The sequence below is a fragment of the Barbus barbus genome (genome assembly GCF_936440315.1).
Source record: "Barbus barbus genome assembly, chromosome: 6".
NCBI lineage: Eukaryota > Metazoa > Chordata > Actinopteri > Cypriniformes > Cyprinidae > Barbus > Barbus barbus.
In genome coordinates, this window is record NC_136734.1 from 4,619,970 (window position 1) to 4,764,148 (window position 144,179).

Sequence of the window (144,179 nt, forward strand, 5' to 3'; positions counted from 1 at the left end):
GTATGGCCACTTAAAAGTCCTTGAGATGACAGATGAATGCATCGTTGTTTTGATTACTTATTAATGGCCAAACGTAAAGCTGGATGATCTTATAAATTCATTATTCTATTAGCATCTTGTCAGTTTGAGTTTATGATCCGGTTGCAACAACTCTGTGTTAAAATTGTCTGAAATTGTTATTAATACTGATAATTATAGTGAAGATGTAGTAATTCAACCTGCTATTGTTGTGTTGCTTTTTTTTATGAAATAATGAGTCATGCAGTCAAGTCAGTAAAGTTCAAGATCTCAACCGTCCCTCAGTTTACAGAAACATTGTTTTCCTTTCAGACAATCCAGTTCTCTCTGAGTGAAGCGTGACTTCCTGGAGTATATGGGAATGAAGCACTCGTCCTTGACTCTTGGTTTTATCTTCTCTTTTCCCTGCTGTCAGACTCATCTGGACCAGGTAAATCCACACACACGCACATGCATGCAGATTTGAGTGATAAATTTTGATTGAAATTGAGTGGTACCTTTTGAATTGTGTTGAAACTATTTTATTGGCAACTCTTTAAACTTTGGGAGCATTCGCAAAGAACTAAGCATTATTTATTTGCACATCATGTGAAGTGTAAAAAAAAAAAACACATGCCCAGAAATGTTTTACTTAGCGATAATGACTATTAACATTAATACAGATTTTTACAATAAATGATTTTTAATTACTTTATCTTATTTTTTTTAACACTACACGGCCTAATTATTATTCTACTGCAATAAAAAACAAATGAATAACAACAACAAAGCAACAACATCAGTATTTCTAGTTGTTTTTATCTTTCTTTTGGACAAGATTACTTTTGCACAAATAACCTTGGCCAAAACAAAGAAGGCAAATTTAAAACATCTAGTAAAGTGTTTAAAAGTAAAGCTATTAAAATATTCATAATGCTACGTATATTTCAATTGTCTGTGATGCAAAATATATTTATGTAATATATACCTTATTTACATAATTACCTTATTTATTTATACCTTATTTCACGTCTTACTATGTGTAAGTAAGTTGTGTTTTTTTTAGCATGTGTGTTTGGCAGTGTTATTTTTAAGTATTACTGATGAACTACTGTCGTTTGATTTGTATTTGTTATTTATTTATTTTTAGTTCAAGTATGTCTGCATTTATTATGTCTGTTTAGGTCTTTTATTAAGTTTTTATTTGATTTGAGTTATTTTAATGCTTCAACAAACTAAATGGAAATGAAATAATATATATATTGAATTTAGAAATGTGTATGTGTGTGTGTGTGTGTGCGTATGTGTGTGTGTGTGTGTGCGTGTGTGTGTATGTGTGTGTGTGTGTGTGTGTGTGTGTGTGTGTGTGGTTGTACATACACATATATGTATTTTTGTTGTTGTTGTTGTTTGGCTTAGTGTTATGTTAGAATCATTATTATACTCTTATACCTTTTGTTCTTTAATATTTTGAATTGTTTTTAGCTTTATTTTTTGTTTTTTATTTAAATGTTAAGTTTTTAAATTTTGTATGCATTTGTCATTTTTATTTAATTTCTTTTTTTTTTTTCTTTTTAATGTGTATAGGTAGTATTTATAAAGTTTTAGCTTTTAGTTTTGGATCTGTTTTTAGTTGTTTTAATGCTACAATTGATTGCTTTTGTTGTCCTCATTTGTAAGTCGCTTTGGATAAAAGCGTCTGCTAAATGACTAAATAATAATGATAATAATAATTGATATGCCTCATTTAAGAAATATACTGGAACATATATTGTATGGAGTAATACTTATTTAATTTCAGAATTTCAAGAATTATAAACACTTTTAAACTTGTAAACTCTCTTATCTTAATGCTTGGGAAAAATTCAATAAATAAACAAATTATTTGGCTGTTTATTAGTCCTTATAAAGCACATATTTATGCCTTTTTCTGCATGAGGATATTTTAGATTGCCAAGGAAATTGTGCTGCTTTTTGGGGAAATAAAGCAAAATGTATAAAATAATCCCAATTTACATGGACTTGAGATGTATTTGCACTGAAATTAATGTCAATGACATAATTGAAATTGTTGTTTTAGTGAATTTGCCCCAAAGGATCCAATAGACATTATTCTGTGACATATTATATAATCATCACTCATCCAGAATATGAATCTTAATACCGCAGACCAAAGTACAGTCTATGGTATAGTCTATATTAGCTTAATGACTGCAGATAATGTGGGTGTTGGACGTAAAATGCCCTCATTATCTTGACAAAACGAGTGTTAAACTACGCGCTGAGGATTCACCTCACGCAGAAAGACTCTGACAAGTCGCCACACAAAAGACACGCTGGTGCATGGAATCTGATTACTTCAGTCTTTGTGCATGTTTTATTCATGGTGGCTATTGTAATGAAATTGGTGTGATTTGAAGATCCTGCACATTATAGAACATATTTCCACATAATGCATGTTTTTTTTTGTGACCAAGTCATTACTGATGTAGCGGATTGCATCCCTCCCCTGAACACAGTCTGGGTTAAACTGAGTGAGTTGCCCCGTTGTGCTGATTCAGAACTGGCTTTCCTCAGTGCATGGCTCACTATAACTCATCTGAGATCTGCACGAACAGGTAATATCTGTCAAAATATTCGAAAATGGCTCAGATATTCTCATGATACCATAAAAGATTAATTAACTCTGTCTGAAGTCTATCCCCAGATATTCATTGTGAGGTAACTAGAAGCTTAAAACTGATCTCTTTACATATAGTTTGCTAGGGAAAGCATCAATATTACTATGGCTTATAGTAAAAGTGAAGGATAACAACAAACCTTTAACACTGTTATTAAATGTGCAAATAGCTTGTCTTGAACAACATGAACAATCTGAAATTGCACGCTTGTAGAGAGGGCTTTTTTTCTTCAGAAAATATATTTTCTTCAGAAAATGTGTTTATTCACTACCACCAACTTTTAAAATGTTTCGGGAACAAGCTGGAGTAAGACACCAAGTGTAAATGGGAATGTCTCTTTCACCTTAATTCCAGGTGTAAGCAGGGCTTTACTGACCTAAAACCTTTTGAACGGTAGTATATATCTGCATAGTTCTCCAGCCAGCCGAACACCAAACATAAAGGCTCAAGTGCAGCTGTTTGCGTTTCAGATATTTAAACTATTACTATGAATGTTTCATCATATTTACAGAAATATCTGCGGCTGCAGTGTTCCCTTCACACAGAAAAACATCAATCCATCCGGCAAAGATCTGAGGAGTGTTTCTGGTACATATGTTCAGAGTCAGACCCCTGCTGAACAGAAATACTATAGTTTCTCTCTATATCTTCCTTTTAAATAAATATGTATCAGATGAATATTGTACTTAGCATCATTTGAATCTTCCTCTCCAGGCTTTGATCTCATGCCTTCATGTTCACAAACAACATTTACGCAAAGATCAAGACGATTAATGGTACTGATGCAGATCCGAAGACGTTATTATTGTACGAGAAAATTGCATAACCAATAACATTGTTTATCTGTTGTCTTTAAGGTTTGTTTTTCTGCTTGATGTCAATAACGTTTGATAACAATAATTGCTATTTCATTGCCGGTCCCCCTTATAGCATTGATATCAGCGAGTGAATGCAATTATGCTCATAAACAACCTCACTGATGTCTAATCAGTTTCTTTGTAACATTTCTGATTACTTTTGAATGCAGATGATGATTAAATAATCTGACACTGATGAAAACTCAACATAAACTGCAGAAATAACAGTACATGTCAGATTTGCATGAAAGCAAAAAAGTGTGCAATTGTGCCATGGTAAAGAGGTGTTGTTAGGCACATTACAAAGCCTCGGTAACTTTTACATTCACTGTACAGTAATTATTTCATTGAGATGGCTATAACCACTATACAAAAGCAAATGAAATTGAATAAACAATCATTCAGACAAGTAGTTCAGTAGCTGTTGTTGGTTATCATATTTATATAGAATTCAGCTGATATGTGGCGATATGTGGTGTGCATAATTTACAGTGGCTTTGAAAGTGGTTTACCTAATAAGACAGAGCGGGAACCATACATTTTATAAATGCATATCAATAATAGGAACAAGCAGGTGCAGCGTATTGACCACATGTATGCTGAACATAATGAGATGCTTTAAGGGAATCCAACTGGCATTTCAGGAGTTTTGTGTACTTCTAAACAATTGATGCCGAGCCACATTTATTGGCATGAGCTGGCATGTGCTAGCTAACCTTCTGGTTCACACGCCGTATGACGGATACGAATCTAAATATTACATCAGACAGCATTTAAATTAGCATTTTAATGGAATTTTCTCTCTGTACAAGAGCCACTGAGGCAGTGTTTCTATTTGGTGTGTACAATTGCACCATGAATAATCTGTTACTCAGTGATGAGATGTATTAAGTTAAATATAATTGGACACGGTTCTTTTTCATGAGAGCTCACTTGTTCTCCCTGAGTTTGAACTATGGCTTGTGCATGAATAGGGAGAAAAATTTTCAGTAAATAGAAACAAAATATGTAGGAATGGTAATTTATTGTTAGCAGACTTCACTGGTTTAAACATTAGAGGCAAAATGGTAGATGTTTAGTTCTAGTGACACTATAATCAACAGTAAGCTGTGAAATCTCTGGTTAAATAACATTTCCTAATAATATTTATTGTTTAATAATGTCTAAAAGCAGTCATATTCTCTCTCATATTCATTAATAGATTCTAAATGAAGTCTATGAGATACACCAGTCTGCATTAATATAATCATAGTGCTGTTTTAGGGGGATCACATTCATATAATAATAACCTTTATTAAAAAATGTAAGTCATTTGAGAACCAGTTCTCATTTACAATGACGACCTGGCCAAGAGGCAGCATAAAAAGCAGGTACAATACAATAAAGACATAATACAGTTACAAATAACACAATTATAAAAAGTGACAAAAACAAGCAGATAACTAAAAACAATGATCCTGTACTATTGACTGCATTGAATTTTTAAAAGCAAAGAGTGAAATGAATGAACTAAGCTTTAAATTCTGCTGCAGATGATTCCAGTTCTCTGCAGCAGAAAACTGAAAAGAGCAATGATCACAGACTTTAGGTAGGCAGAAATTAATAAAACTACTAGAGCATTGGAATGATAATTTATTGTTAGCATACGTGTGCATATTTGAGTGTGCAAGTATTATATGTTATATTGATATGTATCAATGTATTGGCAGCATTTAAAATTGACTTTTTCGCATGCAGCATTAGATATGTACAAATCGTAGATCGCGAAAACTGTGGTGTTCAATGTTTAGAAACAGTTGCATAACATGACTAGAGACACTTCCAAAAGAGACCTTTTTATTTTATTATTATTTATATACTGCTATTATAACATTTATAAATATTTACACTCTAAAAATGCTGGGTTAAATATGGACTGACCCAGCGATCGAGTTGATTCCAACCAACAGTTGGGTTAAATGTTTAACCCAATTTTCCAGTTGTGTAATGGGGCGAACAAGACGTGAGGCGTGTGGATCCATGTGCAAGCTTTTATTTATAAACATGGTCAATTCACAGGCAGGGTCAAACAACAGCAGACAGGTATGGCATGGGCAAGACACAGAGTAATCCTAGGGAAAGCGTGGATCGACGATCGGCGAACAATATCCAACAGGGCAAGGCTGAGAGATAATCCAGGTACATGAGCAAAGATCCAAACAGAGTCCAAACGGTAAGGCAAAGGGTTAATCCAGGAAACACGGGCAGATATCAAAACACTAAAAAAGGCAAGGCTATAATCACTGAGAGGGCGCCGTAGAGTAGCTATCGCTAGGATATACGCAAACAATACTCGGCGATGACAGAGAGGAAGTCCAAGGCGGTTTCCCACTGCAAGCGTAAGCAGGGCGTAAGCAGCGAGTATTTTTTTCGGCGCCCATGTTAACGGATGAGAGCATTCACACAGCACACAGGGGCGGCGTGGCAGCGCGTAGCAGGAGCAGAGCAGGAGCAGAGCAGGAGCGGCAGTGCCGCGATCATTTCGGCGCCGAATCTATTTTTGCTGTGCTGCTTACGCTCAATTAAAGTGACAAAGCATTGATTATGGGCAAAATACACACGAAAAAGTGAAATTGTTCCCCAGAATGTAAATTAATGACATCTACTATGTTGTAAATAGAGTATAAACTTCAGTAAAAAAAAATTAATAATAATACTATAGGCCTATATTACAAAAACCTAAATAAAATAAAGTTTTTGCTCTAATCACTAAAATTAGTTTAAATAATTTATACTGTTATTTCAGCTTAAGTCACTGGTTAATTGTATTAATTATGTTAGCCTATACGTGTTAACTATATAGTAAGTTGCCGTAAGAACAGGTGTCATGTTGACATCATGATGACGTTACTAGCGCTAATGCAAAGAAGACAATCATGGACGACACTCGTCTAATCGTGGAGGTTGAGAAGCATACAGTTATTTATGATCCTCATAATTTACTATATAAAGACTTGCAGGCGAAGGAAAAAGCATGGGAGGATGTTGCATCAGCACTCGGTGCAGAAAGTAATAACCTTTCTTACTTTTTTGTTTTCAATTTTTAGCATGCCCACGTACGAACAAATTAAGAGCTAATTAACTAAATACAATAGACAGAATAAGGTCACACATGCTACATACATCTACGCTGTAGACTACTGTATGTCTATTTTAGACTTAATTCTCGATAAATTGAGCATTAAAAAAAAAAAAAAAAAAACGTGTCTATTAAGAAGTTTAAGGTTACTTATTACAGACATTTTTTGGATTTTCTATGTTTTTGATGGGTAATGCATGTAAATTTTCTGTTTATAAGATAGATAAAAACTACAAATGATTTTCTTAGTAATGTTTTTTTTGTAATGAAATAGGTAATTTATACCATAATTCATATATCAAAATATTAGCATTTAAATTATTCTACACATATATAAAATATGTAAAAGCAATTACTGCGCAAGGTTAATGACAACCTCAAAAGCACTGTCAATATTACAATGTAATGTTCAGGATAAAGCATTGTGTTGGCCTCAGCCATGCAAATCCAATCAGTACAGTTTTTGAAGTATTACAATAAGTAAATAAACAACACTGATGAAATAATTTATTTAAAAATGGATACTTTTCACACAATAATCACGCATATATAAGAAATATGAGATATACGTATACAATTAAATGTTTCAAGTTGAGGAGGAAGGTAGGCTATTCTTCCTTCATCTTACATTGTGTGTAAACTGCATAGAGTGTACCCAAAGTCTGCGTCTCATCCCTTGTCGTAGTCTTCTTAACAACATATATATAGCGCGATTGCCTTCCTTCTGTCAACAACTCTCACTACACGCAAACAAAGCATAAAAGAAAATTGAAAACAAACTTATATTTCGTAATTTATTAAAAATAAATAAGCTTCTTGACACGTTTTCCCTCTGTAATGTATTTTAAAAAGAAATAAAACAAAGCTAACTTATTACCCATTATTGAGAAATCTGTACAAAATCCGCGGTTCAGGTGCGCGCTGCAAACGCTGCCGGTGTGAATGCAAAATGGATACGCGCTGCTTCTGCTCTGCTTCCATCCTGCTTGCGCGCTGCATACGCCCTGCTTACGCTTGCAGTGTGAAACCGGCATTATAAAGCGTGTGTGATTGTGTGATCAGTGAAATCAGCTGCGTGTGTCGTCAGTGCAATGGATGATGGGAACTGTAGTCCAATGGTGAAGTGCCTGTAGTGTAGTATAGTGCAAGAGTCCTGAGCGGGTGACCTCTGGTGGTGAACGAATGGAAGTTCATGGCCAGGATTCGTGACAAGCTTATTATTTTGTTACTGTATATTTCTATTTAGCTGTAATTTATTATTTTAATAAAAAAAAAATAATAAAGTAATTTAAAATTTGTTAAGTTAGTTGTCTAAACATTTCTAACGGCCATTTATTTATTTATACATTTAAATTTGTATTTTTTTTATTTTTTATTTATAGAATATATATATATATATATATATATATATATTTATAAATAGTTTCAAGTTCGATGCACAACAGCACTGACCTGGGGGGGGGGCTAATTAGTCATGTACCCTCTTATTCTTAGTTAATTAAATTCTCATCAGTTTAAGAAATTAAAGTACATTTGCATGTTGTATGCACATGCATAAATATGCTTATGTTTTAGATGCTGTCATTGTGTTGTTGTTTAACTTTTCAGTATCTAATTGAACAATGCAAAAACTGCATATGAATACTAACAAGCCATTGTTGTTTTTAAATATATAGGTTGCTGACATAAATGTTACAGATTCAACGCCAAATGGATAATAATCCAGGAGCGATGCAGCTCATGTACCTTTATGTCAGACATCTAACCCCAGGCCAGATTTCTCCAGGGTCGCCTTAAAATTAGTTAGTGAAGTTGTTACTGTTGCTTGGCTATAATTTTCTTTCATTGTTTTTGTTGTCGGCCAGTGGATAATGGAGATACAAGCACTATAGTTGCCATATACACGCCGCTCTCTAATGATGACCAATTACTGGCAGCTGTGTTACTATAATGGCAAGGTTTTAAAAGTCATTTGGACTTTCAGATGGCAGTACAGCTGGAGGATTGAGTTGAGGAATTCTAATATACCTGGAGAAAGCTGTCCGTTAGCATTCCCATTCATTTCGGCGGCAGCTGCTTGGCTGGTGGAATTACACAGCTTGCATGCTGCCATCTTTGCTGCAGTCAGAAAGTGTTTGTTTTTATTGCCCACTCACCAGGAGCCAGTTACACCAGCAATCTGTGAGTTTTAATGTATCGTAGTACTACTGTATCTGTATACTGTATATATATCTGACAACTACACTATTACATAAGTTTAGTTAAGGCATACGTTTAATGGCAGATAGCTATATATCGATAACACTTTACAATAAGGTTCCTTTAATTAGCCTGAAAGTGGTCATATCTGTGCTTTATCATGAATAAAACACAGCTGCTGACCAATCAGAACCAAGGACTGGAACTAACCATTTGGTAACACTTTATTTCGATAGTCCACTCTAGACATTCTACTAACAGTAAGTAACTTTGCAACTACATGTCAACTAGCAGTCATTTGAGAATTAGTAGATTGTCTGCTTCTTCTAAAACTAAACTTTGCAAGTATATGTCAACTTATTCTACTAACCCTAAACCTACCCTATTGAGAGTTAGTAGACATTGCAAATTAATGAGAATTAGTTGGCATGTAGTTGACATGTAGTTACAAAGTTACTTAGTTAGTGTATCGTAATAAAGTGTAACCAACCATTTTATAATACACTAATACAATAAGCTTTCAGTGAAGCAACTCAACGTTCCTTCATTACTAGTTCTAAACTGACGTTTCCAAATTAGTAACAGAGGCTTGGACCTATGGCCTCATTTCCAATATTATCTCTACGTTTTTCTCACTTCTCATCTTTTAACCCAATCTCTGGTCTTTTGTTTCTGTTCTGTTGTTGTGACCTGTCAGTCTGAGCATGGGTCATAACACTTGAAAATGAAACAGCTTGAAAATGACACCTGCTACACAGAAATTATTTTCTCTGTTTGTGTTTGAGGTTGTTTTGTATTCAGCTGTATTTTTGTAGGGGCATGGTAAGGACACGTCCCGCCAGTCTATGTCCCAAAATGAGAGCTTTATCTTATTTAATCATGCTGAGCCAGCTCATTACGTGTACCCTTTAGTAAAACACAGTCTAGTTAAGAGAAATCCCTCAATCCTGTTGGATACCAGCCTGGCCTAACCTACAAACCTAAAATCCTAACAACCTTCATTTTCAAGCAGTAGACATAAGCAGATATGCGTTATATTACATCCCTACTTGCCCTTTTAAATTGTTTATTATATTGTTCATAGTTGAAATGCTGATAGCTTCATAAAATAATCGTGTTAAACACACAGAGAGGCTAAATGGATCTGGATGTTGCATTCATATTGGTGTAATCAGGATTATTACATGGCTCACATAAATACTTGATTCTGATTGGACAGTCAGGAAATTATCTGGTTAAATATTTATGTATAAATCGCATAATATTTTATGCTCTCTTTCTTCACACATGATGAAATCATTTTGACTCAAATCAGTATGTCATGTTAATTTATTTATTTATTAAGTAGCCATACAATAAGTGGAATAATGTGCAGTCAGGTATACAGTCACAATAGCAACACAAACCGTATGAATGGGATATATACTGAGAAAGGAGTAGGCTCAGTTGTAATGTAAAATATATAACCATCTTCATCTTGAATAAAAGTTAATCCTTCACAATGTCTGGCAGCACTAAAAAAATGAGCAATTAATGTACTTTAAATTCTTATGTCGCTTCACTCTAACTGGATGCAAGGAGTCGGTCTTAATGCGTCTATATAACTCACTCACCATGTGAGTCTGAAGTGCAGAACCAGAACTGAGATAAATGGAACATTTGTCTGCCTTGACAGAAGACAGCAAATTGGGATTAATAGAAATATATGACAGCGCTAGCGGAGCCAGGTGATCAATTCCAGCCAATTTTCAGGCCTGGCTCTCTGTCCTCACCTCTGTCTCTGAGGAGAAAACATGCTTTTATTTCAAATAGTGTGTCTGCATATTCTAGCACGGTTTAGCCGCTAGCATAGTGTGTTTCAAATGACCTACATATGATATCATAATGATGTAACCGTGTTATCAAACACATAGCTATAATTTATGATGCTACTGTTCTGCACTGTAGAAATGAATAACTTAACTAATATTGCTTGTTGTTTATTAATCAGTCATACTGTTTGACTATAAAACAGGTTAAAAAAAAACAAAAAACATTGGATTCTGGCCAAGAATTTATAAAGACCATCTGACTGACTTTTCCGTTTAATCCTAAATTTTTCCCAGACATGAAAATATCCAAATGATGTGTCATTAGTCATTCTTTGAAATATCAATAATAATTATTACTATTATTATTTATTTAATTTTTTTTGTGGAAAAGTTTTTACTCATTCTATGACCACACTCAACAAAACGTATTTTAATTCATATATTAATACTAGACACATTAAAGATAATGTGTACCAAAAAATATTTGTCATATCTTTATGTTAACATGCTTTACTAGCCTTTCATTTTGGAGCTTTGATGCAGTCATCATCTTCTCATGGTGGCGGTGCAAACAAGAATTAAACTGCTTTGGTCATGTGACAATTTGCACTAACCATTTGAAGCTGCACATATTTAATTGAGACCATTTATTTTTTCCATATTTGCAGGAAGTGAACTAAAATATCAGTCAGTATGTTTTTAGAGCTTTATAAATTAACATTTTTTTTTTTTTTTTACGGTCACTTTTGTGACCGGTGGGATTAAATGGGTTAAGAGGCTGTAACCTGACATTTTGTAAATAAAACTTTGTATCTAAGTGGAATGTAAAAAACATAGCATGACACATAGCAACAAGCTAGAACACTCAAAACACCATAGAAACAGCATGGCAAAAACACTCAGAACACACTGGTGCACAATAGCAGCAGGTTGAAAACAATCACAGTACATTACTAAATGTGTTGCTACAAATTAAAAACAATCACAGCCCCTTAGTAACTGCAAAGCAACAAACTGAATACAATCATTACACCATAGTAACTGCATAGCAACAAGCTGAATACAATCACAACACCTTATTAAATGCATAGAAACAAGTTAAAAACAATCACTACACTGGTCCCAACGAAACAACAAGCAAAAACACTCAGCACCTCTTAGAAACCGCAAAATAAAAACGATCAGAACACCTTAGCAACCACATACAGTAACAAGCTAAAACGCTCTGAAAACCTTAGTAACAATAGCAACATGCTAAAAAACATTCAGAAGAATAAATTAGTAACTGCATAGCAACAAGCTAAAAACACTCAGAATACCTTAGTTGCTGCATAGCAACAAGCTAGAAACACCCAGAGCACCTTAGCAAACACATACTGTAACAACATACTAAAACACTCAGAAAACCTTAGTAACAATAGCAACAAGCTAAACACACTCAGAACACCTTAGTAACTGCATAGCAACAAGCTAGAAACACTGAGTGCCTTAGCAACCACATCCAGTAACAGTCTAAAACACTCAGACCTTAGTAACAATAGCAACGAGTTAAAAACACTCAAAACACCTTAATAACCCCTTAGTTGTTGCATAGCAACACACTAAAAACACTCAGAACACCTTAGCAATCACTTACAGTAACAACAAACTAAAACCCTCAGAGAACCTTAGTATCATGTATAGCAACAAGCTAAAAAAAAAAAAAAAACTCAGAAAACCTTAGTAACTGCATAACAGCTAGCTAAAAGACTTTAGAACACTTTAGCAAACCACATAGCAACAAGCTATACATCCCTCAGAACACCTTAGCAATGAATACAGCAACACACTGGCAACCACCCACTTTAGTGTTGTGAATGTGAGTTTTGCAAGGGCAAACATCACTCATGTTACCTTTAGAAAATATATCAGTTTTAAATGAGTGTTTTTGATTTGTCCAGCAGATGAGTGTTGCCTTTTCTGTAGTTTGCATACAAAAAAACTGCTGCTTATTGAGTTGACAGGTGGATTCCTCTGCTTTTTTTTTGTCCGTACACTCAGTGAAGGTTAATGGCATTTGGTGGCATCTTGATCCCTGGGCGTTCATCCTTCCAGCTCTCTAGGAGTCTGCCGTCGCCTGCTTCCTCACGCTCCGCTCCAGAGTTACGAGGTGACATTGATGAACCATCTGTTAGGTTCATGTCACCCCAGCAGCGGCTGTGATGGGCGTTAGGACGAGACGCTTTCTGACACTCGTGAGCTCCTGTACTGCCTGCTCAGCTACTTTAAGCCCCAAAATAATCACCCCCGACCAGCAGCAACTCATCAGTCTGTCCTCTGAGACTCACAGGAGGGTTTGAGTGGAAGCGGAAGACGGGATACGGATGAATCTGACTTACAGGAACAAAGGATGAATCTCACAAAACTTGTCAAGCATGTAGCCTTAGTAATTTTTCATAGCAAAATCATAAAGTAATTGATGTTTTATTTAAGAAGGCCTGTTTTTAGGACCACTAAGGGTTCTTTGCATTGCATTATTATTCCTTATTTTTTTAATGGACCTGAAAGAGGATTAACTTTTAGTCATGGAAATAAATAAATAAATAAATACAATTATTTCAGTTTATTATTTTTATTATCAATTTATTATTATTATTATTATTATTATTATTATTATTACAGTTTGGAGTCAGTTCTTTAATTTTTGAGAATAACAACAATAAATGTTTTTTTTTATAACCTGAAATTACCTGCTTTCTTTCAAGAAAGCAGGTAATAATTAAATATTTAATTCATAATTTAATTAAATAAAATTAATAATCAAATTTATAAAAGAAAACATAAAAATGGCTAAATTAATTTAATTTAAATATTAATTAAATTTAAATTTGTAATTTAATTATAACAATATTACATTTATATTATTATTATTTTAAAATGTAATATTTAATTGCAATTTAATTTAATTAAATAAAATTCAATTCAAGTTTATTTGTATAGAGCTTTTCACAATATAAATCGTTGCAAAGCAGCTTTACAAAAAAATATATTTAGTAGTAGCTTATCAGTGGTGACTATATCAAGTTGATGTACATATGGCAGAAATGTACGGTAAAAAATCAGTTAATTAATAATCAAATTAATAAAAAAGTCATTAATAATGCCATTATTAAATTTATAGTTGTGCCATTTAATAATAATAATAATAATAATAATATGTTATTATTATATTATTATAAAATCAATACAGTTTAGAATTGTCATTAATAATAATATATTTGTTACTCTATAATATATGTTATTATTATTATTATTATTATTATTGATGTCTTTTGGGGGGAAATTTTTCAAAATTCTAAAGATTATTTTGTTCACCAAGGCTGTATTTATTTAATTAAAAATATATAATATTATATGCGAGATTCACCTGAAGAGGCTTTGTAGACGTCAGAGTTATATGTGTGTTTAGCTATGCCGTTTAATATTATTATTATTATTATATGCATGAACAGTAAATGACTGTGAATGTGCATTTCAGATCTAAAAAGAGAAAGATGAACCTCTCCAGTTTGCGAGTGGGCATTCTGTCTTTTTTTGAAACACTGGAGTTCAAATACACATCTCCCTCAGCTGGCCTACACACTCATGCTGGATGCATGGCTATATGAACCGTTTGGCTGGTATGTAGTTCTGTAGGTGTTGTGCCGTTTTTGATTTTATTTTTGGATCAAAAGCAGCGAGAGGAGGAACAGATTCATCCTCCACACACGGGCGTGCGGTTTCAGAGGGCCATGAACCTTAAGAATTCAGTCATTCCTGTTTGCTTTGTAGACGCATCACTTCCGCATCTTGTGTTTGCACCTTGCTGCGTGCAAGATCACGGAAAATCGAATCAACCTCTTTTAGGAGGTTCCAAATTTAAAGAAGTTCTCTCAAGAAACTTAACGATGAACACATTGCGCCGCATGATATCAAATCAACGGGTGAACTTTTCTCTTCATTAAACACGAGCTGCAGGAACAATTCACTCAACAATAAATATTCTTTCATTATTCACTCTCTCTCATGTTGTTCCAAAATTATATGCTGTTATATTTTTGTAAAACACAAAGTAGAAATGAAGGACATGCTTAAGTTCACAGTGACCAAAGGCTCCACAAAGAACCTGAACAGCATCTTTAAAGGTCAATTATGTGAATATGGAGGAGACATAATGTGCTCAGTGGAAAATGCATCTAAAATATGTTGGATGAGCCCAATCACGCATGCAGAACTCATAGATTAACTTTCTGAGAGAGATCGATGAAGTTCCAAATAAATGCATGTTTTTCTTTTACGTTGGGGATTTCAAAAGGTTTTAAAAGATAAAGACAATTATAGTATGAATAAATTGAGGCTACTGAAGTCTAGAACAGGACATGTAGTCTGTTGAACTCAATCGGTGATGTGCTAGCTGTGACATTTTCTCTCTTTTGTATTATGTTCTAGTGCACTGACGAAACTTTTGCTGAAAACACTAACCAGATATCTGATGAAAAACAATGAATAAGGTGAGTATTTATTAGTTATTTTGAAAATTATTAAAAAACCGACTTTGACTGGTTCATCATACTTTACATGAAAGGTTATGTCTGATGCAATGCATTGTGGGATACAGTGTTTTACACCACATGCTGTGTTGTGTACTGCACATTTTTGAAAACTGTAGTAAGTTAGGCTTATATGTATGTTTATATTTATGTATTCATTTAATTTCAGTAGGATTACTTATATTTTTGGAAGATTGAATCTGACCAAGACTACATGTATTTGATCAACACAAGCAATGTTGTTTTAGTATCATTGAGATATTATTATAGTTTATAATATTTTGAATTTGTTTGAATTTTTATATTTTCTGTTTTCATTATGAATTTTGTTAGTTTTAGTAATTTTGTTGTTTTTGTCTTTTTTTTTAAATGTCTATATAATTCTTATTAATTTGTATAGCATTTTAGTTTGAGCCAACTTAAGTACACACAAAGTTCAATTAAAATAAAATAAAAGTTAAAAATACACGATTTTTATATTTTACTTTATTTATATCTTTATATATATTTCATAACATTTCTTTTTCAAGTAACAAAAAAAAAAAAACTTTTCATTTTAGTTTAGTTAATTATAATAACCATACAGTACAGTCAAAAACAGTAATATTGTGACATATTATTACTATTTAAAATAACGGTTTTCTATTGAAATATGATTTCCGATTAATTTTTTTCCTGTGATCCAAAGCTGAATTGTCAGCATCATTACTCCAGTCTTCAGTTTCACAATCCTTCAGAAATCATTCTAATATGATAATTTGGTGCTCAAGAAACATGTTATTATTATCAATGTTGCAAAACGTTGTGCTGCTTAATATTTTTGTGGAAACCATAATACATCTTTTAGGACTCTTTGATCAATACAAATTTAATTCATATAATTTTAATGCATTTTTGCAGAATGAAAGTTGTAATTTCTTTCAAAGAGAAAGAAAAGTAATAAGTCAGTCCTTCAGAATATTCAGAAAAGCAAAAATGAAGTACAGTACAGCTCAATCTGGGCAAAAAAAATGTGCAGCAAATCATGTAAGAAAGTACATTTTTAGAATAAATAATTTTAGAAGAATAGTTGCAATTAGTGACTGAGAGCCATTCTCTCTCTCTCTCTCTCTGTCTCTCTCTCTCTTTATTATCATCACACAGTTTTCATTCAATACCCACACGTTCCTCTTCTTGGCTCAGCTCCTGTAATCTTTGCAGCTTCGCTGTGCCATTTGGCACAATCATATAGTTGATAAACTTCAGTTCAAATGGCCCTCAATGGTCATGTGCTCTTATGGCCGCAGGCTTAAAGCATGTGAAATGTGTTTGCCGCCTTTAGCCAGATGGCCATATGCCTCCCATGCTGAATGAATTCAGTGCTCATCTGCAGCCTGAACATATAAAAATACAAAAAAAAAAAAAGCATCATGTCCAAAAAAGGTACCTTCAGTAAAGTTTATTATAAGAATTGTCTTGGTCTACAGGAATAGGACAGTAGTTCAGAAAGGAAGCAAAAGCACTAAAGGGTTTAGAAATGTGGTCCATATGACTTGTGCATCATTTTCAAGTCTTCTGAAGTCATACAGTAGCTTTGTATGTGGAATAAACTAATTTAATGATAACCTTCTTGGTTCAAGTCTTGATTCATGAACAAAGTTATTTTGAATCAGATCTTTTCAGTGAATCAGTTGAGCTGGTCAGAATGGTTTGTTCATCATGAGTCAAATTAACAGTCAATGTCTAAGTAGCCACTTGTCTAATGGTTAAAATTAAATTTCCAGAGTAATAATGTTTCTTAGATATCAATTTTGTTTTTTTCCTCCCACATTTTGTCAATGAGTAATAATTGTGAAGCCTTCCGTGTTCAACCCAAATTCCGGAAATTTTGGAACTTTTTTTAAATTATTTGAATAAAATTAAAACTAAAATACTTTCAAATCACATGAGCCAATATTTTATTCACAATATAACATAGATAACAAATGTTTAAACTGAGAATTTTTTTTATTTTATGCACAAAATGAGCTCATTTCAAATTTGATGCCTGCTACAGGTCTCAAAATAGTTGGGACGGGGGCATGTTTACCATGGTGTAGCATCTCCTCTTCTTTTCAAAACAGTTTGAAGACGTCTGGGCATTGAGGTTATGAATTTCTGGAGTTTTGGTGTTGGAATTTGGTCCCATTCTTGCCTGATACAGGTTTCCAGCGGCTGAAGAGTTTGTGGTCGTCTTTGACATATTTTTCTTTAATGATGTGTCAAATGTCCTCTATAGGTGAAAGATCTGGATTGCAGGCAGGCCAGTTCAGCACCCAGACTCTTCTACTACGAAGCCATGCTGTTGTAATAGCTGCAGTATGTGGTTTTGCATTGTCCTGCTGAATTACACAAGACCTTCCCTGAAAAAGTCGTCATCTGGAGGGGAGCATAAGTTTGCACTAAAACCTTTATAAACCTTTCAGGATTCATAGTGCTTTCCAATACATGCAAGCTGCTCATACCGTATGCACTTATGCATCCCCATACCATCAGAGATGTTGGCTTTTGAACTGAATGCTGATAACACGCTGGAAGGTCTCCCTCCTCTTTAGCCCAGAGGACATGGTGTCCGTGATTTCCAACAAGAATGTCAAATTTGGACTCATCTTACCATAGAACACATTTCCATTTTAAATGAGCCTTGGCCCACAGGACACGACGGCGCTTCTGGACCATGTTCACATATGGCTTCCTTTTTGCATGATAGAGCTTTATTTGGCATCTGCAGATGGCACGGCATATTGTGTTTACTGACAGTGGTTTCTGCAAGTATTCCTGGGCCCATTTAGTAATGACAATGTCAGAATCATGCCGATGAGTGATGCAGTGTCGCCTGAGGGCCCGAAGACCACGGGCATCCAACAAAAGTCTTCAGCCTTGACCCTTACGCACAGACATTTCTCCAGTTTCTCTGAATCTTTTGATGATGTTATGCACTGTAGATGATGAGATTTGCAAAGCCTTTGCAATTAGACTTAGAGGAACGTTGTTTTTAAAGTATTCCACAATCTTTTTATGCACTCTTTACAGATTGGTGAGACTCTGATGTCAATTAACTTAATTAGTTGCTGGATGTTCTCCCAGCTGAATCTTTTCAAAATTTCTTGCTTTTTCAGCCCTTTGTTGCCCCCATGCCAACTTTTGTGAGACCTGTAGCAGGCATCAAATTTGAAATGAGCTCATTTAGTGGATAAAAGTGTAAAATTGATCCGTTTAAACATTTGTTATGTTCTCTATGTTCTATTGTAAATTATCAAAATATTGGCTCATGTGATTTGAAAGTCTTTTAGTTTTTATTTTATTCAAATTTAAAAAATATCCCAATATTTTCAGAATTCGGGTTGTAGTTTAAGCCTTCAGAAAATAACAATGTTTACTCTGAAACAACACATCCTTAAAAGTATTCAACTGTGAGACAAAATGTGCTAAAAAGCATTTTAGAGCCAAATCATCCAGTTTGTGTAATTGACATGTCAACAACATTTATATAAATCACTGGAGTCACATTCTTTGTCTAATTGAGATGTTGTGTCGCTGCCAAATTGACAGTTTGTGGTGGAATGAGTTTGTGCTGCAGACGGGTGGGTGATATAATTAGGGCTAATTTTCTATTTTCTGTTCTTTTGATAACAGGGTAAACCACAGACTCTCACAACCCAGTCCCTGTGTAACAGAATGACTTCAGAATGGTACAGGACGCCTACAGATTTTCATAGATGCAGAGATTGTTGTTTCAGGCAAGTACAAATAGAGAACTCAACATGGCTGTAGAGAAAGAGAGAAATGGAATGGGTTGTTTTATACTGAAACTCTGCAAACCCTTGCAAATGTCTTCATCCCAGTCTCCAAATAGGGATGTTCTCTGGTGTTTTCCGGAGGGAACTGTTCACTTATTTCCTTTCTCTTGACCTCGGCTGCAGATCAGTGTCTTTAAAGTGTTCCTTCAAGCTATTTTGTTGGGGAAGGTTAATCGAAAACAATGGCTAGCTGCTGGGATTTGCAAAGCTGCCGCATTTAATCCCCTCGTTCGCTGTGAGATAAACTCTGGATTTTCCACAAGATCTTCTCTTAATTTGTGCAGATTATCTACAGTGGATGATTCCTGCCAGCAAATATACTGACACAGCTTGTTGCCAGTGGCTTAAGCAGGTAGTAGACATATATTTATATCCAGAAGTCTGAGGCCAAGTTGAACAGATTGGCTTTATTGTTTTGGGATTTGGGATCCCAAAATTGAACTGAAAGGAAAATCCAATGTGTGTATGTGTGTGCGTATATAACCTATATCAGCCTATATAAATAGCCTATATAATGACATTACTTAATCTTCTAAAGGGTAATTAAATCTAAAACATCATGTGAAAATGATCAAACTACATTAAACAATTAAAATAGAAGTATTTTCATTTTATTATTACTATTATTTTGATCACAACACATATCTTGTAATCTTTAATATCTCTAAATCTCTAATAATCTTTCTTATCAACATGGTCAAACTTTGATGTCATTTTTGTCCCCTTGAATATCTTTAATGCTAATGCTACCTAGGTAAAACTAGATTTAGCTATTTTTGCATTCGCTCACAAAAATGTTGCATTCCTCTAAGAAACTGTCAATTCGTTTGCAGAAAGTTTAGCATTTCTCAGAGAAACTTTGTGTTCGCTAACAAAACTTTTGATGTGAAGAGGGATGAAAAACTATATTTGAATCCTTTTACATTTGACCACAAATATTTAACATTTTTCTGAGAAACTTTGCATTTATTCTCAAAAGGTCATGCATTCCCCTTAGAAATGTTGTTTGTATAGCAAACTTCGAATATTAAGTGGGATGAAAAACTACATGCCAATGCTTTTATGTTTGCCTGCAAAAATTTTGCGGAGAAATTTTGCTATCAAAACTTGTAAATTTAGGCTGGAAGAAATATATATATATATATATATATATGTATATATAATTTTTTTTCTGCATGACTTTAATGCATAACAAACTCTCAAAAGTCTTCTTTCAAAAGAGACCACAATGATGCCTGTAGTCCAAAGGCTTCACACATTATAGGTGTTTCCATTCCTGTGTTCAGAAGCAGGCTGCAGGTTAACAGTTAACAAGTTGATTAAAAGACATCAAACGGCCATCATTTACATTACAATCCAGTTTAAACACATAAAGCACGTCTGATTGTTGGACTCTCATCGGCCCGCCGTGTGTGTGATTTTCCTCCAGAGAATTGTGATGAGTGATATTGTGCGGTACTAAGAGTGGGTGGCGTAAATAAACTCAATTTCATACTCTCGTAAGGCTGCGGCAGATGCCTGGGGCAGATGATGTAAATACAGCGGCTCCTCGGCATGTTGAGGAGCTCGGCTCGGAGCCCGGAGAGAGTAAGACTGATAATTACCACTGCACATTATGATAGCGATACTTCCCCCTCCTCGGTGTCATCACTTACCATTTTCCTCCTTATTATGGCGTGTAGATGGTCGTCATAAGCCTCATACACAATATTGCAGCCTATCGTTCTTCCTGCGCCGATAAAGGTTAAATGTGGACTTTGATGTCATTTCTGAAGACCCAGAAACCTTGCAGGAAGATGTGAATTATCTGTAGAGGCAGTGTGGGCCTTTTTTTTTTTGATAAGGGATGGATGGTTTTTACTCTGGGATTTCATTTAAAGCCACAAGCTATGAAAAACTTTGAATGTCAGTCGGCCTGAACAGGTGACTGCAAAACCAGTGACCTTTACTCTTAGAAAGGATAAAGGAAATGCATCAAACGAGGCCTCAGACCGTTCCCCAGACAGCACTCGCTCAACGTTAGTTGATGCGTTTTTAAGACATCTTAAGACTGTGTATTTTTGCTTTAACCTGTGGAGTTCGCCTCATGGGGTTCTTATGTTGTTTAAGTTGAAAGAAAGCACAGTAGTGTCTCTTAAATATCAATGTTTTAGGATTGAGTTTCAGATAATGCTGTCTGAGTGGATGCACAATATACAGTATATCATGTGACATGGTTCACTTTAACTTTAATACATTGACTATTTTAACATTATTATCTAGCATTCAGCCTTTGTTCGGTAGTGCTAAATATATCCCTGTTCGGATATTTATTTAAATACAAATCAGAATAAGTTTGTACAATTTACTCCGAATATGAACCTGGAGAATGTTGCATGTGTTGCATATAATGTCTCTAAACACACACACACACACACACACACACGCACATGTTGGTTTTTGTGGTTTATGGGGACTCTCCATAGGCGTAATGGTTTTTATACTGAACAAACTGTGTGTGCTATTGCCCTACACCAACCATACACCTAAACTTCGCCCTCACAGGAGACTTTGTGCATTTTTAGATTTTCAAAAAACACCATTTAGTATGTTTTTTAAGCCTTTTGAATTACGGGGACATAGGCAGTGTCCTCATAAACCACCTTCATATTGTAATACCCCTGTCATACCCATGTTATTATACAAATTTGTGTCCTCATAAACCACATAAACATGCGCACACACACACACACACACACACACACATACAAACAAACAAACACACATTTCCTATCTAATATATAGAAATGTTGCATTGGCAACAAATTGAGATGACATAAATGTAAGTTCAAGTACTAAAAATACCCAAACAAAAATAATATAAAACTATTTTAAAATTAATTTAATTATATAAAAAACTATACAAATATTAAAAACTAACAAAGACAAAATTACTGGAAAGTGAACTAAGAATAAAAATAAAACAGAAAATACAAAAATAAATGCTCATTTAGAATCTAAACAAAAACAAAAATAAAAATACTGGTAAAGGATAGTGCTGTAAATAAAATGTATATATAAATAATACTAAAATTACACTAATTGTGATTTTGTTTTGGTGAATTTCATGTGTGCTTGTGTTTGTGTGTAAATATATATAGCTGATGTCACCTTTCAACCACTAAGTTGTAGCTGTGTTTTAGGTAGGCCATCCATCCTGTTATTGGCCTATTGTTTAGGTAGGCCATCCTCTTATCCACCTTTCTTGAACCAACCGATTCCCAGTGAATATAATCTGGTACTATATTGTTTTCTTGCTTAGTAAAATGGGTTATGAATACTGTTGACCTTTTAAACCTCAAATGTTTGTTCCCATAATTACACGGCATCTACATTGCAACTGTGAAAAGCAGCAATACAAGAACGTTCTCATTATAACCAACAAAGCTTGTTCATCAATGCAAGCTTATTGTGCATGTTACAGACGGCTTCATCGATTAGAGCATGAGCGTTAGTTTTACTGTGTCGCTAACAGTGTAGACGGGGTGTAAGTGAGCTGACAGGACTGTGTTTAGTTTAACATACGACTGCTGGCTAAACCTCTCCCTACTGAAGTGTGCTTCGCTATGCCAGACTCCTGCAGCGCACGAGTAGTTGAAGGCAGTGGACGAGGACTTGAGCGCCGGCCAGATTTGACAAAGCAATGGGTCATCATCCGCAAACAATCCCAGCACGGGCCGCCATCTGTTTATGGGAGAGGACAGAACATGGATTCCTACAGTGTGATAGTCTATGACCCATACTTGAGTGCTTGTTAGTGTGTACTACAGATTAGAGGTTGTTCATTTAAATGATATGTCCAGTCTAAATTGGGAATAAATAGTGTGAGGATTCTATTTTAGATGAATAAATATGTCGTGATCCCTGCTGAGGAACTACTTAAAGATGTCAACAAATGTTTTGCAGGTTTTACAATAGATGATAAAGTACCAACCAACCTGAACTGGACAAAAAACAGTCATGAGTAGTTTGGTTATACTTGTAGCAATAGCCAACAATACATTGTATGGTTCAAAATTATCAATTTTTCTTTTATGCCAAAAATCATTAGGATATTAAGAAAAGATCATGTTTCATAAAGATATTTTGTTAATTTCCTACCGAAAATATACAAATTTTTAATTAGCATTACATTGCTAAGAACTTCATTTGGACAACTTTAAGGGTGATTTTCTCAATATTTTGATTATTATTTATTTATTTTTTGTACCCTCAGATTCCAGATTTTCAAATAGTTGTATCTTTGCCAGATATTGTTCTATCCTAACACACCATACATCAGTGGGAAGCTTATTTATTCAGCTTATTCAGATGATGTATAAATCTCAATTTCAAAAAATTGACCTATATGACTGGTTTTGTGGTCCAGGGTCACGTGTGTGTGTGTGTGTGTGTTTGTATCATCACAGTATGTATCATGTGGCATATGGATCACATTTAAATCAAAATTTTCAGTGTACTAAATATAATATAATAATTCATTGTTCTTGGTCCAACAAGTTTTAGTATTATCCAAATAAACAAATAAATGTTCTTTTAATACAAATTAGGATGAGTTTTTCCATTTATTCCGAATTTTTTCCTCTTTTGTAAATCACTTTGGATAAAAGCATGTGCTAAATGTAAAATATGAATGCAAGTTTGCATAAACATATAATAGCAAAGGAGAAAGTTATTAAAACTGGACATTAATACAAATAGTTATGATCTCTCATACATTTTGTACTATTAGTAGAATATTAATGAAATGCATTATTGTATTTTAAGTGGCATTTGGCATTGTCAATGGCAAACGTAGCCAAAGAATGTAACTTTTACTGCTGCTGACGTGCATTTTATCATAATTGTTCATCAGCATTTCCTCACACCACACACACATACTTGGGAAATGTCATAATATTATTTCACGTCGTTAATGGTGAAAGCCAAGTATAAGAAACCTGTACTACGAGGAGTAATCTCAAATATCAGTCACATTCATTCATTTGGTTATAAAAAAGATGTCTGGTTGTTTTGGCAAGCTTCAAGTTGTGAATATCTGAGCTTCACACATGGATGAATCATTAGTGATTATGTTAAAGTTCATTAATGAGCAGAAATGTGTGCCTTTGAGGTTTCAGTCCTAATGGAATATACACAAAATAGACATTCAGGTCCTTCGGATTTCATTTAGTCTTTAAATTTGCTTAAAAAAAAGGATAATGACCTTTTCTTTGCAATATAACTACAATATACTATGAAATATATGCTATATAATATCTGCTATGTTCTTCAGTCACATGAGAAGCCAACTATAAAAAATGAGATATTTTATTTGTCATATATTTATGCTTGTACACCAGCAAAATAAAATGCATATCTATGATTCCATCGCAATTTCAGTGACCAAATAGACAGCATTCCTTCCCAAGATGCCACCTGCAGTGTGTGTCATGACACAAACAGAACATAGCATGTATTTGGGAGAGTTAAACATTTGTCTTTACTGAAATACTTAGAAACATAAAAAACAGCATTGAACAAATGTATCACTTTTAAAAGAAAAAAAATATATATATTGGGGGGAAAAAAAATCATGTCACTCCCCTTCGGTTTCTCAACGGCAACATTCCTTGGGTGCTTTCGGCGCTCTAGTTTAGTCATGGTTTAAGGATTTTTTTTCTTTTTTTTTGTGGTTCATCTACAATAGTCACTTTCTGATCAACTTTTTTTGGAGGTGATGTGGGAATAGGGAACTCTCCGCAGTGTTGCTTAAACACAGCACATTAAAAGTACATAGAACAAACATTTGGGCACCGAGTTTTATATACATTAGATCTCATGTATTCTGTAAAGGCATCCATTTCTTTTAATGCGTCTTTAGCATTACAACTTATTCTCAACCATGCGGGGCAATGTCGTAACCCCCTTTTCATCGTCTTCTGCCTGTCCACGTAGGCTACTGCAGTTATTTTGTGTCATTGTCAAGAGCAAACTGATGGACAAGAGTAAGAACTAGGACAAAGCCAGAGACAACCAGAACAAGGGGAGAAAGAGAATGGCCAATGCTTGAACGGTAGATGAGTGAGCCTTTAGACAATACTGGTCTGATTTGGGCTTTTTGGAGCACTTTTTTTTCTTTCTGGTTGGCGCTGTAGAAGGTTCCAGATTGTCCAGAAGATCTGGGTCGATTTTGTCCATGGTCTGGTCGAGGTTGTTGGACATGGTTCCCAAAGGACCGTCGTTGAGACTCTGCTTATTACGAGTGTCGTTTTTCGTTCCCTCCACCTCCCGAAACTTGGTTTTGGAGATGTTCTCTTTCTCTTTCAGGGGATTATTGGTGATCTGCCGGCTGTTGTAGGATGAAGGATCTGGAAGGGACTTACTGGAGATAATGGAGGATTTGTCGTTATCCGAAAGACAGCACCTGGGAACGCTTTCGACGAGGGGATCGTCGAGCGAGAGGAGCTTTCCAGAGCGTGCCTTGGTGTTGAAGATGCTGGTCTGAACCTGCGACGGAGAGTCCACGCATCCCTCCAAATCGTCGCTCTTCAGTCGCTTAAGGTCCTTCCCAGTTAGAGAGGTCGGAAGGTGGCACTCCAACTCGGAGCTGGACCCTTTGAAGCGTTTGAACCAGTCCCACAGCGGCCTGGCTCGACAGTCGCAAATCCACTGGTTTCCGTTGAGCCTCAGGTACTGGAGGGACACCAGCGGGTTCATGGCCTCTCCTGTCAGCATGGTGAGGTTGTTGAAAAAGAGAAACAAGGTGGTCAGCTTGCGCAGGTCATTGAAAGCCCGCTGCTGCACGTGTACGATGCGGTTCTGGTGCAGGAGCAAACGGTCAAGGTTGATGAGACCGCGCAGCATGTGATCGGTCACCACATTGATCTTGTTGTTATGTAAGAATAGGTAGGTGAGGTTGGCCAGGTCCAGGAATGTGTCTTCATGCAGCGCCAGAAGGTTATTATCCTGCAGGTAGAGATACTGAAGTGAGAAGAGTCCTCGGAAAACTCCCACCGGGAGCTCGGACAGCCCGCACCTGTGCAGGTGAAGGGTATGCAGCTTGGTCAGACCCCGAAACGCGGTGGGACTGATGATGCGAAGGTTGCTGTTGTCACCGATGTCTAATTCTTCCAGTCTCTCCAGCCCATAAAAGGCCCCCGCCTCGATATGGCTGATGTTATTCGAGTACATCCACAGGACGGTGAGGTTATGCACTGAACTAAAGCTGGTCGATCGGACCACTGTCAGTTTGTTGCTCTGGAGGAATATTCGCTGGCTACGAACAGGGATCTCGGTGGGAATGTAGAACAGACCCTGCTGTTGACAGGCCACGGTTGGCCTCGGCTCACTGTAGCACACGCACTTCGCCGGGCAGCCGTTTATCACTGGTACCAGGTTAAGCCATAACACCAGGCAAAGGAGGCGACCACCTGTTGAGAAGAGACAAAAAGCCAAGGTGTCAGTTCAAGGTCAAGACAGCAGCTGCTTCATTTGGCAGGAAAGACATGATTTCATGTTTGGAATTTTACAGAAGCTGGGAAAAGGGAATGCAACTGTGATCATGTAACACACTTTTTTTAATGAGCCATGATTCATTAAATTGATTAAAAGCAACAGTAAAGTCATTTATAATGTTACGGAAGATTACATTTTAAAGAAACAGTTTAACTATCTAACTTTCTATTTACCAAAGACAAAGCATGCTGACAAAGAATACAATAAGTTTCTACTAAAAATATGAAGCAGCAACAATCACTGTTTTCAACATTGATAATAAATTATCAGCATATATCGAAATATATTTCTGTATTATAGATGATTTCTGATCATTTGACAATATTACACTGTTTCTGAAATAATACATGAATGCAGCCTTGGTAAGCACAAAAGACTTCAAAAATGTATTTACAAATCACTTTATATTTAAATAAATGTTGGTTACACTTTATTTTAAGGTCCTTGTTAAAGTGTAATTATACATTTAAGTATTAAGTAATATTAATTAACTACATGTACTTACTATATGGTTAGGATTAGGGGTTACTTGCATGTAATTATGCATAATTTATTGTTATTATAATATTAGTACATGTAAAATCTGTAACAAGGACACCTTAAAATAAAGTGGGTATTATTATTAAAGTGTGTATTATGTAAAATAAGTGTAATTATTAAATTATTAATTAATTTAATAATTACACTTATATTACAATACTTTTAATATTTATCTGGAGAAAAAAGATGCACATTGTAAAGGAAGAAAAGTATACAGTAAATCTCTCGAGGAAATTTTCACCTATAAAAAATACAAATGTAAATCTAATATAAGCCATTTCAAATGAGTTAACTAAAAACAGCATGCATTCAATACATTAAACAGCTTTAAAATGGCTGTCTGCCTGAGAGTGCACAACCTGTCTGTACTTCTGCCTGCATGTGTGAATGCTACCGGCAAAAATTTGTGCCGCGGGATCCATTCCCATCCATCAGCCAACGCAAGCGAGAAAATCCAGCAAATTGAGAGGACCGATAAATGAAACATTGGAGGGAGCCTTGAACGAAATTAGCTAGCGCTAATAGCAACGATGGAGCTAATCACATTCCAGCATGGTGTAAGGGTTGACATTTAGTCTGTCCAGAGGAAGATAAGTGTGCTGTGGGTGTTCGATGCGTGGTTGGGTGAGATGGGGCCAGGGGAAGGACTCGGGATGTTGGATCTGAGCCTCATGGGAGTGTAGCGAGTGTGAACATGTTTGAAGTGGTTCTGGAGTGTCACAGATAAGATAGCCTCCTCTCATCTCTGATCTGAAGCCCAGTGGTCTGTGTGTGTGGATGTGGCACAGATGTGTCTGAGGGTGGGTTTATCTGCAGGAGGCGCTCAGATAAGGAATGCTGTTTTTATTCAGTCGTTCTTTATGCCAGCCATTATGTAGGAGATCAGATGATAAAACACGACCATCTATGAGATCTCTATCATACATCCCTGAGAGACTGATGCAGAGAGACATTCATCTCTGGACAATTCGCATGTCAACAGTCCTCAAGATCTCATTCTTCTGGTATAGAAGCCTGAGAATATCAACTATTCATCTATTCATCCTTAGAAAGATAGATACACATCTATCTATCTATCTATCTATCTATCTATCTATCTATCTATCTATCTATCTATCTATCTATCTATCTATCTATCTATCTATCTATCTATCTATCTATCTATGTTGGACTGACAGTAGCTCAATATCTTGTGACCATTCACCAACTGTTTCATCAAGTGTCACGTTTATATAATCAGACTCGTGTGAGATTTTCACATGCATGCACAGGAGGCAGAGGAGCCTGTGGATGCTCCTACGTGGATCCCTGAATTCTTCTCCGTCCCTCAATCTTGCAGCTTGTTAAATGGAGCTTGCTTGAGGCTTGACAGCATCCCTGTGTTACACTTTCCCTCAAATATCCTCCCTCTCCCTCTGCCGCTCCTGTCATCTTCCACCAGTGAGCTGTCAGCCTTCCTTTCTGTCTTTCTGCTTCACAGCGCTTCTCTTTCACTCTCTCTGCCGATAAAAATATTCCATCGCCGCACTTTGAAACGTTAGGCTTCACGAATCTACCAGACCTCCTGTTTTATCTTCTAGTCATTAGCGGACTATCCCCACCCACACAATGCACGTTGGAGCCCCGCTTTCAAAGCTCCCTTTTTTTCATCTGTGGCCGACCGTGCTAACCTTGCGGTTCCTCTGTGTCTTTCATCTGTTTAGTGCTGAGTAAAGCTACTCAAAATGTCATACGCCATCCTCCAATTATTTCGGTGCATTGTCTCGTCCCCTGGACAGTCACATACCCGTGTCCTTTATTGCCGGGCGCCCTTCACTGTAAAGGCCATTTGGCAGACACTGACTACATACGAGCACTCTATGTTTTTCTACCTCGTCTCCATCAGTATGCCGGTCATGCCTCTCCTTTCTCTAATCCCAGTAAGGAGCTCCGCTTTGCCTTTTTATATTTCTCTTTTTCTCCTTTTCTGTCAAGGGGATGCCCATATCCTGTCGTGCCATCGAAACAACAGCCCGTTTCATAAAAGGTTATTGCATTGCAGCCCACAATCTATACAGCGGCATTCTCAAACTGTTTACCCACCTATTAGTTTTGCATTACCTCTGGTATTTTTCTAAACTCAAGAGAATCCCTCATAATAGCGGCAGCGCTCCAGCAGACCGCTTACTCATTTTGCAGAGAAGCCAAGCTGCATTCTCAGATGACGAGCTTATTAGCAGCGCACCGTTCGACGTGCTGAGGACCACCCTCTTGCAAACCTGACAAGCCAAATGGTGTTTTCATATTTGCATAAAATGCACTGATTGCTGCTTGTCTCTCCACTTGTGTGAAAAGCTCTCATCCTGATATAAAAGACGCTATGGGAGGGCGAATAAACCATTGATAAACAGGGAGGCGAAATCAAGGATACTTCTCTGCTGTCTAATTGAATTATTTGTATGGAAAACAAAAGGAGACAGAATACTGAACAAGGACTAGGGGATAATTGTGTGCACAGAGAGAGAGAGAGAGAGAGAGGAAGTGGGGACGAGTGGCAATCCCTGATTTAGCACATTTGCATATGTCTCTGGCATATGGAGAGCATGTAATGACATTTACACCATTTTTATCTCAACCGTACAAGTGGGTTTGACAAGTAATAGCAGCCACTGTCTTGAAACCAACAGGGGTATTTTGGACATGAAGTGGGTAGATTTAAACAAACTCCTAACTGCAAATTGTAAACTTTAATAGAATGTAGCTTGTCCTGAACAATGTTATTATAATTGACTAAAAACATAATACAAATATAAAAAAAAATTAATAAATAAATATATTATAATACCAGCTGTACTTTTGATTTTTTTTCAATAATTGTGAGATTTTGCTTCAGCAAATTTTAATATTTCAAGTTTTCGTGATGAGCTTAATCTAAATTTAGTTAGATTTATGCATAAAAACACCAATGGTAAGAAAAAGAAACTGATTTCAAGAAATTTTCTCTGAAAACAAGTTTTACATCTTATGCAGTTTTGCTTCTTATTTATGGATGTTTTAATACATTTAAATGCAAAACAAGAAAATAAAAAAAAAATACAGCGGTGCAAAAGAACAAGTGACTTGTGAACGGGTAAGAATTCGCCCAGAACACCCTAGCAACACAATGACAACCACCCTGAATGCCTTAGCAACTGCATAAAAATGCTTTGGCAACCAGCCGCCCTAGGACTGCATTGACAGGTTTTGCGGGCATTTGAGTTGCCGCCAATTCATTCCCCGTTAGCGCCATTTTCTGCATTCATGAATATACAGCATTACTCAGTTCCGTATAGTTGACATTAATTAGACTCATTACCTCTGAATAAACAAATGAGCGACAGTGCCAACATCTTAATCACAGAGCTAAATATAAAAATAAATTCAGCACATTTCAAGCCTCTTTAGCACCCACTGGTTCCACTTCGTTGTGAGCTTTCTGAAGGCCAATTAACCGCAGAATTAAAGTACCAATTAATATTGAGTGCCAAGTTTAGATGCAAAGAGAGACAAAAGTGATCAAGACTTCATCTATTTTTGTTAACTGTTGACGTACAGCTCTAGACACCACATTTAAGTGCAATTACTAATTTTAGAGATGAGTGAATACCTGGATTTTGATTTTACCACTTTGCCAATTGGCTTTGCCAATTTTACCACAAATGCCAATTGGCTTTTTACTTATGCCAACTGTATTTAGGCTTCAAAAAAAAACATTTTTTTTTTTTATTATAAATAATAATAAACAGATAAATAAACACACACACACACTCACCGACCACTTTATTAGGTACACCTGTTCAATTGCTTGGTAACACAAATTGCTAATCAGCCAATCACATGGCAGCAACTCAATGCATTTAGGCATCTAATTGTGGTAAAGACAACTTGCTGAAGTTCAAACCGAGCATCAGAATGGGGAAGAAAGGGGATTTAAATGACTTTGAACGTGGCATGGTTGTTGGTGCCAGACGGGCCGTGCGTGGGATTTTCACGCACAACCATTTCTAGGGTTTACAGAGAATGGTCCAAAAAAGAGAAAATATCCAGTGAGCGGCAGTTGTGTGGACGAAAATGCCTTGTTGATGTCAGAGGTCAGAGGAGAATGGGTAGACTGGTTAGAGATGATAGAAAGGCAACAGTAACTCAACTAACCACTTCTTACAACCTAGGTATGCAGAATACCATCTCTGAACGCACAACACGTCGAACCCTGAAGCAGATGGGCTACAGCAGCAGAAGACCACACCGGGTGCCGCTCCTGTCAGCTAAGAACAGGAAACGGAGGCTACAATTCACACAGGCTCACCAAAATTGGACAATAGAAGATTGGAAAAACGTTGCCTGGTCTGATGAATCTCGATTTTTGCTACGACATTTGGATGGTAGGGTCAGAATTTGACGTAAAGAACATGACAGCATGGATCCATCCTGCCTTGTCTCAACAGTTCAGGCTGGTGGTGGTGGTGGTGTAATGGTGTGGGGGATATTTTCATGGCACACTTTGGGACCCTTAGTACAAATAGAGCATCGTTTAAACGCCACAGCCTACCTGAGTATTGTTGCTGACAATGGCCATCCCTTTATGACTACAGTGTACCCATCTTCTGATGGCTACTTCCAGCAGGATAATGCACCATGTCACAAAGCTCAAATAATCTCAGACTGGTTTCTTGAATATGACAATGATTTCACTTTACTCAAATGGCCTCCACAGTCACCAGATCTCAATCCAATAGAGCATGTGCAGCTGACAAATCTGCAGCAACTGCGTGATGCTATCATTTCATTATGGACCAAAACCTCTGAGGAATGTTTCCAACACCTTGTTGAATCTGTGCCACGAAGAATTAAGGCAGTTCTGAAGGTAAAAGGGGGTCCAACCCGGTACTAGCAAGGTGTACCTAATAAAGTGGCCAGTGAGTGTGTGTGTGTGTGTGTATATATATATATATATATATATATATATATATATATATATATATACACAGAGTTTATTTTCTACAATAATCCAAAAGCCAAAGGGTTTTTTGTCAAGGGAACCAGACTGATGCTAACTTCACAGTTGGCCTAAAAAATACACCATCACTGCAGCGCTCAATTGCATGTGACATAATGACAAAACAAACTGTTCAGATCAGATACAGAGCTTTAAGCAACACACACAGCCAGAAACGGCACTGGTCTGATGAAATGTTCAGGAATAATAGCACCTGTCCAGCTTTCTCCTCACTGTGACTGGATGGACCGATTTCTAAACACCCGGTAGGCATTATTGACCTGTAAACATGGACAGTCATGAGTTCAAACGGATCCTCTACATCTGATGGAGAGCAGCAGCAGTGTTGGTTTAGATGTAGGTGTTGCTGATGGCAGGTTCTTCTCTCTCAGCTCCTCTCAATGTCTTTTCTAATCGCTTCTGTCTTTTTCCTCCCTGCAGCAAAATCCGTAATATAATTTCACCTCTGTTGTCTGCTTTCCTCTTTTCTTATTTGCACTCTTTCCATTTGTACCCTTTTCTGTTCCTGTTGTGACCTCTCTGAGTTACTATTGCATGGGTCATAGCACTCATAAATCTGGTGTAAGGAAGCCACAGAGGTTAAGAATGAGAATTTTTGCAGACAGTTTTATTGCTTTTTGTTGTTGAGTAATATAAAGAAAAGTCTAAAAAGCAGATGCTTCAAGCTCATTTGACTGCTTTTCCCATGAAACAAGGATGTAAAATGCATAATCACTGGTTCTCAAGTGCAATTTTACTTAATTAAAAACAAAAACTATACATTAGTTTGGGATTTGAGCCCAGATCCCATTTCACAATAAAAAAGTTCATTCAAAAGTTTGGGGTCAGTAAGGTTTTTGAAAAATATATTTTTAAAGTCTCTTATGCTCACCAAGACTGCAATTCTTTGATCAAAAATACTGTAAAAACAGCAATATTGTGAAATATTATTACAATTTAATATAACAGCTTTCTATTTTCATATATATTAAAATGGAATTTATTCCTTTAATGCAAAGCTGAATTTTCAGCATCATTACTCCAGTCTTCAGTGTCACATGATCCTTCAGAAATCATTCTAATATGCATTCTGAGTTGCTGCTCAAGAAACATTTCTTATTAGTTGTGTTGCTTAATATTTCTTACATTTTATTTTGTTGATGTTCAAAAGAACAGCATTTATATATAAAACACACACACACACACACACACACACACACACACACAGACACACACACACACACACAAATTACCACTTTATCAGTCACTGAATAAAAAACAAACAAACAAACAAACAAACAAAAAACATTAATTTATTTATGGGGAAAATAATAATTAAAAAAAAAAAATGTCCCTAAATATCTAGACATAGTGTCTGAACATGAAGACATACAGTATTTACCACACATCCTCTGGACATAAAAGATTAGGACACCAGAAAAAAGATAAAGGGCAAAGGAGAGGGACATTTGGAAGAGATATTGGGTGAGAGTAAAGAGGCAACAGGAAAGGTGACAGAGATGAAAGGTGTTGGGACAGAAACGTGAAGATGGATACTCAAGGAGAACAGATGCCTGAGCTTTCTGCAGTAACATTGAGCATGAGCTGTGGAATGCAGATGATTTTATTGACGCTGGAGCAAAGTGAAGCAGATCAGGACTTATTTGTGTCTGCCGTCTGTACCACATGCTCTAAGTTTGCCAGATGGTTCATGAATAACAGAGAATCGAGCAGGTTGTGGAAAAATAAATAAAGAAACGCACACAGACACTTTGGTTTACCATTGAAGCCAGAAACATACTTTATGCAAGTTCATAAATGCACACATAAATGCTTGGCCAACATATTCCCATTATACAAAAATAAAAGTACTTTTTTCTAAAAGCAGCTTAGAAAACCACACTGTAAAAAAAAATAATAAAAAAAATTGAGCCAACTTAACATTTTAAGGCAACCAGCTTCAGCAGATTTTTGAGTTTTCTCAATTTGTTGTTTTAAGTTTATACAACAAAAAGTTGAGAATCTCCTACAAAATAAGTTGAGAGAACTCAAAAATCTGTGCTGAAGCTGATTGCTGATTTTTTAAATTTTTTACAGTGTATAAATAAGCCATTTTAGGTTGATTTCCTTGATTTCCTTTTTGAATATACAAATATTTCTGACCAATAGAAGACCATAATTATTTTTGCTATTAACTTTCATGTTTTTGAACATATATTTGCATTTATTTGATTAAACAACCCGGTCTCAGCCCAAGTCGTCACATATTGACGCTTTGGTTTTGGCGTCGCTTTTTGACGCTCAAGGTACCCCTTTAGCGTCACTTTTCGACGTGAAGGGAAGCGTAATTTTTCTGCGTCGATATGCTAACGCGCTATTGGGAATTTTATTGTGTGATTTTTGAATGTAAACAGTGAAAATAATGACTTACCCAACCCCTGCCCCTAAACCTACCATTTGTGAAGAAAAGGCAAGATATAGGAGGCAGATGCAAGTACTGGCATAATTTATTTAAAAATGATTAATATACGCTGTGTAATAAGTGTTGCCTATTTAAAAAAAATCCCTTCCCTTCACGTCGAAAAGTGATGCTAAAGGGGTACCTTGAGCGTCAAAAAGCGACGCAAAAACCAAAGCGTCAATATGTGACGAGTTGGGATGAGACTGTGTTAGATTAAAAACTACAGTAAAAACAATATTTAAAAAAATAAAAATAACTATTTTCTATTTGAATGTCATTACTCCAGTCTTCAGTGTCACAAGATCCTTCAGAAATCTTTCTCATACGCAGATTTTCTGCTCAATAAACTATCGATGTTAAAAACAGCTTATATTTTGTGGAACCTTGATTTTTCAATAATTCTTTGATGAAAAGAAAGTTCAAAAGAACAGCATTTATTTAAAATACAAATCTTTTGTAACATTATAAATGTCTACCGTCACATTGGATCAATTTAATGCGTCCTTGGTGAATAAAAGTATTAATTTCTATAGAATTCTGACACATTTAAGAACCAGCAGTCATGGGACTGAGCTTAGTAGCTAGAAGCATCTGCTCTCGTACCGTTGTAAGACTGTACATTGTGTTTCAGAGCTGGGACTGCTGTATTTAAACGATGGATTTTCAATGAAGGCTCTGTAAACACTGCTCAAAGTGGACCTCCAAAACACTTGACCCAATCTGATTACTACATGAATCATATTAATAGTCTGAATATATATGATAACACTTTCCAACTCTCTTCCTCCTCCTCCTCCCACCACTGCAATGCACTTCTCTTGCAAGCTATTATGATTTCCCAGCTCATTTCTCACAAGCCCACATGCTCCACCTAGATTGAGCCAAAATAAACACAAACACAAGTATAATCATATTATATTCATAACTGTTCCCAAAGCTTCATCTACAGTCAGCATAGTCATAACTAATAGTTTTAATACTCAGAGTCTATATTGCACCTAAGAGAGTCTATTTTATATGCAATCTGCATCTCTGCAGAATCAGACCCATAAACCATTAATAGCTTCTTGCTACTGCTAGCAGTGTTATTATAGTATTATTTATGCATGATTCTAGTTTTTAGTAATAATTAGCTTTTGTTTATACTTTTAGGTTTCATTTTAATTTTAATTCACTTTTAGTACTTTTATGTGGTTTTGTCTTTATTATTATTATTTTTAACATCATTACTTTATTTATTTTAGTTAGTTTTAATGTTTATGTATTCTATTTCCAGTTAATAATTGTAGTGCTTCCACTTAAACTAAAAAAGAAATTCAAAATGTTGCTTTGGCAGCTAACAGAAACAAGTTTTTACTCTCATGTTTATACTTTATTTTATTTCAGCTTTATTACAATCTTTATTACAAGGGTCTTTATTACCCTGACTGATAGTCAGAAGAAGGTAGTTTGTAATCACTCTAAACAGCATTTTATTGGCTTCATTTTAAGCATTTTAAGCCATCAACACTGTAATATTCACACCAAACATATTCACTGTAAAAAAAAATAATACGTTGAGCCAACTTAACATTTTAAGGCAACCAGCTTCAGCAGATTTTTGAGTTTTCTCAAAAAGTTGAGAGAACTCAAAAATCTGCTGAAGCTACTTGCGTTAAAATGTTAAGTCGGCTCAACTTATTATTTTTTTTTTTTACAGTGAATATTTTTGATCACTTTTCTTATAAGAAAAGGCGATACATTTCAATGTTTTGTTACCTTTAATATAACACTAGCACAGTATTATTTTAGTATTACTTCTTTACTATTATACTATTTATTAATATTTTGAATTTACTTTTTTCAGTTTTCATATTCATTTTAGTTTACATAATATATTTTTCAGTTTTTATGTGTTCCATTTATTTATTAATTGTTTGGTTGTTTGTTTGTTTGTTTTAGTAATTTATTACTTCAACCTATTTTACTTCAGTTATTTGCAACATAGATACAACATTTACAATTTTATATTTTTCTGCTTTCATTTATTGAATTTGTTTACCTAATATTTATCTTTTATTAATATATTTAATATTCACTTATATTAATATTTGTATTTTATAAGAAAATACTATATATTTTAATGTTTTGTTACATTTCATATAACACTAAACAGTGTTATTTTAGTATTATTTATACACTATTATAGTATTAATTAATATTTTGAATACACTTTTTTGTTATGTGCTTTGTATTTTGTTTTCTCTTTTTCTATTTATTTATTGTTTTAGTAATTTTTTCCTTCAACTTATTTTACAACATTTTATTTCTGCTTTCATTTAAGTTTAATATTTATTTGTTTATTTATTTAAAATAAATTCACCTAATATTTATATTTTGCTAATATATATTTTTAGCCTTATTCCAAATAATGGAAACAGTTTTGAATATTCTTGTGTTTTCCTGTCTTGTTTTAGTTAACAATAACAACACGACACTAGCATATCAAAGCTATATATGGATTTTACACAGGGATTTTTTTTATTAGCAGATTAATACATTTATGCTTTCAGATATCAGTAATTTTAACTCTTTTAATTATGTCTAAATACATTATGTAGAACATATTTCTACTCAAATCAGTAGCGGATTCTGTAGCAGTGTTTCCATGCTAAAGAAAAAAGTGGGTTGTGAGGCATATGAGGAGATTTGATTTTAGGATTCAAATCAAATTTATTAATTTCTAACGTCACACTATATCAATACATAAACCACAGCAGGGTGGTGAGCAATACCTTTCAGATACCTCGGATCCAGCATATTTACTCCACTACAAAGACACATTTAGTTTCAGATAGCTAACCCTGTGGACAGATCTGTCAAAATAAAAACGCTCCTCTACGCCTGCGTTCCCATGAAAAATACATTCAGCAGCGTTCCAGACACACAGCTTTCATCACAATGTAAACAATTTATTTTCTGTGAGTCAAGACGTGCGCTGGAAATTCGCCAACTTCAGCGAGACTGACAGTGGCATCTTTTAGGTGCCTAACTTAATGAGATCCTGGACTGGCGGATAAACATGCTAATTCAGTTTGGGGTGGCAAAGTGATTCGAAATGCAGACTATAGAGTAAAAACATCTGCGAGTTTAAATAGTTGCACATTGGAAACAAATTGAAAATTGGCTCGGCGCACAAAGCCCTGTCATTCACACAGGCTTTTCTCACTCAATATATAAACACGCACATGTTCGTGCTGGAACTGTATTCGCATAACGGAAAAATCTTTCAATTCGACAGAAGTCGTCGCTCCTTGAAGGCAGCATGTTTCTCTGAGCATTTAATCATGATTACAGATAACTGAGGGCGGGCTGTCATCTAAAGAGGGTCATCAACTGGCCATTATCTTGAGTACACAAACAACACTTTCATCCAAATAAACGGCTGGAAAGTGGCTCGAGCTGCAACTGGAGGACAGGACAGAGAAATCAAAACAAATTGTTTGCTTGCTAGGCTCATTTTAATAAATATATATGTACATTTTATTCTGTAGTCAGCAATAATTCCTGTCCTCATCTCTCACATTGATGCAGTCGCAGAGTATTGCTTGTTAGTACATTTATTATGTAAGATCATAACCCACAGTTATAACCCTCATATAGTAACAGGCCCTGTGGTGTAGCTTCTACCTAGAGACCACTAAAACCTATTAAACAGGCCCTTTTCTACACTACTGTAGCATTTTATCTCCTAAATTCAATTTTTAATGAGCCAAGGTTTCTTACAAGAAAAAACAGGCTTTTTATTTTTGTTTTGTTTTTCGCAAGCAATTTTACTCCTGGAATTAAACATGCCTATGGTAACTACGAAGACTCATTACGTAAATGATTTCTGTTCTGACTGGCTAACGTTATTGCATTCCCTCCCTTCTAACTGCCTGCCATACAGACATTGCCATACAGGGGAAGTCGTGGCCTAATGGTTAGAGAGTCGGACTTGTAATCCAAAGGTTGCGGGTTCGAATCTCGGGACGGCAGGGATTGTGGGGAGGGTGAATGTCCAGCGCTCTCTCCACCCTCAATACCACGACTGAGGTACCCTTGAGCAAGGCACCGAACCCCCAACTGCTCCCCGGGCGCCGCAGCATAAATGGCTGCCCACTGCTCTGGGAGTGTGTTCACGGTGTGTGTGTGTTCACTGCTGTGTGCACGTTGGATGGGATAAATGCAGAGCATGAATTCTGAGTATGGGTCACCAGTATGTCACTTCATATTCATTTTATTCACACTCCAATCAATTCTTGATGACAATTTTATTCCTCTTTGAATATCCTATATAAATGTGTGTGTGTGTGTGTGTGTGTGTGTGTGTGTGTGTGTGTGAGAGAGAGTGTGTGTGTGAATGTAATTGCGCGTTTATATCTCACAATTTAGAGTTTGTTTCTCCTAATTGTGAGTTTATGTTTAGCAATTGTAAGTTATTCTGAATTTTTCTCTGAATTTTGAGATTACATCTTGCAATTCTGACTTTTTTTCCTGCATATTTCTGCATGTGGATGATCAGGTCAGGTGACTAAAAATTCAGGAGAAGACGAGATGTAAACTTAAAATTCTGAGGAAAAAGTCAGAATTGCAACATATAAACTCAGAATTCTGAGGAAAAAAAGTCTGAATTGCAAGACAGCAACTCACAATTCTGAAACAAAAAAAGAAAACAGAAATGTGAGATACAAACACACATGAGATATAAACTTTTTTTGTAATAAAAAAAAAATCGCAAGATAACAAACTTGCATTTCACTTGTAAATATGTCACATTATGCATATAAAATGGTACAATCATTTACTTTAACGTGCTATCAAAATCATGACTACTTCTGAACTATTGCTCCATTTACAGCTTTTAAAGGAGATTTTCAATGAAAATGTTAGGTTATGTCTACACAGTACATCAAAGTCTACTTTAAAAGCACTAATCCCGTTTCCATTATACGTCCCCATTAAGACTTTCCAAGCCATTCCATAACTCTTTCACTGGATGCAACAAACGAACGGTGCTTGGTCACACATAGACTATATAAAACATATTTCACATCATTAGCTTTTTAACCTTCTTTTCACGATGTACTAGACCATTAATGACGGCAACGATGAGATTTCACTCACTGTATCCACCAGCAGCAGTCAGACCAACACAAGACTCAACGACCTCTCAGATTTCGATGAACTCTGGATAAAAATAGCTGAATGGCACCGTGGAGCTGTCAACTGTCAATATTGAGCTCCTGTGATTAAGTGTTTGAATGGGAGCGTCTCGCTGTCTCGCTCTGTGGTCAGCTGTAGGTCAGACGATACGGCTCAGATTCTTCACAGACACAACACCGTATATATGTGCAATACAAGCTTGCTTTTCTACAGTTTAGTGAAAAGCATCAGTTCTGGAGATACAAGGGTCTCTTCAGAAATCACTGTTAAAATATTGTTCTTTTGTGTCTGGTTGCGGTGCCTTAAAACCTGACAGTTTATTTTGTGTCCTTGGGATAACAATGGATTTGTCCCTTGTTCTACATGCTCAAAATCAACCACCCCGTGTAAGCGTGTGACCGAAACAGTTCTACAATTCTCAGGCATTTTAAAAATAGCTCGCATCACAGTCGCACTAAAATACACAAACAACAAAGGCTTTTCTTAAAGGCATGCTGGCATTTTATCATTCTGTCAGTTTTTAACATGGTGCATACATTATGTAACTCATGCGACTGGATAATCCATATTCTGCCAGCAGAGACCCAGTTTCTCTGCTCTCTGTAGGAGGAGGTGGGGTGCATGACTTTTGCATGACTTTGCTCAGAATGACACGTCTTGCCAGCATATGTCAAGTGTCACAGCTCATCCTGTATTTCACAAGAGCAGCTAGAAATAAAAGATAAACACTGGGAATCCAGAATGACACCTACTAGCTGTTAGAAAATGATAGAGGGAGAAAATCTGGTCTCAAATGCAGTGGTTTGCATTGTCATCTTTTCGGAAACTATTTATGTGGTAGGCTGTGCGTAAATGCATTCAATGATCTAGGGACCTCTTTCTTCTTAACAGAAAACACCAGCCCATAGGAAAGAGAAATCATGAATAAGATCCATTTAATATTCCAATTGTTTCTCCTAGATGACAATAAGATGAAATGGAGAACAAATGTCTTTTCTCCTGATAAAAAAAGTAACTCATGTCTCCTTCAAAACAGTTTGAGATCAAAAGTACGATCGCAATATGAACTCAAACTTTTCTTAAATTCATATAATCTAAACTACTGTATGAAATAAGGCTGGCGATATGGCCAGAAAAATAATATAATTTTTTTCATATCAGTCGATATCGATAATTATCATGATAAAATTGTAGAAACCAGATAGTTACTTGTGGTTTTAAACTAATCTTTATGGTCAGAACATGACAAACACTTCATGTTTTTGAATTCTTTACACTTTTCCAATAATCTTTTCCTTAAGAAAATAAATATAATAGAAAAACGAATTTCTTAGGCCCCGTTTACACAAGTGCTTTTTCGTTTTAAAACGCATAAATTTTACTAAGGTTACGCCTATCTTTTACACTACTCCGGTGCTTTCAAGTTCGAAACCGGAGACTTTTGAAAACACTGTAGACCCCGTTTTAGTTTCAAAACTCCAGGGTTGCGTTTTAGTGTGTAAACGGACCGAAACGGAGACTTTTGAAAACAATGGCCACATTCGCTCTGCGTATCCTTGACCATGTAAACAATAAAATCATGCTCAATGTTGTACCCATAGATATGTATGGGTATATTCCGCATTCGACCGCTCCAAGCACGTAGAAGCATCCGCCATCTAAATAATATGGCATCTACCTATACATATCTATGATAGTACCTGCATGAATGGTCACGTGACATGTGTTTTCGGTTGTGTAGTGTAAACGGAGATCGTTTCTGAAACGCAGCAGAAACGCCAGTGTAAACGGGGATCGTTTTCATTCTAAAACACAGTTCTAAAACGAAAACACACTAGTATAAACTGGGTCTTAGTTTCTGCATCTTCTAATGAGTACAAACCCGATTCCAAAAAAGTTGGGACACTGTACAAATTGTGAATAAAAACAGAATGCAATGATGTGGAAGTTTCAAATTTCAATATTTTATTCAGAATACAACATAGATGACATCAAATGTTTAAACTGAGAAAATGTATAATTTTAAGGGAAAAATACGTTTCTTTAAAATTTCATGGCATCAACACATCTCAAAAAAGTTGGGACAAGGCCATGTTTACCACTGTGTGGCATCCCCTCTTCTTTTTATGACAGTCTGCAAACGTCTGGGGACGTTGACAAGTTGCTCAAGTTTAGGATTAGGAACGTTGTCCCATTCTTGTCTAATACAGGCTTCTAGTTGCTCAACTGTCTTAGGTCTTCTTTGTCGCATCTTCCTCTTTATGATGCGCCAAATGTTTTCTATGGGTGAAAGATCTGGACTGCAGCCTGGCCATTTCAGTACCCGAATCCTCCTTCTACGCACCCATGATGTTGTAATTGATGCAGTATGTGGTCTGGCATTGTCATGTTGGAAAATGCAAGGTCTTCCCTGAAAGAGACAACGTCTGGATGGGAGCATATGTTGTTCTAGAACTTGGATATACCTTTCAGCATTGATGGTGCCTTTCCAGATGTGTAAGCTGCCCATGCCACACGCACTCATGCAACCCCATACCATCAGAGATGCAGGCTTCTGAACGGAGCGCTGATAACAACTTGGGTTGTCCTTGTCCTCTTTAGTCCGGATGACATGGCGTCCCAATTTTCCAAAAAGAACTTCAAATTTTGATTCGTCTGACCACAGAACACTTTTCCACTTTGCCACAGTCCATTTTAAATAAGCCTTGGCCCAGAGAAAACACCTGCGCTTCTGGATCATGTTTAGATATGGCTTCTTTTTTGACCTATAGAGTTTTAGCCGGCAACGGCGAATTGCACGGTGGATTGTGTTCACCGACAATGTTTTCTGGAAGTATCCCTGAGCCCATGTAGTGATTTCCATTACAGTAGCATTCCTGTATGTGATGCAGTGCCGTCTAAGGGCCTGAAGATCACGGGCATCCAGTATGGTTTTCCGGCCTTGACCCTTACGCACAGAGATTGTTCCAGATTCTCTGAATCTTTGGATGATATTATGCACTGTAGATGATGATAACTTCAAACTCTTTGCGATTTTTCTCTGAGAAACTCCTTTCTGATATTGCTCCACTATTTTTCGCCGCAGCATTGGGGGAATTGGTGATCCTCTTGCCATCTTGACTTCTGAGAGACACTGCCACTCTGAGAGGCTCTTTTTATACCCAATCATGTTGCCAATTGACCTAATAAGTTGCAAATTGGTCCTCCAGCTGTTCCTTATATGTACATTTAACTTTTCCGGCCTCTTATTGCTACCTGTCCCAACTTTTTTGGAATGTGTAGCTCTCATGAAATCCAAAATGAGCCAATATTTGGCATGACATTTCAAAATGTTTCACTTTCAACATTTGATATGTTATCCATATTCTATTGTGAATAAAATATAAGTTTATGAGATTTGTAAATTATTGCATTCCTTTTTTATTCGTAATTTGTACAGTGTCCCAACTTTTTTGGAATCGGGTTTGTAATATTGTTTAAAATTAAGAAACAGGTTTGTGTTCCATGTGTTGTATGAAAACTAGTATTCTAAATAGGCTACAGTTAGTATAAATGCACAAACGGTACAGCTTAATCACAGAAAATACTGTAATTATATTCTATTACTCCTTTAATACATTTAATATATGTCTTCATTAATAATATAATACAATTCTATATAAACCATGGTGCTTTCAGTGTTACTACAGTAGGCCTAAATGATGGTTGAATTGTAGAGTTTAAAGGCAGTACAAATAAACTTGAATTGAAATGAATAGACATAGAACACTATGTCTCCTGTTTGTCAGCGCTGTTTCATCTGCCTTTAAACTGGTCTAAATCAGCGAGTCATTTGTGTTGTTTGCTGAATTCAAGTGCTTTACACTGGATCTCACAGCGCTGGTTAGTGTTTGCGTGACCGAATAAACACATCTGCTCTGGTGAGCTTGCACTGCGCTGCTGTTCTTCTTCTTCTTCTTTCGCTTATTGGCGGATCGCACCAGTTCTCGCATTGCACTGTTGTTTGAACTGAGTCGAGCGGTTAAATGGACCTTGTGTCGCGGTTCAAATGAGTCACTCTGTTTCGTTCCGCTTCTGGCACATAAACATTGTACCAAACATTTATTAAACTCTTTATATCGTTTTATTGAGAAAAATTATATCGCGATAATTATCGTTAGCGATTTATCACCCAGTCCTACTATGAAATACAAAAATAATTATTCAGCTATATACACTGAAACTTTCGAGCAATAAAATGTTCCTCACATTCAAATGTTCAAAAACCTATAAAACCATAAACTTTATTTTAAAATGATTATTCATGTAACTAAATGTATTTGCACACCAAAAGCGGAGCAAATATTCACATCAAGTTATCACCCTAGATTACTTGCGGGGTGTTTTTTGTGTCGCTCTCCCGAAAATAAAAACTTAAAAATAAAATGATCTCGTCTATTTTCTGTCACAACCGGACATGTTGCTCTTCGCTAATTGGCTTGCGCGACAACACATCATACAAATTTTCCGACTTGCGCAGAAGACACGATTGAGGTGTGCGCATATATTGTGCATTTGCGCCAATCGCACCACCCAATTGGCATCGCACGTCTATTGCATTCACGTCTACTCACGTCTTTGCATTGACTTTGTATGAAATCTATGATTAAATTCACTTTTGGTGCATAATAGTAAATAATATAAAGCAAAAATGCTACTTGATAAAATTATTTGTTTGTGTGTGTGAGAGAGAGTGTGTATATTTATACATACATATATATATATATATACATATATATATATATATATATATATATATATATATATATATATATATAAATTACATTTCCAATCATAAAAATTATATATATATTTTTTTATCTAAATGTTAATATATAAAAACACCTCAAACTTATGTGAGGAAAGTCATAAAGAATATTTAGAGAGGAATAAATAAATACAAATAAGAATAAATATATAATAAATACATACATATTCATATTTTTGACTACGTCTGTGTATATTTAATATCTGTTAAATGCTACTGTGAATATTTGTGCTGTGTAAACACACCAAATTCTGTGTTTCATAACAGCTTTTATTGTATTAATGTGTTTACTGAATGAATACTACTTAACTACTCAACAGGCATTAGCTACTGACATAAAATATCCAGAAAAGTCAGAAGAGTATACAGTAAGTAGAGAGCATTCGTCGCATATCCAGCCAAATTAAGAATTAAGTGTGTATAAAAGCACATTCATTGCGTATGTTCATCATTATTAAACAGCAGAAGAGTGTATTCATCGTGTGTCTCTCAAAATGAGAGTGCGGATGGCTTAAGACCTGCGGTTGCACACAACTACTAAATATTTCATAGTCAGACATTGACTTGTCTCATCAGTTTAACATTTCGCTCCCTCGTGTTGACACGCTCTGAGGATTTGTAGCTGCCTTGAACTCCATTTTTGCCAGCATTAAGAGTTTTTCATTCAAGATTAAAAGTACTTTGTTAATTTAAATTCTTTGTTTGGAGGGCTTCAAATGTAATGACGAATTTGCATTGTTTTCACGCTCTATTTATAGCCTACCACCATATATGTTTTTGCTTTTTCTGCAGTGTATTGCACATGTATTATGTGCCCAGTATGCATGCAATGCCCACATGACCTTCTACATTTGCTAAAGTGTGCAATATACAACACAGTATACTGTATCCCACAATGCAATGCACACAATCTGACCCTCCGCTTTCAGTGTAACTTGAATGATCTGGAAGTAATACCATCTATTATTTTTAACTGCAGTAGTGCTCAAGCCTTGTTAGCGTCAACAGTGCACACCTGCTGGTAGATGCTGTAACTGCAACATTACATGAGCTAAAAATCTGTTTCTCTGTTTGCAAGTAGAAAGATCATGTGATGATATATAGTACACAACTGTTTAAAACATTTCACTGCATAATACATTTAGCTTAATATACAATTTAGAAAACAAAAACAGTAGGCAGTATAGTATTGCTGCACATTAAGTAAACGGTAAGCAGTTTTGTATTCTTAAAACATATAATCTTTAGTCACAAGACATTTTTTTTTTTTTTTTTACATTTTCTTCCTGTCCTAATTTTAAATTTGCAGCAAGTAAAACTTTTTATCAGCATATATTACTGTTCAAAAGTTTGGAGTTAGTCTCTGTTTTTGCGTGGAGGGGATTATTATTATTATTTATTCTGAAAAGATGAATTTTATTTATAATGCATTTATAATGTTACAGAAGATTTGTACTTCAAGTAAATGCTGTTATTTTGAAAATTCTATTTATCAAAGAATCCTGAGATAAAAAAAAAAAAAAAGAAGAATTCAAGTTTCTATATTGAGCTGCACAACTGTTTTCAATATTGATAAGAAATACTGAGCAGCTATTTGAATAATTTCTGAAGGATCACGTGACACTCAAGACTGGAGTAATGATGCTGAAAATTCAGCTTTGTATAACAGGAATAAATTACATTTTAAAATATATTCAAATAGAAAAAAAAAGTTGTGACCCCAAACATTTGAATAATGCCTCTTCGCACAGTGCTTAGAATAAACAAACCTGCACAAAATTATGTAACTATATAAAGAATGGATATATAGTATTAAATATTTAACAGATACAGGGTGTATAAAAGCAACAGATTTTTAAAATAAAAAAGTTACCTCAGGGTTATATTGTGAACAGCCAAATTAGATCCTGGAATTGCCCGCTCTATGTCTGAGACCAGCCTACAAGTAGCGTCCCATTTCCATAGTGCCCTTCAAAGTCACAAAAATGCCACCTGTCTTCGCCCAAAGCCCTTCGTCTGTGTATTCAATCTGATGGAAGGCTCTCTGAGAGATCCTCCCTTAATTATACGGCAAATGAGCCATCACATCGCCATTAAAATGATGTTCTTTTTTCTCGCGCATTGACTAACTGTCTTCCCCCTTTTTCCCAGCGCTTTTATTAGCAATAAAATTCAATTTTGCGTTTCCAGGTTGCCAGCCTAAGGGGTAAAAATGCATTACCCCAGACTGAGGGAAAGTGGGAGCTAATGATTCAGCTGCATACAATCCAAGAGGCTTTCCATCATCGCTGCTGAGTTATTGGCCTGATGCTACAGTATCGTCCTGTCTGTGGAAGTGTGTGAATGTGCGCATATCTGTGAAATGAGAGCATAGATGACTGAGCGGAACAAGTTCGAGTATGTGTGTCTGTGCTGTTTTCAATAAGATGAATTGGTTACCAACCAAAGCACAAGAGACTGACTCAAATGTTTTGTTCTTTCTCTTTTAACATTTATTATGAATAGCAAGTTTAAGATGGATCTCTCAATCTGACCAGCTGAAACATCGCCAAAACACCTCTAAAACAAGCTAAACCAGCTTGGTCTGGCTGGGAGAACTTAACTAGCTTAATCAGATAGCTAATTAACCTTTGGCTGTTTTAAGTCACTCTAATGTGCATTTGGGTTCACAATGTGTGCAAACCATCTTCCCATACTTGTAATGAGAAGCACTTGTCAACAAAAGAGAATCTTTAAGAGCTTCCTGCATTTTTTGTCAAAATAAAAGTTAGATGGTTTAAGATTTGAAAATGAAGCAATTAAGGCCATAAATATCAGTACTGTAATTTAACAATTATAATGTAAAATAACATTATTATTATTATTATTATAATAAATAACGTAGTTTAAATTTTTATAATTTTGTACATTTTCAATATAATAATAATAAAGTTTCTAAGAAAAGTAATACACCAATAATAATAATTATTATTATTACTATTATTATTATTGTTATTGCAATACTGATATATGATGACAGCATGGCCAACTCAGCCCTAAAAAAAATCACAGCAAACATGCACCATTTTAATAGCATTTTGAATCGCAATCACAATTTGTATAAGAAAAATTGCAATTAAATTGTTTCCTCAAATCGCCCTACATCATGGATTCAGGAGTTAAGCACTGCATGTTTCTCATATGCCATTTTATTATAGCCAGCATTACCCAACGCACTTTCTTGGTTTTTAAAATACTTTGCAAGAGAATATAAAAGTAAATTCTCACATCTTTATTTTTCTTTAAGAGGTTTTAACAGGTCTGGCAATACTCCGTATTGATGCAGCGAGCAGATGAAGCCGTAATGTTAATGGCTTGAGTATGTATAAAGTTAGGACAAAAAGTTGTAAAGGAGCTGACACAATTACACCATATGCTTCCTTGAAGGTCTATGCGACACGGGTATCGGAGATCTATTGTCTTGATTTAGTTTGCAAACATAAACCACATTACAGACATTGTGGATTCAGCACAAACGTGTCCCCACATTTCTGAACTGTTAGTACAGATCTCCCACACTTAACCAGTGATTTCCATGATTTTTCCAGACAAAGGCTTTCTATTAATCTTTTTAGGGACACTGCTGGCCAGATTTCCATTTATAGCCTACACCAGTAACAATCTTTTGAGTAGATTTAGACGACTACACTGATGACGTCTCTCTCAATATCCCCTTAATGGACAGGCTGCTATTATTACGCTTCATGCACTCAGAAAGACCAACATTTAGCCAATTAAATGTTTTAAAGCTGAAAATATGGAGGGGGGTGCACTACTATTCAAAAGTTTGAGGTTGGGAAGAATTTTTATTGTTTTTGAATGAAGTCTCTTATGCTCAGGAACATTTATTTAATAATAAAAAAATACAGTAAAATTACAGTAATATTGTGAAATATTATTAGAATTTGAAATAACTGATTTCAATTGTAATATAGTTTAAAGTGTAAGTATTCCTGTGATACAAAGCTAAATTAAATTTGTATCATTATTCCAGCCCTCAGTGTCACATGACCCTTCAAAAATAATTAAAACATCCATTATTATTATTAATAATATTTTAATTTAATTTATTTAATTTATTTGTTCATTTATTTATTATAATTATTATTATTTATTTTTAACTTAATTTAATAATATTTGAATAATAATAATAATTATTATAATTATTATTATTATTAATAATAATAATGTCGAAAATATATTTTTGTGTAAACCATGTTACATTTTACCACCACTTTTGAACAATTTAGTGCATTCTTGCTGAATAAAAAGTATTAATTTAATTTTAAAAAATCATAATAACCCCAAACTTTTGAACAAGTCATGCACCATTCCAAAATCTAGTTTCTATTAATATACATTGTATTGCATTGATGTTGGAGAATGCTGTGTTCATCTCTGCAGAGGTTCTCTATAATGCAGTGTGCTGATGAAGCAGACCTGCAGCAAATGTGTGTCATCTACAAACAGCTGAATAATGCTGGCCCCTGCCCTAAAACACTCTAATGAGATACACTGACTGAGAGTGTGTTGGTGTAATGAAGTGTGATCTCAGTAATGAGACAGAGGTAGTGTGTGTAGAGAGACGAAGGGATAGAGTGTGTGTATGTGTGTGTGTCCAGGGAACATTAAGGTCAGTATGCAGAGCCAAGTTCATGTTGGCACTATGTTTACTCAAATCTTGTTTTCAAGCCATGTTCTTTGTCCATGTACTGTACACAACATGATATAAAATAATGACTCCTCTTACTTTCTTTCTTTTTTTTTGTCTATTGGACATCTAAATATTTCATCAAAATGTAAAGAAACTAAATTACAACAAAGACTGCATGGGTGTGGAATAAAAATATTAATCAGTAGTGATGTCAAAAGTCATTTAGTACTATTTCAGTGCTTAAAACAAACAAACAAACAAACAAAGAGAGGACTGTAATGATGCTAGTCTTTTTGGTAATACTGAGTCATTTGAGTAGCAGTCAAGGTGGTCAAGTCATCCGTGATGAAAATACTGGAGTGTGCCTATTAGGAAAATTACAGCTCTTCATGTAGTGCTTAAAGATGGCACTTAGCATTTTTTTTTCTTGAGTTTTCCAGCAGCATAGACTGCCATTTTTTTCCTCCTTTTACCATTGTTCATGCAACCATACGAGTCTTAGATGATTTATGTGTCTTGTACTTATTTTTTTTGTACTTAATATATGTATTAAAAAACAAACAAACAAACAAACAAACAAACAAAAAACATCAAGCACTATTTACTTCATTTGCATCTTTGCTGTATAAATATAGGCTGTTGGGTGGTTTCATGAGTTTTTGGCACCTTTTTTGTGCGATTGGCTAAACCAGCTAAACACCAGTTTGACTATGATTGACCAGAAAAGTGGAGACTGGTTTAATCAATTTCCACCTGGAACAGTATATGTATTTAATTCAGAGACATTGTACTACACTGTAAGGCTACATGTCATGTTTTTGTTTAAATGAATACTATTTGTATTACCACATAATTCCATGGAAATTATTAAAAACATTGCACATTACAAAGGTTAAATGTGTTAATGGTGCTGAAACCCCTTCTAAAACCAGCCAATGGCCTGGTCAAACCAGTGTAAACCATCTAAGCTTGGTTAAATGTGTTACTACTGCTGTTTCCTGTTGCCTTTTAAATGAGAATCCAAACTGTAGGTGGTTGACCGCACAAAAAATGTGCCAAAACCCTTCTAAAACCAACCAAAAGCCTGGTCTGAACATTTAAAACCATCTCAGGCTGGTTAACTTACCAATGCTGTTTTCTGTTGTCTTTTAAATGCCCTCTACATGAGAGTCTACATGAGAAATTGTAGGTGGTTGATTCATCCTCGCAAGCATCCATTAATAACTCTGGTCCAGAAGTAAACAAGCCCACACTCAAAAACAACCTTCAGTCCATATGCTCCATTTGCAATCATCTCTCCAGAAATGGTTCGGTTCACTCTGAATTTTGAACCAATCCTCCTTTGAGGTTTTACACATCAATATGTTTGTTTGGACTATGGAGTAAAGGTCCAGAAGAAAAAGTCTCAAATCTCAGTTATATTAGAGAGACACACCATGACATTTACCTACATTGATAAGCCTCACTGGAAACAAGTCAGGTAGAAAAAGTTCAATCTGTGGACTTTCTCATGGTTGACTTTGTACATATTAGAAAGTCTGCTTCCAAAAGGGGTTTAAAATGTTGGATCACCCAAACAAACATCTTTGTTCTTGTCTTTAGGTACAAACAAATTCAAATAAAAAAAACCTGAAATGGCATTGCTCATATTGAAATATGATCCAGAGCAGAACTGCACACACGGCGGACGGCTGACTCAGATGCCCTTGAGCGGAGCATGTGTTAAAAGCAGTGTTCTCCATCAACACATCTGGTATGAAATACTATTTTTGCCTAAAATCTAGATTAAGCTTCCTCCTTCCAATTTGTACACATAATTATGATGAGAGGAAACATGAACAACGCCAGAACAGCGTGACACATGGCCTCTAGCAACACCTAGACATGGTGTCAGCTTTCCAATAAATCAAGCCGGAGACTCCTAATTATCATACAGGGAATTAGATTCTGGTTATGGTTTCATTTCACAGTTATGTTTTAAGTTTCAACATCATCTCAGATGTTTCTCCTAAAAGGCCTTTGGAGGAATAAAAATAGACACAAATCAGTCAGTTGTTGACATACGCGATAAGTGCTAAGAAATGTATGTCTATATAGCCAAGATTAATAGATTTTGGAAGACACTGGTGGGAAATGCTTGATTTCATATTAAAACATCTTGGACTATGTCATGTCTGAGACATTCTGAGATCTTCTCTAAAGGAGAAGCATTAGACTTCTTCAGAGGGGAAAAATCTAAAAAGATTTAAGCAAAAGTCTCCACTTGTTCTCCATTTAAGATGACTGCCATGGGAGAAACAACTACTGTAAAAGAGAACTCATTTGAGATTTGTCTAACCCAAAGGCCCTTCAAATGTATCAAAATCCAAGATTTTCCTGTTCTTCTGTTCTTTACCCAGTGGTTTTAAAAGATCAACATCTCCAACATCTCCAAAACGGTTCAGTAGCAGGCTAACTATTATCTCAAATTTCTTAATAATAAAGGTTTTTGATTGGTATCTGTGGTTCCATGAAGAACCTCACTGGATAAAAGGTTCTTTATAGAGATACAATGTTCTTTTGATTATTATAATGTTCTTCAAACTAAGAAAAAATATATTTTTTAGAACTGCTCACTCCCCAAAAAGGTTCTTCTGTGCCATCGCTGTGAAAACTCCTTTTTGGAACCATGATATCCATATAACCAAGGAAGCCACATTTGAACATAAAGGAACACAGCATTTTACGAAATACAGAAATATAATTTTGACTGATATCTTATTTCTCAGACTATACCGTGTCTTATGACAGATGGGTTTGGCTCAAAATGCTCGGATTCAGAGAAAACTGATATAAAATCAATCAAAATTCAACAACCCCCCCCCCCCCCCCCCCCCCCCCCCTTTACATTGGGTTTTACTAATCTAGAAAACTAACTGATTCAGGTTTGTTCAAGTCTACTCAAATATTCAAAGGCAAATCTAAAATAATATTTATAATACAACAACAACAACAAATATATAAATTAGGGAGATTGTAACAATGTGTTCTAACCTTGCAAGTATTTTTTTTCTGTTCTCCCTGAACGTGGAATGCTGCAGTGAACCAACAAAATCAAAGCCAATCAGAACAAATGTGATGTTTAAAATAAAGCTGCTTGATTTTGAACCAATAACATTTCACAGTGGGCGGGGCTCTTCAGCACAGCGCAACAGAAATAGAAACCAAGTGACCTATAAAACTTCTCTGATTAGAGCAAAAACTACATCAGCATGCAAGAGATTTATCACTTGTCACAGCATCACACCCAGTTAGAACCTGCTCAAAAAAGACTTGAGAAAAGAATGTGAAACAAATGTGCACAACTAGCAAACAAGGCAACAGTTGTGAAGCACAGCTAGAGATCTATGTTAGTAGTCGAGATAGTGATCCCCTGGTTGTGTTGTGAGGATGTTGCAATGCTGACACCGATGCACAGATAAGCCAAACACTGGTATCATCCGTAGCTTCTAGCTCAGCCCTCACTGATCTATTTCACTTTACCAAGCGTAAACACCCTGGAGGCAAATTGACCTGAAAAAAGCAAACTCATTTCATCTCTTCTCAGTTTTCTGCACAGGCTGCAGGGTGCATTAAGTCCAGTCTGTACTTTTCTGCACTATTTTGCCGCAGTTGTGGTGCCCCGAGTTTGAATTGTTACGATGGGAGCCTTACTGGGTGATATTTCAAGTGCATTTGTCTGCTTGCTGGGATCATTATGGTGTTTGCTAAGGCAAGACTTTGAGCCCTGAACCTTCAAACATGGGCAAACTATTTGTGCAACAGACAAGAAATAACACAGATATATATACATATATATTTAAACAGTAATGTATGGTTAATGGTAATGGTAACAGTAGTGTTTCTAAAATATAATTACTGTTGTTGTCCATAAAGTTTGGAATTTTACAGTTTTACAAGAAATGCAGAAAAATAGTAAAGCACTTTATTGTAATTTTTTTTATTCTGATGCCAAATTGCAGTCAATAACAACAGAGACTGTGGAGAAGTACATTAAAGCAATGCCAGCAAGAATGCAAGCTGTTATCAAGGCCAAACAAAATATTGTTTTATTTTTTTTTGGGATGTTGGATGTTATGTGTGAATAATTTAGTTGTTTCGGTTTGTTATTTGCACAATAACAATACACATTTTACAGTAAATATGACAATACAATTTATAGTTTTGACATATTCCTGAAATATTTGTGTTTTCTGTTTATTAAGACAGGTGGTCTAATAAATGTGTTAAGCACATACAGTGCATAACAAATTTATTAGACTGTATTTATTGACTGTAATCGGGCATCAGGATAAAATAAAAATAACAAAGTGCTTTACTATTTTTTATGCCTTTGTTTTAAAACACTAAATTCAAAAAATGAATGGATAACAACAATAATTGTATTTTAGTCATTAACGTAATCCATTACATTACACATTTTAGGTAATATAATCAGCCTACTTCGATTACTAGTGACCACATTGATTTAAATAAGATAATATTGTTCCATATTGATATAAAATACAAAGATAATGAAAATATATTGCATTCATTGTTATTAACAATATTAAGTGCATTAAACATTACATTGTTTGAGTTTAGTGAAAAGCTAAGTAATTAAATCATAAAATTGTCAAATTAAAATAAATAATGTAAAAATAACAACAATCAAAAGAAAACCTTTACTAAAAATATTGAATATTTTATTTGTTTACCTGCATGTCATGTGCTCATTAACCAATGTCAGAGAACCGTGTTAATTATTAAATTATTATCTTAAAATCTCAGGTGGAACTTCAAGTAATATATATATTGTATTATATATATTGTAATATATATATCAGGTGAATGAGGTTCAACAGACAAAAAAAAAAAAAAACATTACATATAAATAAGAAATAACATGAATTGGTACATTTTAATGTGTTTGAAAGACAAAAGCTTTCCAAAGCCAAAGACTTGTGTGAATAATATTTGTGGACCACAAAACCAGTCATAAGTAGTACAAGTATATTTGTAGCAATAGTCAACAATATATGTATGGGTCAAAATTATCGATTTTTCTTTTATGCCAAAAATCATTAGGATATTAATTAAAGATCATGTTCCATGAAGATATTTAGTAAATTTCCTACCATAAATATATCAAAAAATTATTTTTGATTAGTAATATGCATTGCTAAGAACTTAATTTGGACAACTTTATGGATGATTTTCTCAATATTTGGATTGTTTTTTTTTTTGCACCCTCAGATTCCAGATTTTCAAATAGTTGGATCTTAGCCAAATATTGTCCGATCCTAACAAACCATACATGGTAAAGCTTACAGTATTTATTCACATTTCAGATGATGTATAAATGATGATGTTATGACTGCTAACACAGTGTCACATATGTAATTATGTAATCAATAAAAAATAACTGTAGTCTGATTATGAGTATTTTAAAATGCAATTTAATCTGATGATTGAGGGACTCAAACACAACAATTAAAAAAGGTTCAAACATTCACTGATGCTCCTGAAGGAAACACGATGCATTAAGAGCCGGGGGGTGAAAACTTTTGAACAGGATGAAGATGTCCAAATTTTTCTTATTTTGTTGAAATATCATATTTTTCCATTTAGTACTGCCCTTCTGACGCGACAGAAGATACTTGCATGTTTCCTGGAAGACAAATGAAGTACAATTTACCTTGATCTTCAAATTCAAAAAGTTTTCACCCTCGGCTCTTAATGCATCGTGTTTCCTTCAGGAACATCAGTGAATGTTTGAACCTTTTTTAATTGTTGTGTTTGAGTCCCTCAATCATCCTCAGCATGAAAAGGTGGATCTCAAAATCATACAGTTACTGCTGGAAAGGGTTCAAATATGCAAAAGATGCTGGAAAACTGAAGATTCTGCAGGACCTGGAGGATTTTTCTGAAGAACAGTGCTCAGTTGAACTGTTCACAACAAACAAGGGACTCATGAACAACCATCACAAAACAAAAAAACAGTCGTAGATCATCCAGGTAACCACACACAGTATTAAGAACCAAGTGTTCCCAAACTTTTGAATGTGGTTATTTTAATAATTTCAGCTATTTTTTTGTCTTGTGGACTATATGTAAACATCTTTTATGGAAAATATCTTACTCAGGACAGTACTAAATAAAAAATAACATGCATTTTGTATGATCTCTCTTATTTTGGTAAAATTATCCACATTTTCACAGATTCTGCAAGGGGTTCCCAAACTTTCGATCCCCACTGTAACGTAAGGAAGCACGGTGGGAATCATTTGTCGAATTACTCTCACTATGATCAATGATAGGACAGAATGAGTGTAGAGAGGGCAGAAAGGGTAGAAATGAGGATAAAGAGATAAAGAGCACAAAAGCCATATGATGGACAGCGGGACGGTGAGGGAGAACGAGGTTTAACAGTGAGAGGAAGGGAGAAACAAATGGCTGTGTGAAAATACCCTCCTTCCTCTGCTGGAATATGGCATGGAGGCAGCAGGCAGGCTTAGAGTCCCAACACTTGAATTCAATCAGCCTGCACGCTGAATCCCTTCCAGAGAGGGATGTGAGAGGCACAACCATCTGTCTCTGCTCTGATGTTTCTGCCGTTCATGCTGTAAGCCAGCAATTACAAGGCAAAGCGGCAAGCTGGCCTGGGCCGACATAGGAACATGGACGAGCCGCCCCCACCTTCCTTCTCTTATCCCTTTAACAGGCCTCTCAACCATTCCATAAAACACACGTGGAGTTATGAAATCCTGGGAAGAAAACTTTTCTCTTTGACTCAGTCTGGCATCTCTATCATTCAGATGGTGTATGCCAAGCTTAATAAATGCAAACTGTAGTTATACACTGCTGCTCAGAAGACTGGTGTCAACATTTTAAAAATGTTTTTGAGAGACATCTCTTATGCTCACAAAAGCTGCATTTATTTAATCATAAAAACACTAAAAACAGTACAATTGTGAAATATTATCATCTGTTTTCTGTTTGAATATATTTGAAAATGTAATTTATTCCTGTGATGCAAAGCTGAATTTTCAGCATCATTACTCCAGTCTTCAGTGTCACAAAAATCAGCATTTATTTGAAACAGAAATCTTTTGTAGCAATCTTTTGTTCATTAATGTCTTCTTTAATGTCATTTTTGGTGAATTGAATGTCTCTGTGCTTATTAAAATATTAATTTATTACAATTATTATTATTATTAAACTTACTGATGCCAAACTTTTGAATACAGAATATGCCATTTTCACCTACATCATTTCAGGACGTAATCAATGTTTGGGGTTGTTTTCATGAATTTTTCAAAGGTTACCATCAAGCATTATTGCTTGTTTATGGCATAAATCGATGAAAAAGTTAGTGAGGTTTGCGCTTGAAACAAGAAAACAATTTGTCAAATAGGCAGGAAAACTAATAGGCTACTAACTTAATTCAAGATGCATTATTTGAAAACAAGTCCTTACAAAATTGCATGATTTTGCATCTTATGTAAATGCATATTCTTTAAGAATCTTCAGACTGGAAAACAATACAAAGTACTGATTAAGAAAATCCCAAACTCTGCTGCGGATTGAAGTATGAAAGCAATCTGGCCGACCTCATGGAAGTGAACCGCTGCTGATCACATACAGTTTGCATCGCTCCCAGTCACGCATATTATAGTATAATGCATTTCTCATAGCTCTTCGTCTCCAAATAAATTACTTTCTGAGAGCAGTTCATATTCTTCACATCTCATGCAATGTGTCTGCAAATGTTGTTCTCTGCAAACTTCTGGTTGCAAATCCACAGGGACAAATACTTGAATAACAGAGTGAAAATGGTGTCTTCTCCTCCTGAGTCGTGACCTAGCTACTTTGGTAAACAGTTGTCGCTAGTACTCGCAGTGGTACTCACAGTGATGATGCAAAGTACCGTGGTTTGCATGCAAAAGTATAATGTGCAAAGAGTCCTGTGGGGGCAAAGAGAGGAACGGAGCTCTGTTTCAGACCAAAACAAGTGCAAAAAATAGTAACTTGAGTAGCCGTGTTGATTTTCTTTCTCCTCGTTTAGAGCACAGCCTCATCTCATGGGATCATTTCTGTCTTTGAGATGGGACGTGTTTCTGACTAAACCCCAAGAAAACAAGGACGGAAATTCTCACTTTTGTAATAAGGGCACTTCTGAGAGGCTGTGTCGAGGCTGAGTGTGTGAACGCCTCTGCGCCAAAAAAAAAATGCCATATGCATTATTTACTACCTGCCAGTGTTCCTCTGCTCTTTACTGCTCAGACAAAGCTCAAAGCCCACATTAGAGAATTGAGTTTGATGAGAAAGAGGCCTTTTCTGAGCCCCTGTTTCTTCCTAACGTCATTTTTAGTCAGTCCACTCTGCCACCATCTTGCTAGTGCTACTGGGCAGCTGTACAGCTCATGCAAGTACAGTTCCTGTGGCTAAAAGAACACAAAACTCTTTGTCAAGTTATGTATCAATATCACTTGTCAAATCACCTATTAAAAAAAGTTGCATATATGTAACTTGAGGCAATTTCCACAAAAAGGGTACAAGCAGGCACTATAGTCTCACATCTTTCTTGTTGTGAGAAGTATTAGAAAAACTGTTACCCAACTTTAAATACTCTACCATGAAAATAAATTGGTTTTGACTTTGTCCTTTCCTAAAAATAAATAAATAAATGAAAAATGATCATTTTAAATTGATCCAAAATTAATTCTGTCAAGCTCAATCATTTAAAACACAGCTGCTAAATGATTACCAGTAATTAGCACAGCAATATTTTCAATAAAGCTGCTTTGAAACAATGTGCACTTTGTAAAGTAATATATAAATAAATTAGTTTGTATGGCAATAACAATAACTTGAGCAAGCAAGTCAGTTTTATCACTCATTTATGGAAAACACAACTACTAACCAACATCTGGTCCCCAGCCGGATGGCTCCTACTAAGTGATATCTTAAATTAGGTTTAATTAGGTTATTTATTTGTTTGTTGGCAATTTGTTCAAAAACATATTTTAAGAAAAAAGTGAAGCCTTTTTTTGTACCAATTTGTGGAAAGTGCCTTAAATCAGATTATGAACTGATTACAATCCATAATCAAATGTTGAAACATCAGGAGGAACACAGAATTTCTGCAGAGACACTATGCAAAAGTCTCAGGCAAAACTGCAGCACTGTGAAGTTTCAGACACTTGTGTAAACATGATGGGAAGAGAGGATGCTTTCAAAAATAATGTCATAAATAGATTTTATCAATTAACATAACTAAATCAAATCAATATTTGCTGTGACCACCCTTGTAGTTTAAAACAGATTTTGTCCCTAGTACACTTGCATTGTTCAGGTAGCTTTGCAGGAGACATTGCCATAGTTCTTCTGGTTTCTTAATGTCATTTCAGACAGACTGGATGATGATGAGATCAGATCTCTGTGTGGAGCACTGGCTGTTGTCAGACTCCTTGTGCAAACAAAAATCTCACTGGATTGTTACAATTAATAGCAAAATGAATATTTGGAAATGCGAACTGATATTTTCTACAGCCACACTACAGCAAACAATAAAAATAACTGACTTAAAACCTTTTTTGTTGGTGGTGGTGTTGGTGTGACTTTTGCACAGTAGTGTACATGGATATAATAAAATGATGCATGGAAAAGAAAAGTTTGATTCATACTGTATATTGACGGTTCTTGTTGATGATGCAATAAGCAATGACACAGTTTCCTCTGCATAATGTTTATAATCAGAGACAAGAAAACTGATCATTTGTCAAATTCAAATGGCATTTTGATATTTTTCGGCAGCATGAGTGAGTTTAATTTGTATTTTGATAGACTGCTCGTCTGGTTAATGGTTTAATGCACAAGCATTGCTGTAGTTCAAATAAAAACACTCTTCAAAAGCACAATGTTATTTTTTAGTGACAAGAAAACTAATTCCTAGTCAAATTAAATGATATCTCACTTTTACAAGCATAATAGAGAATAGTGGCAAAGTCACTGCATGGCGGTGTAAAGGCCTTTCCACACTGAGTGCGAAAAAGCGAAACAATTTCGGAGACGATGATGCGCTGGAATAAAACAACAGCTTCCTATGGATGCTTCCACATAGACCACGAACATTAGCGCACCGAAAATGCAAATGTTTTTTTTTTTTGTCCAGTCCGACGAATCTTTTCAGTTTTGCAAAGCGAAAACACGGGCCAATCCAATATGATTTGAGCTAGGATCACGTGACCGGAGCAGCCGCTGTTGCACAAAAGGGTGAGATAGCTTGTGTCTCTGGTGTAGAACCAAACTTTGTTTATCTTAATTTAGATGATAAATCCATATACATGATACATATCTGAGGAAAAATACATTGTTGGTCAGCGCCACCTAGCGTGCAGGCGTGAATTAGCAGAAGGCGAACATTCGTTTCGCACTCGGTGAAAGCAACATTCGCGGGCAATTCACCTCGCTTTTTCGCATCGTGCTCAGTGTGGAAAGGCCTTAAAAGGGATGACTTTTTTTAGCTGCAGTTTGCGTGATCAGACTCTAGTTGTTGCCTTTAACAATGAAGCCTCGTTCAGTGAAAGAGCGACTTGAAGTAATTAATTTTCAATGAGAGCGACGGGATGTTGGCGATGTGACAAAGCTTAAAGTGTAACTTTATGCAAATGAGAGCAGCTTGTCTCACATGATTCGTCTCCTGTGAGTCAAAGTGCAGGGACGATGTTACTGTAATCGACTTTACCGTTATATATGATTTGTCTCTGCCCAATGCAGGTATATAATTAAAAAATCATAGTCATTCTGGACTGACTGCACTGATAATCATTCATCTTAATCATGATGTGATACATTACTGCAATTTAACTACCAGCACTTTCTCCAGTAGAATGTTAAAGAGATATTTATATTCAGCTTTCAAAGTTCAGCTTAAATCAACAGCATGTGTAGCATAATGCATTTGTGGCATTCAAAATTAATTTTATTTGATGTAACTTACAAAGAAAAGGTTACTAAGTGTTTTTCACACCAAAAAAAACATTATGAAACTATTACTTCATTATACTGTTTTCATCTTTTGGTTAGTCTGTTAAAGTGCCCCTATAATGGGTTATGAAAGGTTCATATTTTGGTTTTGGGAGTTCCCAACAACAGGTTGACATGAATGCAAGGTCAAAAAACACTTTCATTTTCTTATAATATGCATTTATTTTTACCTTATTTTCTCAACAACTCCCAAACTATTCACGATTCCTCCTTTGCATGACGCTAATCTGTGGTGATTGGTCTGATTGGTCAATTTAATTTCCATTTCATCATGCCTGTAATGCCTGATAAAGCAGTGTTTGTGAGCGGAGTGCTGTTTTGAGTACAGCCGTTCCCAGGATACAGCTATTTTTACCGCTCCAAAAGGGCATCTAGTGGCAAATAATTAATTTGTATTATCATTCAGACCAACGCGAAAATCAAGTTTTTCCAGTTCTGCAAACAAGTTGGCTGACAATATGCTAATGTTTCATGTTGACATCAGTATGAAACGGCTTGGGATTCGTTTTAAAAACGACTCGTTTGAGTGATTCAGAGTCGACTCTTTCTTTTGAGAGACATTAACTTTATGCTTGGTGCACTTTCAGATTTAAAACTTTGCAGGATGTTTTCATTCACTTAGAGCTGTGTTACACACTGCATGAAAGGTTATTTTCAAAAATCCGTAATAGGGGCACTTTAAAACAGTACTTTTACATCTAGGAATTGGCTCCATTTGCTTCCATTCTAAGTGCTTTATACCTTAGATCTTTGCTTTTTATGAAAACAAAGGATAAGTTTTTTTTTTTTTTTTTTTGCGATAATCACCATCATGCTACAAGTGCTGTAGACTGATCTTAACTTGTATTGGACCTGGAATAATCCTATCATTTTTAGCATTAAGAAAACTGATTCCTTACCAAATAACACCGACATATTTTTATTGCCGATACATCTCAATTCCCCCATTAATTTCTCTACGAGTGGCCTGTCTCCTCCTTAACGTGTTGCTGATCTCTCTGCACTCTCCTCCACATCTGTCTCTTGAATCTTCAGCTCCCTCTCTAAACAATCTCAGCTTGCACTTGTTTCTCAATCTAGTGCCCTTCTCCCAAGCATATTTCCTCCTCCCCTTCTCTCTTTGTCTCTCTTTTTCCCTGATGAAGTGGTCGTCCTCTATCAGTCCTCTCAATGGATCACTCACCCTTTTCTCTTAAAGGTCATATCTGCGGCACAGAAAGCTGATAAGCTCTGTGTTTATCTCAGCTGTGACAGTGAAACAGAGGAGGAGGCAGATGTGCTCTCTGATAGGACCATGCGGTGAGGGATGAGCACAATCGGGGGGACCGCGTTATGGGGGTGGCCATCAGATAAGCGCTACGATACGCTGGCAAGACAGATCGGTTAGGGATATAAGCATTTGGGAACCATACCGACATGCTTGACTATCTGTACACAGTCTGTAGCATTTCCAAAGCAAGCTGTGGAAAAAAAAGAAAGTCAGTCAGAAATGTGGTGCAATGGTTGGCGCATGAGCTGTGGTGTTTATGCAGGTACTGCAGGTTCAAGTTTGAACCTGATCCCATTGCTCTTTCGGCATTCACTGCTGTGCTGTTCAAATTAGGGGTCGGATTAAAAAAAAAAAAAAAAAAAACTTTTATTCAGCAAGGATACATTACATTTTTCAAAATTAGCTAAGTTTCTATCCACCTATTTTTATGCATATTTTGGAATACTGCATAAAAAAAAAAAACACACCAAGATTTGCATAAATTCTAAAAATGCACTTAAACTTATGCGCACAATTGAGTAAGATAAACTTTTCATCCGATAAGAAAAAAATGTGCATAAACTATGATGGAAACACTGAATAAATTCCAACCAATGTGCATCAAAAAAGTCATGTGACTTTACACGATGGGACTGGATAACTTGACTAACCAGCTGGCCGATCTTGTTGCATAGCTTCTGAAATTTTGTTTGGTCTTTTTGAAATGCCTGAGCAAAGTCTGTCATCAAAGTATTTCTGTATAATTGTCCTACATGACTGCGTTCCCAAACAGCAGGCATCCGCTTCTGAAAGCAATGACAGCATTTATTGTGTTTCGTTTGATCACTCTGAGGTGCAAGTAATTTATCGTATATGAAAATTATTATATTCAGTGGCTTCTCTTTTTCTTAATGGCATTTTGTGGCAGCTTATCAGGAAGTGACGATTTTGTTCTCTTTGACTCGTTGGATGGAAACGGTGCTTTATTCGAAAATCTTTTATGCGAAGTTCCATTTTTTTGTTGAATTTGCTTCTTTGGATGGAAACAGCTATTGACAAAGAATTTTCTATTCATCAAAGAATCCTGAAAAAATCTATTGCAGTTTCACAAAAATAAAGAGAAAAACAGTGAGCAATGTGAAGGTGGTGCAACATGCTCACAGACCAGTCCTGATCCAGCTCTCGTCTCACACAGTCTGGCTGCACTAGAGTTCAGCTCTCCGCGGCTCACCGTGGACAATCACTCTGCCCTCAGCTGCACTCACAAGTTAAATGTGGCTTTAAATCCAAAAAACAGCATGTTGTCAGGCAGCAGCAGCAATTTCAGTTCATCTGAGAGCAGTGAAAACAAAGCTGAACATGTCAATGTCTTATTAATATTCATTGCTAATTGAGTATTTACTCAACAAAGCGAGTAAACTAACCTGCTAGCGCTTCCATAGCTTTGTCACCTCTGAATTTTGTATTATTTGCAGGGCAAAGCATTTGCCAGCAAGACAATATTACACAAGGTTAAACTGCCTTATAAAAATGTACCACGGTAACTATAGTTTCTGCCAAAATTAAATAAATTACAGCAGTTATTATTACTTTGATAAAACCTTAACAAATTAATATGAGAGGGCCAGTCTCACAAAAACATAAATTACAAGAAAAATCAAGAAAATAATAAACGTTTTTCATAATGAAATTTACAATTTTAGAAACATTTTTTATATATTATATATAATGTATATTTATCTTGTACAGTTATGGCATGGCATTTGCTTAATTATTATAATGTCACCAGTGCAAAATAGAAAGAAAGCATGCGATGTCCACAGACATGGCACGCTTTGGTAGGGATGGCGCTTTGGTAGGGATCCCAATTTCGTCAGTCATCTGACGTGACTCGGAGTGACCGACTGAAGGGGAACGTCTCGGTTACGTATGTAACCCTCGTTCCCTGAAGGAGGGAACAGAGACGACACGTCCCGTCGGCCACAGTCGCCGTACCACCGTTGAGCTGCCGGGTCACCGGCTCGGCTCCTCAGCGAAAGCATGAATTAACGCGGTGCATCTGCTGCCTCTTATACTCACGCTGTGATCAGCGGCAGCTGGATGCAATGATCGCATGCCAATGTCCATTGGCTCGTTTAGTTACACTTGTAGTGGATTGGTCTTTCTGCCGATATCCCAATTTCGCCTGTCATCCGACGTGACGTCTCCGTTCCCTCCTTCAGAGAACGAGGGTTACATACGTAACCGAGATGTTTTCTTCACTTTCTTTTATACATTTTCACCACAGTGTATTGTAATACAAATAAGTCTTGTAACAATGGCCTTTTCTGTAGAAATTATGGTTATCATGGTCATCATCCAAATACACCAAGCAACTGTTTACCTGCAAATTACTAATAAGACTGAGGGCATGTAGACAGGACATACTCTCACTCTGTCAAGAAAGGTTTGTTCCTTTTCTAGCCTTGTCATCCTTCCATGTGTTTATGTGTTGGTAATGACCCACATGACTGAGGTTTTCTGCCCTAATGTCTTGCTAATGAGTAGCTCAGCACATGAGAACAACAATCTGCCATGTTTTATCCATCTCCAAGTTGTTTCCTCTCTTGGGAAAGGTGTGAGCTCTAAGGTACAGTGCTGTACATTAAAACTTCTTTTCACTAGCTAATTCTAATGAGCCTGCTGCATCATGGAATTAAACTGACACGCAAATTAGCACTATAAAGAGAGACACAGCCTGCTTTTGCAGCTCACATTAGCATGCGCTGTTCCGCTGAGTGCTGTTAGGTGTAGTGTAGCTACTAATAGCAATGAGCATCAGTGGAAAGTGCAGGCTTGGTTTGATTTATGCTAACTAATATGGATGCTTGTTCGACCCTGAATTTGATAGTGGAAAGTCAATTTGCTGCACAGTCCTGACTTACACAATACATATGTGCCGTATTACAGCTCGATGACAAAGAAAAATCTGTGGACTGGGGCTTTGGAGGAATCCACAGAGCAATATTCTGATATGAAGAACTCATAATACAACATTTCATCTCCAAAGAAACATCAAGCCAACTCAAAAACTGCTGGAAAATCTAGTTTGATGGTCAACCAGCTACTATGCTGCAAAATGTTGCACTTAAGAACAAGTTTTTTTTGCCAGTTCAAGATGGTCTAGCACCAGAAATCTAGAAACCATCTACCATGTTACAAATCATCTTAACCCTATAAAGGCTATACTGCGAGGATAGGCAACTTCGGTCCTGGAGGGCCAGTGTCCTGCAGAGTTTAGCTCCAACCCTAGTCAAACACACCTGAAGAAGCTAATCAATATCTTCAAGATCACTAGAAAGTTACAGGCAGGTGTGTTTGATTGGTGTTGGAGCTAAACTCTGCATGACACCAGCCCTCCAGGACCGAAGTTACCTATCCCTGCTATACTGTATCATATTTAATAAACAAATTTATAAGGTCTCAGTTACCAACATGATCAAAATATTGCTGAAAAACCTGTTGCACACAATCTACCACATGCCTTCTGTTGTCTGGTTATAATTTTTTTGCGAGTAAAAGGCCTGGTTCATATTGCTGTGAAATCTATTGCTATTAATAAAGCAAATGTAAGAATAACTTTGATATTGTTAGCAATATTTCAAGATGAACACTTACTGGACTGAAGCAATTCATGTTAACTTGATTATACATGCATTATTTTCTGAATGTCATGTTTAATTGTTTCGTATAAAATAGTTAGTTCCAGTCCTTGATTCTGATTGGTAAACAGTTGTGTTTTATCCACGATAAAGCATGGCTATGACGCTTAACCAAACGGTTCTGTGTACCACTGCGCAACACCCTTAGCAATATAAACAATCAGTAAACTGCTACATGTATTATGTATTTTTGGCTAAATTAACTGTTTATTATTTATGTAATTAATTATGAGTGACCCTAAGTGCTTACAAATATAACTGCTTAATTCTTAATCATCTGTTTATTGCATTGCATTATATGTTCTGCCCAACAATTAAAAAAAACTACAGAGCTCTGATCATAGAACTAAGCATTTAAATATAATCTTACTAAGACATATTATTGGGAGATGTAGAGTGAGAACTGATATGTGTACACATTTTATGTACATATCTGCTATAAGTTTATACTGTAAATAAAAATCAGCAACTGTACCAAATTGCATATTTTATCTTCAGCTTCAGAATAAAACAGGTGTTTATTTCTTCCTTGAGTATTAGCTCCACAAACGCAGTATTTGTGTTTATATATGTATATACTGTATGTGGCTTTTCAGTGTTAAGCTACAGTATATTTACTAGCAGGGAGAGAAAAAAAATGTCCCTTGCTAAAGTTTGTTTGGTATTTTGCTAAGACCAAGATTTGAGTAGCTTTACTGAACTAGAATAAAAGTCTGTGGTTGAACATACGTTTAGCAAACATTCTGGACTGTGGCTTTAATTGCACCGCAGGTAACCACACAAGAGCACACACTGTTATGTTTAGGTTCATTTTTTCCCTTATATATATTGATTTCTTCAGCCAACCTGTATGTTTTCTATCTTACACTGTTTATATTAAATGTCTGTGTACAGTACTGTTAAAGGGATGGTTCATCTAAAAAATGATCTCATCCTCATGTTGTTCAACACCATTTCTTTCATCCATTACACACAATATGCGAATAGTTTTCTTCCTGTCATTCAGACCAGCTACAGTGAAAGAAACCAAGCCACAGATAAAGACAAGGACTCAGGTTTAAATATTCCACACTGTTATTAAAAGGCAATTGCATTCGGTGATTAGAAAGGTTATGTATTTGTTTTGTTATTTTGTATTGGGAGCAGTTCCCCAAATCTTCTTAGCCATTAAAATGTAGTCAAGCTTCCTCGTGCCTCTAATATCGGTGACTACTGTGACTACTGTGTTAATGAACCTGCATGTGTTCAATACTGCAGAACACTCTGGGTGATTTAATTTGGTATATTTGCTTTAAAGTTGATATTTCTCTGCACTTAAATTGTGCAATCACACCCAGCCAGGTCAGACTAACCATCTTTGCCAGAATATCCCAATCACACCACATTTAATTATGCTGCAATTTCCAAAACTAAAAGGAAAGGAAAGGAAAGGAAAGGAAAGGAAAGGAAAGGAAAGGAAAGGAAAGGAAAGGAAAGGAAAGTGGTGTGTGGCCAAGTATGGTGACCCATACTCGGAATTTGTGCTCTCCATTGAACCCATCCAAGTGTACATACAGTAGTGATCATACACCCGGAGCAGTGGGCAGCCATTGCTGCAGCGCCCGGGGAGCAGTTGGGGGTTCGGTGCATTGCTCAAGGGTCTCACCTCAGTCGTGGTATTGAGGGTGGAGAGAGTGTTGGTTATTCACTCCCCCCACCTACAATCCCTGCCGGACCTGAGACTCGAACCCACGACCTTCGGGTTACAAGTCCAACTCTCAATCCAAATACTCTCAAGGTAAAGTAAGGACTCTCGTGCTCACCAAGGTTGCATTTATTTCATCTAAAATACAGTAAAATCGTAATATTGTGAAACATTATTACAATTTGAAATAAGCTATATCTGTTTGAATATATTGTAAAATGTCATTTATTCTTGTGAATGAAAGCTGAATTTTCAGTATCATTACTCCGGTCTTCATGATCCTTCAGAAATCATTCTACTATGCTGATTTGCTGCTCAAAAAAAAAAAAAAAAACATTGCTTCTTAGTAAAGTTGATAAACTTCTTAATATTTTTTTGCAGAAACAGTGATACATTTTTACTTTTTATTTATGTAAGTATGTACTGTATGTATGTATGTATGTATTTATTTATTATTATGTTTTTATTATATTATTTATATTATTATTCTTTAATGAATAGACAGTTGAAAAGAACAGCATTTATTTGATCTACTTTACTTTTTTTTTTTACTTTATTGTCAACAATGTGTCCTTGCACACACACCCACACCCACACACATCTGTACAAAATAATGGCAATATAATATCCTTAGCATTTGTATTACAAGGTAACGGTTGTATGAAATAAATAAGGTACTGTAGGCTATGTTATATTGTGAAAATATTTTTTGAAAGGTTAAATCAACTGCATGTGCCTAATAGCAACTTAAATGTATATACAGCACAACCTTACATACCATTGTTTATGTAAATTCCAAAAGCCCGAAGTCATAATTTGCTAATGGGAAGAGCAGTAACGAATAAGAGAAGAAATTAACTATGACCTTTTGAACCATTTGTGTTCTCCACCCTCACACCTGAGCACCTCTATGGTACAAAAAGACTCTAATGCCTCAAACGCAAAGAATCATGGGTCATAGGTGAGATGCACAGGTACAAGAGGAGTTCAAAGGTGAAGTGTGTATTTTTTGTATGCGTTATTTGCAAGTTTAATATAAGTAATTTGTGTCTCGGCTAGCCAAACAGCAACTCTAACTCAACCAATAGTTTGGGATGGGAACTGTTCATCCGACATACAGCAAAAGTGCTTGGGAAACCTGTTTGAAAACAATTATTTTTGCAAATCCATTTGACGACACAAGTGGCATAGAAATGACACCTTTAAACAGAGAATGCAGTAGACGAGGTCTGCTGAAGTTTTGATCAGAGCCCTGAGCTGACATGACACATCCAAGATGAATGTAAATGAAATCACACAGAGCAAACGCAGACCTCTCAGTCAGGCTTCAACCGTCATGCATCTATAATGCAGCAGGAGGGAAATCCAAGTGACTTCTCTCAGAGCGCTAGAGTTACACACAAACTGCCGAGAAAGATCCCTACTGAGAACACGAGGAAGACCTGAAGTGGCAGAATGCAGAACGAGGTTGTGATTGTGAATCCATCGCAGGTAGAGCCACAAATTAAACACGGCGCGAGGCAGAGGGCAGGACAGCCGATGTGAGAGATGTTCTGTAAGTGGCTTCTCCATTTCTTTCTGCTGCCGTTCAAACGGTGAGCATGAAGCTCAAGTTTGCCCCCTAGTGTTCACGCTATTCCCCAGAGGACATGGCCCCCTTCCCCCGCAATGCAATATCCTGCACATAACTTTCCCTACACTCAACATGCCTGATCATATGAATTTGTGTCTATGAATTATGTAACACCTTTGAGTTGGTGAGTTAGTGGTTTAATATGCAGTCACTCTATCCCTTTACATCAGCCCTTTGCTGAATCTAAGGCACTTAATGCAAAACATTGCTTGAGGAAAACTGGCTTTTATATGTCTCCTGACACATGGCCAAGAGTTAATATGCAAAGAATGACAAATTCAAACCAGTTTAGCTTATGTATGATTCTTACAATGTTTTACTTAATATTTCTTCCTACTTTTAACGTTTATTACACCTTAACCACTCTGAGCCTCATAATGCTATGAATACATAAATAAATAAATAAGAAAAACCAGTTAAAACATTGAACTGTGTGATTTTGTTCATTGCTAATTCGTCTATTGATAATATATTAATTTACAAAATGTGTTAGTATATGTAGAAATTAACATTAACCAAGATTAATAAATGTGGTAAATATTTAGTTCATGTTAAGGTATTGCATTCACTTTTGCTCACATTTAGAATCGTATTGTTAAATATTACCAAAAAATCATATTGCTTAAACAGAAACAGACTTGAAACTTGTTGTTGCACACATGCATGTTAAAGGTGCAGTGTGGGTAATTTTTCTCTGAGTTGTAGCAGTACTGCTGTGTTGAGCAGCAGGAGCTGGAAGTGGTTAGGAACTCCAGTGGATCTGTAGCAAGATGGACTAGAGCTCATTAGCAGGCCCACATGGAATCTACCATCACAGAACTCTGCAGATTTAGATCAGTTATATATATTTATACTAGTGCTGCCAAACGATTAATCGCGATTAATCGCATCCCAAATAAAAAAAAAATTGTTTACATAATATATGTATGTGTACTGTGTTTATTTATTATGTATATATAAATATACACACATTCAGTATATATTTAGAAAATATTTACATGTATATACATTTATATTATTATATTTTATATTATATATAAATATATTTAATATATAAAGATACAATTTTTCTTAAATATACACATGCACGTGTTTGTATTTATATATACATAATAAATATACACAGTACACACTCATATATTATGTAAACAGATATATGAGTGTGTATATTTGTTTGTCTGTCTGTCAAATATTTCTTTCATGCAGCGTGACTCTCCGTTTATATTGAACAATAGAAGATAACCATCAGCTCATCCCTCTGCGGACCTTATGTTCACATATTTAAGATGTGCTCTGTATATATCTTGATGCAATTAGATGCAGTGTGAAAATCACACCCATCACACTTCTGACACATTCTGCAGTGTGAGCTGAAGCTTATGGATTTTATCTGCACTTGCTCTGCTTTTCTATTGGCAAGATGGTGTCAAGGGAAGCAAAATGGCCTGCAGTGGATGACGGACCCATTTTTGACTTGCCCGTCCTGCTTATTAATGACATTTTCAGCCTGTTGCAAACCATGAAAGTTCTTTACATAGATATTCTCAATGCTTGTGACTGTCAGGTTCAGAGTCTAACAAGGGGTTTTCTCAGCCCTCAGTCCGTTCACTGACCATCTGATGCATTTTGCACATAAAAATGGCAAGAACTGGTCGAAAATCGATAGTTCCTATCTGACTGGCAGGTGCGATACAGCGTCTGGGGGTCTGGGTGAACCAATCCATCTAGAAAAAAATTAAGTAATCCTTACAGTACTGTGCTGGAAAAAGAGCTAATCACTGGGTTTTGTCAAAGTTTACCATATGGTAACACACTTTACGTTAAGGACCAGTTCTATTCACCAGCATGCATATTACTAGCATTTTGAGTGTTTATTAGTACTTACAAAGCACATATTAATGTCTTATTCTGCATGATCCGTTAATCATATCACTAACTATTAATAAGCAGCAAATTGAGAGTTTATTTTATATATTTATTTATTTTATTTTTTTGAGGCAAAAGTCATAGTTAATGGTAAGTTAATAATGAGAATTGGACCTTAAAATAAATTGTGACCGAATATATTTTAAAATGCAATTTATTCCTGTGATGTCAAAGCTGAATTTTCAGTGTCATAACTCCAGTCTTCAGTGTCACACAATCCTTCAAAAATCATTTGAATGTGCTGATTTGGTGATCAAGAAAGCATTTCTTAATATTGTCAATGTTAAAATGTTATTATCAATGTTGCTGTCCAGTTTTGAATGAGATCACACCCTATTAGTGTGCCATTGATCATTTCAGATGAACCCACCCCTAAATGCCTTGTAAAACCAATCTATAATTGGTCACATGTCAGTCAGGCGGTCTTTTCATATTCAAACCTATGTTTCCTAGTCAGCCGATAGGCTATGAGCGTCGTGGATAGTCACAAATATGTGAGACTAAACTAGCAGTTACTCATCAAAGGAGTAATACAGCAATCCTTATGCGTAGCGTGGAAGCTGCAGTCTTATTCCAGCTACGCTAATTATAATGATGAATCCGTATCTATCACGGAGGCTTAACTGAGTCATGCCCTGTGTTACGGTTAAAAAACAAAAGCTTCAAAGCCCACTAATGCCCGTCTTGCATGCTTTAGGACCAGTCTCTGTCCTAATAATGACTGGTGTCGTTTTCACTAGGGAAGTCGTGGCCTAATGGTTAGAGAGTCGGACTCGTAATCCAAAGGTTCCGGGTTCGAGTCTTGGGCCGGCAGGGATTGTAGGTGGGGGGGAGTGAATGTCCAGTGCTCTCTCCACCCTCAATACCACGACTGAGGTACCCTTGAGCAAGGCACCGAACCCCCAACTGCTCCCTGGGTGCCGCAGCATAAATGGCTGCCCACTGCTCCGGGTGTGTGTTCACGGTGTGTGTGTGTGTGTTCACTGCTGTGTGTGTGCACGCTGGATGGATTAAATGCAGAGCACGAATTCCGAGTATGGGTCACCATACTTGGCAGTACGTCACTTCATGTCACTTTTAGCAAGGAGGGCCACGCCAAGCACATCTCCCCCGACCAGGGCTGACTTCCCTGGCGCATTCATCATTATAACCTGCCTCTGGCTTTGATCTAGAGCTAATAAACACCTTGCTTTATGGTTTATTCATTGCAGTGAGGCCTCACGTTCCAGGACAACTTGCGGGTCAGTGGTTCAGTCGGTCAGAAAGAGGTGTGTGCGCTGCAGAAAGGGGCTGGTGTTCATATCAGTTGTTTTGTCTGTGCTTACAGACCCGTAACAACCTTAATCTCACCTGCCAATAAACAAACATGCAAACCAGACTCGTCTACATCAAAAGGGCTTTCTTGACATGACAAAGTGGTGCCAATAGATGCTTAACAAAATCATTATGCCGGTAAACAAAATACGATGTGATCAATAATCACATTTCGTGATTCGAATTCGTGAAGAATTTGGCCATGAGCGACACATTGGCTTCTTTTGCAAACTTACACATGGATGTACAATTAATTTTATAGCTAATATGAAGTTTAATGCACTAAAATGAAGCAAAAGCTGGTTGGACTGAGTTTTAACAGGCAATTTCACTCTTCGAGCTGTCAAAAGTCTTGGTAATAGGAAGAAGAATGTGGCTAGCTTGCTGTTAATTTCCTTTGTGAATGCTTGTATCCTAATATAATAAAGGAATCTAAAAGATATGCTTCAAATGCAAAGAAAATGAGTTCTATTATAAACTGTTATACATTTCTGAAGAGATATATTGGGAGGATGAGCACTTGCTTTCAATAATGTGGTTCTGAGTGCTTCAGTGGTCGTATATCACCTAGCAAATGTTCTGAGTCAATAATTCATAATTTCTTTGTGAATCAGTCCTGAAAAGCTCAATCTGTACTATGAATATGAATGTCCCTGGAAACTTCTGCCTGTAATTGTGCTTTGAACAGAGGGATGCTGTTGCTTTTTCACAGACAGCTTCATCTGTTCAACTGTTGTTTTTCATAAGTGGAGAAACAGATCTTCTGTCCCTACAGAAAGACACTCAGAATCCCACAAACAGGGTGGGAAAAACTCATAACACATAATCGTCTCCAAAGGCCTTTCTGAAGAATAACAAATATATATCACATATTATTTCATTGTCATTGTACTTACACAGAAAAATACCATCTCACCAAGATGACAACAATTTGATTAGCTTGTATGTGTCATTTGGGTTTACAAATCTGAAATAAATTACACAGCAATGATGGACTGGAATTCTTTTTTTCTTTCATGGAAGAAAAAAATAGACTGTGATCAGAATTTTGTCTCTCAAAAATAATATTATTAATAATGATACAAATATATTTATAAAAAATATATACGTAAATGAACAAATAGGCATACATGCAAAATATTATTTTTTATTTTTTTTACATGAAAGAGGAAAACATTTTATAGACTATTTTAGTTTTACAATTTCTGCCTGTCCAAAATAATAATATTGATAATAATAAAAATATATTTATAAAAATAATTAATTACACAAATATATATATATATATATTTGTAATAAATAGTACAGGTTATTGCATAGGCATATCTAAGAAAACTGAATTATACACTTATACTCATGGATTTCTTGTTTACTTGCTAACTACTGCTACAAATTGCCTCAAATAAAAGTGATAAGTGAAAAGTTTCCCACCTATGCACCTGGCATCCTTCAAATATTCAGTGATTTGTGCACTTTCTGAAACAATCAAATTGTCCAAGTTGGTCTTTTCTGAACTATTTATGTACCATAGGAGATTCAAATTCTCTCTGATTATGATGTACAAAGCAAAAATTAAGGCCTTTTTCAGGTTTGAGACGCTCTCTTGGATAGCATTAGGGTTAGGGTTAAGTTTGTAATTAGGCATCTTGGGAAATGCTTTCCAAACATGGCTGTTTTCATTCTCCTCCACAACGATGTGAGTGATTTTTGATCAGCCGTTATTAATGGGTGCTCAGCCATCGTTCTCCTTCTCTAGCCCTCATCGTCTTCTTCTCATTATGATTCAATAATGCATAGCAAACAAAGGCTGAGATTCTCTTCGTGATACCTAAACCTATTATCTCAGCATCTCTGCTGTGACAAATTGGTTCTGCTGAAAAAGGAAGGGAAAATATTCCAGAACGACTAAAGTGTAGGAATTAGCATAAAATAAAGCGCATCTGGTCAACAAGGCTTTAGCAAACTTTGGTTTACAAAAAAATTGTTTAATTCAAAGGTTCTTAAATTCGGCGAGATCATGCAAATTGCCATCAATCCCATTTGATGAACTTGAATTGCAAAATCATAGACTATTGAAAGTCTCACAATAGTCTTTTTCTTTTCTTTGATGCTAAATGAATTCCGTGCTACTACGGAACACTGCCATTGATCTGAAAAAGCCTGAACAGAGTCCATCCTGAAAGAAGCTCTTTAATTAATCTCACACATGAAGGCTCAAGCTGCTTTCACACTAGACTTGCCGGCTGTTTGTACGGGAACTAAATCCAGTTCACAGAATTAACGTGATTACCTGCTCTTTCACAGATTTCAGAAGGCCATTTAGGCTATTAGGTCAAGTTACGATTGACGTCTGAGCGCAACTAATCTGCCACAGCGCACATCGGAAACGAGAGGAGCCAGCCTGATAATCCACAAAACAATTGCATGATTTGTGAAAGTGCAGCCAGGAGATAAACAGACCTATTTGTTTGCTCTGCTGCAGGTGCATGTGTGTGTACGACAAGGGATTTGCATCATTCTGGTAGATGCTGCTTGCAAAGTCACCAGGTGGACCAGAGATAGATGGAAAATACAGAGAGTGATGCTTAGGCATTACCTTTACATCACATCACAATTACCTTTCATTTTTAGTTTTAGTTTTAGTTTTATCCCATGGTAGAAACGGGCTTCCTTACATATCTACTTGTCAATAATGGTTAGAATAGTAAATCCTCCAATTGTGCATTTAAATATTAAGCTATAAGCTATTTATTTTTATTTCCCAGCCCTACTTACACTCTTAGTTTCTTCTCTTATCTTCTGCCCATTTCTGTATTGAAAAAAAGTTGAGACCCTGTTTCTGTGAGGTTTTTAGCTGTCTGTTGGGTAACATCAGTGCTTTGGGCCAGAACAAGCCCTCTTTAAATGGCTGAGATGCTATCAGAATCTAAACCCCTTATCGTCGCCACCTTAAGTGTACAAATCAGCCTCTGAAGATCACAGGGAAGGAGGTGATTGTCCAGCCCCGTTCTTTGCATACCTGCCAGAAAAAACAAGGTAATAGCGAGTTCACACTGACAATGACTTGCAGCAACAAAGCAACTGGCTGCCAATCATTTGCAATGAGTGTTGAAGGAGATTCAAGGTGACATGAGCAACAATAACTGCTGGAGATGTGACAAAGACGGGCTGAATTTAACTTTATGCAAATGAGCTCAACCAATCCACTACCAGTCATCTAGCCATATATTAAAGTAGGAATACTTGCTACTTGGAGTGTGGTAAATGGTAACTGAATCACTGTGCAGCGCTCTCTCCACTCTCAATACCACGACTGAGGTGCCCTTGAGCAAGGCACCGAACCCCCAACTGCCCCCCGGGCGCTGCAGCATAAATGGCTGCCCACTGCTCCAGATGTGTGTTCACGGTGTGTGTGTGTGTTCACTGCTGTGTGTGTGCACGTTGGATGGGTTAAATGCAGAGCACGAATTCCGAGTATGGGTCACCATACTTGGCAGTATGTCACTTCACCTTTCACTTTAACTATTAATAAGCAGCAAATTAGGAGTTTGTTGAGACAAAAGCAGCAGTAAATGGTGTGTTAATAGCAAGAATTGAACCTTAAAATAAAGTGTGACCAACATTTTTGTTTCATTTTATACAATAAATATTTGTGCTACTATCTTGAAGCAAAATCATCTGAGACAAAATCATCTCTGCTTCTTAAAAGCAATGAAATACCCACTCGGCTTGCTGTTGTTTAGTCGTCTATAGAGGAAACAGCAGAATAGACTCTACTTCCCGGGAAGACTCGGGTCATTTAATGTGTGCAGCCACCTGTTAGAGATGTTATATTGGTTTGCAATAGCCAGCGTACTTTACTCTTGTATAGTGCAGAGGGAGCAACATTAGTTCAGTCGATTCCGAGAATCCAAACAAAGTGATAAAGGAGCTTGGTTGTGTTATCAGACGTCACCTGGGCTCTCCTGAAGCCGTGGCACAGAAGATGATCCTGGTGAAATCCGAGTCCATCCTGAAAATACTCTCCCCGTCCAACCCACAGCGCTCGTCCTGGAGGACCTTTAGCCACTGGCTTGTTCGACAACAGTGTTATAGAAAAGCACTACTGGGGAAGTTTTCTCCCGGTTGCCATCAGACGATACAGCACTTACTTATCTCCCAGTTGTGCCCGCCCTCACGTTACTTTGAGCTGTCAACCAGGCCTGGAGTAACACTGCACGAGTCTCTTTTATCTCGCTCTATGATGTCTTGTGCAAGAAGGAAGACTGAGCTGTGTGTTTTGCATTTGATGTTTCCGCTATTTTGCTCTGAATTTCCCATCAGGGATCAATAATGCACATCCATTTCTTGCAAACTTTTCACACTTTCACAGAAAAAGAAGACCATTTGGCAAGGGAGGGTGCAGGGAGGCGAGATAAGACCATCCTAAGACACGGCAAAGTCAGGGTGAGTGCAGTACGTGCCCGGAAGCTTTGATAGCGACGGATAGAGAGCAGCACAGGGAAAGTCAGTTTGCAATTAAGGGTCTCTAATTGAAGAATAGTAGAAACCGCAGAGCAGCGGTTCTCCATAGGCACTCTGCCACATTGATCTGGGCCAAATTAAGATTTTTTTTTTTTCCTAAAGGGAATTAATTCTGGTACTAGAGGGATAGTTTAAATACATTTCATATGTTAAAGTGGTCTGTAATACTTTACAGCTTCTCATTAGAGATCAGCTCGACTGATAAAGCATGATGTTAGAATCACTAAAGCCGTGGGTTTGATTCCCAAGGAACATAGGAAATGATGAAATGGCTCAATTCGGAGCCTTTGACATGTGCAAAAACATTTATTATGGCCATGAATCAAGATCTTGCTCCCATGCCATGTTTATTTGTGGCCATGAATTACTAATTTGTTCCCTTGTTGCAGTAAATGGTGGCCATGATTTAAATATAATGAGGGAATAAATTTGTGACAACAAATAAGCCAGTCATGCATTTTTTTTTTTTTAAATGGGTCATCGGATCATTTCAAGTTGATATGATTCTTTAGGGTCTTAATGAAAAGTCTATAACATACTTTGGTTAAAATTTCTCAATGGTAGTGTAAAACAACACCCTTTTTACCATGTCAAAATCAGCTCTGTTTTCAGCAAGCCATTTTAGTCCATGTTCCTTTAAATGCTAATGAGCTCTGCTGACCCCGCCCCTCTCTTCCGTGGGGTGACGAGCCGTTCTCACGATACGGTTTACTTCAGCCGCAAAACTTGCCCATTATTAGGAAAGGCGACTTGCAAAGATTCATAAAACAACCTTATACTCACCTCTTCTGTAGGTGAGGCTGGATCACGAATGATTCGCGTGAACATAGACGCATTTAGGCAGATCGGAGGATGTATTCCCTTCAAAAACGAAGGTAATCCACTGCGTCTCAGATGTTCGGAAGTAAATGACGACTGCTATGTTCATTATTACATCCGACAACAGAATACCTCTTGTCTACTCCTGCTCCGGCATTGAAACAATGGCGCACTGATGACAGCTCACTCAGGGCGGGTCTAAGGTAAAATGATAGTGTCAATCAATAATCGTGGGAGGGGCCTGCGTCTGTGTGACGTCACACAGACAGCCATCAGAGAATTGCTTGATATGAGAAAGGGGAAATGATTTCACTTTTTTTCCCCGAAAACCAACATGTAATGTATTTAAACAGGACATTTTAACAGTATGTGTGTTCTTTTGGAATCAAAACCAAAACTTTGGCATTGCTAGCATCGTTACTGAGCTACTTCACATCTACCATGAAATACACAATACTGAAACACTGTGATCCCAGGCCAGGCAATCTGTTCCTAATCATCAAGCTCCATTCACCACCAGATCATTACCCTCACATTAAACCAGTACACCGAAGAAAGACCTGTCCACAACATCAAGTCCTCACAACTCAATTAAAAACACTCAGAATTCAATCCGGTGAATTTTATGTTACAGCGGAACCCATTATGACGGCGTCAGTGAAGTGCATCAGCCCAAACAATGAGGAGATGCATAGTCTCGGCTAATGGTGAATATCCTGAACCTTCCAGCATCTCTGACTCCTGACGTTTATGTAATGTTTAGTGTACTGAAGTGTAGTAAGCTAAAACTTCAACTCTCCACTCTTTAGTAACCGAAACTGCTGCCTCTGAATTCTTTCGCCTTCTACAAGGATGTTTTCCCCCTTTCATAATTATGCTGCTTGATGGATAAACAATGGGTTCTGTACTCATGCATTCACAACATTCATTATGCAAGGACACTCTCAAGGAATTCCGAATTAATCCGGAGCTGATTACAGTTTTAACTGGGATTGTTGCATCGAGGAACAACAAATAAACTCTTCGAGCCCTGATAAAAGACTTGACTACGTGTGAATGTGTGTATGCCTCTGATAAATTAATGCTATGTTCTCAGTTGCACTTTCTGTGCATTAATGGTCCCCTTTTGTGTTACAGGCTAAATAGATCAGTAATTAGCTGGAGAACGGCTTTCTCTATATGTTTGCCGCAGTGGTGCATGGTGAATGTAAGCTGTAATGGTGGTTTAGACTGCATGGTATCAATAGATGGATATAAGACTTTTAAAGGTGCTGTACAGATAGAGAGGGAGAGATAAAAGCCGAGTGTTGCATGAAGGAGTGGAACATCAATATTCAATGGACTCTGGAGAATCCTCTTTTGAGAGTTTTTCCTCTGGACCTGAGCACACACATGTAACACAAACACACACACACACACACACACACACACACCTGCTTGTCCTCTCTCTTTCTCTGTTCAGGTCTCTCTCCCATTTCAGTGTTCCTCATACAATCTTTTACAAACAGTATATCTAATGTTTTCTGTGCATTTACCAGGATAATACCATGATTTTCTTTGAATTATTTTGAAATAACAAAGCTATTTTGTCAGCTACCATGGTAAAATCACTATACTAAATGGAAAAAAAAAACTTTTTTTTTTCTGAATCATTTACTATAGTATTATTTGTAGTACCTTGAAGAACCATGTTTTTGTACATTTACCACAGTAATATGATGGTATTATCTGAAGTATCTTGGAACAAGAAGGGTAGGTTATCTTGATAAAATCGAGATATTATTTTTAAAAAATCTACAAACAAGGTTATTTTGAACATTTACTAGCAACACCATTATTTGAAGGGCCTTGAAGAACCATGTTTTTTGGACATCTACCATGGAAACTATATGGCCATATTTGAAGTATCTTAGAATAAGAAAGCTAGTTTGATAGTTACCATGGTAAAATCATGATATTATTTAAAGTACCTTAAAAAAACTGTTATTTTGAACATATACTATAGTAATACCACAGCATAATTTGAAATACTTTGAAAAAACTAATTTTTGGGGACATTTACCACAGTAAGACTATTTAAAGTACCTTGCACTAAAACATCTAGTTTGACAGTTACCATGGTAAAATCATGATATTATTTAGAGTATTATTTAAAAAAAAAAAGAAAAAAAAAGTTATATATTAGATATAGTATGTGGTATTACATATAGTAATACCACATTATTTTTAAGTATTTTGAGGAAGCATGTTTGTGGACATTTACCACAGTAATACTATGTTATTACTTGAAACAACTTGGAATAAAAATGCCATTGTAAAAATATGATATTATTTGAAAAGCCTGAAAATGGTCACATTTTGAACATTTACTATAGTAATAGCACAGTATTATTTGAAGTACCTTTAAGAACTATGTTTTTTTTTACATTTACCACAGTAATAGTATGATATCATTTGAAGTACCTTGGCGAACCATGTTTTTTGGGCATTTACTATATCATGGTCTTCAAATATACTTCAAATAATACAACACTTTATAACATTTACCATGATAATACTATGGTGTTTCCAGGCTTCTACATCCTGGTTGTCAATATGAACCCTACTATATCTCAAATTTGAAGCATCCCTTTACGATGGTACCACCACTGTATTTTTGTAAGGTGTTTTGGATGATAATTAGTTGTGTTTTTTGTGTTATTGCTCTATTATTTGTTTAATGATTTAATTATCATAATTTACACAATTGCAATTTCTAAGATTTGGAATGGTCTTTTATATAGAAATAAATAGCCCAATATCTCCATTAAAATCCAAAAGCCACAAGATGTAGTATGCAGGGCCAAAGCTCTACACTAGAAGTGTACTACAAGTGTACCAGACTGAGGAACAGAGAACACATGTACATGCACGCAAAGCCAAAGAAAGAACGAGTCAAAGGTCAAAAATAGTCTACCACAACAGCCTAACTAAAAGAAAAGCTGTTATAAAATATGAATGCGTGTTTGAAAATGCAGGCTGTCTCTGAGTGCAGCTGGTATTTGGGTTATGTTGTGGCTGTTACACAACCGTGTGCGGCATACACAGACTTCACTAAAATAGAATATTACTTTTCTCTAAAACACTACACTGAAAAGTGAGCAACGTGACGTTATAACCAATAAAGTTGTCTACATGTTATCTCTTAGTTTCAAGAGGATATTCAGTAGTACAACGATATATGCTGCATACATATGCAAAATAACCACACTAAGACATTCTGATCAAACACACTTTCTACAAACAGTTCTGCATCTATTTAATGAGATCCGTCTACTACAAACAAACCTCTTTTTAAAAGTGTCTTTGAAAAGATTTGACATCACAGACTGCGCCGAATCCAGTAACTAAGCAGGTCTCTCATATGCTCAAAAGCTTGAGTGATGCTGGCAATTTTAGCTTGTGCTTGCCAGTTTTTGGCTAATAGAGCGCGGCAGTGATGGCCCACTTTAGTAGCAGTCTTTTTTTTTATACATAAATAAGAAGAATAAATGAATTCTAAGTCATGGTCATGAGCCAAATCAAACACTTCTGAGATGAACCACAACAGTTATAACCTCTTATTTGAAGTAAAAAATAAATAAATAAATAAAAAATATAAAGGTTTATAAAAGTATACAATGTTTCATGAAAAGCTAATGAAGCATTTTAAAATATTTAAAAATAGCAATGCAATACAAATCTGTCAGTTTAGAGTCATTCCATATCTTGCAAGTTAAAAAAGATAAAGTACTAAAGTGTGTGTGTGTGTGTGTGTGTGTGTGTGTGTGTGAATGTTTTAATCAAATGTAAATTCATGTCCTAGTCACATAAAAATACTTACACCATTGGAAAAAGTAAAAAAAAAAAAACAACAGCAAAAAAACAACGTGCACAAACACATGAGGTGGGACTTATCGCACAAATGAATCACTCCAAACATAACCAATCATATTCAATCATATTGCGATGGACGCATTGCCTCCTCTTACGTGACTTTTCCCCATTCATTCTATATTACCCCCAGAAAACTCACTGCACGCTTTAGGGGGTCTGTTAAAACTCAATGGGCTCAGGGGAGGAGAGACAGACTGTAACTTTAACTGCTGGTGTCACTGTTGGAAAATGTTTCCTTAGAAATACTAGTTATTTATACACTTTTAATGTTATATTGTGTAATATTGGTATTGTTTTATTTTTGTACTATGAATGTTTTTCTCATCCAATATTTTGCCTCCTCGGAGGAAATGCCCCTGATATATGTGTGACCCTGGACAACAAAACCAGTCAATTTTTCATACATATGAAAGCTGAATAAATATGCTTTCCATTGATGTGTGGTTTGTTAGGATCGGACAATATTTGGCCGAGATATAACTACTGTATTTGAAAATCTTGAATCTGAGGGTGCAAAAAAAAATCTAAATATTGAGAAAATCGCCTTTAAAGTTGTCCAAATGAAGTTCTTAGCAATGCATATTACTAATAAAAAATTAAGTTTTGATATATTTGCAGTAGAAAATTTACAAAATATCTTCATGGAACATGATTTTTACTTAATATCCTAATGATTTTTTGGCATAAAAGGAATATCAATAATTTTGACCCATACAATGTATTGTTGGCTATTGCTACAAATATATTTGTGCTACTTATGACCAGTGTTGGGAGTAAAGCGTGTTATCATGTCTGTGAGGCATGTATTCTCTGACTTTAGGTTCATTTTTGTGAAGCGCTCCTGTTGAAGATAAAAGCACAATGTTTTGTTGATATTGTGAGTGCACACAAATAAAAGTAGACCCTTTACAGTTACGAATTATGTATTACTCTTACCTTTATGAGCAAAAATTATGGCGTAAGTTGTTTCCATTGAAAAAAAAAATTTATTGATTGCGCTGGTGCCTCCATGTCCTGCGCTTTAGCTTCCACTCTCCGCATGCAGCGCACATTTATCTAGGTTTAACGTTTAAACATTGTTATATGCTTGAACTGTTTTAGTATATCTATAGATTTTATTTTAGGCAAGTCATGATGATTTGAGAAGGCTAAATTGATCAAACATAAGCTATGATCAGCCTGCCGGTCTGCCGCTGGCCGCTACTTTAAGAAAGAAAAAACGTATTTAATGAACAAAACATGCTCCAAACGTTTTTTCTAAATTAACTTAACATTCTAAAATAACAAAATGTACTAGAGCCCTGCCCTAATGGCAAAGTGTTTATATTTCGTTCCGGCTTTTTATTAAGTTCTACTTCTGTAGATATTTTGGTGAAAGTAACTCAAAAGTAATACAGGAGTCATGTAACGCATTACAATTCTGAGACAGTAATATTGTAAGGTAAGGAATTACTTTTAAATAACTAACAAGTAATCTGTAATGTATTACAGTTTGGAAGTAACTTGCACAACACTGCTTATGACTGGTGTTGCGGTCCAGGGTCACATATATACTCTTGAGCTGTTTCGTCTGTTGGCCACTATTTTCTGGTTTGCGATCTTTCTCTTCAGGAATCATGGGTAGTATAATTCATCACCTGAAATTTGGCTATTTTTAACAAATGAAGTTGAACTTACACTGACTTGTTTTTTTGTTTGTTTTTTTAACAGAAGCATATACCATCAACTAACACGAGTGCTCATTAAACAGAATTGCTAGTGGTTTCTACAGAATTGTTTAACATCAATGTCTCATTGGAGAAAATGAATAGGGATTTTTACTTCCCAAACTTGACTGTTGCACTCTATATACATGACATGGACTGTGGCTCCTATCCGAGGCTGAGACTACACTGACTGCTGTTATGTCACATCATTTCTTCTCTCTGGTGTACTTTAGCACTGAGTAACTCCTGCGCTCTGAGCTCTTAATGAACATAATCCACCCCGATCTCCATCCGGCGCGGACCGCGATCCCGCTAATGTTGAATCCCACCTGCCGTTTCCATTCTGACTGTGGCGGTGTTGTAATAAAGCAGACCTCATTAAAAGCATGTTTGCTTCCTGTGCACCATGGGCTGCCTGCCCTAAACCTGTTTTCCTACTTTCTCTCTCTCTCTCTCTCTCTCTCTCTCTCTCTTTCCATATATTTTTAGTCTTGTTTCACTCTCGCTGTGTTTTAATTTCAGCTGGCATCCTTGAAATTAGAGGAGAGATAAAAGGGATCCAGCGCTATGTTAATATCTCTTTGAAGATGAGTCGAGTTGGCCGTAGAATCCCTGGCTTTTCTTTTCCTGAGCGGAATACCGAATGAGGCGATCCTGCCTTGTCAGCTCCGTCAAGACGCGAACATGAAACCAGTCACTCTCTCGCTCCATCCATCATGTGGGTATTCTCCTCCTTTATTTATTTACCCTTGCGCTAGACTTTTTCAACAGAGGCGCCTCTCTTTCTGCCTGCCTGCTTCGATTTGTCCATCTTCCCTGTCCTTGTGTGTCACTCGGGTTGGTGTGCGACGTGATGGTTTACCGTCTTAAGCCCCATTACTTCTTAATGGCCATGAGATATCTGAAAATAAACCCCAGAGCCAGATCTCTGCACTTCCCTGGCAAATAGACCAACACGTACTGGACTTTAACAAGACATGCATGAATATTCACACTGCTATGGTCTTTGATCAGCTTCCTGACGTCCCGTTCTCCTCCACCCTTTCTTTCTACCCGTTTCGTTTCAAACACACAATCGCTCATTTCTTCTCTATCTCTCTTTCTGACACTCTTGATCTATTCCAAAATTTGTGAGTTGCTTCGCTGTCTGCATCCTAACTGAAAAGAAACCTCATAAGCGAGTGATTTGGATCGCTCTAGGCAGAGAATCAACACGCCGCATATATACTCCTCACGCAATGCCCACAAGAGACTCCACTCACATTTGATTTCAATAGAGTTTGACGTTGGCATGCTACTAAACTACCAGTGCAATTGTCTACTAAGCATAATATTGTAAAATTTTGATTTGAAATATAATGGTTTAGATTTCTCTCACCTAAGGGCTAAGGGCACTGTATATTTTTATATATATTTAAGAATATTTATTAACCTAAATTTATTTAATTTATTTATGTATTCATTTATTTATTTAAATATTAAATGTATTGTTTTTGTTTAATTATTTTACTTATAATTATTAATTTTTTTTAATATATATATTTAAAATTTAGATTTTTTATCATTTAATTAATTATGAGCTTTGGTAATACTTTAGTATAGGGAACAATTCTCACTATTAACTAGTTGCTTATTACATACATACACTTAATAACTACCTTACTAACTATTAATAAACAGCAAATTAGGAGAATACAAAGGCATAAGCCATAGTTAACAGTTAGTTAATAGTGATCATTTGCCCCTAAACTAAAGTGTGACCTTAGCTTTTTATGAACTTGCAAACACCAGTTCAAGAAACCCTGTTCTGCATTAAGTATACATGAGCCGATACCTTAGAATTTGTTGTGCACCAATTATAATTTCACAATGTGATTTCAATTACAAACAGGATACAGAACTGAGATTGCAATGCAATAAGATGAATTTGCAAGGAAGACACTGAGATTTACCAAGTTTGTAAAGAAAGATTTTTGAACTTACACCTATATAAATGTTATTTAGTTTGTATTTGATAACTTTTGTGGACCACGGAGAAAGAACACAAAATTTCCCTAAACGCATTACCTGTGTCAAATTCCTTTACATTGCAATTCATCTATACTGTATGTCTTTGCAATTCAATTCAAATGCATACTTAGTAAGTCAACATTAGCCAATTCTTCAATTCTGAATTTTGCATGAACCCGGAATCTACCATTTGGAACAGTCTTCATGTCAGCAACATGCCTAAAAATGCTGTCTAGATAAGCAGACAAGTGCTTGGAAAAGCGCTTCTGTGTGCATTTACTAATCCTGTCTCATCAGATCCACTTGTTTATCACTGTGCCTCTGTATTGCTCCCTCCTGATGAACAGTTTGACACGAAGAGATCAGCGTGTGTCAAGAAACCCCAGAAGAAAACCTCAACGTGTAGGGGCACAGCATCACAACATTTAACACGACAAAAGCATGTGCGGCATGAATATCTGACAGTCTATTTCTAAGACATGAGATGAATCCAGCACTCCCTGGAGTTCACACATGTAATTTGAGAGCAGGTTAAAATGACCATGCCATAAAATGTCTCTGTAATATCAAGGAAAACTGAAGAAAGTCTCACTTGAGAGGTCAAGATTGGATCATGCACCCTATATGCCCGAATACACACGAAACACAAACCCAATACTCCACCAGCATGCATGTTGGCATCAACACAAACACACACACACACACACACACACGCTCTCCGCCGGTTTCCTCTGAAGCACACTAGGCTGAGGGTGTAATCGCCAGTTAATTACTCTGCTCTTGACCTGTGAGCGAAATGAGTCGCTTTGGTGCTGCTATCTGTAGAAAATGCATCAGTTCAAGCTTTCTCTAATTGCTTTAATTAGTCATGAAGGAAGGCCTGATCTGCTGCTAATTGATAAAGATTTAAATAGAACAGCAAATGGCTGGATAGGAATGAGATTTCCTGACAAATTTGATGAAAATGGCAAATTACTTTGAAATCCAAGTATTGTTTATCATCCACAACATGTGATTAATCTTCAATCCATCCATCCATCACAATGTTTTTGTTATACAATGCTTGAGAAAATGGTCACCATAAAGAAAAAAAGGTACTATTGATTTGTTTTTTACACACCTCATATGAGGATGAACAGCCAGAAAAATAAACTGCAGAGAACAGAGGGAGCCTGGAAAAAAGGAAATGTGTGATGACTAAGAACATCTGAGCTTCACAGTCGTAGGTGTTCTTGTTTGCATATACAATATCTCTCACCTCATTTTCTCTCCCTTTTTCTCTGTAGAAAGGTCTCCAGGGAGAGGGAGGTGTATGTGTGTGTGTGTGTGTGTGTGGGTGAGTGCGGGTGTACGTTCACCTGTTTAAGGTGACCAGGTGTTCACGGCCTCATGTGTCTGTGGCCCTCAGTCTTTTAAAAACACAGTGGGATGCGGCCCTGCTGAGCTGCATCAAGCTGTTTAAACCTTGCCAAAAACACAAACCTGTCAAATAAACATCGCACTGCTATTATTAAATATTAACTTTTATTGGCAGAACCCATTTAGACAATGCTTATGAGTAAACAATTGAAAGACATTATTAAGACGTCTCATCTGTATCTTGCTTGTTTTATCCAACAAAAATATGTAACTTCTAATTGTTTCTATGTTATATATATTGCTGTTTGCTAGTGTTTATGTAATGCTAATCAATTAATCTTAAATTGCTCTGGGTTAATATAGATAACTAAAACCATAAACCATAAATCATTATTTGTAATAGAATAAACATGAAAAAATGAATAATGAATAAAAATATTATATTTCTGCTATTTGCTAAGGCAACATTTCTCATTTCATTTGGTTTAAATTGTATTAAAACAACTAATTTAAAACTATATACATATTTAAATAAAAACTATTAAAAATTACAAAACACAACAAAATTACTGAAAATGTACAATTAATGTGAAATAAAATCTCATTATATTAAAAAATTATATAATAGCATATAAATGACATTGAAATAAGACTGCTTACAGCAAGAAACAACATTTTCAAACATGGGGGGAAAAAAGTAAAAAAACAAAAACAAAATGTGCAATATAATGATTGGGGAATGGGATTAGAAAGGGGGTATTTATGCATAAAAAAAAATAATAATATTACCGAGTTATTAAAATGTCATGGGTAAAGCCATCCAAGATGCAGTCAAGACACACAGCAATCTGGCTAATGTGACCAAGTCTAAATGAAATATGCCAATCTAATCAGATAGAAATGTGATTGATCAAGATGCATGAAATGACTAAAGCTCAGAAGTGACTAAAATATCTTTCCTCATCACCACAGTTCAAAAGCAAATGCTCTAGACCACTTATAATGTACTGCACATTCATTAAACATTCACGGAAATCTGGGATATAAAGTTGGGATATTTATGATAAAGATTTAGACTTGCAAAATGTAGCAGGTATTGCAGCTGGTACAACAATACAACGATTGATTCATCTTCCTCTGGAAGGTGGCACTTTATCTGTTGGCCCAGGCTGAAATTGTTAAATAATAATAGCTGCCTGAGAAATGATGCTGCTATTTAAAAAATAAATAAATATATAAAATCCATCCACAAAGCTGTTTAGACGTGACGAGAATTAAATGAATTCCTTGTAGAATAATTCTACTTTGAATAACAATGGCAGATTGTTCACACGCGGAAAATGTGGTGTTGGCAGTGGACATGTCTCTGGTTCTCTATTGTTGATTATTGAAATAATTCTGTTTCCTTGAGACCTGAGCAGACAATTAAACAGAAAATGAAACGACGGCGGCGTACCCTTGCTTTTGTACATTTAGTACATTTAGAAGAACGGATGACCTTCAAGCTCAAAAACACACACTGAATAAATAAACAAGCACATTGTAAAGCTCAAATCATTGGACCAACTTCTTTTTGTGATGTGTGGAAAAACAATGTAATTTACTGTTGGAAAATCCATAATACTGTACCAAGTTTTCAGAGACATATCCTGTCCAGCCGCCACCTCTCGCCTGCCCTCGTGAGACGTGAGCGATTGGAGAAAACATTATCATAGACATTCCACCTCACATTTCATTTGTCATGTTCAGGAATATATACAACAATAATCTGCACCTACCACACCCAAACCTGCCAATTACTGTCTTGGAAATGGACACACAAACAAACACCTGAGACCTTCAAGAAACATTTGCAACCCATACTTCTATAATGTGATGAGTGAAACAGGATATTCAATAAAATATGCATGGAAGGAATTGATATTTTATTTTTTATTTTTTAAAGAATGGCACACAGCAGAATATTTAATATGCAAATTATTATTTTTAACATGCTAATAAATAAAGGAAATTATTTGTATTATTATTAAATATATACATTATAAAATAGCAATATGCAATAATAATATACATTATATACTAAAATATAAAAATTTACTAATACTAACATATATGTAATATGTACATATGTAATACTAATATTATATATATATATATATATATATATACACATACATATTTCTTATTTTTTGATTATAAATCTTTCATTCATTCATTCATTCATCAAATATAAATAATCTAATATGTTATATGTTTTAAATATATTTTATATATGTATGTATATATATATAATACTTATGAGAATTCTAATATATACTAATATTAATAAAAACAATATTGACAGACAGACAGACAGACAGATAGATAGATAGATAGATAGATAGATAGATAGATAGATAGATAGATAGATAGATAGATAGATAGATAGATAGATAGATAGATAGATAGATAGATAGATAGATGATCACACACACACATTTAACTGTTTTTGCAGTGTGCCACTTTTTCTTTCATCATTAATCATGCCTCATTTTTTCGGCACACATTCATTGAAAAAGCATGCCCTGATCAAACATTCAAAATACCATCAGGAACATGTAATAAGAAAGTCAATGTGGTCAATTCTGATTTCATGTTGACTTTAACATCCGAACCCTTATCGAGCACCTCACCTGCCCCTACATCTCCCACTTTCACCCCGCTCGCAGTGGATTTGAAAGCCAAGCGCTGGATTTATCGAGCTGTTTTTGACCCCATTAGAGGTCTGAGAAGGGCCAAGCGATTTTACCTCCCCTCGCTGGCTATGTGGATATAATCTCCTAATTACTGGAAGTCTACGTGATGTTTTTCAACACAGCAATTATCTGGCTTTTTTAGTGAGTCCGTGCGTATGTATGTGCATGTGTTCCTTTCATTAAAAAGGATTTATGAAGTCGCATCTGATGGTGTGTTTTGAGACTTCGTTAATGGAATAAAACATGCCAGTGCTTCATTTATCAGATGTTTGTCATGTTTATCTTTGGCTTAATGGTACTTTTGTAAATGAGCTGTGTTCGGTCTCTTCGCTCAAACGTGTCTGTCTTGCCCATTTTCTGTTTCACTCCCTTAAGATTTGACTGTGTTTCTTTGGAATAACAAAACAAGGACTTATACTGTAATAATAAACTGCTTTAGTCTGCAATCAAAGCCTGACATCTCAGTATGAACTCAAATGATTCTCATTCAATACTTTAAAGGCCAAAGTTTCTGAGCTATACACCGTCCAAATATGTTTTATAGCTCCACACTCTTACGGTATGCAAATTGACTCATTTGCATTTATTTTAAGGGATTTTAGGAGACAAAGTTGATACTTGAACTCCATTAAGTCTTACAAATGAAAGAGCAACTTCATGTCCATAAAGTACAGTGAGTCTATTAGTTTATTTTGCAAACCAGGTCAGAACTATAAATCAAATTGTATTTTATCTAATATGCAGGTCACTTTTAGCATGACATTTGTGTCCCGCAGGTTGCCCTTTTCTCTGTAAACCAGATTTCAAATTCAAATCTCACAGACATATTTTTCATTCTTTACAAACCAGGAAACATTGTGTCTTTAATTTGTGTGTGGTTAGGGCATAAGGTCAGGGAGTCTAGCTCTGTTTCTGCCTCATTTTGTGTGCAGTAAAGAGCACAGGCTGTCCGGCTCTGTCTGTATCTGAGTCTGTACGCTGTCAAGACTTCTCTCGATCCAAGGCTGGTAATAGTACCGGCAGCTTCTCCACTGCACATTCTCTGTTTAGTCAAAGACAGCTTTCTAGATGACTATTCTGTGCTGAATAGTCATCTGGTGAGCTGGTTTTATTGGATCTAGAAAGCAACCGCTCAAAACATCCCAGCAACAGCGTAGCAGCACTAACAGCCACTCAGAATTGCCTAACCACTACCTAGCAACCACCAACAACACCCTAGCAACAGGATACCAACATAACATCTCCATCAACCTCCCAAAACACCCTAACAATCATTTAGTAACCACCAACAACACCCTAGCAACAACATACCAACATTAACAACCACACAGAATATAGCAACATCTACCTAGGGACCACCCAGAGCACCTTAGCAATAGCATACCAACACTAAAAATCACCCAGAATACCCTTACTACCACAAAACCCTAGCAACAACACAACATCTCTATCATCTACACTTAACTCCATAACAATCCCTTAGCAACCACCCAGAACTCCCTAACAATCAATTAGCAACCGCAAACAACACCCTAGCAACAGCATAGCAAAACTAACAACCACCCTGAATATAGCAACATATACATAGAATCCTAGCAACAGCATAGCAGCTCAACCACCCAAACAACACTAATAATAACCTAGAATACCCTTACAACCACTTAGCAACCACCCAAAAAACCATAGCAAACACACAATATATCTACACAACTCCACAACAACCCCTTAGCAACCACCCAAAACATCCTAGCAACAGTATAGCAAGACTAACAACTACCAAGAATGCACTAACAACTACACAGCAACCACACAGAACACCTTAGCAACAGCATAGCAGCACTAACAATCACCTCGTAGTAACCACGCAGAAAACCATAGCAACAACACATCATCTCTGTCATCTACACAAAACACCCTAACAACTGCTTAGCAACCACCCAATACACCCTAACAACTGCTTAGCAACCACCCAGAACACCCTAGCAACTACACAGCAACCATTAAGGACATCCTCGCAAAAACATGTCAGATCTGTTAACCTCACAAAACACAATGACAAGCACTTAGCAACCACCCATAACACCCTAGCAACCATCACAAAGTTGCAAGTACTGTGGTTTTCTTTACAAATTTTAAAACTGTAGTTAAATTTTCTCTCACTGTTTGTTATGACTTTGATTTTTCATTCTGCTTATGTCTAGACTGATAAATCTGGAATGGCCCAGAAAACTCCATTATCACGCATCAGAACATCTCCATTGAGTTCACCTCATTCTCTCCCATAAACACCCGTCACTATGTGCACAGAGTGGGAACAATCACCCATTGCAATAATGTCATTTGTTCTATCAAGGTGGAGATCCCTGTAATCGTGTGTAAGTCATTTGCATGGATGCAGGGATACATCCATGTAGTTTCTCACTAGACATGGCTTTCTCTTCTGGCACACTTCAGTCCTTTCCAACCAAACGAATGAGGGTCTAAATATCTTTTTTTTTCTCCGATGGGTATATCAACCATTCACTTTGTGCCTTTGTTTCTCTGTCTAGCCACCCGTCTGTCTCTCTCTCTGTCGATCTGTCTGATTCTTAGTCATTGATTTTTCTTTTCTCGAAGGCAACAAAATGTCTAAGATGAGCAACGCTTGCACTTCTGAATTTTATTAAGAAGCTGTGTTAAAGGGAATAAGTATTTTGTTGTTTATAAGGCCTGTTTCACCAAAGAAGCTTTTGGAGAATGTTTTGTTCCCCACCTATAGAGATTTACTCATTAAAGCCAGAAAGATAGAAGCAAAAAGACAAACCCAGTTCTTACATGCACCCTTTGTCCACATTTTATTAAATTCTCAGTCTTATTCAATAGCATCAGTTAACGAAGAAACAATCAATATCAGTGTGATATGCTACGGTTTTGTGTGATATCTCAAGTGTGCTTGTTTATCTATAAATCTGAAACATATTCTAGTCTCAGATCCAAACAAGAGTCAGTTATTTAGCAAGGATAGCCTAATGTAAAATGATACTTTGTTTGACGGTGCCTTATCTCCCTCGCACCCTTGAGGTCCAGATTAATTTATCGCATTGAATCTTATAAAAACATGTCCAGGTTGCATTTCATTTTTTGTCATTGTTACTTTTTTTATTATAATTAAGCATGAATAATTACTTTCCCTACAATCTCTGATAATTGTAATACATTCGGATAATAATAGAACAGGGTGATACTTATATAACCCAGACATGTTCTTGTGAGGTTTGTAAAACATATTTAAAATCTACTGGGTTACTTCCCAAGTTTTGTTTTGACCAGAAAAATACAAATGTGCAAACACTGCTTTTCTCTAATTTTATTTGCTTTAACAACAATGCTTAAAACCATAAGAATAAATCTATATCATAAAGACCTTCTGTTAGAGTCTGAATCCAAAGCCTTGTGGCTTTCGTACTCCATTTGTGCAGATTTCTAAAAGAGATGCTAGAAGATTGTCACTAATGGATATGTGGTGTTAAAGGTCTGAAGAATCACGCTTGCCCGAGTGATAACAGAAGCGGAAAAGTGACAGCGAGCAGAGAAAAACAGAATGTAAAGGTGGCTTGAGAGGACCAAACAAAGACACGCGAAGAGAAAAATGGTGAGACGAGCGAGAAAAAGAGGGTCGACACTGACTTATGGTCCAGACAAAGGCTCTAGTCATTCACCTAATTTAAGGTCGTCCTGTGCTCTGTCTAATTAACTATTTACCAGCTCATCCATCACGAGCTCTATTCAGCTACTCACAGAGACCTCTCCTCTCCAGATTAAAGGATAAATGTTTAATTACCATGGGCGTGTTTGGCTAAAAATGGTTGCTAGCTGTAGCATTCATATTCGAGTATTGTAATGAGAAAAAAAGGAAGCTGAATCACCATCAATTAATCTCCGCCTCAGAAAAGATAATGGCTAGCGCGGCTTGAAAGAGGAGTGCGGGCTCACTTGTTAGCTTAAAGCTTTCGTGTTTGCTTTGAAAGGGAGAAAGTGGTGTTTGTCTGGATATAGAGTCAGAGCTAATCCTCAGAGGGACGCTTTACTGCATGTCCACTTCTTGTCAATTACGCTGAAAGTTCCAAGGCACTGTGTTCGCTGCAATTAGCTCCTCCTCCCAGGCACTAAAATACATTTACATATGATCGTTTATGCAGAATTTAATTCAGACAAAGTTTTTGATCAAACGTACCTGCCCAGGAGGAGGGCTAATTAACACAGAAGTTTAACGTTGTGTAGAATCGAGCTGGACAGTATGATGTATACAGTGTGCAACGGAGGAAATATATATATATATATATATATATATATATATATATATATATATATATATATATATATATATATAACAAGAATATATATATATATATATATATATATACACATATATATTAGGGGTGTAATGGTACTTGTCTTTCGGTTCGGTACACATACCGAAGGAATACAGTATCTTTTTTTTTTCCAGGAAATTAAAAACATAAATGGCATTTTGACAGTCTCTGTGTGGCCTGACAGATCGCTGTGTAAACGCTAGTAAACGTTCAGAACTGTGCTGGTATAAACACAACACAAGTATTGACTCGAGCGGCCGCGATCAGCTCCGGTTCCCGTGTCTGAGCCGTGACGCGCCGCAGACTTGTGCAGAGCGGAGCGCGATTGAACGTGATCATTCCTTTCTCTGTACTACTACTTTTAAAGTGAATAAACATGAATGAACATCTCATATGTCATGTAATTGCTCAATCAGTGTTTCAAAGGCAGAAAGACATCAAAAAGACAGTGCGGAAATAAAATGTCAAGTAGCAAAATATTACACCATATACTCATTATATTTTCCTAAACCTGTTAGTAATTTTTGACCTTGGTGCACATAAAAGTCTTCCTTCAAAACATTAAAAAATATATTAAAACATTAATTAAAATGAATGTGTTTTAAACTTGTGCAGCAGCAGTATTTCTTACATGCTCACAGCAGCATGTTGTGGATGTATTGGCAGTAGCAAGTCTCAGTACTTGCTATGCTGCAGCAGCAGCAGCAGCGTAGCAGATCTACTCCGCCAAGACCAAATACATTAGCATCGTCATGTACGTTACCATGCCAATCCCTCCGAGAGTTGTCATGACAGATATATAAATATACATACTTACTATGATTTTTGTCATACCACACTTTCCTAGAGTAGGAAATATAACATTTTTACACAGAATAATAACATTTGGAACTCTGGTATTAAAAATTGCATAATGCATTTACATAAAATGTAGCATAACGGTCCAACACCATCATCCCTGTCCTCAAAGATTTAATTTCTTCCCAATTTCAAATTGAAAGTTGCTCTAGTTTCATTCCATGCTATAGCTCAAAGCATTTTAATAGTCAAAAGCTACCACGAGTGAGAAGTTATAGCAGCCGGTAACACCATTTCATACCTTTAAGCATGACCGCTAAGCTTATTTTGCCAAGAATAACTTCGGATTTAACAATATCTTCATTCTGTCATACACAACACATCCCATGTCGCTGAAAGTTTGCAAAGCATCATTAAACGGCATCTGTAAAGGTCACTCGATTGATGCGGTTTGGTCAATCTGCTGAACACAGAGCTCGTCTGATGCAATAGTATGTGAGATTACCTGAATAAATGAAGCTATTGCAGTGGATTCAGTTCATTTAGTGGGATTTGATGAGTGTCTATTGAGTCTCTCACCACGCCTTTTCACACTATGCACGATGGAATTATTTATTAATTTCTTAGGGCAAAACTGAATGTTGCATAACACAGCATTAGCCACATACAGCTTTGACAGTTTGAAGCCCACAAGATACAGGAAGCTGGTATTTTCAGTATCCTTCTTCATTTTTTTCCAATGTGTTTCCATCATTCTGGAATCCATACAATTATATAATGTGTCAAGGACAAACCCACACAAAAATTGCTTTAGCGTTTCTCTTTCATAGCTCATGAGACTTAAGTTACATATTTAGAAAATGACATTATCAGAAATGTCCCTCTTAAAATCCTCGGTACAAGTACAAGTACAAGTTGAATTCATGTTGAAATCTCATATAAATCGGATCTCATTTTGAGAAACTTGCACATTTGAGATTACTGGGGTCTTTTTCTTAAAAATCTGACAGGAGCAAAAATCATCTTGCTATTTCATCTTACCTATGAAAGACTTGTGAGAGAAGGTATTTTATTTCCTTCTGGAAAGCAAAGTGAAATGTATACATATGGGTTTTATGTTTGTTGATATCAGCGTATTATTATTTCTTCTTATAGCTGTTATTGTTCTTCATGAATGCAAACAATTTATTCTCCATCCTTTAAATCCTCAATGACTCATGCATGCTTCCCATCTATTCAATAAGATGCAGCCTTTTCCGTCTCTCCTCTTGTTGATTGTTGATAATGCAGCCATCTCAACAACTTACTCTGAGCAAAAGTGGTTCATACTTACAGGAGATAATAATTAGACATGATCTCTCTAATAATGGCCTCCTTTATATTGCTGTCAAAAGCCAAGAGGCTGATTTGATTTTGTCTACATACAGCAATCCAAAGTAAACTGAATAACGTCATCGTGAATTATTCTTGACTCTACCTGGATACATCTTGCTTCAGTTGTTTCTACACATTAAATGCAATATTTAGCAGTCAGTTTGAGGTCAGCCGTCACTCAGAATGCTATTTGGCAGAAACATGGAAAGACCACTGACCTTGATAACTTCACTCTCCCAAAATACACAGAAAGAAAATTCAGCTGCTTTCTGTACAAGAACCAATTTGCTGCCTTGCAAACGCTCTTGATAAAAAATGACTTACAAAAAATATATATGTGCAATACTTCATAATACTTAATACATATAACATAAAAATACATATGTAAACCATACACGCACACTGATTTTTGTGTTTATATATACACATTTATTAAGTTATATAATTAAATATAATGTATATTTTCTTTTCATTTTACATGGAGAGAGAACATAAAACAAAATATGTAAACAATAATTAAATATATTTAATACAAATAATATATTAACTGGTTTACATTTTTATACATATAGCAGATAGCAACTTAGTCTTTTCCTATATTTTTTTTTTTTTTCAAATTAAAAAATAACACTTGAAAATCCAGTGCAATATCAAGCAGACTTGATTTGTTGACAATGACGCTCTCGACATTAAACCTCTGAACAAACAGACTGCACACGTCATTGCACACAATTGGAAAAATATCACCAAGTCCTACCATAATCTTTGAAATCCCAGCACTATCCAGAACACAGCTAGTCTGATTCATCCTACGTCAACCCATGCGACTTCATAACAGCTGATACCCTTTTTTCCACACCTGCGAGTACCAGATGAAGCTCTGTATCAGAGAGACCTCTCAGCAGAACGAGCCTCCCTCCAACAAAGCCACTCTGTGAGTCTGCTGCTCTCTGCCATGTATTCTGATCATCCACATCATTTGGTTGATAATAGGAGACTGGAGTGGAAATGGCTTGTTTGCTGTCTGTGTAAATATGGATGGTTCTGAAGAGGGTCTTGTTGAGAGTGACAGTCTGTGGGAAAGTTATAAGACAAAGCTTTATACTAAAACCTAACCACAATGAATTAGCGCTCCGTGTTGGAGAGCTGCAGGCTGGAACATTTTCATCACTTTTAATGCATTTTTCCACTGACTGGAAGGAAATGGAATCTTTACTGCCTTTCTGAAACCTCTTGGAGAAAAAACATCTTCAGACATTGACACAAGACACAAGCAGAACTGCAGACCCAGTAGCTACAAGCTTAAAACACACACATATCTCAATTAACAATGCCTTCTAACTGAAATGCTTCAGAACTCACTTTCTATAGACAACTAAGTTCACCAGCTTTCTGCTTTTGTATTAGGTGTTGATATATATAATCTGCTACTGACAGTGCATGATTACAACAGAATAGATGCACATTCCTCAAACTTGCACCAATAGCATTGGTGATTATGATGTCAAACCTAGTTTGTTACACCTGAAGAAGCCATATTTGATGTGAAAACAAGTGCAAATGAAAAGTGTGAGTTTTAGCAGATGGGAAGCTTTTTAAGTGGATAAATATATCATTCTGTTTATGACTCCAGACTTCTTAATGCATAAGCCAGATGGTTCATGCAGCTTTTGTATTTATTTCAGAGATTGACAACCATGTGACTATCAACTTGCTGTAGCTAATGACTACTTTGATAATTGATTAACTAATTCATATTTCTTTAAAAATCAAGTAAAAAAATCTGTATTGTAATGAAATATAGAATTTCATTTGTACAACAACGTGCAACCCGAAGTCTATAAATAACATTTATAAACAGCAGAACCATTTAAATTAATTTAAATTACTAAATTATAATGAGCTGGAAACCATTAATAAATGCACAAACATTTCTTCTTTTTGTGGAACAATTTTCTCTAGTAGACATTCCTAGTAATTTTCAGAGTTAATTACAAAGAAACAGCAAGTAACACTGAATTAAACTTGAAATTTTGAAGTTTTTACAATATGAGTAAATAGTAATCCCAGGGTTTTTTTCCCATTTAAGCAAGATAGAGGCAATGTAAACTCCATGCTATTGTTCACTCATTCTGAAATGAATCAGATCACTGTATGGTTGACTACTGTTTAAAAGGGGCAAAAGTGAGACAAACAAAGAAAACGAGAGAGGAAAAGCTTTCTGAGTGGGCTGTCTGTCGCCACTCAACACAGTCTTGCTCAAGCTTTAATTACAGGATCCACAGCAAAAACAATATCAGACGTCATTTATCATCCTCATAGCAATACCTCCACACAACACAGTACGGAAATGAAGACGCCTTATTCATTTTCTTCTCCTCCTCTCCTTCCCTCCCCAGCAAATCCATCTGCACGACTAGACTACCCCTCTTTCTCATCCTTAACGCTCTCCGTCTCACTATGATGGAATATTTAATGTGTTTTCAGTTCAATCAGGTTAGCAGAGCGAGGCGGGAGGGGCCACGGATACCCAATGGGTCCAAACAGTGAGAAGGACGAGTCCATCTGGCATCCTAAACAACATCACAACTCCTGTGAGAAAGCACACTGTGAGGATAGGCACAAGATGGTCATGCGTGAAACACTGCATAACCTTTTTTTTTCACTTGAATTCCTGCAATACCTTTTGCATTTTAGCAAAGAAAGCATCTAGAGTGCATTGCGCTTGCTGGATGAGAGTTGTGCAGTGGGCTGCTTCCATCCTTAGAGCTTTACGGATTTAGTCACTGCTGTATAGGGTGGAGCACTGCTGCTTTTCAGCACCTCCCAAAGCTTCTTGTGATCTTGCGATGTGATCTTTAGTTAGAGCTGCTCATGAGCTCACAGGTGCAAGCAAATCAAACATTGTCAATGCTTTGTTAAATCCTAATTAGACCAGGGATAATGCAGTACAAATGTGTTTCAACCATTTTCTACAGTGCCCTAATAAAGCTCTGCTGTCCTCTTTGGGTTGAAAACAGCAAAACAGGAAGCTGAACTCGGCTCTCAGTCTTTGTGTTCTTGATTTCAGAACCATGGACAGCGTCTCTCTCAATTAACCTGATGTAGAATGCTAATCAAATGTGAGACTGAATTCTTATGATAAATTTGAATAAAATAAAGTCTCAAAATGGATTTTTTATTTTACTATTTATTTTTGAGATGACACTATATTTGTATAAGATATTCATATGCATTTCAGATATGAGCTGAACATACTCCTTTTTAGTTACATGTGCTCAATTCTAATGACTAAAGTCATCATATTCATCAACATCGTGTGCATTCTCCTTTACAGGAATGCACACACAAAGGCTATCAATTATTGTTATTTTTTAATATCTTTTTATTTTTTTAAATAAATAAAAATTCTAACTTTTTCATCTTTAATTTATTCCCTTTGTTTTACTATAGGATACAGATGAGGAAAACGCTGTGTATGTAATATTAGCATCCCTTTCTTCAGATACTGGTAATATAAGGCAAAATGTTCAAATATATTTCTCATTTGAACACTGTATAATAAATTAAATCAAACAACAACCGCATAAACAGAACTAAACGCGCAACTATCAATTAACAACAACAACTATTTACAATCCTTATAAGCTCCCATTCATTGTCCAGGCCTGGGTAATTAAATATTCAGGCTTAAAAGCCAATGGCCACTCCCCCGAACACCATATGCGAATAAGTAGACAGGACCGCGGATGATACAACTCAGATTGACTTCAACTGGTCTACTTGACAAAACACATGGGTATATCTGAAACCTCCCTATATTAAGTGTCTAAAATAACACGCATATTTAAAATTGATAAGAAACAATGAAAGTTAAAACCGTTTACTTCCATTTTCTCTCTGTATCAACAACGGGAACAGTCTCGCCTCCGTTAGGAAACTACTAACCCACCTCGACCGTGAGCAAAGTACCCTGCGTAAACCTACTCAAATACTCAAGCTCGCGCAACACCCCTGGAACGAGTTGAGAAACACGTTTAAGCTCGTGCCAAGCCAAAGCAATTGTGATTCTTACTGACTGACTGTTTTCCGCGGGACAGACTGTCTGTTTGCGACGCGTCAAACTAGAACGCGTTTGTCGCGAAGTGTACGGCTGCATGAAATTATGGTTTTTAGGAACAGTTCTGAATATATGACCAAACCGATTGTGTGCGATATGTACCTGGAATCAAGCACATAACACCTTTAACATCCGTGACAGACATTTGGGGATGCGCGTTGCGTATAGATGCGGCAGTTAAACTATGTATAATAAATAAACAACAACGAATTCAACAAATATAACTTTTTAAAATAATTTCCATGACTTACCCTCAGCAATTAAAGTCGTCATGTTTTACGAATAATTCCAGTAAACGAGTAATCCCAGAAAGAGGTCCCCTTTGGTCTGGAGAAGATGGTGTTTTCCTCGCTGTGGTAAATTTTAATAATTTGCGTACCTCACGGAAGATGAACCACCATCATCGCTGCTGTTCAAACTTTACCCGACGGTCGCCTTACAGGCGCGGGACGGAGAGCAGCGTCTCCCGGTGGTTCCTCTCTCAGTCATTTGGGCAGAGGCACAATCACAGTAACATCCAAACTCAAAGATATACTGCTTACTGCCGACTGCTGAGAGCGGGCGAAAGTCTCACTGGAAGGGGGAGAAACTACTGGCGGGATGAATCCAAATCGGCTGTACGCCACATTTCCGGTGAAAGCAGAAGTATTCCAACGATCCGAGTCGGTGTCCGTGCAGCCGCGCGAGAGGAACGGGAAGAGGCTGTGGCGCCGCGCGCGTAAGAGAGAGAGAGTGATGGGTGTGTGGGTGTGGGTGTGTGTGCAGAGAGAGAGAGAGAGAGGGGGGGGGGGGGGGGGGGGGGGGGATTTAGAGATAAATATACGGGTAATTTTTTTTTAACACATCAACACAAATTATGTAAGATTCCAATGACAACAATTACATGGAAAAGTCCCCAATTTGTGTCTTTTTTATTACTTTGCATTAAAATGTCTCAATTTAGCTTGAATTGTTACAATGCAGTCAATTAACATGCATTATTTATGTAGAATGTTTAGAAAGTACTTTAGAATTATTGAAATTCCCTTACGTTTCATGGAACGATCCATATATTGATAAAGTTTTTATCACAAGATCTTAGGATTCTATTGTTTTTATATTTCTGCATCTTTTTTGTTCAGTACATATATTTGACCTCTCTTAAACTGTTATTTCACAATACTGTACCCTGACAATCATAAAAATAAAGCCATAATTGAACCGAATATAAACAAACAAACAAATGACAGAAAGGGAAAAGGGTATTGTGGGGTTGCTCAGGGAAAGATAGAGAGAGACAGAGAGAGAGAGATGAATGTTTTATAGCACAGGAGCAGGAATAGAGCACTAATGAATCTTTTATAGATTTCAGATGCTTTGACGTGCACAGAATCCATTTGTATAAAACTAAGGCATTCCTGCACATAAATACACACAGAATTATAAAAACAGAGGCCTGAGGACATGTAAACTTTTAGAAATTGCAGCTGCATGCATTTGACCTACACATATTTGACCGACGCCATACAATCTCCATAATATAACAGGTATAGAAACAAAAAACAAATACCAACACATTCCCTTGCCTTCAATTAACACACTGCTTCTCCATGAATCAACTGTCTCTGTTGGAGAAATGTAGAGGCAGGATAATTGTTTCTGTGATACATGAGATGTTCAAATGAGAAAGACATTCGGGTTTGATGACTTTGAAGGCTTCTCATGTGACAATTACAAAAAGATCCAACCATATCCATCTGTTTTCTCACCTCACAGACTAATGATGTGAATTATCCACCGATTAGACATGAAATAATACAATTCAACATGTTAGAAGTGCAAAACAATAAATTGCTTAAGATTCATCCAAAAGATTCACTTGTGCATTTCTCCTTGGGTAAAGTACTGCAAAGCACTGTAAACATATGGCTTATATAAAGCATTTTTTGTTGTTGTTTTTAATAACAACAATACAAGATTTAGAAAAGAAAACTAAATGAATGATAATGAACATTGGAATCTTAATAATTAAAAGAGGAGCTCAGACTTTCTGCAAAACATTTCCTTTTGGGTTCCCCAAGATGAGAGCGAGTATTTCTGAGTAGTTCTTTCATTTCAGGTGAACTTTTCCTTTAACAGTGCACAAAGCATTTCATTCAGTTGGTAGTTGTTTAACATCTGCATGCATTCATTTATATGTGGCTCCTATCATGCAATAGTGTAGCATCCAACTAATTTAGTCTATATTCATTACCTTGAGAATTCTCCCAAGGTGTTTGTGCTGCATTTGAGATAGTGCTTTAATACTGAGCAATAATTGAGCCTGTGGCTACCAACCAAAATTAATGCTGGAGTGTAATATGGAGTCACAGAACGTGGACGCTTTACAATATGTGAACTTGAACAGTAGATGAAATTAGCATGTTAATTCACACACACAAAAAAAAGTTAGCAAGGATATTTTATGGGGGCAGAAGACGCCCCCCAGTGACCACAACAGATGGAGAAGTCAGTTTTGGATGCTGATTCTCTCTGACTTATTGTGTGTGGTGATACATGTCCTATAGTGGGCATGTTGTCACACTATATAAAACAGTGGGAACCTTCTTTTAAATGACAAAGATGTGAAAGAGATGCCTTTGAAATATGACACACTGCCTTAAAAATATGTGACCCTGAACCACAAAACCAGTCTTAAGTCACTGGGGTATATTTGTAGCAATAGCCAAAAATACATTGTATGGGTCAAATTTATCAATTTTTCTTTTATGCCAAAACTCATTAGGATATTAAGTAAAGATCATGTTCCATGAAGATATTTTGTAAATTTCTTAGCATATATATATATATATATATATATATATATATAAACTTCATTTTTGATTAGTAATATGCATTGCTAAGAAGTTCATTTGGACTAATTTAAAGGCGATTTTCTCAATATTTAGATTTTTTTTGCACCCTCAGATTCCAGATTTTTCAAATAGTTGTATCTCGGCCAAATATTATCTGATCCTAACAAACCATACATCAATGGAAAACGTATTTATTCAGCTTATTTATATGTATAAATCTCAGTTTCAAACAATTGACACTTAAGACTGGTTTTGTGGTCCATGGTCACATATAATCTTTAAAAATATCTGTAACTAAAATTATGAGTGACTTCGCTACACTGAAAATGATTTGTTTGTGAAACAATTTTCACTCAGAAATTGATAGTAGACATAACTAACAATTACAACGAAACCCCAATTTTGAAGTAGAAAATAAAAAAATAAACAATTATTAAAACATTTACAAAAATAGCATACAACAATATGAAACTACTTAAATAAATTGTATAAAACAGCAGCATGTAAGGTGCCTGAGACAACTTGCCCCAGGTTCATATTTCTGAAAAATATTTAAATATTTATTATATACATTGTCCTGAGAACAAAGAACAAAGTTCAAACTCTTCTACAGTCATCCTTCATTATTTATTGACTCTTGCCTGACTGTATGTCATTATGGCTTTGTTACAATCACTAATGTACTAACTAGAAAATGATCATAATCTTGAAATGTTAAATTGTGACATAGAAAAAAAAATTATGAATGGGACTGTTTTGAATTAAGTGATGATTGTAATTAAGAAAACTTCCTGTTGTGACAACTAGCCAGGTCTCCCCTTGAGAGAATAATTGAACCCTCATACTGCAGAAAGGATTTTGAAAAGAGCATCAAATATGCACTTCTTTCTAAATGACTTCTTAAAGATTGTTTTAAATGCAAACATAAATTATGATGGCCATGATTTCAAACTAATCCCCTATCAAGTCTTAAAGAACTGAAATGATAGAGCGGTTTTAAGAGGACAGAGAGAGAGCTTTCACGCTGGGAGCTGCTTTTAACTATTTCCATCACCCATGTCCAGAGCTTCCTGCAGGCTGTTAGATTTATGTCAAATCACGAATCAAATTGTGTTAGTTAGAGATCAGCCTGCATGCTGACATGTGAAGGAATAAGGGTCGGTCAATATTTGCTCTGTGAATCAGGCAGTTTGAGTGCATCTGAAGCTCACATGCTGCTTTTGTGAAAAAAAAAAAAAAAATTGCAATTTTAAATCATATCACATGATACATATAATATAAAAAAATCTAATACATTACACAAGGCTGTATAGAACTTGTTCTCTAGAATAGAACAACTGAAAGAATGATAGAATAATAGAACAACATACAGACGATAGATAGAACGAGGGACAAAAAGAATGATAGAAAGACTGAATAGCAGGCAGACAAAATTATAAAATAACAGACCAACAGGCAGAATGATAGAACAACAGACAGAGAAAACATAATGATAGAATAATAGAACAACGGACAGACAGACAGAATTAATGAATGACAGAACTACAGACAGAGACAGAATGATAGAATGACAGACAGAAAGACACAATGATAGAATGACAGAGACAGAATGATAGAACAACGTACAGACAGAACAACAACAGACAGAGAAGACAGAATGACAGACAGAAAGAATGACAGAATAACAGGCATACAGACAGATTGGCAGAACAACAGACAGAGACAGAATTATAGAATGACAGAGACAGAATGATCAACAACATACAGGCAGACAGAATGACAGAATAATAAAACAACATACAGACAGAAAAATAGAACAACAGACAGAATGACAGAACAACAGACAGTGAAGACAATGATAGAATGACAGAACGACAGACCCACAGAATGGAAGAATGACACACAGAAAAAGAGAACCAAATACAGAAAGAATGACAGAGCAACAGAAGAACAGACAGTGAAGACAATGATAGAATAATAGAACAACAGGCAGACAGAATGACAGACAGACGTACAGAGACATAATTATAGAATAGCAGACAGATAGACAGAATGATAGAAAGAACGATAGACAGATAGAATGATAGAAAGACTGAATGAGAGACAGACAAGATAGATGAATGAATGATAGAACAAAAGACAGACAGATAGAGTAATAGAACAACAAACAGAGAGAGAAGATAGAATGAAAGAATGACAGACAGAATGACCGAACAACAGACAGAGAAGAAAGAATGATAGAACGACAGACAGATTGGCAGAACAACAGACAGAGACAGAATGATAGAACGACAGAGACAGAATGATCAACAACATACAGGCAGACAGAATGACAGAATAATAAAACAACATACAGACAGAAAAATAGAACAACAGACAGGATGACAGAACAACAGACAGTGAAGACAAAATGATAGAATGATAGAACAACAGGCAGACAGAATTATAAAATGACAGACAGAATAACAGACATACAGACAGAATGACAGAACAACAGACAGAGACAAAGACAAAATGATAGAACGACAGAGACAGAATGATAAACAACATACAGGCAGAGAGAATAATAAAACAACATAAAGACAGAATGACAGAACAACAGACAGTGAAGACATAATGATAGAATGATAGAACGACAGACAAACAGAAAATACAGAACAAAATAGAAGACATAATGACAGAATAATAGAACAACAGACAGAGAAGATAGAATGACACAACAATAAAATGACGGAGGGACAGACAGAAAGACAGACAGAAGGACAGAGACAGAATCATAGAATAACAGACAGAGAAAAATAGAATGACAGAACGTCAAAACAACAAACAGTGAAGACATAGTGATAGAATGATAGAACAACAGGCTGACAGAATGATAAAATGAAAGACAAGACAGATAAACAGAAAGATGGACAGACAGATAGAATGATAGAATAATAGACTAACAGACAGACAGAACAAGAGACAGACAGACAAATGAACGGAAGAATGATAGAACAAAAGACAGACAGACAGAATGATAAAATAACAACTGACAGACAGACAGTCAGAATGACAGACAGGCAGATGGACTGATAGAAGGATAGACTGATAAGACAGGCAGATTATGTTTTATTGTTCTTTTTGTTGATAATGCAGGTTGCTGTCAATAATAGCTCTGATTCTGTCATGCTGACTCTGACATATTTTAAGCAGGCCATTCTTTAAAAAGCTCTTACAGCAACACACACTCATGTGACAGGAAACGCCGGATCAATCGTGAGCGTTTCTGTAATAATTACAGGCTCCGTTCCTCCACTGCAATCCCGTTCATTTAACAAGCATTTCCACACAATCAGACGAGACGATCCCTTCCCCCATCATTTGTCTACATGTCACAGATCCGCTGCTGTCACAGCTTACTGTGCGCTGTGACCTCTGCTCTAAGTCCATGACCAGATATACATCCTCCTGCACGGTGACACCGTTACCATTAAAAGCTTGTGACAGCTCATTCTCCTCAGTGGCCTAGAAAGACAATATCCATGATGGAACTGCCCCGTGTCGCTGTCCAAAACTCATTAACACATTGGAATAAAGACAATGTAGACTTGTTCACATTAAGTTGAAATTACACCGCCCCGGTCTTCCACTCTCTCCTTTTAATTTTGTCTTTTAATTAGATTTTCAATTGCTGCTGTATAAATTAGCTTACCTTGAGAAAAATGGCCTGCCTTCGTCCACTGCATGCTTCAAAAGTTCTTTATAATGAACTAAGTATCAAACAGATTGGAAACTTTGTATTCTTCATATACTCCAGGGGCCGACTGCACCAACTGTGTGTAAATTGCAACTTAACTTAGTTGTAACACGAAGTTACAACTTATGCACTACTAAAAATGCGTGTTAACTAAATATTTACATAGGCCTCCAACCAGGAGTAATGGTTGGAATAAAACAGCAGATTGATTGATTTCCATCAATAAGCTCATGTTTCACTTGACGGATTTCAAACCTTCAGACATATATGGTGATATTGACTTTTACACTCATTTGCATTTTAAGAGAGAGAACATTATGGGAATAAATGACTTGTTAGGGGCTTTTCAACATGAACCCCATCTAAACAGCACTGTGTGCATCGCTCCATGTTGTGCATGTCAAATGAAATCAGTCATAATAAATGCATTTTCTTTAGATGTTCTATCAGAATTCACTTTTTTCTCCTTATTTATTATGATTACATATAACAACTTCTTTTTTTGTTAGTCATGTAGGGCAACAAAAAAAATCTGCATTATTCTAATTGTTCTGTATTATTATATGTTCTTATAAATCACTTTGTAACTTTGTTTTGAAAGGTGCTATATATATAAACCGACCTTAATAAGATAAAGTGAACTGAAATTCATGCTATTTCAAAATAAATAAATAAAATTGCTCACAAATTTGTAAAGCAGCTAGTGGATCATTAAAATGTGTCTATATTCTGCCTTTAAGGACAAATAGACAACTAGCTAGCAGTGTTGACTTTACATTCCAATTTTACTATATATATATATATATATATATATACAGTGGTGTGAAAAATTGTTGGCCCCCTTCCTGATTTTTTATTTTATTGCATGTTTGTCACACTTTAATGTTTCAGATCATCAAACAAATTTAAATATTAATCAAAGATAGCACAAGTAAACACAGCATGCAGTTTTTGAATGAAGTTTTTTATTATGAAGGGAACACAAAATCCAAACCCACATGGCCCTGTGTGAAAAAGTGCTTGCCCCCTAAACCTAATAACTGGTTGGGCCACCCTTAGCAGCAACAACTACAATCAAGTGTTTGCAATAACTTGCAATGAGTCTGTTACAGCGCTGTGGAGGAATTTTGGCCCACTCATCTTGTCAGAATTGTTGTAATTCAGCCACATTGGAGGATTTTCGAGCATGAACCTCCTTTTTAAGGTCATGCCACAGCATCTCAATAGGATTCAGGTCAGGACTTTGACTAGGCCACTCCAAAGTCTTCATTTTGTTTTTCTTCAGCCATTCAGAGGTGAATTTGCTGGTGTGTTTTGGATCATTGTCCTGCTGCAGAACCCAAGTTCGCTTCAGCTTGAGGTCACGAACAGATGGCCGGACATTGTCCTTCAGGATTTTTTGGTAGACTGCTGAATTCATGGTTCCATTTATCACAGCAAGTCTTCCAGGTCCTGAAGCAGCAAAACAGCCCCAGACCATCACACTACCACCACCATATTTTACTGTTGGTATGATGTTCTTTTTCTGAAATGCTGTGTTACTTTTACGCCAGATGTAATGGGACACACACCTTCCAAAAAGTTCCACTTTTGTCTCGTCAGTTCACAGAGTATTTCCAATACTCTCATCAAAATGTTTTCTGGCAAAACTGAGACGAGCCTTTATGTTCTTTTTGCTCAGCAGCGGTTTTCGTCTTGGAACTTTGCCAAGCAGACCATTTTTGCCCAGTTTCTTTCTTACGGTGGAGTCATGAACACTGACCTTAACTGTTCTTTAGATGTTGTTGTGGGGTCTTTTGTGACCTCTTGGATGAGTCGTCGCTGCGCTCTTGGGGTAATTTTGGTCGGCCGGCCACTCCTGGGAAGGTTCACAACTGTTCCATGTTTTCTCTATTTGTGGATAATGGCTCTCACTGTGGTTCGCTGGAGTCCCAAAGCTTTAGAAATGGCTTTATAACCTTTTCCAGACTGATAGAGCTCAATTATTTTCTCTCTCATTTGTTCCTGAATTTCTTTGGATCTCAACATGATGTGTAGCTTTTGAGGATCTTTTGGTCTACTTCACTTTGTCAGGCATGACCTATTTAAGTGATTTCTTGATTGCGAACAGGTGTGGCAGTAATCAGGCCTGGGTGTGGCTAGAGAAACTGTACTCAGGTGTGATAAACCACAGTTATGTTTTAACCGGGGGGGGGGGGGGGGGGGGGGGGGGGGGTGGTTGGTTTCACACAGGGCCATGTGGGTTTGGATTTTGTTTTCCCTTCATCAAAAAACCCTTCATTTGAAAACTGCATGCTGTGTTTACTTGTGTTATCTTTGATTAATATTTAAATTTGTTTGATGATCTGAAACATTAAAGTGTGACAAACATGCAATAAAATAAAAAATCAAGAAGGGGGCCAACACTTTTTCACACCACTGTATATATATATTACTGATATTGGTCTGATTTCACAGATACTTGGTAATATAATAAGATCATGTATTATTACCTATTAATTCAAGCAGAATATAAAGAAACGAAAAGAAAAGAAAAGAAAAGAAAAGAAAAGAAAAGAAAAGAAAAGAAAAGAAAAGAAAAGAAAAAGAAAAAGAAAAGTCATTCATCAAATTTGTATCTGGCAAAATAAAAATAATAATAGACCTACTAATAAAATTGATAATCACAATAAGAACATAGAAAGGGTTAGAGTGACTTTAACAGTGACTTTAAAAATATGTTTTTCAGACTTAAAACAAAGTATTCAAAGAATATTCAACTATAATGAGTTCATTTTATTATTATTATTTATTTTTTTTTTTTTTTTTACTTTTCTATTTTATGTGAGAGAAATCAATCCAAGAAATTGCTGCCTCGCTGTAATTGTATCACATACAGTTTTCCTAGAATTAGTGCATAAATCTTCAGACTGAGAAAAGGATCTTTTTAAAGGTAAAATAAGGTCTAGTTTTTCATCTGGGATTATTCTGACATCTCAGGATTTAGAATAAAGAGTAACTGAGGACAACCCCCCCCCCCCCCCACCTCCTTCCTCTATCTACCTTCTGTCTTGTTTATTCATCCTTTCTCTTTCTCTTTCTCTTCTCGGATTATTCTGCTCTCCAGTATTTCTATCCATCAGATCTCTAAGAGCAGATTTAGATTCATTTAAATGTTTAGGGCTGTCACTCCAATGCATTAATTCAGTTTGATTAATTATACAAAAAAAATAATGCAATTAAAAAATTAGTGCAATTAATCACGCCCCCTGACCCATACATAAATTCTGTAATAAGGGTTTTTCTAACCACAGAAGCAATTCAAGCTTGAATGCTTGATGCAATGGCCAAAGACCAACATGACTACACTGACTATTATGAAAAACAAGAATCCCTGCTGCCTCCTGCTTTTGCAAACAGTAAAAACACAACAACATGTCTTGATTCAGTCATAATGAAATGTGCGGTGACAAAAGAAATGCTTATCAAATCTTTTCCATCACAGAAACAACCTGCATTTGGTTGCAGGTGGAAAATTATAGCTCTATACATGAGACTGCAACACAGAATTATGATTTCAGCTGCCGTCATTAAATACACAACAATGCAAATAACACACAGAAGACAAACCTATAAATATGCACAACAGAGTGTTTTTGTAGACTAAAAAATGGATGATACAAGGTATCAACAACACAATTGTCACAAATATTTGATTGCCAGGATACTTTATACTTATTTGTGCAGCATGCAATTTCTGTGGCATTAGCGGCACCAAACAAAGCTACAAAATAATGACTGTTTCCAAACAGGTCCCACTGAGATGAATGAAATGTTAAGTAAATGCTGGGATTCTCCAGGTCATACACCTCCTTGACTGAACCACTCAAACAAATACAGCAATGATAAAAGCACCACAATTTCAGCCTTTCCAGGAAATTGTTTCTGCGTATTAAGCAAACAGACAATGGGTAAAAAAATACACTGAGCTCAGAGTTTTAAAAGCTGTTACATATTTTATATTATGTGATCTATGCTGTACCAATATTTCTTCATTTGTATTGTATTTCCCTGTGGATAGAGCTTCTTGGAGTCGGTGTTGGTCCAGATAAAGGACAAGATGAATGTAACAACAATGTACACACAGTTTCCTTCATTGTGATTAATGTCTTTCTGCAGTCTTCTGGCACTGTCTATGAATATGGAACACGTTTGTGTCTCATTGCTCATTTTTAAGCATTAGAGGTATAAATCATATTGTTTTTGTTTGTATGACCATGTTTGATAAACTATTATCGAACAAACAGTTAACCTGGCATTACACATAGTTTTAAACATATTAAATGGCCTTTTCACTGCTTAAAATGATGGTTTTGCCCTGTCTTGACTTTTTTCTTTTTGAAAACGAATGAATGAATTAAAAAAATAAAACAGTTAAAATCATACATCATATATTTGTTGAATTGATATTCAGTTTACCACAATACAAACATTTACTACCTCTTTAAAGAAGCCAATAATATTGTCCTGGTCATTAAAAAGTGTGGTAACACTTTAGAATAGGGAACACTTATTCACTATTAACTATGACCTTTCCCTCAATAATTTCCTAATTTGTTGCTTATTAATAGTTTGTAAGGTAGTTGTTAAGTTTAGGTATTGGGTAGGATTAGGGATGTAGAATAAGGTCATGCAGAACAAGGCATGAATATGTGCTTAATTACTAATAAATGGCTAATATTATTGTAATATGCATGCATGCATGCATGCATGCAAAAAAAATCATCATTTACAAAATATGTTTTTTTGTGCCATGTACTCTATTATGTCAAAACATCATACAGCTCAGATAGTCATGTGTCATATGTTTTTTTGAAAGGTCTCATCAAGTGGAATAAAACATGCATAATTGTTTGGGGTTTTGAATAAAATGTTGCAAGTTTTTGTATAAGAAGTCACACCCAGACACATATGAAAATAATATATTGATGTCACCATTTTACTTGTAACTTCATAAAACATGCTCAGATTGTTGAAAAATTCTTTATATATTTTAGCCATTATTTAGAGCAGATTCTCCTTATTAAAAATAGCCCAAAATCTGCACAGGCGGCATATACCTTAGCAAAAACCTAAGGTAGCTGTCATGTGTTGCAATTTTGCTCGGAACTTCATGAAACGTGCATATATCATAGAAAATGGCATGCAATTATTTGCAGAAAAAGAGCCCAAACTCACCATAATATAAAGATAGCACTCATAGAGCTATAACACATAAAAAGGAATTAGGACATGTAGCTTAGCAAAAAAAAAAAAAAAAAGAGGTTGCAGTCCTGTGGCGTCTTAGCTCGTAACTTCTAGAAACATGCATAGATCTTGAAAAACCACACCTCTAAAACAAAATAAAATGAAAACTGAAAACAAAAATACTAATGAATTTAAGATATTAATAAATAAACAAATCATACTAAAATATCTATATAATACTATGTCATACTACAATTGAATAATACGATAATCATTGCAATTATTTAATTTGTTTTGCACTGCAAAGCAGATTTTGAGAGATTTTAGTTTTATTAGTAGAAGTATTTGAACAAATATATATTTATATAAATATTTAAAAAACACTATAAAAGTTGTATGTACAAAACATGTATAGAAATATAGAAATATTTAAAAAATAAAAGTATATAATATGGTTTTATGTGTACAAATAATAAAACATAATATTATTATTTTACCCTAAATATATTTTTCCCAATTCATTTTTTCACCCAGGTTACTATGAAAGAAAATATATTACAAAACAATAAACAATAATTTATCTGAATAATAAATTCAATTATGATAATTTAAAAAAAGGAAATTAATTTTAAAAAATTAAGCATTTACTCCCAAACTAGGTTTTCCTATTAGCTGAGAGCTTAATTTAAATTTAAAGAGTTTAAATTTAAATTTGCAATAGTTAAAATATATGTATATAACAATTTAGATAAGATATTTCGATATTCATTCATTGCTGCCCCTCGAAGTAGTCTAGCCAGGTCTTGAATACACATTGTGTTTTTTAAACTTCTTCGATGTCACTGTCCAGCTGGGTGACCCATGACAAACCTAATGCTTTAAATTGGCTTTGTATTCGTCTGATTTCACGATGCCATGCACACATTCATGTCATCCAATGCCAGAGGCAGCACAACAATCCAAAGACATCAGTGAACTTTCCTCCTCATTGGCACTCGGAAAAGAGTTCTATTCTAGCTTTCCTTTGGCGACAATCTTGTGTCTGACTCCCTAAGATAATTCTCTTTTCTGCTCTCTTCTTCACTGTTTACTGCTGGACACCCAGTGACACATGAAAAGAAAATGACTTTTCTTTGGACAGGATTGAATGAGTGAAGGAGTGTTACAGCGACTGAAGATGAGTTCAGTTCTGAAAGTAAAGCTCAATTACTCGTTTGAAATCAACACATTTCTGCTGCCTCTTTTAAAAAAGTCAGTGATATTGTTCTGGTCATTTTAAAATGTATTTGTGGAACTAAACTTAAATGCAAGTTAGAAATGTTGCCTTAGCAACTAATTGATTTAAACTTATTTTAAGTCAAAGTACTAACCACAAAGAATAAATAAAACAAGTAAAACAAACTAAAATTAAAATGGAAACTGCAAACAAAAATAAAAGTTACATTGAAATATTAATAAATAGTACATAAATAATACTCAAATTAATAATCATTGCAGATATTCTCATTTTATGCACTGCAAACTAAAGATATCTAACCCTAACAGATATTGAGAGATTTCAGTTTTATTTGTCAAAATATTTGTACAAATATTTAAAAAAATAACAATAAAATAGTTTCATTTATTTTAAAAAATATTTATAGAAATAAAATAATATTTTATAATAAAACGCATAAATACAGTTTTAAATACAGCATATTTATTTATAGCATCCGATTAGCAACATTGAAAAAAATAAAAAATAAATAAAAAAAATTACATACATTGTTGTTTAAACAAACAGTACAGACCCTTTAAAGTTTCAGCTCTTTTTATTCTCCATGACTGCAGTTTAACTCTTCAAATCATGACAATCCTATTGACAGTCAATCATCTGTCAGTAAGAGGCTCTGTTTATCCGTACATGCCAAATGTCAGTTGGCTTTTCAAGAACATAATGTACTGCAGCAAAAATCATATTTACACACGCACTGTACTTCCGACATGTGCGGTGCTGTTACTGATTGTTATATAACTCTTTTGTTTTCCAGCTCCGTCTTCCAGCACGAAAGCCTAAAGCTTCTTAGCATGTAATACAAAGCGTGTATGAATATATACAGTAATTGGGGTGCTAAGCGGATGTTTCGATTACATTAGGACACTTAAAAGTGAAATTCGTACATGCTAAAACCCATCTAATTCTATGAAAATGATGTTGGGTCAGAGAAGCTCTTGCCTTTCTTTATATAAGACGTTGCTTTAAGGTCACCGGGGATTGCTTCAGGATTGTATGATTACATCTGAGAACAACAAGCAGAGAGCTGAAGAACACAGCATGTGTGTTTACATGGAGACATTGGAATCTGTACTAAGCCTCTTATAACCAGCAAATGGCTGAGTGAAAATGTGAGCGTAATGTCAAGTGTCAAATCGAAATAATATCTGAATATCCTTCTCAGCAGCAGCTCAACAATGCAAATTTAATAAAGTTTAATGTCCAGAGAGATGTACCAATTCCGCCTGTACCAGAAGTAATTTGAAGTCTTCAAGACAATAGACTCATTGCGTGATGCAGTCATATAAAGATGAATGGAACATTATAAAATGCAACCATATAGCCTCTATTAATCAGCTTTTCTCCTATTTTACTGATAGCATTAATGCAAGGCAAAATAAATTCAGAACGTTTTATTTTTCTGCAGCATCAGACTGAGTAGCCCGGCTCACTGTGAAACCCCACGGTTCCAACATCATGAAGAATAGACTTTTATGTATTACTTGATTAAATTATTAAATTACTTAATCTAACTAACCTGTTAAGATCATATTCAATTAATATTTCACCCCAAAAGCAACAAATAAGAGATTATATAAGGAAAAGCCTATTTTGGAACTATCAAGAGGCTTTGTATAAAAATATATAAAAATGTATTTTGCATTGCATAAAAATATAAAACTATTATTATTTATAATAGTAAATACAATCACCATCATCATAAAAAATAATATATTTAACTATAAATTTATATTGAGGTATATTTATTTATACTGTATTTCATATTACAGTAATCAGAAACTAATGCAAATCACCACTGAGACTTCTTTTATTTTGGGTTTTGGATGAAATGTGACCTTAGCAAGTTTTTATGAGTTCCACCCAGTTTGACTTTAAAAGTTTCAGAAATATATTTTTACTCTTTGCTTTCATTTGGTGTCTTACTCTAGGGTACAAAGATAGTGGTCAGCTGAAGTGTCCCAGGATAAATATAAGCTAGGGTTTTCTCATCTGGGAGCTACCTACCCCGAAAATGACTGCGCGACTATTGACTATTATATTATTGAAAATGACTATTATCTAAACTGCGCGACTGCAGGCATTGTACCCCTGTGCTCATGTAATCTAAACCCCCCTGATAGTAAAACTCTAAAAAACAAAGATAACTGACACCAACAGTCAGCATAAGGCTCAGAGAGACGCTCCACTGCTTTACCCACAGAGCGCTTCTATGTCTAACTCACAGCAGAGGAAGATGGACCTGCCAGAGGATAACCTCTTTAAAGTGTCCATTAAGATGCCTCCATTAATCTCTAAGCAGCCAGTGATGAACGGAGCGCGGGTGTGACAGCGCTGCCCTTCACTCTGCCCACTGTCATATATTTCTTTTTCAAACACAACAGCAGGAAAGAAAACATTCTGTGCTGCCACTTCCTGTTCTGGATGCATGCTAGGATCATCATTATATTCTCAAAATAAGAGATAAGCATGCCCTTTGACCCTTCAGTCATGGGAAATATTTCAAATATTCATAATAATTTTTTGTCACTCCATTTTAGACTTTATTTTTAATGAGGTTTACAATACTGCTAGGTTTAACAAGACTTGGTTATTAATGTAAAATAAAACAAAAAAAAAATTGTATTATGAGAATATAAAAACTATTCAAACTACATTCAAGGCCAAACCTCAGAAGAAATTATGCACATGGTGATTTTCCCACCATATTAAAAAGATTACTCTGAAAATTGTTTACTATAATATAAATAAATATGTGCAGATGTTGTGTTTTGTATTATATCATCTTATCGTAAAGCACTTTATTTTAAAGGTGCCATATAAATACTATAAATAAATATCAGCTATCAGTGAGAACTGATAGCTACTTTTGAATGGTCGTGAATGGAAAAGATGCTTTTGACCCCTTGGCTACACTCCAAGCATGTCAAATACAGAATATCAGGTGATCACGAAAGAGGTCATTTACATAACTTCCAAAAAAAAAAAAAAAAAACTTACAGGTTCATTAGACAAGAGAGCCTATTTAATTCTCAGGGTCAGAAAGAGTTTGGAAAATGGTCATGTAAAACTAATTATCACCAATTTTGCTGTAAGAAATCTTGACCTGGACTTTGGGGAACAGAATTAAGTGGAGTTTAGATTATGTTCTCTTTTATTGTGGGTGGTGATTGGATGAACAAAAGAAATGTCCTGACAACTGAACGGTGAGAACAAGCAATGCTGAAGGTTAAGTATACACGCATGTCTAGACACAATATGGCAGCCTATTTATGAGTCAAATATTGAATGTGCTTACTGACCAGCAGCGCAGAAGTCTGACTGGACCCCTCGCAGAATCCCCGTCAAACCCTCTTCCGCTTAATTGCCTGGGGTGTGTATCTCAGTGAGCTCCATGGGACTGATCCGTACAGATTCCTCCAAATGTCAACCAGAGCCCCACAGACTCGTAAGAGAAGTCCAATTAATACTAGCTCAGTGGAGCTACATTATTTATTTAGCACTTAAGAGGAGGAGGAGGAGAGAAAGAGAAGAAGATCAATGAAGGTTTGGAACTTAATTACCGCTTTCACTCGACAGGCCTCTTTCAAAGTGGCATAATCCCTCTCCTGTCTGCGGTGGGTCTGAACACGCTTAAACCGCTATGAGCAAGAATTATTGAGATCACGCTCAAGAGTGTGTTTGGCATATTTAATTAACATTTATAATAATACTATACAGCTTTTCTTGAAGCCTGTATAGTCTTTACACTGCAAACATTTTCTCTTACAGTATTTTGTCTTGTTTTCCAGTAAAAATATATGAATAGCTAAGATTTTGTTTTTTTTTACAAAATATGTAGAATTATGTTTATTTTTCTTGCCTAGATGACAAATAAATAAAATGAAAAATGGCTTTTTATTCCCTTAAATTATATTTTTCCCTTTTTTATGTTTATTATTGAAGTGTTGTTGTTGTATGCATTTGTCAATTTTATTTAATTTCTGTATTTTCTTAAATGGGTGTGTATAGAGTATTTACAGAGTGTTAACTTTTAGTTTTAGGTACTTTTTCTTATTTGTAAGTCGCTTTGGATAAAAGCGTCTGCTAAATGACTAAAAGTAAAGTAAAAGTAAAGTAAATAGTTTTTGGCCTTGTTTTAAGTGGAAACCGCACAAACGTTTTGCTTAAAACATGTAATATGTATGTATATATGCATATATACATATATATGTATGTACACACACACACACACACACACACACACGCACACACACACACACACTAAAATATATACTGTATATATATATATATATATATGTATATATATACATACACAGTATCATTGCAACCAGTTACAATACATTATGCCTTATACAGAATATGCTTTACTATTCATGTTTACACCTTTAAAGGTGTTACAGTATAACACAATGTAAAAAAAAAAAAAAAAGTGTTTTAAAAATATCACATCTAAAAATAGCCATGACTGCTGTGGTTATAATTATGAGAATACTGAATTGATTATAAGGTGCGCTGGAAGACATAATGCATTATGAATGGATACTTGGCATGAAATACTTTTGGAAAGTTGAAATGTTCTGCAGTGTGACATGCTGTACTTCATCTCAAAGTAATTTAAAGAGCATTTAGCTAATTCTTTTATAATTATCATATATATTAATGGAGAGACTCTACGGATTATGGAATACTGGTGCTTATAAAAAGTTAATTTGTCACACAGCGGGACCATTTAAAATGACCTATTAAAGACAAAAAGCTGATTAAACATGGGAATAAACTTAAAGGAAAAAGTCACCATCAGTTAGAGCACCCGAAATACACAATTTCCTTAAACATGCAGAGAAAATACAAAATAAATTCTTGATATTTATCAACATCAAGGATGTAAGCTACCCAAGTATCCAGACCCATTCTGAATCTTTTGACTTTTTTCTGTTTGTAAATTCCTATGAACACATTTATGCAATATTCAGCCTAATATTTTATATCCTAACTGATATTTAAATGATTAGTTTCAATGTTCAGTTATTAACCTTTAAACCCTTCTGATACATATAAGACCCCTCTGTACACATACTTGTATTTAGATTCAGTTTTTATATTATATTTTTATAGCTTTCATATTATTCTGTAAATATTGCTATTCGTCTGCAATTCCGTTTGTGTTTCTGAAGTGTCTGCCAACTGAGCACACTTGCCCCATAAAACTCATTTGATTCTGCTTCTGCAGATTTCAGTGGAATGGAGATGAGATTACTCTATTTTTATTGTTGTTTAAAAAATAGAAAATAAAATCACTTTGTGTTCAGATTCTGTGTGGGCCTGCAAAATATTGCTTTATATACACAGACTTAATAGAAAACATTATTAATAATTATTATAAAGAATATTTTTTTCATGTTTTTGAAAGAATTTTGAAAGAATAAGCTCGCCAAGGCAATTATTTGATCAAAAATACAGTAAAGACAGAAATATTGTGAAATATTATTACAATTTAAAATGATTATTATCTATTTTAATATATTTAAAAATGTAATTTATTACTCCAGTCTTCAGTGTCACATGATTCTTCAGAAATCATTCTAATATGTTGATTTGCTGCTTAATTATTATCAATTATTAATGGTGCTCAGTTATTAATAATGGTTCTTGTTATTATCAATGTTGAAGGCAGATTTTGCTGTCTATTATTTTTGTGGAAACCGTGTGACATGATTTATTGCATCATTCCTAAATAAAAGTATAATTTCTTCTTTTTTTAAATCTTCCTTATCCTTCCGAAATGTAGTGTAAAAATTTATGAAGCAGTACAACTGTTTTCAACTTTAATAATAAGAAGAAATCTTGCTTGAGCAGCAAATCAGCATATTAGAATGATTTCTGAAGGATCATGTGACACTGAAGACTGGAGTAATGATGCAGAAAATTCAGCATTCCATCTCAGGAATAAATTACATTTGAAAATATATTCAAATAGAAAACAGTTACTTTAAACTGTAATAATTTTTCACAATATTACTGTAACATATCTGTTTCTGTTTAGTTTCCTTTCTGCCCTTATTTGGTTTTTCCTGTTTTAGTTTCTGACCTAGTTTTGTTAATTAGTTATATTCATCACCTGTGTTTGATTCAATTACCTTGTTTCCTCGTTTGTTCCAGCCCCTTTATAAGTCCTCAGTTTCTCTTAAGTCTTCGTCTAGTCTTAAAGTTACGTTTTATGCTGTTAACCTTGCGTCAGCTTCTGTTTCATTTAATAAAGTTATATTTTGTTTTATACTCCTCGTTCTCCTGTCTCCCTGGACAGCAACCGTGACAGAAGACTAGACCAATAACCGAAGACGACATCGATGCTCATAATGCTTGAGCTTATTCCCGTCGTCTGCGGGGGATCGCGCCGCCGTTCACGGCTCTCCCCTGCCCCTCGTACCTGGGAGAATGGGTCACCGTTCGCGGCGTCCGCTAGTCTGCCGTTCTGGGGAGAACGGGTCGCAATACGCCGCTTCACTAGACCCGCGTCCCAGGGGAATTTTAAATCATCTGCGGCGAAGAGGAAACCGCCGACCTTGGCGTCGAATGTTCCGTCCACGGCGATGAAGATACCGCCGTGCGAGGCGATGAACGTTCCGCCCGCGGCGAAAGTGGTTCCGCTCCCCGCGGCTAAGATGGTTTCGCCACCCACTAAGTGGGTTTCCCCAACACTGAATGGGGGTTTATTGGATGAGGCACTTCCCCGGGAATTCTCGGCTCCCGTCCTCTCCCCAGTACACGCTCGCCCACAGTGCCCTCCCGTGCCTGCTCCTCGCAAGTGCCCTCCAGTGCCTGCTCCTCGCAAGTTCCCTCCAGTGCCTGCTCCTCGCAAGTGCCCTCCAGTGCCGGCTCCTCGTAATAGCCCTCCTGAGTTCCCGCTGGTCCCGTCCGGCCCACCTGAGTTCTCGCTGGTCCCGTCCAGCCCACCTGAGTTCCCGCTGGTCCCGTCCAGCCCACCTGAGTTCCCGCTGGTCCCGTCCAGCCCACCTGAGTTCCCGCTGGTCCCGTCCAGCCCACCTGAGTTCCCGCTGGTCCCGTCCAGCCCACCTGAGTTCCCGCTGGTCCCGTCCAGCCCACCTGAGTTCCCGCTGGTCCCGTCCAGCCCACCTGAGTTCCCGCTGGTCCCGTCCAGCCGTCCTGAAGTCCCGCTGGTCCCGTACAGCCCACCTGAGTTCCCGCTGGTCCCGTCCAGCCCTGCGCCTCCCGTGCGCCCTCAAGTGTCTGCGCTGCAAGAGCGCCCTCAAGTGTCTGCGCTGCAAGAGCGCCCTCAAGAGTCCGCTCTTCCAGAGCGCCCCCAAGCGTCCGCTCCTCCAGAGCGCCCCCAAGCGTCCGCTCCTCCAGAGCGCCCCCAAGCGTCCGCTCCTCCAGAGCGCCCCCAAGAGTCCGCTCCTCCAATGTGGCCCCCAGAGGGGAACTTTCCCAAAGAAATTTTTGGGGGGGGCCATATAGTCTCAGTCTGTGTGGCCGGGCCAAGGGCCAAGGCCACGGAGCACCCCGATCCGCCAAGGCCGCCCGAGGCTCCAGATCCGCCATGGCCTCCCGAATCTCCAGTCCTGCCATGGCCTCCCAAGGCCCCGGATCCGCCATGGTCTCCCGAATCTCCAGTCCTGCCATGGCCTCCCAAGGCTCCGGATCCACCCTGGTCTCCCGAATCTCCAGTCCTGCCATGGCATCCCAAGGCTCCTGATCCGTCCTGGAGGCTTCCCTGTCATATCCTGGTCCTGCTCCAGCCTCCAGGACGCCCGCCCCCCCCTCCCCGATGTTACTGTTACGGTGCGGGACGCACCTTCCGGGAGGGGGAGATACTGTAACATATCTGTTTCTGTTTAGTTTCCTTTCTGCCCTTATTTGGTTTTTCCTGTTTTAGTTTCTGACCTAGTTTTGTTAATTAGTTATATTCATCACCTGTGTTTGATTCAATTACCTTGTTTCCTCGTTTGTTCCAGCCCCTTTATAAGTCCTCAGTTTCTCTTAAGTCTTCGTCTAGTCTTAAAGTTACGTTTTATGCTGTTAACCTTGCGTCAGCTTCTGTTTCATTTAATAAAGTTATATTTTGTTTTATACTCCTCGTTCTCCTGTCTCCCTGGACAGCAACCGTGACAATTACAGTTTTTACTGTATTTTAATCTATATATCTATCCATCTATCTATATATATAGAGAGAGAGAGAGAGTCACCAAGCATTGACATCCCATCTACTTGCATCATATAGGAAACACCAGATGTAAAGCATGCAGCGAGGTTGAGAAGAGTGTTTGTTCAGGTTTCTGATCTCTCCAGACTCTCTCATCCAGAACCGATCCCTCTCTGCTGCTTACCAGAGGTTGAGATATGAATGTGAAGAACACAAGGACCAGCAATTAGTCTTCTGATGCATAGCATTACCACTGCACTGGAGCTAAAAGACATTGAAGAGCTAACCGAAAAGCTATTCATTTTTCTCCTCTGGTATATTTTAAAACAATTTGTGAAGGATCACAGCGATGAACGGAAATGTTATTTCAAGGCTAGCAAGGATGAGACATTCAAAGTGTCATTTCAAAGTAATAGGACACATCTGCACCTGGGCTCTCTGTAACCTTATGTGTCAAAGTATGGCTGCCTGTAATTGGACGCGCTGCTGAATACCCAGAAAAGCAGAGTCGTTATGATATGATTCAGTGTGTGTCACAGCAGTGGTTGTGTTGAAATATTTACAGGTTAAACATTGTATCTGTCACACTGCAAGACAAAAGCAAAACAGGAGTGATGGACCCAATATTTATAGAGTGTTTTGAGGCTCTTCCTGTTTAAACATTTACAATAAACAGCAAGATAGCAATGCAAACTCTGCTCAGATGCATATTAATCTGTTTGTTTGTTTGTTTGTCTGTCTGACTGACTGTTTAATGAACACACATTAACTGTAGAACAATAATGCTGGAAATTATTTCTGTGAATCATAATACAAGTAGAGCTGCTAACTTTTTGGCTTAATAAATACAAACCCGATTCCAAAAAAGTTGGGACACTGTACAAATTACGAATAAAAAAGGAATGCAATAATTTACAAATCTCATAAACTTATATTTTATTCACAATAGAATATAGATAACATATCAAATGTTGAAAGTGAGACATTTTGAAATGTCATGCTAAATATTGGGTCATTTTGGATTTCATGAGAGCTACACATTCCAAAAAAGTTGGGACAGGTAGCAATAAGAGGCCGGAAAAGTTAAATGTACATATAAGGAACAGCTGGAGGAACAATTTGCAACTTATTAGGTCAATTGGCAACATGATTGGGTATAAAAAGAGCCTCTCAGAGTGGCAGTGTCTCTCAGAAGTCAAGATGGCAAGAGGATCACCAATTCCCCCAATGCTGCGGCGAAAAATAGTGGAGCAATATCAGAAAGGAGTTTCTCAGAGAAAAATTGCAAAGAGTTTGAAGTGATCATCATCTACAGTGCATAATATCATGCAAAGATTCAGAGAATCTGGAACAATCTTTGTGCGTAAGGGTCAAGGCCGGAAAACCATACTGGATGCCCGTGATCTTTGGGCCCTTAGATGGCACTGCATCACATACAGGAATGCTACTGTAATGGAAATCACAACATGGGCTCAGGAATACTTCCAGAAAACATTGTCGGTGAACACAATCCACCGTGCCATTGCCGTTGCCGGCTAAAACTCCATAGGTCAAAAAAGAAGCCATATCTAAACATGATCCAGAAGCGCAGGCGTTTTCTCTGGGCCAAGGCTTATTTAAAATGGACTGTGGCAAAGTGGAAAACTGTTCTGTGGTCAGACGAATCAAAATTTGAAGTTCTTTTTGGAAAATTGGGACGCCATGTCATCCGGACTAAAGAGGACAAGGACAGCCCAATTCGTTATCAGCGCTCCGTTCAGAAGCCTGCATCTCTGATGGTATGGGGTTGCATGAGTGCGTGTGGCATGGGCAGCTTACACATCTGGAAAGGCACCATCAATGCTGAAAGGTATATCCAAGTTCTAGAACAACATATGCTCCCATCCAGGCGTTGTCTCTTTCAGGGAAGACCCATTTTCCAACATGACAATGCCAGACCACATACTGCATCAATTACAACATCATGGGTGCGTAGAAGGAGGATCCGGGTACTGAAATGACCAGCCTGCAGTCCAGATCTTTCACCCATTTGGAATCGGGTTTGTATTTTGAATACCACTAATACCACTGGTTTTTAATGGACTTAAAATCAGCATGAAATATCATACACGGGGTTGTTTTACTATCACTGAGATCTATTTTAGTTTTTATTAATATTTTGAATTAGTTTTTACTTTAATATTTTCTGTTTTCATGTTAATTTTACTTAAAGTCATTTTATTGTGTTTGTCATTTTTATTCATTTTGTAACGTCTCGGTTACGTATGTAACCCTCGTTCCCTGAAGAAGGGAACGGAGACGTCACGTCGGTGACCGACGAATTGGGATCTCGCTTAGAGAGACCAATCCCCTACGAGAGTATCTAAACAAGCCAATGGATATTGGCATGCGATTATTGCATCCAGCTGCCGCTAATCACAGCGTGAGTATAATTAGGCAGCGGGTGCAGCGCATATTCAGGTTTTCGCTGAGGAGCCGAGCCGGTGACCCGGCCGCTCAGCGGTGGTACAGCAGCCGTGGCGACGGGACGTGACGTCTCCGTTCCCTTCTTCAGGGAACGAGGGTTACATACGTAACCGAGACGTTCCCTATCAGTCGGTCACTCCGAGTCACGTCGGTGACCGACGAATTGGGATCCCTACCAAAAGGCCACGGGTACTGCCCCTTCCAGTGTCCTGTGGAAGCCTCCTGAGCCCCTATTTTTTGGCGCAGGTCAGGGCTACCGCAGAAGACCAGCTACTGCTGCCATGGCACTACCCACTCAGTAAGACTGGATAACACTGGGAAAACGTACCCGTTCTAGTTGGAACCGGACGCTACGGAAGCTCGCCCTTCCCGTAGGAGGTTCGGAGCAATTACGCATATGATCAACCTTAGGCGCATATGGAGAATTAGAGGAAATTGTACCTCATGGAGATTGGCAGAAGACCTGCCGGGGAAACACGGGCTCTCAGGCTATACCGTGGACTATACACATATGGGGTCCAAAAGGCCTTTCATATGGAACCCAGCCCTCTACCGGTTCTCATGGATTCAGCGAGTGAGGGCCTGGCGTCAGATGCTCCGCCACATCTGACTGCCGAGGGGACGGAGGAACTCGACAGGGTCTACAGTACGGACTCTCTGGAGCAGTTTTAGCAAGCCGACCCGAAAACGGAACCTCTCAGTGCTTCTACCCGTTTGAGGTGAGAACACAGGAGGAAACCGGTTCCACACGAAGGCTATAGAACCTAGCGAACGTGTTAGGGGTCGCCCAGCCCGCAGCTCTACAAATATCTGCCAGCGAGGCGCCACGAGCCAACGCCCAGGAGGATGCAACAGCTCTAGTAGAGTGAGCTCTCAACCTGAACGGGCAGGGCACACCCTGTACCTGATAAGCCAGGGTGATGGCGTCCACTATCCAGTGGGCCATCCTCTGCTTGGAGACGGCCTTCCCCTTCTGCCGGCCTCCGTGACAGACAAAGAGCTGGTCTGAGGTCCTGAAGCTTTGTGTCCTGTCAACGTAGCACCTTAGCGCTCGGATGGGACAAAGCAAAGCAAGGGCTGGGTCTGCCTCCTCCGAGGGCAGCGCCTGCAGGCTCACCACCTGGTCCCTGAAGGGAGTAGTGGGAACCTTGGGCACGTAGCCAGGCCGGGGCCTCAGGATTACCTGGGAGTCAGCCGGCCCGAACTCTAGGCACGAATCGTCGACCGAAAATGCGTGCAGGTCCCCTACCCTCTTGATGGAGGCCAATGCAAGCAGGAGCAGAGTCTTCATTGAAAGAAACTGCAGCTCAACTGACTGCAAAGGCTCAAATGGGGCCTGCTGTAGTGCTTTGAGCACCAGAGACAGGTCCCAAGAGGGTATAGAGGGGGGCCGTGGAGGATTTAACCTTCTCGCCCCCCTAAGGAACCTGATGACCAAGTCATGCTTACCCACCGACTTCCCTTCCACGGGGTCATGGTTGGCAGCAATCGCAGCCACATAGACTTTAAGGGTGGAGGGAGACAGCCTTCGCTCCAACCCCTGCTGCAAAAAGGAAAGCACGACTCTGATCGGGCAGTTTCGGGGGTCTTCTCGGTGAGAAGAACACCACTCGACGAACAGGTTCCATTTCAAGGCGTAGGCCTGTCTCGTGGACGGCGCTCTAGCCGAAGTGATGGTGTCAACTACCCCTTGGGGTAGGTCACCTAGAACCTCCGCGTCCCGTCCAGGGACCAGACATGTAGCTTCCAGAGGTCTGGACGCGGGTGCCATAAGGTGCCCCGTCTCTGAGTCAGTAGATCCTTCCTCAGAGGAATCTGCCAAGGAGGGGCTGTCACGAGGAGCATTAGTTCTGAGAACCAAGTCCGAGTGGGCCAGTACGGCGCCACGAGCAGGACCTGCTCCTCGTCCTCCCTGATCTTGCATATTGTTTGTGCGAGAAGGCTCACTGGGGGAAATGCATACTTGCGAAGGCCCCGCGGCCAGCTGTGTGCCAGTGCATCCGTGCCGAGTGTTCCCTCGGTCAGGGAGTAAAACATCTGGCAATGAGAGGTTTCTAGAGAAGCAAACAGGTCTACCTGAGCGGGTCCGAAACGTCTCCAAATCAGCTGGACCGTCTGGGGATGGAGTCTCCACTCTCCGGGGAGCGCAGCTCGTGACAGCTCGTCGGCTGCCCGGTTGAGCAAGCCCGGAATATGAATGGCACGAAGCGACCTCAGATGCTTCTGACTCCAGAGGAGGAGGTGGCGGGCGAGTTGCGACATGCGACGGGAGCGCAGACCACCTTGTCGGTTGATGTACGCAACGGTCGCAGTGTTGTCCGTGCGGACCAGTACGTGTTTGCCTCGTAAGCGCCTTCTGAGACGGATCAAGGCCAGACGTACCGCTAGCAACTCTAGGCAATTGATGTGCCAGTGCAGTTGGGGGCCCGTCCAAACCCCCGACACTGCAAGCCCGTCGAACGTGGCACCCCAGCCGGTGGTGGAGGCATCCGTGAAAACCACAGCATGCCTGGAGACCTGTTCCAGGGGCACTCCTGCCCGCAGAAACGAAAGGTCTGACCACGGGGTGAGGGTTTGGCGACAGGCCGGTGTGACTTGGACCCGGTGAGTGCCGCGTTGCCACGCCCACCTCGGGACTCGGCCATGGAGCCAGTGTTGAAGCGGCCTCATATGAAGCAGCCCCAGCGGCGTGACTGCCGCTGCAGCTGCCATATGCCCCAGGAGCCTCTGAAATTGTTTCAGTGGGGCCGCTGTCCTGCTCTTGAACGCATTCAAGCAGTTCAACACCGACTGAGCACGTTCCTGCGTGAGGCGTGCTGTCTGACTGACCGAATCCAACTCCATACCGAGAAAAGAGATCCTCTGCGTCGGGGAGAGTTTGCTCTTTTCCCAGTTGACCCGAAGGCCCAACTGGCTGAGGTGTGAGAGCACCAAATCCCTGTGTTCGCACAACTGGTCCTGAGACTGAGCCAGTATGAGCCAGTCGTCCAGGTAGTTGAGAATACGAACGCCCTGTTCTCTCATGGGAACTAGGGCTGCCTCCGCAACTTTCGTGAAGACACGGGGCGACAGGGACAGCCCGAAGGGCAGGACCTTGTACTGATATGCCCGTCCTTCGAACGCAAACCGCAGGAATGGCCTGTGGCGCGGAAGGATCGACACATGGAAGTACGCGTCCTTCAGGTCGATCGCTGCAAACCAATCTCGGGGACGGACGCACCCGAAGATGCGTTTCTGCGTGAGCATCTTGAACGGAAGCTTGTGAAGAGCCCGGTTCAAGAGACGCAGATCCAAGATCGGTCTCAACCCACCGCCTTTCTTGGGTACAATGAAGTAGGGGCTGTAAAACCCCGACCTCATATCGGCTGGAGGGACCGGCTCTATCGCATCCTTCGCCAGTAGGACTGCGATCTCCGCGCGCAAGACAGGAGCATCTAACGCTTTCACTGACGTGAAGTGGACGCCCCTGAACTTGGGAGGACGCCGGGCGAACTGAATCGCATAGCCGAGTCTGATGGTCTGGCGGAGCCAACGAGACAGACTGGGAAGCCCTAACCAGGCCCCCAGAAACCGTACAAGTGGCACCAGCGGGACCACTGACGTACCCGCGGCGGGGCAGCGAGGAGAAACGCAGGGACCGTGCTCGGGCGTCTCTTTGCCGGTCCGAAGCAGGGTCAGCGTGTGTGGAACACCAACCTGCGTTTTGGCAGAGGGTGCGTGGGTAGTACGGTTGACCGCACTCCCGAACCGCCCACAGCTGCTCACTGGCGAGAGAGGCGGGATAGTGTGGATCAAGACTGACTCGTCCACAACTTCCCGTCCCCTCGGGGGACCCAGAGATAGAGGAAACTGCTCTTTTGTCGAGTTTTTGGGTGCCACTGACCGAGAGGTCAGTGGCGGGGAAAAAAGAAACAAAAGATTCTCCGCCCGGCCCTCCTCCGGGGGAGGGAGTGGTGCGTTCACCATCTCCCGAAGAGCATCCCCCCCCATCTCCGGGTCGCCCGTCTCAGGGCCGCTTGCTCTTACGCTTACCACCAGGTTTGGCGGGGGCCTGGACGGGCGGGGCGGCTGCCCTGCGGCCGGCTCCACGGCGCTGCTTTGCTGGAGGCTGCTGCGTTTGCAGCGCGGGAGCGGGGGCGGCGGCAGGCGGCCGCCCTCGGCGACGAGCAGGCTGAGGCGCTGCCACCGGCGGCCGGGTGGAGGCAGCAGCTGCACGCCGGGGCAGGATGTGCCTGATGGCCTCAGTCTGTCTCTGTGCAGCGGAGAACTGCTGGGCAAAGTTCTCCACTGTGTCGCCGAAAAGGCCGGCCTGGGACAGAGGGGCGTTCAAGAACTGTCTCTTTTCTGCCTCCCTCATGTCCGCCAGACACAGCCAGAGATGGCGCTCCTGGACCACCATAGTGGACATCGCACGGCCCAGAGACCGCGCCGTAACCTTCGTCGCCCGTAGCGCGAGGTCCGTGGCGGTACGAAGTTCTCTGAGAACTTCTGGGTCGTGACCACCCTCGTGCAGGTCTCTCAGTGCCTTAGCCTGATGGACCTGCAACAACGCCATAGCGTGTAAGGCGGAAGCAGCTTCGCCACAAGCCGTATACGCACTGCCGGTCAGGGCCGACGAGTGCCTACAGGCCTGGGAGGGGAGCAACGGAACCCCACGCCAAGTGGTAGCAGTAGTTGGACACAGTTGCATCGCAACTGACCGCTCCACCGGCGGGATGCCCGCATACCCCCGCGCTACCCCACCATCAAGGGTGGTGAGGGAGGACGAACCACCAGACCGGTTTCGGGCAGTAAAAGGTGCCTTCCATGATCTAGTGAGCTCATCATGCACCTCCGGGAAGAAAGGCACCGGGGTGGGGCCCTGAGAACCAGCGCGAGCCACCCCGAGAAACCAATCGTCCAACCTAGAGGGTTCGGGACGCGGTGGAGGATTCCACTCGAGCCCGACCCTTTCGGCGGCCCGGGCAAGCATAGCCACCATCTCTGGATCCGAATCCGGAACCGCTGACCACCCAGAGGGTGGCAACGGTGCCGAATCATCATCTCCAGAGAGGGCAGACTCACCCTCCGATGCAGCGATTGACATCTGGTCACTGAGGGGAGCACCAAAGGATACAGCTGGTACTCCATGAGAGGGTCCAGCATGCTCCCTTGGCAGCTCCACAGGCTGCGAAGTGCCGGTGGCAGGAAGGACCCCCCCCTGAGGGGAATTCCTCACTGTCACCGTAAGACCAGTCCGGCCACTGTCAGAGGTAGTGGTCCCTCGGCTGCCGCCAGGGGGAGCCCTAGATCTAGGCAGGGGCACGGGCACTCCGCCCCTTTGCAGGAAACGGAGCCTGGTCCGCAACTCCGCGATGTTCATACTCCCGCAGTGAGAGCATGACTCATCCACGAAAGCTGCCTCAGCGTGATCAAAGCCCAGACACGAGAGGCAACGATCGTGACCATCACCCGGCGCCAGGTAACGACCGCATCCAGAAACGCACGGGTGGAAAGGCATCTTGAAAAAGACGCGTCTTTAAAAAGACGTTCCACCCGTGAATGCTCTTTCAGAGAAAAGCACTCTTTTAGTGTGCTGAAGCGCACAGGGGAGATGGCCGCTTGCAGCACGATCAGAGGGTAGTGCAATCCGATGTGTGCAACCCACTCGACAAAGGGAGACCACCACCGCTGACGCGCCGTCACACCAACACACTGACTTGCAGACACTTTGAAGATTTGGTCAGGAGCAGAACGAAGAACGCTCGGCTCCGAAGCGAAAAGCTGAATATGCGCTGCACCCGCTGCCTAATTATACTCACGCTGTGATTAGCGGCAGCTGGATGCAATAATCGCATGCCAATATCCATTGGCTTGTTTAGATACTCTCGTAGGGGATTGGTCTCTCTAAGCGAGATCCCAATTCGTCGGTCACCGACGTGACTCGGAGTGACCGACTGATAGGGAACTGATTTATACAGTTTTAATTTGTTTTCATTTTATTTTTAGTAATTTTAGTATATATATATATATAAACTAAATTAAAATTTGCTGAAGTTTTATTTATTTTATTTTAGTTCAAGTTTGTTTCAATTCAAGTAACAAAAAATGTTTTAGGGTATTTGTTTTAGTTAGCTGTAATAAACCCGGCTTCTATTATGAAGCTGGCTTAGTTAACTATAGAAATAAAAGCACAAAACAATTTTGCTATTTGAAATACAATAAACACATAAAATAAATGCAGTATTAAAAAAAAAGGAAACCGTTCACATTTTTATGGAAGCCCGTTTCCGCCACTGAATTAAAAATTTAAAAGGTAATTGCGACTTTTTATCTCACAATTCAGATTTTTTTTTCTCATAATTGCAGGATACAAACTCGCAATTCTGACTTTTTTATCTCAGATTTGCATTATATAAACTCGCAATTGCGAGTTAAAAAGTCATAATTATGAGATATAAACTAGCAATTCTGAGAAATAAACTCAGAACTGCGAGATATAAACTCACAATTCTTACGTTTTTCTCAGAATTACGAGTTTATATCTCACAATTGTGAGTTATAAAGTCAGAATTGTGAGATATAACCTCGCAATTCTGAGAAAAATTCTTCTTATTTTTTTTTTTTTCCGAGTTTATATCACGCAATTCTGACTCTATAACTCTCAGTTGTGAGTTTATATCATACAGTTCTGAGAAAAAAAGTTAGAATGTGAGAAAAAAGTTAGAATTGCGAGATATAAACTCGCAATTGAGAGAAAAAGTGTCAGAATTGCGAGTTTTTATCTCGCAATTTTGACTTTATGACTTGCAATTGCGAGTTTATATCTCACAATTCTGTGAAAAAAGTCAGAATTGTGAGATAAGGCCCAATAACCTTTTTTTTTTTTTTTTTATTCAGTAACGGAAATTATCTTCCATACATTTCTTTCAGTTCAACTTGATGTTCTAAAACGACTAAAACTAAAACTCAAATAAAAATGTATTTAAAAAAAATTATACAAGCCTTAAAAAAAAGATAAAAATAACAACAAAATGACAAAAACTTTAGTAAAGATTAAAATGAAAACAGAAAAATATAAAACAAAATCTAATTTAAACTATTAATAAAGCCTAAATAGACACTCCATAATAATATCTCAAACTAAAATAACACGGTTATGAAATTTAACTGGCAAAGCTTTAATCGCTTAAGTTGTTATGAGGTGCAAAATGTTACATAATTTGCATTCCGTGTAGTATCTGTTTTTTATTGCTAAATGCAAAAAAAAAATAAAAAATCATGAAGTCAATTACAATTAATTTTCATAATTCACAGGCCTGTTTGTAAGCGTTCTGTAAAGCTCAGCACTATCAGGCCGTATGTGAGCAGGTGTTATATATGATTCTAACTAATTACTCTGGCCATCTGGATGAGAGTTAAACGTCCTGAGCTGATCTATGATAGGTGCCATCTACAGTTTACCATTATTAGATGAATTCTAGCAAAAAAATGCAATTGAGATTAAGAGCTATGATCACATATGCAGGCAGATATCACAAACCATGCTCACACACTGGTAAAAATAAAGAGCAAGCGATTCAGAATAATGAAGTCAAAAACTTAATTCTGGTCTACAGTAATAAAATAAATAAATAAAACACTCAACACTGGAACACTGGAACATCCAATAAATATTCAAATCAAGGTGGATAGAGGCAGAGCAAGCACATTTTGATGAACGATTATGAAGAGAGAATTTTTTTCTTACTTTTCAAATGCCGAGTATTAATTACGTAGATAGGGCTCATTTTGAATTCATGTTAACTGATTAAATGAATTCACTATATTACAAAAAGCTCATAATCGAATTCATGTCTTTTAATGTAACAAGAACCACAGGGTAACTTCACCAACGCCCTTGTACAGAGAAGTGCATTTGTGTTTCAGTGCCATTCCTTGCTTATATAGACATTTACATGCATGCATCTGGCATGTAGTTTTATCTAAAGTCACTCAGAGTGCATTATAGCACACGGCTCAGCAAGGGAACAAAATAAATATGTAAAATAATAGATGTTTTGTAATAGTCTTATGGATGAATTGTGCCACGAAATGGTCTGGGACAAGCATGCATATTTTATGATCATCATATATCATCTTTGAATGATATGCAGAGGTTTCATGCAAAAACACAACCATATGTTGCCCTTCGAGGGTGCCCATAATAGTGCAGTAGTCAAGATAATAAAATCTCTTTTCTACCTGTTTGGTCACCTCATCTATAATCTGTATTTCAGCTGTCACAAACTACACAATGATCTATAGACATACACACAAAGCAAACCATGTGTGTGGCTGCACATATTTAGTGCATTCGACTCAAACATGGAGAAACAAGAGGTAGATATAATTACCTAAACATTAGCAGCATCTCTGTTTCAGGTGCTACGGCAGATGGGGTGCAGAATGTAAAAGTTATTGTGAATGAAAATGGCCTTGACTCAGTCTGTTAGATATGTAGATTCCACATAATGTCCCCAGTGAAAGCTTTTCGGCGATGTGATTTAACACAGTGAAACAGACTGTACTAAGTGCTTCAGAATATGTGGTAAGAGTGTCACATTATGAATAGAAAGATACCGATTGAAATCCTACATTGGGCAATTTTGTTTCGACTATAAAGCAGAGGTAATGCAGGCCGTTCACTATAACCACACACAAAGCTCTCACCTTCTCCATTCACTTTCAAAAGTCTTTTTTCATTTCCTAATAGTAATACACGTCACTGGCTTGTGCACTGTGCAAGTAAGTTAATGAACAAATAAGCAAACTAATGCTATCAGTCGGTTAAAGAAACAACAACAAAAAACACTAATTAATCACACTTTTTTTCTGAAATGAATCTAAATAAATTCAATTCTTGTCAATAAAAAAAGAGACAGAAGCAGCAGTTGTGAGCCCCACCCCTGCATTAACTGCGTTACATATTTTTTTAAAACTGGAGAAATTAATCACCTGCATAATTTTGACAACACTAATGCAAGCAATTTAATAAATAGCAATAAATAATAAAATATAATTATATAAATAAATTAATTAATTCATACGATTAAAGTATTTTAACGCAGTTAACACACTGGCACCGCCCCAGACCTGTACATTATGTTAAATTTCATACAGTTGACTGTTGACAAATATGCAGGGCAACAACTCCATGAATGCAGTTATGCCCTAAAATTCAAGATATCAAGAAAAAAAATGCTCCTTTTGTCTATCAAATGTCATCAGTTTGTCACACCAGCAGCGAGAGCAATGTCAGACCGCTGTTTATGTCCGAATACCACGAGTGCAAATGGGATTTTATACAAGTTTAGTAAATAAGAAGTTGATAGTGCGTAATATTTCAAACAAAATATTATGTGTTTTGCACAATTTTGCAGAGAACATACCTTTAAAGCCATAATAGAATTGTCGCACGTCTCCGAGGAACACAGCAGTGTTCAGTTACTGAATGAATCCGCGTTTTGAACGAATCATGTGAACCAATGATTCAAAGCCCATTCATAGGCTGCATCCGAAAGCTCTAAAATACTGCCTTCAGAGGTAGCATTCCAAGGCAGGAAGGCATCAAGGAATGTCCGAATACAAATTCTGCTTCACTTTCTGTCTCCGGATGTACCTTCTTCTTATCGAATTTTGAAGGCAGCATAGATGTATCCCTCACTGCTTTTGATATCCCACAATTCTGTGTCTTCCATTTCGTGACGGTTGAGCTAAAAAAATAAAGATGTGTCTGAAAGTTGAGTTTTGTGGTCAGTTTGTGTGTAAATGTATATTTCTGACTACCATTTTGCACTTTTGATGTTATTTCTAGCGAAAAATCAGTATTATAGTAATTAAATATTTGTTTATTTATCATCAAAATTTGGTCTATTTTGTTGTAGACCAGATATATATATGTATGTATGTATATATTCTTTAAAAGCCACTCTGATGGAATCTTTTATGTGTTTGAAATAATATATTTATTCAAAAACATAAATAATTACAATTTATTTATTTAGCATCTACACCGCAAATGCCATGAAACATATCACTCGGCAAACAAAAGACATTTCTCTCATACCATTTCAGATTTCAAAGGTAATTTTTAAGACTTGATTTGCAGAGGATTGCCCACAGTGCATTCTTCTGGTGATGAACTGGTGAGGTTGCAAACACAGAGCTGGTGGAAGATGTGTAACATAATTGGTTTACTATAAATAATGCAAGCATACAAATATTGATATTGATCTAAATTGATAGTTTGGAGAAGATAACTTTTTGGAATGCATAAACACGGCTAATGAATTTCACTGGATTTGAGGTTTAATCATTCCTGATGGGTTTTGAAGACAATTTGATTACCCCCACAGACCATTTCCCACGACAGCTTTCTCTGCCTTCATTTTAACATGCACTCATCAGCTTTGCCTCTCAATCTCAACCGTACAAAATAATCAAACCCATCATTTGGTTTTTAAAAGCAAACAGTAATGAAAACACATAAACGATAGAAGTGTTCAGCTGTCAAGCTTGCTTTAAGCCTGGATTTGTCAAATCTTTGGCAAATAAAACAAATGGTCTACACCGTGAATCTTGGTGTGGTTGGTCTGGTAATGTTCTGCTCAATAATCTGGAGGAAACATATGCCATTAGTCACTCATTTCACTGAAATGGCTTTTAATGGACACACAAATCCAGCAGAGCGTTCTGAACAAGCGATTGGAAAATTTGATTGGAAGTTCTCTCTGAAAAATTACATAATTTTTGTTATGATAACGTTATGCAACAAGTACACAGATTCAGTTGCTGCACTTTGTACATTTCTCACTATTTTCACATCCGCTAGTCGTCCAGTCATTTACTAGACGTGTTTATAATCTGTTTCCCTATTTTATTCATTTTGGAAAAGCTGCATCGTAATATGATAAAAGAAGGATGAGATTACGGGGGTCGGGCAGACAGCAGACTGACTGTAATGTTTTCCGAAAGATTGCTGATAATACATTTCAAATTAATTTCCCTTTTATGATAGAACACTTTGTTTCATCTTTTACCCAAACAAACCTCTGTCATGAATATTAATGCTTTGTGACTTTTGCTGAAAATGTTTATATTTAAAGCAGTTTTCTTAGGCCGCGTAATTCCTCTGATGTGATTTATGACTCATAAATATGTTATAAAGTAAATACTGTCATCATTCAGCTTCAGACGGATTGACTCTAGCCTGACTGTGATCTGAATCTAATTTAGGACAAGAGGGTTGGGTGATATTCAGAATTTAAGAATTGGCTGCCTTTCCGTTTATGATACATTCATAATCCTGATATGCAGGAAACATGGCACATCGAGACACATCCCTCTAAATATTCAATACTGTCAAAACAATTAACAAAGCCATCAAAACAGATGGAATATGATCCATGTTATTTTAAGGTAACTTCTTAAAAATAAATAAAATATAGTCATAAAAATTCAATATACATAAATATAACATTAACATCTAAAATATAAATAAAAATATAAATTAAAAGTATAAATAATAAAAATGTAAATAACAGTTTTAGCATTTTTTTGTGGTATTTGTAATTTTTATTAGTGTACTGTATATACATTATGTAGTTTAAACTTGTTTAGTTTAAACTAAATTAAAATAAATAAATAAATACTGCTAAAATAAAGTCAGTTTATATGTTTTTATTCTATTTTATTTTATTTCAGTTAAAGTTTATTTTATTTTAAGAAATGAAAATCTTGTAACAACATACACTACCGTTTAAAGGTTTGGGGTCAGTAAAATGTTTTACTTTTTCTTTTGAAAAAAAAATAATACTTTTGTCAGAAAGGATGAGTTACATTGAGTGATAATAAAGAATAATATTGTTAGAAAAGCTGATAATAATAATAATTATTATTAGTAGTAGTAGTATTATTATTTGAATAAATGCTGTTCTTTTTACATAGTTATTCATCAAATAATCTTGAAAAAATCTATTACAGATTCCAAAGAAAAATACTAAAGCATATTTAAATAGAAAACAATTGTTTTAAATTGCAATAATGTTTCACAATATTACTGTTTTTGTCTGTATTTTTGATCAAATAAATGCAGCTTTTATGAGCATAAGAGACTTCTTTAAAACACACACACACATATATTAGTGCTGTCAAATGATTAATCACATCCAAAATAAAAGTTTTTGTTTACATAATATATGTATGTGTGCTGTGTATATTTATTATGTATATATAGCACACATACATATATTATGTATGTGTATGTGTGCTGTGTATATTTATTATGTATATATAGATACAGACACACACGTGTATATTTCAGAAAAATAGGTTATGTTAATATAATAAATATATTTATTTATCATATAAATTATAGGAATATAAATATAGACATGTAAAAACATGTAAATATTTTCAAAATATATACTGTATGTGTGTGCATGTATGTATACATAATAAATATATACAGAACACACACATATATTATGCAAACAAAAACTTTTATTTTGGATACGATTAATCCTTTGACAGCACTAATATACTACACACACACACAAACACACACAGTGGCGTGCACAGACCTCCGGCGTTATGAGGACACAATCTCGGACCGGGGTGGTGGTGGTCCCTCTCGGCACTGTCGGCAGAAATCGCGGACTGGGGGCATGTAGACCGGACCGTAAGGGCACTTTAGCATCGGACTTCAAAGGGGCAGGAGCTCAAGCTCCCTACCCCCCTTGCACACCACTGCACACACACATACATTATAACCATTGATTGATTCACATTCAGCACTGTACTGGAATTCAAAAGGCATTGTCAATTCAGTTCTGAACATCACACAACCATGTAGAACGTTGACTAGTCTTCAGCTACTCTCATTCTGAACACAAAACATCCCTGCACACAGCTGAAGCAGCACTCCAACATCAGACACTCTCTGCTCTTAGAGACATGAGTCCTGTAGGTTACTGAGAATGATGGAGGAACTGAACACAATCAGCAAACACAATGCAGTAAATTCACCTGGCACACATACTGTATTGGCCAAACACAAGCCTATTGTCCAAAGAAGCAGATAGACTATTGCAAACAGCCCACACCACATCCATCTATCTGGACATGAGTAGAAAATTACACATTGGAGCAGATGAAGTGTCCTCTAACATAGTTATCACTATCATGGCCAGATAGATAGAACCATAAACCTGCAATCATGCTCTGAGATGCTGTTGTATCAAAAAAAAAAAAAAAAAAAAAGTGGACAAACCATTCACTCTTGTTCAATGCCAATGCCATATGCTGGATTATGAGCTGTCATTTATTCCCTTATCACCCGGGTGCTGATAGCGCGCGCTCACAGGTGAGACCTGAACAGCACACGTTGATATCCGTGTTTAAACTAAACTCATGTAAGCTTAGCATTGTGTTTGAATGGACAAATTCACACAACAATTATGTTAAAAAGCCCGTCTTGTAAGTATCCTATAGCAGACATAGCCGGCTGAACGTACAGTATCAGTGCATTCTCTTAAAGTGCATCCTCTTTTTTAACTTTAATAAAGATTAATCTTTAATTTATACAGTCAAATATGCAATGCAATTACATTTGATTACTTTATTCAATTTATGTACCTATAAACTAATGCTATAGCCCTACCTAAAAAAAACCCCTGAAAATCACTGATTATTTTATTTGTATCTTTACTCTATTGCATTTTTATTTGTGCTGTTGCTTGTAGTTAGATTATTCTTATTTTCTTTATTTTTATTTGACAGTATTTTTTCCCTACATACCGAACCGCATCAAAACCGTGACTCTAAAACCGTGATACAAACCGAACCGTGAAAAAATTGAACCGTTCCACCCCTAATCCATAGAGAATAGACACCGGTAATCCTTTAGAATAGGGAACACTTATTCACTATTAACTACAACTTTTCCCTTCATAAATTCCTAATTTGCTGCTTAGTAATAGTTAGTAAGGTAGTTGCTATGTTTAGGTATTAGGATTATGGATGTAGAATGAGACATTAATATGTGCTTAATTAGTACTAATAAATGGCTAATATTCTAGTAATATGCATGCTAATAAGCAACTAGTCAAGAGACCTTAAAATAATGGGTTACTATAAACTCCAACCAAGAGCCAGCGAAAGAAAGTGCTTAACCTTCAGATGTTGTTCATTCACCTCAGCAGGTCAAACTAAATATTAAATGAACTGCTTTATTTTCTATTCATTTTAGATGAGGAATGCAGTTCTGCAACCCTGTAACATTTGGGAAATAAATAGTTTGAAACTCAGATTTTTGACTGATCTGATTTTGTTATGTTCTAGGAATAAATATGGGCTAAATTAGGGTGAAGTAGCCAGTAGACAGCACTTAGTAGTAGCTAACTGGGCTTGTTGTTATTGATAAACTTATAATCCTAATAAATTAAAGGAAATTTCACATTTTTATGAGCCCTTAAAAAAGGCGAGGAACTTAAAGAACATCTATTATTATGAAATATTAGTGATATATATGTTGCTTGGAAAACATGTGGCTTTGTCATTGTCAAAATATGACTAACATTATTTTAGTGTAACTGAATTATCATTATATTTATTAATCATATATATTATTATATTTAATATGTATTAATAATATACAGTAAGGAAAAAAATATTTGATCCCCTGCTGATTTTGTACGTTTGTCCACTGACAAAGAAATGATCAGTCTATAATTGTAATGGTAGGTTTATTTGACAGTGAGAGACAGAATATGCATTTAAAAAAGTTATTAATTGATTTGCATTGTAATTATTCAAATAAGTATTTGATCCCCTATCAATCAGCAAAATGTCTGGCTCCCAGGTGTCTTTTATACAGGTAAGGAGCTGAGATTAGGGAGTGCTCCTATAATATCGGCTTGTTACCTGTATAAAAGACACCTGTCCACAGAAGCAATCAATCAATCAGATTCCAAACTCTCCACCATGGCCAAGACCAAAGAGCTGTCCAAGGATGTCAGGGACAAGATTGTAGACCTACACAAGGCTGGAATGGGCTACAAGACCATCGCCAAGCAGCTTGGTGAGGAGGCAACAACAGTTGGTGCGATTATTCGCAAATGGAAGAAACACAAAATAACTGTCAGTCTCCCTCGGTCTGGGGCTCCATGCAAGATCTCACCTCATGGAATCAGCCCAGAACTACATGGGAGGATCTTGTCAATGAACTCAAGGCAGCTGGGACCATTGTCACCAAGAAAACAATTGTTAACACACTGCGCCGTGAAAGACTGAAATCCTGCAGCGCCCGCAAGGTCCCCCTGCTCAAGAAAGCACATGTACAGGCCCGTCTGAAGTTTGCCAGTGAACATCTGAATGATTCAGAGGAGAACTGGGTGAAAGTGTTGTGGCCAGATGAGAGCAAAATCGAGCTCTTTGGCATCAACTCAACTCGCCATGTTTGGAGGAGGAGGAATGCTGCCTATGGCCCCAAGAACACCATCCCCACCGTCAAACATGGAGGTGGAAACATTTTACTTTGGGGGTGTTTTTCTGCTAAGGGGACAGGAAAACTGCACCGCATCAAAGGGATATATATATATATATATATATACACACACACACTGACCTCCAAAAGTTTGGAAACACACTAGAAAAGTGGGGTTTTGGACAATATTGACATGAATCCTTTTTAATTTGTGATACTTTTGCAGTGATAAGGGGCAACATAAACTACGAAAGCATATTTTATTACATAGTTTATACTGTTACGGGGCTGACGAGACGTGAGACATGCGGATCCATATGCAAGGCTTTATTATAGAACATGGTCAGAAACAGGCAGGGTCAGACAGAGGCAAACAGGTATGGCAAGGGCAAGACAGAGCAATCCGTGGAGCAAGCGTGGGTCAACGATCGGTGAACAGTATCCAAAGGGGCAAGGCAGAGAGATAATCCAGAGTCGACAGCAATAATCCAAACGGGGAGCAAACACAGTCCAAACGGCAAGGCAAAGGGGTAAATCCAGTAAACACGGGCAGGGTCAGACACGGCAGGAAAACAAGGCAAGACTAAGACTAGAACAATGGCTATGGCTCTGTAAAGTTGCTATCGCTTGGGGAGTGATAAATGCTAACAATACAGGAAAACAAAAGAAACACGGAATGGCACGGTAAAGCAGCTAGCGCTAGGTGAGCACTAAACGCAGATCAATACTCGGCCCTGAGCAAGAGCAATCCCAGGCTTAAATAGAGTGATGGTGATTGTGAAATGGTGATCAGGTGTGTGTGATGAGTGAATGGTGACAGCTGATCTGTGCAATGCATAGTGGGAAATGGAGTCCAATGTGTTGTGTAGTGTGAAAAGTCAATGTGGTGAACGGGTGACCTCTGGTGGTGAATGAGTGGAAGTGCATGGCCAGGATTCGTGACATAGCCCCCCCCCAAGGAGCGGCTTCCAGACGCTCCTAAACAATCCAGGAGGGCGGTGGCGCGGAGGCGGAGCAGGGGGAGGGACGGAGGGCCAGGTCCCTGAGGAAGAACCGGCAGAGCAGGAAACCAGGGCGGAGCCAGAGGCCAGGTCAGGACCGACAGCGCAGAGGCCCACCAGGGCGGAGCAGACAGGACCGGAGCCCACCAGGGCGGAGCAGACGACCACCAGACCTGAGCTAGAGCCCACCAGGGCAGAGTAGATGGACCAGGAGCCCACCAGACCGGAGTAGAAGACCACCACGGTGGAGCAGACGACCACCAGACCCGAGCAGAAGACCACCATGGCGGGGCAGAGGACCACCAGACCTGAGCAGAAGACCCTAGCCAGGAAGCAGACTGGGCAGGAAACCATGGCAGAGTCTGAGATCTGGGGGAAACAGAGACAGACAACACAGGGAGAGCAGAGACAGACAATACAGGGAGAGCATTCATGATCTCAGGGGGCGTGGCAGGGCAGGACGAGGATTCATAGACTGCGTTTATAGCCGTGACAGGACAAGGCGTGAGCTCACAGACGGCATCTTTAGCCGTGACAGGACAGGGCGAGAGCTCACAGACGGCCTCTTTAGCCGTGACAGGACAGGGCGAGAGCTCACAGACGGCCTCTTCGGCCGTGACAGGACAGACAGTGAGTTCAGGGGCGGCCTTCATGACCGTGACAGGGTAGGCCGTGAGTTCAGGAACAGCCTCCGTGGCCGTGACAGGGCAGACAGCGAGTACAGGAACGGCCTCCGAGGCCATGACAGGGCAAACAGCGAGTTCAGGGACGGCCTCCGTGGCCGTGACGGGGCAGACAGTGAGTTCAGGAACGGCCTCCATGGCCGTGACGGGGCAGACAGTGAGTTCAAGAACGGCCTCCGTGGCCGTGACAGGGCAGACCGTAAGTTCAGGAATGGCCTCCATGGCCATGACAGGGCAGACCATGAGGTCAGGAACGGCCTCCGTGGCCGTGACAGGGTAGACAGTGACGTCAGGAACGGCCTCCATGGCCGTGACAGGGCAGACCATGAGGTCAGGAACGGCCTCCGTGGCCGTGACAGGGCAGACAGGAAGTTCAGGAGTAGGTGCCACCACTTCGGGAGGTTCTGCAGCGGAAGCCGCCACCTCTGGAGGCACTGGAGCAGACTCGTGGACAGTAGAGGCCTCAGCAGCACACTCGTGGACAGGAGAGGCCTCAGGAGCACAGTGTGCAGCCCACACACTCAAAATGGCAACCGCCATAACGGGAAGTACTGAGGTCAGGGGAACAGTCTCTGTAACAGACAGGGTTGAGGCCCTGGGAATGCCAGCTACTCGCACTGACATCAGTGGTGGGTCCATCACACTGGATATCAGCACTCGAAGGACTGACCTTGAATCTGTGGTAACAGACTCTGGCTGAGGAGCTGAGGCGTGAAGTGACTCTGGCTGGAGCACTGAGATGTGGTGTGACTCTGGCTGGAGCACTGAGACGTGGTGTGACTCTGGCTGGAGCACTGAGACGTGGTGTGACTCTGGCTGGAGCACTGAGACGTGAGCAGACTCTGGCTTGACAGCGACGACGTGAGCAGACTCTGGCTTGACAGCGACGACGTGAGCAGACTCTGGCTTGACAGCGACGACGTGAGCAGACTCTGGCTTGACAGCGACGACGTGAGCAGACTCTGGCTTGACAGCGACGACGTGAGCAGACTCTGGCTTGACAGCGACGACGTGAGCAGACTCTGGCTTGACAGCGACGACGTGAGCAGACTCTGGCTTGACAGGCATGACGTGAAGGGATGCTGTTGCTGCCGCCATTTTGTGAGTGAGTGAGGTGTCGCGTTCCTCCGCGACACCCACAGTAAAAGAGGAGCCCACACACAGTAAAGCATAGTCCATAAATTGACTGAGAGATGAACGGGGACCCTCGCGGATTAACCTTGACCGGAGCGGCTGATTAATGCCTTCACAAAAAAAGTCAATAAGTGCGTAGTCCGGCAGATCAGAAAAATAGGCGAGGTCTAAGTACTCCTGAATATAATCCTCGAGCGGTCGCGAGCCCTGCTCGAGGGTTAATAACAGTCGTGCACAGTCCATACCTGGCCAATGTCCTCTGGAAAAGCCGCTGGATCCTTTTGTGGCCGAGTATTCTGTTACGGGGCTGACGAGACGTGAGACATGCGGATCCATATGCAAGGCTTTATTATAGAACATGGTCAGAAACAGGCAGGGTCAGACAGAGGCAAACAGGTATGGCAAGGGCAAGACAGAGCAATCCGTGGAGCAAGCGTGGGTCAACGATCGGTGAACAGTATCCAAAGGGGCAAGGCAGAGAGATAATCCAGAGTCGACAGCAATAATCCAAACGGGGAGCAAACACAGTCCAAACGGCAAGGCAAAGGGGTAAATCCAGTAAACACGGGCAGGGTCAGACACGGCAGGAAAACAAGGCAAGACTAAGACTAGAACAATGGCTATGGCTCTGTAAAGTTGCTATCGCTTGGGGAGTGATAAATGCTAACAATACAGGAAAACAAAAGAAACACGGAATGGCACGGTAAAGCAGCTAGCGCTAGGTGAGCACTAAACGCAAATCAATACTCGGCCCTGAGCAAGAGCAATCCCAGGCTTAAATAGAGTGATGGTGATTGTGAAATGGTGATCAGGTGTGTGTGATGAGTGAATGGTGACAGCTGATCTGTGCAATGCATAGTGGGAAATGGAGTCCAATGTGTTGTGTAGTGTGAAAAGTCAATGTGGTGAACGGGTGACCTCTGGTGGTGAATGAGTGGAAGTGCATGGCCAGGATTCGTGACATATACATAGAAATTTTTTTTTTTTTGATTCATCAAAATATCCACCATTAGCAACTATGACAGCTCGGCATAATCTGGGCATCCGAGCTGTCAGTTTATTCAAACATTGACTTTGAATTGGAAATCAATTGCTGAAGCTACAGTATTAAGGTGTGCTGACCCAAAAATCTTTTAAAAACCTGGGCCAAGTTTAAACCAGTAACCAGGCATCACAGCTGGCAAAGGGGCATGTCTGACTTTGACATTTGACATTTGAAAATTATTATTGCTGGTCTTCAATGATAAGTTACTTTAATGTATTTGCACCAAAAAATGATAAGGATTTATGCTGATATTGTCCAAAACCACACTTTGCCAGGGGTGTATTATTACTGTATACTGTATTATTATATCATATATACTATATTATAATTATATATTATATATTATATATACTGTATTATAATCAATAACTATAATTTATGTTTTTTTGTCTAAATGGTTTTTATCCAGTTTTATTTCAGTTTAATTTTATTTATTTTGGTAAATACTTTAAACTACATTAAAATGAGAAATGTTCAACAAGCTCATCGAAAAACATGTTTGATATCCTCTGATTGGATAAAATCATGGTCTGAAACTTTTCTGTGAAAATCTATGACTGCTCTACATCTACAGATGGACAATGACTTTCAGCAAATCAGACTGCAAATCAGGGTAAAAATCTATACAAAAGTCATGTTTTCCAGCCTTAAGAAAGATACATTTTAGAAGCAGATGGTGTAGCTATAGCATCTAGCAACAAAAACTAACTGTACCATGTCACTCAGCCAAAATTTGATCCCATGACCAAAATTTCAATGCCAAAGAACACTTTGTCCTTATAAAAATATATGGAACACTATTTTGTACTTTATTAATGGAAAGTTCCACCTATTGTGTTTATGGGAGCTGTATTTTGTTTTTCAAGGACAGAGAGGCATCACATTTGATGTTCAGATTAAAAAAGGAATATGAACCTATCTGGAACTACTGTATAAACAGCATTAACTGAGCACATGGAGAGCAAACACTTTCAAATATTCACATAATTCCTATATTCAGCTGGGTTTATCATGTGGCTGCCAAGGCTGCTTGTGTGAATGTGAGACATGATATGCATGTATAATTGATTTATCTGGCCTTGTTTGTACCAAATGAAAATTATGTTTCATTGCATTGGAATTAAAGATGTGTAATTAGAGGCCATGTTTCATACTGCAAGAACGAAGCTTGATATACAGCAAAAATGAAACTGTCAGATCAGGCTAGTTTCCTAACTCCCTGCTTTCCATGAGATAAGATAGATGAACAACAGAAAAAAACAAAAGGTGGACATTTTATAAACAACTGAGCATAACCGAAGCAGTGAAGCATCAATGCACTTCAAAAAATTAATTTACTTATCTAATACTGAACATAACAGCTTTTATAATATCACCACATGATGAATTAATACAGTAATAACATCTTATTTAATAACGTCCGTGTAATTGTTTATATTGTTATATATATATATACACCCCTGACAAAGTGTGGTTTTGGACTATATCAGCATAAATCCTGATCATTTTTTGGTGCAAATACATTAAAATGTAATC

At 37.4% G+C, this 144,179-nt stretch overlaps 1 protein-coding gene across 1 annotated transcript; it reads right to left on the bottom strand.

Moving 5' to 3' along the window:
* Positions 1 to 24,759: 24,759 nt before the first annotated feature.
* Positions 24,760 to 100,293, bottom strand: LOC306870980 (reticulon-4 receptor-like). Its single transcript, XM_079418616.1, has 2 exons — positions 99,825 to 100,293; positions 24,760 to 26,500 (listed from the first exon to the last, which is right to left on the bottom strand). Exons 1-2 carry the CDS (start codon positions 99,844 to 99,846, stop codon positions 25,083 to 25,085), a joined length of 1,440 nt encoding a protein of 479 aa, XP_079274742.1. The 5' UTR covers positions 99,847 to 100,293; the 3' UTR covers positions 24,760 to 25,082.
* Between the last annotated feature and the right edge of the window lie 43,886 nt (positions 100,294 to 144,179).

Excerpts from the sequence above, each read along its gene's own strand:
- LOC306870980 (XM_079418616.1), bottom strand. The coding sequence starts at position 99,846 with ATGACGACTTTAATTGCTGAGG. Across the intron at positions 26,501-99,824 it reads GACGACTTTAATTGCTGAGG|GTGGTCGCCTCCTTTGCCTG; the intron begins GTAAGTCATGGA and ends TCTTCTCAACAG.